At 40.4% G+C, this 144,179-nt stretch overlaps 4 protein-coding genes across 6 annotated transcripts; 1 reads left to right on the forward strand and 3 right to left on the reverse strand.

Annotated features, from left to right (window-relative positions):
• Positions 1 to 8,790: 8,790 nt before the first annotated feature.
• pcna (proliferating cell nuclear antigen) lies at positions 8,791 to 11,362 on the reverse strand. The gene is made up of 6 exons (XM_080500124.1): positions 10,991 to 11,362; positions 10,008 to 10,105; positions 9,844 to 9,911; positions 9,568 to 9,762; positions 9,358 to 9,481; positions 8,791 to 9,266 (listed from the first exon to the last, which is right to left on the reverse strand). Exons 1-6 carry the CDS (start codon positions 11,209 to 11,211, stop codon positions 9,190 to 9,192), a joined length of 783 nt encoding a protein of 260 aa, XP_080356250.1. The 5' UTR covers positions 11,212 to 11,362; the 3' UTR covers positions 8,791 to 9,189.
• Positions 11,363 to 12,367: 1,005 nt separating this feature from the next.
• Positions 12,368 to 17,928, reverse strand: LOC308131992 (putative aminopeptidase W07G4.4). Its single transcript, XM_080498923.1, has 16 exons — positions 17,898 to 17,928; positions 17,131 to 17,172; positions 16,927 to 17,017; positions 16,544 to 16,692; positions 16,358 to 16,466; positions 16,096 to 16,223; positions 15,904 to 16,003; positions 15,699 to 15,774; positions 15,497 to 15,582; positions 14,740 to 14,844; positions 14,404 to 14,479; positions 14,188 to 14,306; positions 14,019 to 14,102; positions 13,887 to 13,944; positions 12,990 to 13,171; positions 12,368 to 12,897 (listed from the first exon to the last, which is right to left on the reverse strand). Exons 1-16 carry the CDS (start codon positions 17,906 to 17,908, stop codon positions 12,760 to 12,762), a joined length of 1,554 nt encoding a protein of 517 aa, XP_080355049.1. The 5' UTR covers positions 17,909 to 17,928; the 3' UTR covers positions 12,368 to 12,759.
• Positions 17,929 to 18,401: 473 nt separating this feature from the next.
• Positions 18,402 to 24,958, forward strand: fahd2a (fumarylacetoacetate hydrolase domain containing 2A). 3 transcript variants are annotated; one of them, XM_080499688.1, is made up of 8 exons: positions 18,402 to 18,460; positions 20,474 to 20,739; positions 20,980 to 21,196; positions 22,028 to 22,087; positions 22,173 to 22,335; positions 23,300 to 23,408; positions 24,576 to 24,663; positions 24,842 to 24,958. In XM_080499688.1, exons 2-8 carry the CDS (start codon positions 20,474 to 20,476, stop codon positions 24,902 to 24,904), a joined length of 966 nt encoding a protein of 321 aa, XP_080355814.1. In that variant the 5' UTR covers positions 18,402 to 18,460; the 3' UTR covers positions 24,905 to 24,958. The 3 variants fall into 3 exon arrangements, with proteins under 3 accessions (XP_080355814.1, XP_080355816.1, XP_080355815.1); XM_080499690.1 differs by having other exon boundaries at positions 22,031 to 22,087; XM_080499689.1 differs by lacking the exon at positions 18,402 to 18,460 and adding an exon at positions 18,472 to 18,575.
• Positions 24,959 to 26,858: 1,900 nt separating this feature from the next.
• On the reverse strand, positions 26,859 to 68,934 carry gpat2 (glycerol-3-phosphate acyltransferase 2, mitochondrial; the record flags this gene model as incomplete). Its single annotated transcript, XM_080499979.1, has 22 exons — positions 26,859 to 26,975; positions 28,696 to 28,751; positions 29,115 to 29,183; positions 31,356 to 31,476; positions 41,105 to 41,227; positions 42,592 to 42,669; positions 43,239 to 43,423; positions 48,381 to 48,484; positions 48,583 to 48,743; positions 49,353 to 49,423; positions 49,532 to 49,662; positions 52,061 to 52,143; positions 52,730 to 52,828; positions 54,345 to 54,554; positions 57,282 to 57,381; positions 58,940 to 59,073; positions 60,916 to 61,015; positions 62,988 to 63,101; positions 63,543 to 63,626; positions 63,715 to 63,785; positions 66,010 to 66,114; positions 68,863 to 68,934. 22 exons carry the CDS (start codon positions 68,932 to 68,934, stop codon positions 26,859 to 26,861), a joined length of 2,388 nt encoding a protein of 795 aa, XP_080356105.1.
• Positions 68,935 to 144,179: the final 75,245 nt, after the last annotated feature.

Consider the following 144,179-nt stretch of genomic DNA (forward strand, 5'->3'; position numbering starts at 1 on the left):
ACTAGAATATAATTGCACCACAGCAGTTATCGTCACTTACCAGTAAAACTAAATTCTAGACCAATTGTTCTTTGGAATGTTTGAAGAAAAATATATCTTAAGATGTCTTCGCTTTGGTTAATCAACAGCTCTAAACATTCAGCAGTGAGTGAGTAAGCAGTGAAATGATACTTGTTTGATACATAAATGTCCATTAAGGCTTAATTTGATGAGTGTGGGGGACTCGTGTTTGTCTGATTGTGAAAGTTCATCCAGTGCAAAAATGAACATTGTATCTGATATTGAATTGCTTTAATGAAACCAAAAATATAAAACAAAGATGGATGACTGCTTATCACAAAAAGATGAATATTATACCATTTAAGAATTGATGATGATTCTGTGACACTTGAAGCAAGTTTTAGACAAAAATCTTTCATTTCTGTTTTAATCACTGCAACTATGAGTTTAACACCTTTTAAGAGATTAATTGCTTGGTCTAAAACAAAATTGATGGGCAGTGCTTCTAGAAGCCTGAGAAGTGGAAAGAAAATCTATTGTTTTGTTCAACATTTGTTATATTTTCAAGGTGCAAAAGAACCAACTTTTTGAAGCTTGTAAGAATAATACTTATCAGCAACCTAATTTTTCATCAATTTACTTAAATGAAGAAATAACTGTGACAGCTCTTAAGTCACAGCATACAATTACACATAAATGTGAATAAATAACAACTTATTGTTGCTGTTAATACTTAATAACCACTATGCAAAGAAATATTTCTCCAACCTGCAGGGAATGCACTGTGGTGTGGTTCCCAAACTGTGAACATGCTGGTTCCCCTTTTTCCGCTCGCCTCCACCTCATCTGCCCCCTTGATGCTCTGAGACATGAGTGACAGAAAACGGAGACAAAGAGGACATCACATTATTATGCTAATCCATGTGGGGACGACTTTAACACGTGGAGCTTCATATGAGATACATGCATGTGAACTGTGAGGCACGCTGTGCATAATCACAGCTCAGAGAGGAGCAAGAAGAGGAGGGTGATAGAAATGTGCTGCAGACAGGGAGTTATGGCTGTGTGCAGGTTTTGTGCAGAGGGAATCCCTGCTTCCGAAGACCATGTACAAAAAAACCCCAGAACGTATAAGACCATACATCTTTAAACCTGAGAAATAGAAAACAATTGTCATACTAAGAGAGTTAGCAGACTGTCTGAAGCAGGTGGATTACACTGTGTGTTTAACTGTATGACTTCTCCTGCCCGCTCAGTGCTGCCATCAATAATCCATGCAACTTGCTCTTGCTGTGGGACAGCACGGCACCGAGGGCTTATGTAAGGGAATGTCACATCAGAGAGTTGGGATTGACCCTCCAGAACCCAACTTGACTGACAAGAGGCCAGAAGACCAGACAAACATGTTTGTAGAGGAGAAACGTGCAGGCTTTTATCCGGTCTGCAGGCTGCATGGCTGTACGCCACACATCAACGTCAACCGGAAATAGACATGTGCTTTCACTGCACATCTGCTGTAGACTTTGACGTCTTTAAACATGCCGGCTGTTCCCCGTTGTTGGATAAGGCTGATGGTGTGTCTTCAAGTGATGTCACTGGTATCTCCTCAGCCTCGGTGACCCGAGGGATCGAGTCGGAACAACCGGCTTTCTCCCGTGTTTCAGTGAATGTCCCGCGTCAGTAGATTCCTCCTGCCTCGCAGAGAAACACGGAGACAGACAGGCGGGGAGAACGTTTCATCCCATTCCCCTTATCTGCCAGGCCAAAATCCCCTGCCTCCGGAAAGCAATTTAAAGGCCAGGCGGAGACAGAGGAGAGAGCGAGGAGGAGCGATGCAGGAATGCAGCCCCATGATGAAACTGATTCACTTGAATGAGCGTCACATCCGAAATCAGTGTACTACACTGAAAGTACACTCAAATAGAAAGCAATCAATTACTATTCTAAAACCTTCTCTTTGAGAACATTATTTCCACTAATCCAGCATGTCGTACTCTCACAGTAATGTAGGATTATAGTGAAAAATGTACATTATGACAACGACTATGAATGATCGTTCAAAACAATAAAAACATGACTTTAGGACTCGGTGAATGTCTCTGTATTTTTCTGCTGAGTTGTTAAGTGTGACTGTTTTGTTCATGTCAGTCAGATATCAACATGAAGATCGAACCAGATGAACAGGACGTAAACCTACAGGGTGAGAGGTGCAGGTTCACTGCTCTGTAATGCCTCCGACGGGGTAGTCACTGTTACAGTATGACTGCCAGCGTCCAAAACCAACTTCTCCCTCCTGGAACTTTACTCTTCTTCCAGGCAGTACAATGTTCAGCCTGAGGTGAGTAAAAATAATTTTTAACTTGAATGTGATATTGCTTTTTGTTAGAAAATGCTCACAACGACAGGCCACACAGGACGGACAATATCTATATCCTGCACAACAATCACACCACAACTACAGGACAATTTAATTTAATATAATAAAGATTTTTTTGATGTAACAGCAAACCAGACCTTTGCTGAAAGGAAAGCGACATTAACAATAATTATTTGCAGCTATAATTCTCTGTGCTTTATGATGCAGTTAAAATTACATCTTGAAGAGTCCAGCTGCTTTCAGAGATCCCCTTTAACATGCGTGCTTGGAAATGCTGGGGCTGCTGAGCCTCATTAACGACACTCACCACGAGAGACGCACAGTGGCCGGTTCTGTCTCCGGGTTTGTCGCTGGAAATCTCCGCAGAGAGACATTTTGGGAAACTGGCCTATCGGCTCTGCTGCTGAGACTGAGGTGATCAATACCCACTCTTCTGTCTGCATAGTGAGTAACATGAGCAACTGCAGTCATCTGGCAGATTTCTTAGCACAAAGTTTAGAAACGAATGTAAACTGTTGGCTGAGCGCTGTCTAAACACACTCTGGAGCTCTTCAGCTTCCTGTCACCGTCACCGTAAACCAGCATTTTGTCACAATGTCTTTGCAAAGACTGTTTGTCGTTGAGCATGTTTGGTAACCAGTTAACCAACTAGTTCCAGCCTATTGAGCCTTGTAGGATGATACTACAAGGTGGCGTAATGAGTAACTCAAAGAAGAAGAGGAGGAGTTTGCAACAAAACAAACAAAACAACGCAACAAAAACAGTTCTTGTTCTTGGCAGCTCCCTGGCAGTGCATAATTTCTGTAGGAGAAGCAAGTAAAAACAAGAAGCACTTTAAAAACAAAGTCACAAAAAGGTACTAACCAAATTTGTCAACAAATCGTCCTCCAATTGTTTTGATTTGTGCAAATATTTACTATGTGTTGCTCCCATCAAATTTCAAATGAGCCAAAACGCTGTATAAAATGGTCAAATGTTGGATTGTCTTTCAACGGGCAAAAAAATCTTGGTTTGTAAAAATGTTAAACTGTTGCATTGTGTTTGTATTTACATTTAACACAACACCTTAAGTTTGAACTAATTAACGTAACTCACACAATGCAGAGCAGTAGCTTGACCTAAATCTAAAATAGTGCACAAAAAACAAACAAGAGATATACAATACTTGTTCACTTTATATTGTACACCTGCAGCTCTGCAAAAAAAATCTTCTTCTAAAAACATTATGATATGAAATATCTCCTATATACTTACAGATGATAATACTGATCCAGTAATTCTGACTATGGATGATGTGAAGTGTGAAAACTTATATATGTCAAAGCATTAATAGAATACCATGCAACCTTCATGATACATGTGCACATTGATGAACTTCCTTTTACCAGTTTAGGATATGTCCTAGATTTCAATCATTGAGCTACAATAATGTTACATTTTCAAAAAACAAATAAAAAAACAAAACATAAGGATACCAAAAAAGTTATACAATAGATATATGTGAGAAACGAACCGACATACACTTTGCATGCAGCTCTGACTTGAAAGATCCATCGTCTGACTGCCCCGATTTTGTCTAAATCAGCTCTGGCCATTAACTCAAAGTTACAGCTCTGACAGTATTATGAAGCACGGCTGATTCTGCAATTCAGAAGTGGAAACCCCAATCAGGCCGAAGCGTCACTGCTCCGCTCCAGGACATAATTAATCTTAACCTTGATGGCAGTGCTTAATTAAATATTGAGGCAGCTTAAATGGCTGCACTGTCACTTCGCATTATCAGTCACTTCTTAGGATGACAGTGCCTCGTCTTTTCTGTGCTCTGCGTCTGGAGACAAGCATGTCTTGCCTTATCTGAAGCAGTGGCTCTATCTGGTAAACCAGCAGCAGGCTTATTGTGCCGTACAAAATTAAACCGTGCGAGTGCAGCAGGCCTCGTCCATCTCAGGAACATTCCAGCACAGAGTGAAAGACAGCCGAGATTCTACAACTCATTTGGATACACGGGGTCATATAAGTGCATTCATCAAACACACCTGACATAAATAAATCCATAAAAAAAATAAATAAAATAAAATAAAATCTGCTCAGCCGGCTTCACGGTGAAAGCTGAGCCCTTTCAGCTGATGAATTTTCAGTGAAGAGAGGAGGCTGAGATTACAACGACGGGAACTCCACTTTATAATCTACTCTGTCTCGTCCACTGCTGTGTGATTCTACTACGACAGGTACGAGCAGAGCCAGATATTCCAGTGACAGCAGGAAAAATGTCAGTTCATTCAGTTTGTTCACTGACCTGCATGAGTTCAGACCCGGAGCTGTGAAGGTGCTCCACTCTAGTAACGGAGCATTATGTCTGTCATGCAGTGATGCAACATCGCTCTGAAACTGAGCCGGACAAAATGCCTCTTCATGAAGTTAAAAAAAAAAAAAAAAAAAAAAGCTAAAAGCTATTATGGGGAAAGTTGGTGGCCTGCAATGGATAAAAGAAGTGCCCAAATATAAAGCATTATTTAGTAGAAAGACCGAGCGCCCACGGCCTGGCTCACTCTGGAGGTAACAAAACAAGCCATCAGCACTTCCAGAGCTCACCAATTAACATATATTTGTTTAATACTGACAAAAATCTGAAAATTAAAACAAACAGTGAAAGTGACCTCAGCTTGTTGCCAGGCAACCATCTAAGCAGCATGAACCTCCACAAAATGTTGAACGATCCTTTTTACAGTTTGTTTTTCCATGCAGATCAAAGAATCAATATTGAACATGTTAATTAGTGAAGGTGACATGTGCTACCTGGTTTGTTGTCATGTTTCTAGATACGGAAGGCCACAGCTAATAGGTTTGAATAAACATCCCTAAATCATTCACAGATTATCATGACTTAATCTTTTAATATTAAATGGAATTAGAAAGTGAGAAAATGTGCCTTTCAAGTTGTGATACATCTTTAAAGAAAACGCATTTGTGAGATTAGCAGTAGAGCAGGGTTCCACCCATGAAAGCCTTCAATAGTCTCTCTGCCAATGCCAAACAGCTCATTGAGCTGGGTTGTTTTTTTTTGTATTTTAAAAGTCTGAAGAAACAAGATAAATGTGCATTTGATCAATTTTCTCATCCAACAAACAGGAGCTTCAGCACCAGGTGTGGCTGAGCCATACAGAGACACACATACCCAGCTCTGCTGCTCATCCCATGAATGTACTTTTCTTACAAACTTTGCACCATATAAAAAGGGAATAAACTGGCTTTCTTGGATTATTATTGTATTTTACAGGATGAGTGGAACTCCTGCATTGGTACAGTGCAGCATGGAGACAATCAGCATGTTTCCCTGCGGAGAAGTGACATAAGTTCCGATCGGTGAGAGAGCATCTTTAAACTCATCTGAACTGTAGGTCAGGCCTCTGTTATCTTCGTCTGGACATCAGCCTGCAGACTGTTTACGGGGTTGATGTCAGGCCAGCGGGTCTGAGGATGACGAAGGTCAGTGATACGACAGTCAGAGAAGCAGCTGAGAGGAGTGAGACAAGTGGAAAGTAATCGGGTGGACGTGGCCCAGTTGGTCGAACGAGTCCTCTTCTGATCCTGAGCTTGGTGCTTCTCTCACCCCCCCCCCCCCCCCAGTCCAGGTGTTACCATCTGCATCACCTTTAGGCCAGAGGTGGAGGCCCCTGTCCCTCCCCATGGTGTACCATCTGTGTAAGATGTGTGAATATAAAAACTCATGAAGACTGCTCTCGCAAAAAGAAAAGAACGCTATGATTAAATTCTATTTATCATTAAGTCCCGTTAGAAAAAGAAATCCGCTATTAAGCTTGCAAGCGAAGAAGAAGCATGAAATGCTTTGCACTTGATAAAACACAAAAGACGCAACAGCAGCAGACGAAACGTTAAACCTCTGTTGAGTTTGAAGCCTGGATTGGGAGCTTCTGGAAGACCGTTTTGCAAATCAGAACAAAAATCACTTCCTCTCTTCCTCGTCATGCTCTGACACAAGCCTCAGACCACTCACTCAGAATCAATTTAGCCCAATGCCCTGCTTCTATCTGCACATTTCCCTAGCGAGAGTTTATGCTTTTACCCAGCTTTCTATGACCCGACTTCTATCCAGCACTCTGTGAGCCGCAGCCCTTCTCCTGATGAACTCTTGTCCCCCCCCCCCTCTTCTGGACAACCGCAATTTCAGCAGTCTTCCCCATGGCTGCACTAATGTGTGCTGAAAATGACCCGCACAGTAAATCCATCACATTTATGTCACATAACTACTGTCCTAATCAAACCAGACGAGGCTTATTCCAACATTTTACAGACATTTTCTTACTAATTTCATGCTCTATGATAAAATTATCAAAGTGATCAAGGCATGTTTCAAAGATGAGAATTGACAAATCATGACTCTAACATAGGAATAGTTATTAGTTGCAGAAGTAACTGGCAACAATTGCTGACCTTTCCCACAATAGTATCAGATGCTGGGCTATCATAGGAAATGTTTTCAATGTTGAGGATTTGGTGTAAATGTGATGATAATGATAAAAAGAAAATTGAGAACAAAGTTTAAATGTCAATTAAAAAAAGAGGGATATTATATAATAAAAAATAAAATACCCTGGGAGAATGCACCCCCAGGGGGAAAAAGAATCCTCTGACTCCCAAACTCCAGCATCTGCCCTCGCTGAGGTTCTTTTCCTCAGAGTTGCAGCAGGAAGCACTTTTCAGCCTTGTCATGTTACAGGAGGATAATGTAAAGTAGTAAGGAGAGTCAGACTGGAGCCAGATGTGTCTGCCCATCAGATTAAACCTCTGCCAGGATTAAACTGGTCTGACTCTGTAGCTCTGACTGCAACACACACACACACACACACACACACACACACACACACACACACACACACACACACACACACACACACACACACACACACACACACACACACACACACACACACACACACACACACACACACACACACACACACACACACACACACTGACCTTCTGTGACAGTATCATTTATGACGGTGTCAGTGACGTAACTTCTGTGAAACGGCGCGAGGCGTCCAAATCACCCAGGGCACAAGCACGCAGGTTTGGGTAGACTGTCAACAGGAGGCAGGTGGTGTACATCTATATTAGTTAGCTCCTCAAACACACACAGACTGAAAAATGTTGAAATGTAAAAATGACCCAACCTCACACGTGCGCGCACAGGTCAAAGTAATTGGCAATCAGAATGACCCTAAAGTGGTAAAAGTACGTCATCTTGTGGTCACTCCTGGTTATTACATGAAACGCAGCCTATCGATCTACTTGTTGGAAAAGTGCAGCAACACACGCGGCTTCCTAAAGACAATTACCGTAAATACACTGTTAAAAATCTTGAAGTAATATTATGTATGATTTTTTTTTTCATTTTCAATTCATTTATTCTATCCTCAGTTTGAACTGAATTCATATAATTATCCATTGCTCCAGCTCATTTTCCATCCATCATACAGGTTACACCTGTTCAGGGCTGTGGAGTGCAGGAGACGATACCAACTCACTTTGAGCAAGTGCAGGACATGGACAGTCTGTCACAGGGCAAACACAGAGACAGAAAACTCAAAGTCTTAAAAAAAAACAATCCTCTCAGCACCTGTGTTTTTAAGGAACCCCCCCATAGTTGAATGTGTTGTGTATACATACAGTATTCTTGTGTGCAACTATCCTGTCTTAAGCCATCTGTACAATGCTGAGCTGATTAATAGTCTAATGTAATCTAATGCCTGCTGCTTCAGCCGAGACGTTTCCTGCATGTTCATTCCCAAATCAGCTTGTTTGGCTCTGCTGCTAATGCAACTTCACAAGGAATCTTTCATGGCTGCATCACTAATCTCAGGTCTCAAGCACGGCATTTGTAATCTGAATAAAATGGTGCAATCCCAAGAATAAATCAGAAACAAATGACAGTTGTTGCATGGGTTTACGTTGAACCAAGGTCATTCCATCATGTCAGGCTGGATCGACCAATGGGTCATGTTTGAAGCCACTTTGCTTAAATGCACAAAATTTTAAAGCATCATTAGTTTTATAAGTATTGTTTAATTTCATCATATAACAGTTATCTCATTGACCGCTCTGTTTGTACTTGTTGAAGGCAGAGCAGGGTTTTGGGAGGCAAATGAACGAGTTTCCGTCACTGAAAGCTTTGAACAGCAATCAAGACACTGCATTAATGTATATGTTCCAGTTAGATCAAATGGATTTTTCTATTGAAACAAGACACATTTGACAAAGCTGATTCTACAGATACATTAAACTGATGCGTCTTGCAGGGACTGTGAGAAGTTGCAGAACTGGTTCAGATGTACAAGGTGGGGAAAAAAAGGGCACAGAAACAGCACCTGGAAACCAATTGAAGCATTTATTCATTTATTTTTTGACGGAATTGGTGAATTTAAAAAAACAAAACAGAACATGGGATCATGTGAGAATCCACAGAAAATATTTACAAGTGGGTTATCTACAAAAGAACATGGGATGTTTGAAATCTGCTTCCAACCCAAACAGGAGGAAATGGAGACAGGGACTCAAGTCTTGAGTGAGCGCATGCTGAAAATGTGCATGCCTGAACTCATTCACAGGAGGCTACAGACAGCTGATGGACACTACAGCCGTGGACACATTAGACGTGAGGGGATGAGAAACCTCAGCTTAAAGCGATCGCTGACCACCACATCTCTTCTGCCCCCGACTCACTCAAGATGAGTCCTGGTCGCCTGCTCTCCTCCATTCTCCCCCTTCTGGACTGATAGTAAGTAATAAACCTAGGAAGCCTCCTCATCAATCTTCGGTGCCAAGTAATATTTGACATGTCCCATATCAGCGATCTTGTACTCGACCACTGTGGATAGAGAGAAGTGAAAGTGTGAGCGATGAACACGACATGACACGATGTGTGGTCACTTAAGAAAAGACACCGTCCGGGCTCTTACCGAGGGGGATGTCAGCAGACATACTGAGGGTGACCGTCTTTGACAGCGGCGTGGCTTTAGTGAAGAAGTTCAGGTAGTTGAGGGCAAAGATCAGCTGGACGGGCTCGTTCATCTCAATAGTGACCTGAAAACATACGAGGATGAGGGTGAAACGTGTGACCAAGTAAAGCTATAGCTTCAACACGACGCCACGATTTGACTTGTACACACAGCTTCCTCCTCTTTGTCCACGTTGCTGGTCTGGGACAGCTTGACGTTGCCTGTGCCCAGCTCCCCCGACGCCGAGAACTTGACTCCATCCTTTGCGCAGGAGATCATGACGGCGTCACCGATCTGGGACAGGTCGCGACAGATGCGGGCAAACTCCCCAGAGGGCATCTTCACCACGCAACTGTACTCCTGCTCCTGCAGAGACACAAAGAAAGACAACAAAGTCAGGAACACCGAGACGGGATCACATCTTGAAAGGACATTCAAATTACTTACTGGGATACCGAGCTGCTCCACATCCAGATCCATCAGCTTCATCTCATAATCCGACACTTTCTCCTGATCTACAAAGATAAACACAGGGGATCATGAATCAAACACTTGGAATCAGTTAATTGGGACACAATTTATAGTTGAATTGACTCATGACAAAAACTTACTGAGGGTCTCAAATACAAGAGCGAGCGTGTCTGCATTGTCTTCTGCTCTGAGAGTGATGATGTCCTCGTTTCCAGCACATTTCAGGATTTTTGACATGCTGGATGAAAGGAAACAAAAAGACTCTTACAACCCACAAATAGATCCGACTAGTATGAAAAACAAACAAATCTAGATCCCATCAATAGACATATCATTGTTATACCAGAGGATAGCATGAGCCCTGATAATAGAAAGACGACCAAGTACTAGTGGGAATAAAAGTAAAGTAGACTAAGTATTTGTTTATATATCTAAAAAAAATAATTATTAGAACAAAATAAGTTTTCATTCTATCCGATGAGTTATAAATACTGTTATGTACAAAGGTATTAAAACAATCCCATAACACTGTCAGCTAAAAAGGTAATTTAGATCGGTTTAAATCTCAAAAGATAAATCTAATTCTATGCAGGTCATCTAAATACTTGTTCACTGTGCCGTTTTACAAGTTTAGTATTTTAGTTTGTTAATGAATCGTTGTGGTCTTTCATGACAAAGGCAGAGGAGCATCCGGAAGTAGAGTTCCCGGGTTTAACATTTCCCGCCAACTCTCCCCACCAGTGAATTTGGCGCTCAAATGACGTAAATACGTAATGACGTCGCGGGCGGCGCTTCTGATACGGCGCCAAAAGTTTAGTAAAAAACAACATATCTTGGGTCTGTGCACCAAAAACAAAGCTCGAAACTGAGCATTTCACGAGCAAGACGTTCGTGTTGCGTGCAGAGTGAAGCATGTCAGTGAGCTGGTGAGGAGAGTCACCAGGACAGACATGCCCGGGCATTTCTCCCAAGATGGCTTCCCTCTTTTGCCAGCATCACTCCAAAGAGTCATAAAACCGCAGATCTTCCCTTTGTTTCCGTGGCAACATTACGATACAAAAGCTCTGAGCTGAGGAAATGACTAGTTTCTGTCTGGACGGGTTCGTGGAGCGTTATACTGCACCTGCTCAGGTTGACTCCCATGGCCAGGTTCCTGTCGCAGCGGTACGAGTCGAAGCCGTCGTGCCGCAGGGTGAGCTGCACCAGGGAGACGTGGGAAGAGTCCATGCTCTGCAGCGAGATGCCGGACGAGCTGACGTCCCAGCAGGCCTCCGTGATCAGGTCCTTCAGCGCCTCCAGCACCTTCTTCAGGATGGAGCCCTGCACCAGGCGAGCCTCAAACATGGTGGCTGTTAAGTTTTGTTTTGCTGAACGTCTGCGCGATGAAGAAGAGGTTGAGCGTCGCTCCGCGGCGGTGAGGACCGAGCTGCGCTGGAACTTCGGGCTTTGTGCGACGGGAGGTCGGAGAGCAGGACTCACAACGTCAACTTCACCGCGGTAGAGAACTCTGTGGCGAAAGCGCGCGCGAGCGTCTGTTTATAATAATTCTGCGTCATTGCGTCATTTCCGCCGTCGTGATGTCGACGTCCAAGGCGCTCAAAACATGGGCACTGGAATCCGCCATGTTGGTGAGGTCGCCTCAAGACTAACGGCTCATAATGGAACACTAAGAATGGCACATAAATTAAAATCTTCACTAAACAGAAACCGTAATGATCACCGTCTTTCTGATTACTTTTTTTTTTTGTCGAAATTGAGTTTTTTAAAGTTTTACTTTTTATTGACATGAAGTGCAGGGATACCTGAACCAGCGGTTTTAACTTGAATTTCTAAGTTACCCAGATGCATCCAAAATGTTCCAGCTGGTGCTATCTTATTTGTTTTCCATTTTTGCTCATTAAAGACAACATCTTACCCAATCGACAACAATGACCTTTCAATGTCTGGGAAAATACACTACTTGTATAAGTTGTTCTCCTCACTCGTCAAGCCAGCTCCAGTTCAGTTTATCTCAGTAAATTAAGTTCTCTCCAAATTATATACAAAACAGTTACTTGAAATTCAAACCTAATCTGTGAGAGTAGATTGTCTGAATTACTGATCAAGCTGAAACTGAGGATCAAATCAAGTTGTATTCAAGTCAATGGTGTCCATGATTGACGTAAATCGCCGTTATCGCTGTTGATAAAGACAATATTTAACAAGTTAACTATCCAGCAGGCACCTCAGAGTCAATGATGGCCATTTCAGTAATGTACCTGAGGCCAACTGTAGTATGAGCATGATGATGGATGGAAAGTATTTCATTAAAGTAGTAAAACGTTCACCTTTATTTTTTTACCCTTATTACCCAATGCCCCTTTAGCATACCTGTTTTTAACCAATCTAGTTAATTTCCTTATGTAAAACTTACTCCAAAATGCTTCGAAGCAGTTCAAATAATTACACCTGATAAAGTACATTTCTTGTAAAAAAAACAATTTCCACATGAGCAACATGATGAAAATTAAAAATGTTTTATTGAGCAACTTGAAACTTGGTTTGGCTGACAGATGGAATTAAATAACACAACCTCAAATCTCTGGTGTTTTTCACACACACATACAGACACCCATATAAAAGAACGGTATTTTCAAATGGACATTTAATATCCTGAGGCAGACCGATTTAGGCAAAAGAGGCTCAACTGACCTGATTTAGATGTGAAAAAAGTTAAGAGTTCATAAAAAATTTGGATGAGCAGTACTACAGAGGAGAAGTCAGAGGTATTGGGGAATGTTGGACAGAACAAAATGTATTATGTGTTGTGGCAGGCAGCTCATTAATATTTGGACGGTTACAACTTTGTGTCAGCTTGAAGTGCAGAGATTGTGGACTTTCAATGAGATCCGTTTAGAAACCATCAAACAGGGTGTAGTTGGTTGCCATGGCGAGGATGGGGGCTCCAGTCGGGACACCGGGAAAAGGACCGCTAGAGCCAGCGATGTCGACGTGGGAGTACGGCAGTGGCGCGCCAGAATCCACACCATGCTGTTGTGAAAAATCAAAGGTACTGGTGAACCACTGCACTTCATTATCTTTATCAGCACTCGGCGCGATGACTCGTGGAGACGTGTGAGCACCTTGTCGAGCCCAGAGGCCATGATGAGGAAGGCTGCAGGGGTCTGATGTCCTCGAGGTGTGGCGGAGGAAGGCAGGTTGTTGCACTGCAAAATATCCTCATACTCGGACTTGCCCTTGTGGAACTCGTAGTCCTCGCGTCTGATAGTGGACACTTCAAACACATCGCCTAACACCTCTCCAGCTACACAAGAGAAGGAAATAACACGTTAGAATAGAATAACTTTTCATATAGCAGACAGAAGCAACAAAGGGGGGGAGTGTTTGACTGTTGGGAATATTTCAGTTTTTATTAACTTGGCACAGCTACTAATAGCACCATCTGGTGAACGACTTGTGTATAACGTGCTTCTCCAGCTTTACAGTGAACAGAAAGTCCCAGAAAGAGAGGGGGGCAGAGGGCATTACTTAATAATTATCTTGTGAATATCTTATATACATATATGTATTATTATATACATACATATGTATTATAGGCATCTTTGTATTGGTTCAGTTATTTGCTTTTAAATAATCATAACATATTTGATGTTTGGTTCGTTCAATATCAACTGGTCTTACGATTTGTCCTCGTAACCAGTCCCTCCAAAGAGAGGACACCTGTCGCCAGGGGACAATTGCACTTGGATTTTAGGACGTCCCTACATCAGAGGTTTTATTGAATTTATGTAATGTAGAATGAATATCAACTAAAGTATTACTTTAAGTAAAGTTAATTAATAATCTAATTAACAGGGTATTATCGCCTTAAACACTGATGCAGATACATGGCTGCTTTGCTCCATCTGTAACAGAGTCTGATAAAGGGGTTCAGTTGTGGTTAAGAAGTAGAAGTATGAATTTAGACTCTTTAGAAGTAAAGCGTTTTGCATTGAAATCTATTTGTATGGTTTCCTTGCCTTGCTGCCACTGAGCAGCGTTGCCGTTGCGATGAGCCGGTCCGTTGTCCATGATGATCTGTGAGGACAAAGTCCAGACTGGGTTCAGTGTCTGCAGTGATCTCTGCTGTTCTGAGAGCCTCTTATACTCACAGAGTAGTTTGGTCCCATGGCCCTGATGGCGTGACCAGTCAGAGTGGCAATGGTGAACAATTGAGGAGAAGTCTCCAGGACGGCCTGCAGAGACAAGCACTACCGTCACACTGCGAGGAGACACAACGAGGAACGTTTGGTGAAGAGGAGAGTCTCACGATGTGCCGACCTTCTCTTTCATCTCGCAGAGCAGGTCCACCATGACCATACGTCCCTCGGCATCGGTGTTTCCCACTCTCACCCTGCGTCCGGCGCGGGACACCACAAGTTCATCAGCCACGTAACAATCTGAGTAAACACACAGCCGAGAGAGAGCGGGAGCTAAAGCAATGATCACACTCTGAGGAGGATTGGAAACATGGATGGTGGCGTTCTACACACTGACCTGCGCCCACGCTGTTCCTCACCATGGCCATCGAACCAATGACCTTCAGATGTTTCGGTTTCAGTTTGGATAGGATCTAAAGCGGGAGTGTGAGATGAAGAGTTTAAATTTAAATACTCAGTGACAATCTATAACTTCAAGGAGCTTCAGAAAACGCTTATTAGTATTTAAATTTTCTGCACTTCAAAGACGTCGTCTTTGCTTCTAATCCTCTTTTCATTGGACATGACTCAGCAGTTTAAGCAGCTGAGCCATCATTCGTGGAGTTCTTGCCAAGTCATAAGTGATAAAACATGTATTACAGAAGTGCAGAAGTCGGGTGTGGAGGTTTTTCACCTGGAAGAATCCGGCCACAGCAGCAGCTCCACACTTGTCCCGGTGCATCCCGGCCATGAAGCCCCCGGCCTTAATGTCTGCTCCACCTGTGTCGTAGGTGATGCCCTGCAAACACCACACAACAAGCAAACCGTTGTTCAAGTAGCCCGTCTGACACACAAAGGGTTCACTAATTCACCTATAAGAAAATCTTCATGTTCATTAATGACTATATCTTGAAACGTAAACGACTGTGTGCATCTCGGAGGACAGCCACACACATACATGACTCTCTAATATTGCCTAAATTTGTCACCATTTACATAAAAAAAGAAAATTTTGCTCGTTGCTAGATCTAATATGCCTTTGACAGTGTTTCCTACTGAGCTACCCATCCCCTGTATTTACTCATTCATCCATATATTTATTTTCTAAACCTGCTTTATCGACTGAATTGTCTCTTGGGTTGGTGCTTATCACACTCAACCTGGGGCAAAATGAAGGAGCACACAAATCCAGCTTGTAACCGAGTTACAGTCAACAATAAACCGAACAAGACACAGAGTTTTCAATAAATCTCACTGAAAGGCGACACCACGTCAACATGTACATAAGAACGACGGGAAACACTTTCTTGAACTTACATTTGCCAGGATACATTTAAGCAGTACCCTACTGAGCTATGCAGTTACTATATGACTGATTTCAGGAAGAAAGGCAGGACTTGGTTAATTCACTGCCTGGGAATCAAAACCTCGTCTCCTCGACCAGAACATACCTTTCCCACCAACATGAGGGTCTTTTCGATGGGCCCCTCTCCACAGTACTGCAGCTTGATGACTCGAGCCTGATGGCGAGGAACACCTACAAGAGGAAAGCGCCACTGAGCAAGAATTCCATCATTCAGTCATTAAAAATGTAACTCTGTGTCAAAAGGCCCAAGTTAATGGTTGATACCCCCAAAAGACAGGTTGTCTTACTGTTGGCACAGCGGTTGACTGCGGCCAGACATGGATACTCTTTCTCCAAGGTCTTCAGGTCACTCACCACCTCCACCTGTGAATGAATGGAACCAGACTTGTTCTAGCTTAAGAGTCCACTGTGAAACAAGGCAGAAATGACAACTATTGTGGACGGGGACAGAGTTTTTTTTTAATATAGAAACTGTGATGTGCATTATGTTACCGTCACAGGGCTGTCCCTGAAGAGCTCCTGGACGTAATCGGCCACACGAGGCGCAGCCATCCGTTCCGGGTCCGAGCCGCCAATGTCCCGGTATGCCAGCCTGAGGACCACAAACAAGCTCAGCCGGTGACGGAGTGACCAACGTAAACCCAGAAATCTTAGCGGAGAACCAGGTGAAAGTATTTGACCCACCGCCCACTTTCCAGAGCATTAGCCAGCTCCACCAGCTTCACTCCCTGAGCCTCCTGCGCTGCCCACAGGCCCAGAACACATGCCTTGAAGTCATTGGGTTTTACATTCCCTTCTCTCACTTCAATAGGCTTTTGGGGGGGAAACAAAAAAACAGGAAGTGAGTTTTTACATTTGTAAAAAAATGGGTGGCCTGATGGAAAATGCGACTGAAGATCACATAAGTATTCCTTTGCTTTTGCAATGCAGAAGAGCCGTTTCTCACCATGTAGAGACCATGTAGGGCCCCGAGTGCTGCAACCAAGGTGTTGCTTTTGTAGTCCTTGTGTGGAGGGCACACCAGCAGGGGGCGCTTCATGCCGGCTTTCAAAGCCCTGAAATAAGAAACGAGTGAGGCAGGAAAATTATAAAAAGGACACAAATCCAAAATGTTTAGCTCCCATCAACTGACCGCTTGATGCCTTTCTCCGCTGCATCGCTGAAACGACGGACGTCGTCGTAGTCGCGGTTTACGGGGCCAGTGGCAGCAAACACCAGCCGGTTACCAGGGAGACCAGGGACCTTGAGGACCACCACTTCCTCCCCGAGGCCACTGTCCACCTATAGTCGATGCAGACGCACAGGAGTAAAACAGATGACGAGTTATATCAAATTTTGCTGGTTTATGGGGAGCAAAGCTGGTATTAGTCACTGCTCGTTTCAGACGGATGACGGCTTCAGGTCTTTCACTCACAATGCCTCATGTCAAAGCATAAAACACTGATCCCTGACATCCAAGTGTGATCTGTGTGTGACAGAGCCAAATCAAGCTGAGGAGGGAAAATAGAAACGTACATGGCTGTAGTCCAGCAGCGGGGCTTTCAGATGCTCCAGCTCAGGGGGCAAGGTGTCATGGTTCTGGGTCACCAGGACGATTCCATCAAAGCTGGAGAGACAACAACAACAAAAAACCCCATCAGGTGATATTGTAGTCGGTTTTAAAACTAACATGCCAGCAAACTGATAAAGAAGAAGTACAGTGTTTCTGCTGATACTCACTTTTGGTTCCTGAGGTCGGTGGTGCACTCGATGGGCTGGACACTGCACAATGACACAAACTGTCATGTCAGCACTTACAGACACAGTTAAGTCAGGATATCACAGAGTGATATCCTAAGAGTCCTCAGATAGAGATAAAAGACTGGGTCAAAGTGTGGAAAACACTTAGACCTTTGAGATGTCTTACATAGAGAAAAACTTCAGACTTCATCCTTCTCTGTGCATTTTGGCAGAGGATGAAGTGGAACCAGGAAAATTCATCGCTTCGTCTTTTGTTTCACGAATTTGCAGTGCGAGTACATCTTTTATTACTTTATTATGTCTTATCTGGAAATACCAGTCCAAGGGTATAGTATGACAAACACAGGTGTAGTGACCATGAAAGTGATCGGAGCAAATCGGAGCAAAACAACAAAAACTAAAATAAAAAGGAAAAACAAAAAGCTGTGTGGTCCCCTTTAATGGAAAGTGATGCCAGATATGAATGAAACACCATGAAGCAACAAAGAGGGTCACATTTCTTTCAGATATGCATGAAAGTAGCACAGCGTGCAGTTGAAGATAATCTAAAAAGTAAAAAATCCTGGAGGAATAAATGCATTCAGGAGTTGCGTGAGCAGCAGTGGATTAAACAAAGCAGACAAAGCCGCACGGATTTTCCGTCATTTCATGCATCAACAAGCCGGCGTGTAGACACGGAGCAGAAATAAAAGCAGAGAATTAAAATTAAAAAAACAGATTTAAATGAAGGTGGCTGTGGATCTCACCTAGTACACATTTTGTCCTCCTGCTCTGCTGTCTTCGTCAGGGAGAATGAGGCAGCTGACCCGCTGTGCTCGGTCACGTGACCAATCGATCACGTGACCCACCCGTTTTCTACTGTGTTTCCTTCCAGACCACAATCTGCTCGGAAACGCGAACTTCCCTCATTAAACTGCGCAGCTGTCTCAAAATAAACACAGTTTTAACTTCAATAAGCAGGTTTATATGTCTGAGAATGACCTAAAAGTATAAGACGCGAGTCTGTTTGATAGTTTGAACAAGAAAAGTAAAGATTTGTAATGATATAGTTTTGCGCATGAACGTTGCACGAGTAGATGGGAATTGTAGTTCAGAGAGCTGTTTCGACAAACATACAAAAAGCAGCATTAATATAAATTGATCGCAAACATTGCAAATAAATATTCTCAGAAGTATGGGTGTAGGCTACTCAATTAATCCAATAGTTATTTGTTTTCAACTTGTCTGACCCCGCGGACTATAAATTAGCGACCGGAAGTAGTTAAACTTGTAGTCTTGTGTGCAGAGCTGGAAGCTTCAAGCTGGAGAGGTGAGAACTGTCTGGGGGGAGTTAACTTGTGAGGGTGCAAAGGCCGATTAGAATCTGCAGGTTTTAGTGCTGCCCTCGTCTTGTTAGTCTCAGTTGCACGCCAGATCTCCAGCAGGTAGGCGCGGTTTGCCAGCAGCTGAACTGACCTTCATGTTTACCGATTTACAACCCTGCTATGTTATCAAACCTCTGGTTAACTTGGCGATCCTTCAGGTGGACCGGTCAGGTGTCACCTGCAAAGTTTGCAAGCCTCTTCTCAAGAAACCTGTTTGAGCTGTGCTCACTTTCCTCACAAGTCAACGTTTTAATTGAGTATTAGTGGAAAACATTGTGAACTCAAGTCATGTCTCCACAACAGTGCATGAGAGATCATGCAGATGTCAACTTCATAACGTTGTACTTCAACTAATGGAATTTGTAAATCTTGCCTGAACTGGCAAGTTCAGGCAAGATTGGTTTTTTTTCCTCGTTTTTTAAAAAAAAGTTTGCTATTAAATAGCTGCAAGTTGAGGATGTGAAGTTGGCTGTGCAGTGTAATAATAATAATAATGGCTTGGGTTTATATCGCTCTTTTTTTCAGGCTAACTCAAAGTGCGTACAGAAACCATTATTCATCATTCACCATTATTCATTCCCACTAGTGGTGGAGGCAATATGGGTAAAATGCATTGCCCAAGGATAGAGTGGGATTCAAACCGCCAACTCTCCAGTTTTTGGATGACAGTTTTACTTTTGGCAGAACTGGGTTTCAACTAAAACTTATAATTTATTAATCCCCTTTTGGAAATTCCTTTTTAGCCGCGTATTGGCCAATCCCATTTCTCCGATGTGGAGGTGCAGCACTCCAGGGAGCCATGGGGGGTCAAGGGTCATGCTCAGGGACACACAGTGGTGGCACAGCAGCTGTGGGATTAAAACCTGCAAATTCCTGATCCCAAGCCCGCTTCTCTAACCTCAATAGATTTAGTTCCCCATAAGTTTGTACATTTCAGAGGACCTTCTCTTAAATGTAAAAAATGCTGCCTGAAATGTTTTTTTTTTTTTTTAACAAGCAATATGATTTATCATCTGTTTATCATAACTGTTAATAAGTGATGAATGCTTGGGGGAGAAAAAGTGTTGCGAAAGAAAGTATTCATAAACAAAGTAAGAGATGACCATCAGGGTCAGCCAGGAACAGAAAGATCACATAAAGACTAAACTTGTCAACTTGGCAGTACAGGAAGATCTGGCTGTTAAATCTTTAACAAATGTTCAGAAACAAATGGGCCAACTTGAGATTTTCGTTGAAAAAAATGTGCTCGCTCCGAACAGAACAGGAAATTACATCAGTGGATCATGCGATCGCTCAGTACTGACCCCATATATGCACAGACATCCAGAGTAAACATTGCATGTAAGCAAATATGCATAGAGCTGGAAGTCTGTGCTGGGATTCAGACACTGGACATATCAGCTCTCTCCTACACACTCATTTTACCTGTATAGTTACAGTATGTGATGACATGTTTCTGTGAAGGTGCTGTCCTGCTTTTGGGATCCATATTGTGTCGTCGCTTCATTTTTGCCACTATTTATATGTCCGGTTTTTACTTTGATTACTACTTTAGGAACAGTATATTGGAACCCATAATAAAGTGGAGGAACTCTTACTTATATGTGTAGCACATGTAAAACTTTCCCGGTACATGAGATGTAGAACCATTTCCATCTTTTGTGATTCATTTTCATTTTAATTCCGACCATTGTCTTTGATTTGCCTGTAAGGGTTGTGACTGCGAGTGTCATGTTCAGGTTGTACCCAGCATTCAGCTGGGAACAGTGTTTGGCCTCACTTTACTATTATGACAAATCAGTCTTTACTTGAAGGCAATCTGAGGAGGCTCCAAAGAAAAATGGTTTGAACCACTAGTTTGATAATACATTCAGCAAATTGTCATGCAAGATTACATTTGTAATATCTGACTTGTAGTTCTTCTCACCCGTTTATATTTCTTTCTCCGACTTGTTCAGATGAGACTTCCTCTCCGCTCCTTCTGCATCTTCAGGAGTTTAATCCGTCGGAGGCAAACGGCAGACGCACACAGGCGAGGTCTGAGCGGTGCAGCCATGCGTCTGGTGCAGTTTCGTCGCCACGGTGACGGCGAGGGCATCAGGGTAGGAGTGGAGCTGGGCGATGGGCTCAAGGTTGTGGATCTGAAGGCGTTTGATCCCTCGGCTCCCTCGACGACGAAGGAGCTGCTGGAGCTGGGCGATAAGGGTCTGGAGTGTGCACGGAGGTATGGAGACTTGTGACAGCCGCTCGGATTGTGATGAAATATTGTGTTGGCTCTTCTCCTACAAAGGACTCTTTAATCTGTCAACATCCTCCTCGGCCACCCTCCTCCTTACTCATCTTCACCATTAAATTTATGAACTACCTTTCACAACAAGCTGAATCCATTTTTTAAATTTTTTTTTTCATTGCTTTCCTCCTACACCAACGTTTGTTTCACCTGCATTGCTATCCCACTCCTCAGAGCCTTGGCGTCGGGTCAGTGTGTGGTGGACCGAGCAGACATCCACCTGCTGCCTCCTGTGTTGGCCCCGGAGAAGGTGGTGTGCGTTGGTATGAACTACCGGGACCACTGCCTGGAGCAGAACGCGCCCATTCCCAAAGAACCCATCATCTTTAGTAAGTTCTCCAGCGCCATCACGGGACCATACGACGACATCTGTCTGCCGTCAGAGAGTCAGGTGAGAGTCAACGCTGCGCTTTAAGTTTCGTTTATTGGCGAACCCAAACCAGTCAGAACATTTATCAATTTAAATAGAGCGTTTCCATGTTAACCGTATCAAAAGCACTTTATGTTAATAGTCACATTCAGACCAATGGAGGCGGCTGCTATTCAAAGTGCTCAGTCCAAAGCTATTCGGGGTTCTTGCTCAAGGACACTTTAACGTACGGACAGGTGGGGCATCAAACCTGCAACTTTCCGATTGAAAGACGACCTTTCTTTCAGTCTGGAATCAAAAGAAGAATTCCAGCTTTTCAGACCCTCGTCTCCACTCAAACAGGACACAACATGCAAAAGAAGAAAAAAAATTAGCAAAAAAGAGCAGAAAAATACAAATAGCTTGAACTTGCACTGTATTTAAGGCCCATCCATCCATCTTCTCCGTAATTACAGCTAATTCAGGTTTCATGGAGGGCTGGAGTCGATCCTCGCTCCAGCCTGGGTAGGTCACCAGGCAGGTATGAATAATTTCACTTGTCTGGACAAGAAAGTGGGATTCTCACTGTGAGGTGCTAACCACTACCTCGCCGTGCAGCCTGTATTTGAAGTCAGCATGACACAACAAGTAATGCATCTTATTTCAAAGAAATGTCCTTGTGACTTTTCAGTGTTGGACAATAATGGCCACCAGCAGCCCACAAAATTCCAGCCTTTATGTGAATGCATGTGGGCTGTTTTTTTTAGTGTACAATGCCATTTTATGCACAATGCTCAGTGAAAATGACAGGTTTGGCATTGAAGCTCATGTCTCCTGCTTCCCGATGCCGTTCCATCTTTTGTGTGACTGGAGGAGGTGGACTGGGAGGTGGAGCTGGCCTTTGTGATTGGACGCAGAGGAAGACACATTAAGGTCAGTGCACGGCGTCACCTGCCATGACGCTGCGATACAGCATCTATTGTCTGGCCCCCAGTTTTCCATTCCGTTTGTCATGCAGGAGGAGGATGCTCTTTCCTACGTGGCTGGGTTCACTGTGGCCAATGATGTCAGCGCGCGGGACTGGCAGATGAAGCGTAATGGAAAGCAGTGGCTACTGGGAAAAACGTTTGACAGCTTCTGTCCTCTGGGCCCTGCGTTGGTAACCAGCGACGCTGTGAAAGGTGAGACGGAGCACCAGCAGCCACAGCAAGACATAAAGAAAGATCTGTTTTGTACGTTACCGGCTCCACTGAGTTTTACAGCGGTTTTATAGTTTTGCAGCGGAGTGGAAAGTTTCTGTAGCTGATGGGAGGCAACGACCTGTGTGTAATGAAAAAAAAGGGAGTCCTGGAGCCATAACAGCCTGGTTGTACTTCTGACAGAGAAAATTAAAAATGACTCAGGGTTACATCAATGGGTTTTATGAAAAAGTTTGCTGGTGACAAACTGGATTTATACACTTAAGACGTTATGAACGCCTGTGAAATAGTTTGTTGTCCCGGGAGCACCGACTCATCAAGACATGAACTCTACATAACAACAAATGCTTCTTTAGTTGTATGCTCGATTTGGAAACTTTCACAGCTTTATTTATCAGTCTGGCCAGTAACAGCGGCAAGCTTCTACAAACAAACCTTTATTGAATTGCTCTCTGAATGATATAGTACACAATTTTGATTTGTCATTCGGTAAACACCTCTTAATCTCAAAACTACAGATGTCCATCAGACAACAGTTTGTCAGGTAGCTGTCACACATTTAGTGTATTTAATAAAAATATTCAAGAGTACAGCATGCATAAGTTGGTGGATATATATTATTTTTAGACATAATGGTCCTTTTACCAACGTTTTAAGAATAAAAATGCATTAATATGCACATTTTTGGTATAGTATTGATCCATTTAACAACCTTTGAAATAATTAAAATATTTTAGATATTTACATGCATGTGCAAATTATATGCTCTCTAATGTTTTAACATCAGAAAACATGTATATTGCTTTACTTTTTTGATGTTGGCTATGTGAAAAGACTTTAAACAAGAATAGTTCTCTACCCGTTTCATCTAAGAAAATTATATTATTATGATTGTTATTTAGGTTTGAAGTCACACGTGAGCCTTCACGTTTCATGTGTTTTCTAGATCCTCACAACCTGGACGTACGATGTGTGGTTAACGGAGACACCGTCCAGAGCAGCAACACCAACCAGATGATCTTTAAGACGGCTGCGCTGGTTGCGTGGGTGTCAAAGTGAGTCCAATCAGTGTTTACTCGCCGTGCAGACGACGTGTGTGTCAAAGAACTTCACAGAGACAATGTGGGTTTGAGTCCACATTTGCATAAAAACACCCAGAACTTTGTTCCTTCTCAGTAACTTGAGCTGACAGCGCAGAGCTTCCATTTAAGAAATTATGCAAATCAAGTCATGTAAGAAGAATTCACAAGTAGTAGCACTCTGTGAGCAAATTACCTCGGCACCTCAGACGCGATGCAGAAAAGACATGCTTCAGTGAAGATGACTTCCTCCAGAAGGGGCAGCCTTCAGCCTCGCGGCCCGCTGACCAAGAGGAGCTTCTCTACTCCGCAGATCCTTTTCCTGATGATTTAGGCGTCTTTTAGTCACCATATAGTGGCTGATAACTTCTGTTATTTAATGGTGGAAACCCAGGGCACATTTGTACTCCATCCATCTTGAAGAGAGAGACACACATTTTGACCCTAAGGCAGAAATACACCAAGTCCCAGATAAAAGATGAGGAATCGTGACAATACGTCTTTGTCTGGCTGAACAACGCTGTCGTACATTGAGAGCAGTTTGCAGATGGCCTTTTTCTCAGTGTTGCAGCTCAAGATTTCCCTAAAACAGTCCTCCGACAGTTTTGTTTTCCCACAGTCAGATTGTCACTATAACTACTTGCACACAATGGAAAAGCAGAAAAAAAACCAGCACGATCAACTCTTGAGCTAAACTCAAAGGATGCTTTGGACATTTCCATGTTTTTCTCAGTTGGCATCCAAACAAAGATTTTCCCTTGAACCGTTGAAGATCATTATCTATAGATTATTAGTTAAAGTCATCTCCTGAAGGTGTCTGTGGCTTATAAAATGTACATTATTGTTGCACAGTCATTATTACCTTCGACTCAGTGGAGTCACATCATGCAGTAAAACTTAACTGTCTTAAATACATTGATGAAGTCTGCATCACACAGCATAATGAAATAGTATTAATATATGTCTGAGATGGCTGACATGTTATAGACTGAGAGGAACAACATGCAAATTCAACAATATCATATATACATCATGTATATCAAAAAAGAAAATTCTGGCCCGCCCAAGTTGAGTCGATGTTTGTGTTCCTGTATGCTTGTTCTTTCTGCACCTCACCTTTTTTCTTGGCACGTCTCCTGTCAGGTTCGTGACGTTAACTCCAGGAGACGTCTTCCTGACAGGCACTCCTCCGGGCGTAGGGGTATTCAGAACACCACCAGTCTTTCTCAAGGTGATTTCATACATCACTCTGACAAAGGTTTAAATATGTAGAGCTGCGAGTACACATGTTATGTCTGTAGTTTTACTTTATCCAGAGGAGAAAATGATATATTATATTCTACAAGCAGTGCTTTGTAGTGATATAAATGTAGATTTTAATGAAGTGTTAAACTGTGCTTTCCTTTCAGAAAGGAGATGTTGTGGAGTGCCAAATAGACCAATTAGGCTCTATAATCAATAGAGTGGTCTAAATCCAGACAATGATCCATGAAGGAACATCAGCCATTAAATAAACTATACTGACTGGTTTGATTGTTTGATGTTCATGAAAATCACTTTGTCTGGTGGCAGAATGTGCAAAAGCAGCAGGAAATATCTGAAGATGGGCGTATAGTTCTTCGGTGATTGTGAAAAAGGAGAAATGTGATTGTGTTTACTATAAGAAACTGTAATTATGTGACTCAGCCTCGGTGCGAGTCACGGTCGTCACCAGCTATAAAAACAACATCCATCAGCAACGGCCCACCCTGCGACACCGCAGCAACCATGAACCTCCTGATTTCTTTTAACAAGAAAATTATTTCTAATTAAACATTCAGGTTGATAAATTGTACAGTATACTTTCCCCTCTGAGAGCAACTTTCTCATAACAAGAAAGCAGATTTCCAGCGATGAAATGTTAATACATTAAAATATGCAGCATTCACACAGTTTCTTATATTGCCTGGGAGAAACTTCTCAATAATTACTTTGATCCAGACGCTGATTCATGGACCTGCTTCATTTTTCTTTTCACCAAAATTACAGGAGTCTGTTTTTTCCCCTTACTGATAGACTAAATGTACCCGTTTGCATTTTGCAGCCTTGTGATGAGGGGAGCCAGATAATTAGGTTTGACCTCTGAGTCACTTCCAATTTGTGAAATGCTCAGACTCCAAAAGAAGCGGATGAATGCCGCACATTATGGAGCCCAAAGCAGCTCACATTTATCCCCAACAGATGTCATCCCAGGGGAGTAATTTGTTTTTTTTTGCCTTGCTCAAGGGAACTCAACCCACAAACCTCACAGTAACCCAACTAAAACGGAAACAACTCAGAAATCATGTTTCTTCAGAAGATGCAGTGAATGTCCCTAATGTACAGAGAGCAGAAATTAATTAAAGTACGTGTGCCAACAATTCTGACTTCCAATTTCTGCCAATACCAATTGACACCAAAGCTGACATCACCTGATAAGATGACGTTTTTAGCGTAGAACAGCTCCACACATGACTGTGTGTGGGATCTTAGTACATTGCGTTCTCATAATACTTACATTAAAATGCAATATATTTTCAGTTTTCACGGCTTTCTACATTAAAGTTGAGTTTTCTCCAGATTGAGTATGCGGTCTGGATTTGTGCTGAAGTTTGAGGCTGGCGTGGCGTTCTCTCTGGCTTCAGCAGTGACTTCAGTTCAACACTGGATGGCAGTAGAGTGTCGTGGTTGTTGGGAGCCCAGGAGCTCCAGCGACTTCCAGTGCTGGACCTCAGGAGTGAGAAACCACACTGGATGCTGGACTCCACAATTATTCCGCTGTAAACGCAGAAATATTAAGAGATGCCAGAGAGAGCTCCAGGTCTCGAGCAAAGCGAGGCACATCGATTTGTCTCTGCTCCTCGCTGTCAAAAGGTCTACGTCAAACAGACTGACGCTCCCCGGGTCTGACTCAGCACGGGATGATCTAAATTCAGGAGGAGAACTGTGCAGCGCGATGAGCTTGTGTGAAGGAAGCTGTAAAGGATTTAAGTTTGTATCCATGAAATTCACTCTGTGCATGAGGTGAAATTATGATGAAATAGTTGTTTATTTTCAGCATGAACCCTGCACAAACATCAAATTAAGGCATTTTCTGGCAAACAGCCTTTATCCCAACATGAACAACAAGCAGCAGCGTCATCTTACGACGACTCCTCACAGCTGATTGCAGGGACTTCATAATCCGCGCCTCCCGCGGCTTTATGCTAATGCTATTACTAAAGATAAACCTAAAATCAATGCCTCATCATTGAAAAGTCAAAATGCAATTAACCTAAAGACACGAGCGCCGTGGCCCAGCGTGCTTCTTCTTGAACAGTGAACATAAGCTAACAGAGGATGAGGTCAGATTCTACAAAAACACACAGCCATGGCAAAGCCTTGAGTCACGCTGCCTGGTTAAACGCATTAATTGTAGAGGTACTGGGAGATGAAGCGGTGCAGCCTCTGCCTGTTTTCTGACAACTGGAACAAAGGACTAACACTCAAGAAGACGCATTCCCTCTGACGCTCCTCCGAAAGGACCTGAATTGAAAATAATGAACACAAACAAAGTGACGTTAGGATGCTGGCAAGCACAATGCTTTATTATTCGCTATCCTTTATTTATGTGGGTGCCGCTTTTTGTTATCTTTAGTCGTGCGCTTTCAGCACAAGGCCAAATAAAGAACAGTGAAGTAATAAAAGAGATAAAAACCAAGACCTTTCAAAACAAGAACTCCGAAATGAAGACGGAAAAACAAAGTCGCTGATAAACCACGTCGGCGATTACCACGCAGCAAGGTCTGAAATAATGAGGCCAATTTAATAGACAAATTAAGGGCCGTAATAACCGCCCTTTGGTTTCACAGCCAAATAAAACAAGTTTACTCTTGGATTTGACCTGCACCTTCTTAATATCAGGGAATGGAGCGTGGAGTCAGATCCTAAAAACAAGCACTATAATGGATGTTTCTGGCTGATAACCTTGATAATAAACTTAATAATTGCCTCATGAGATGTTTGCAGATATATGGGTCAATCATGCTCTATTTTAGAAGGCAGTGATTCCCAACCCACAGAATGACAGAGGCTGAGACTGTCGACTGAACTGAAAGGCTGAGGGAAATGCCAATGGAGGGAGTTTGAGCAGAAACATTGAGTTCTATACGTATAGACGAAAATACTGCAAATATGCAGTTGAATTTGAAGTCTATTTGGAATAGTTGTGTTTCTCCCCAGGTCTGAGGGTTTCTGCTGCACCACGTTTGTTTGTAAAGTCCTTGCTGTTTGCAGAATCAGTGCAGATGGAGATAACAGACGCTCATATTCCAATGTGCAAGTTAGACCATTTGCTGCTTTGCTTTCTCGCAGACTTGAAAACTCGCAGCTCTACAGCCCGCCACAATAAACACCAGGCTTTTATCTGCTCTCATCAAAGTTTCTGTTTAATCCTCAGTTCATTCTGCGACAGTGGAGTGTTTTCATATCAGGTCATCTCCCAACCCACAGGAACGAGAGCAATCTGTCACAGAGGAACCCTGAAAAATTACTTTTCTTTCTTGAGTCTCCCGAGAACACAATTATAACTGTTTGGTTCCACATAGAAACAAAATCTTCTTTTACTAGTGAGCTGAACTTTTTCCTTTTCATTTGTAATATCTGGTAAGTCTCCATACACAGGCTACAAACTTTTAACAGTAATTTATTTTCACTACAGCTTATCTAATCTATACCTTCTACTTTTCTCTATTAAACTCCATTACTCCCCCAGATGTTCCTCACTGCTGTGCCCCCGCCTGAAATTCACAGTTGCCTTACAGTGAGAAGCCCGCCGCATACTTCCAAAACCACTGTCATACACAATCACATTTTTGAATTCAGGACAATTGATAGGCATTTAACAAATGTTTGCAACTCCATCTTAAACAAATCTTACTATGAAGCAAAATGAGAGACCGCTTCATAGCTGAGAGACCTTGACCTGCCTCTGCGTCTTGTGTGCTTGCTCCAAGTGAGTGCTCTTGATAAACTCATATCCGACTCCAGCATGATTGGCTACGGCCATCTCCATTCAGGGGGAGATTCCTTTTTTCTCTGTTCACGTTCAGCTTTAGACTCAACGATATAGCTTTAACACGCAGGCGGTGATTTGACAGATGATTCAGATAAATGTATGCTGAACTTTTTCCTGTCAGGCTGTCCTAAAACCTTTGGTCTCCATCTCAGTTCAGACAGATTTAGAGAGACACGGAGACTCACTCACCCCGAGGTCTATTAGTGTTCGAACAGCAGTGTGTGCCGCCTCCTCTGAGCAGCTCTCTGTGAGATACAGCACAAAGGGACACGTGAATCAAAAGAAGTCAGATATCCAATCCAGAAAAACCAGGTTGGCACAACAGAGCAAAGCCTGCGCGAATGGGACTGTCATCTTAATGCCGTCTATTATTGACGAGTGGCGTTTGGGTGCTTTCTGATTGTCTCGTATGTTTTCCCAACAAGAGGGAAGCATGTGATGGGAGAGAGGAAGCTGCTCTACATTTCTTCTCTGCTCACAGTAGGCTTTGGAACAACACACATCTGATCACGGGGAAAGACAAGGTGACAAGCCTTTAAAGTTACGGCAACAGAGGAATGGAAAATGTACGTGTGTGTTTTCGGGGGAGGATGTCAGGCTGAGCTCACCGTAGTGTTGCTTCTTCTTATTTGCTGTGTCACACAGATGGGAGTGTATCTGGGCCACAAACTCGGCTTCTGCATCAGGAAAGACATGAAAATGGAGGCAATTACAGCAGCAGAGCGAAGTGAGGACACTCTGCTAAGATAGTGTGTGGAGTCTGTGATTTGGTATTTAAGTGTGGCTTTCTTTTTTGTGGCTGGTGGGCGGTTCAGCAGGTCAGCGCAAATGGCTTTAGGGTCAAAGATAAATATTAGAGACACGGGGACTACAATGAGCTCTCATTTGAACTCAATAGCTACTCTCGTGCCTGGAGATGAAAAAAGAACATCAAGTCCCAAACTTTTATTTATTTCTACAGTTTTAAAAATGCATAGATGTAATCTCATGGAAAGTTACCATGGGACAAAAGCTGCGTAAGTCACAGCCAGTGCCATAAGTACTTGGACATTGTCACAATTATCAGCATGTTTCCTCTGATCACCATCACAATTGATGTGAAATGAAACTAGATGTGCTTTAAGAGGCGGCACATAGCATTAACTTTGGAGAATTCAAATCCAAATCCAAGGTGACGACAAGTTCTGCCACAGATGTTCAGTGGCAAGGTGTGTGTGTGTGAGACACTGTCGTCATTTCATTAAATTATTTTTAATGAAATGCAGTGTTTAGGGCTCATGTCAAGTAGCACCTGTATTTGGAATGACATCAAATATTAATAGCTAAGGAATGCCAACAGACCTGGAAAACTTAGGCTACGTTCAGACCACAGGTCTTGATGCTCAATTCAGATTTCTTGCTGGTATCCAATTTTATTGCATGATCATTCACATTTCATTCTGAACGTGACCTCTATCAGATTGCCGTGTGAATGTGATCAGACCCGACGGTTTCGGGGCCCAGAGCACAAGCGCAGAAGACGCTATTGACAGAAGTGAATATTGATGGCATGCTGGTCAGCAAAAGGGTTGCCAGATGTGACTCACCATTTCCAGCCCAGACAACGTAAAAGATACACACCTCAATAAAAACCAGCCTAAATCTCAGCCTGTGTAGAAATCATGTTATAACCATAAAACTATTATATGTGTGATAAAGAACAAGCCATAAGCACACAAACGCACAAAATAAACAAACGTTAGAAGGTAAGTGAATTTGGTTCCCCACTTGGGGGATACTGGTCACATCTGGCCACAGTGGTCAGCCCGTGTAGATCCATTTTCAAGTGGTTGTAAAATATGAGTCGACAAAATCTAGACAAAATGACACGGGGAAGAAGGAGAACGAGGAAAGAAAGAGAGCACAGCTTTGAACATTTTGGCAGCGGTGCTTGCTCCGGCGTTTAGCCGTGATGACAGTCACACGTCAATGACGAGGCAGTCGCATGTAGAAAAATATCAAAATTAGTACCACATATGATGGAGGCCTGGGTCTGGTGCGAAAGAAAAAAAAAAATCTGAATTGGAGCTTTCACGGGGCCACAAAAGAGGTACGATATGGGTCACTTGTGAGCAAAAAAAATCTGAACTGGGTCGCAATTCCATGCGGTGTGAATGACTAACACCTGACCATGACACTATTGATCCAGTCACTTTTGCTTCCTTAAAAAATAAAAGATGTGTTGTAATCCCTACACCGTATATCTAAGTTTGACTTTGAAAATGTACAACTTATAAAAAGGGCAGTTGGTCTGAAGCAGGGGTGTCCAAACTCGGTCCTTGACGACCGGCGTCCTGCTTGGCTTACGTCTCTCTCAGTTGCAACACCTGATTCCACCTGATTGCAATGAGGGGTTTGTTATTGGACTTTTTCACAAGCTTGATGACGTCATCATCATTAGATTCAGGTATGCTGAAACAGGGAGAGAGCTAAAACATGCAGGACGGCGGCTCTTGTGGATCGTAGCTGGCACCACACTTCTGGCCCACACTTCTTAGCACTGTGGGTCCCCGAATAAGACTTTTGACCCAGAGCAACTCCAACAAAGTGTAAATCAGGTTAAGAATGAATGGACAGGTTAAACGCAGAGAAATAAGAAGTATTCTTACAAAAGAGCTAAAAATATTCACTCAAAGTACACCTGGATCGTCTCATCTCAAATCTTTTGAGGTGTTCAGAGCTGAAAACCTCTGAATTTGAATATTACTGGATAATGAATGCATAGATTATTGTTTTGATCCTGAGGGAAATCCAAGTCTTCAGTGCTACAAACTGAGTGACAAATATGCTGTGAAGAAGAACAAACAAACCAGGCAGGGGTGTGTCCATGTGGTCCAGCACCAGGGTGGTCCACCAGAGCGCCCTCAGGTGCCCAGCCAGCATACTGCACAGGAAGAAGAGCATCTCCGGACACCGACTTGGCTGGCTTATCTGGAAAAGCAGACGGAGACTCAAGCAGGGAGTTTCAGAGAAAGCGAGAGCTGGACGAGGGAGGGGGGGGGGGCTGGAGTGAAAGAGCATTTTCCACAACAACGAACACATAGCTGAAGCTTTTTGTTGGGAGAATAAAATACCTCTGAGCCGGCGGCAGTACAACGCTCAAAGTCTGAGAAGTTTGTAGGCTGACAACACGGAGGCTTCAACACTTTTGAGAGCATACTTTGAGGAAAGAGGCCTTAGTTCAAAATGTTCAAACCGACGCCAGGTAAAGCCTTAGAGCACAATGCCGTTGCCAGATTCTATCTGTGTATCAAGTCTTTGCAGGTGGCGGGTGAGCATCTACTGTGGGAATATGACTGCAGATGAAGTGTATCTAAAAACTGCTGCATGTGACGCGACCAAGAAGAGATGAAGTACAGCAGAAAGTGTATTCTGAGTGCACTTCATTTAACGTGAAGGTGAGAAGAAAAAAATACTACCAATGACAGGAGGAGAGCCAGAGCATTGAATGTCACTCTGAAGCACAAATTAGTCAGTTAGGGGTTTTAAAGTGTGGCAGTAGAACAGGGCTGTCAAACTCATTTTAGTTGAGTGTCCGCGTACAGTCCAGTGTGATATCTCAATGGGGCCGGAACACAAAAATGAGAGCTACATAAACTGTAAATTACAACTCGGAATAGTTCTCTTGGTTTAACACATGAAGACACAAGGAACGGCTGTTTTGTTTGAATTGGAAATATCTTCTTGGTACTTATTATACTCTGCAAGATCTTCCTGTGAGCCATGATGAATCCCCTGATTTATTGGTTTTGGCCCACAGATTAGATGTTTGAAAGCTCTGGTATTGATTCATCTCATCAACAAATATTGCAGCTCCAAAAAATCCCTCCCAAAACCAACAACAACCTCAAAACAAACAAAAAACACAATAATAACCAGTTAGAAGTGAGAAGTCTGAGTAGCCCTGTTTGATTCCACTGGAGTTGAGCTCTTTCATCATCGTCTCAGCTGGGTTTGGACTGCTGAGTGTGGATTCAAAGGCGATCATCTGCAGCACTTGACCATGCTGTTTCTTGGGCAAACGGCTCTAATGGAGCCCGGAGGTGTGTTCCGGCTCATTGTGCCACTGAAAAACTAATGACAGTGGCACTAAAGAGCAAACCAGATGGAGTGGTGTCCCTCTGCATGATGTTGTGGCTGCTCCATGCTGGTTAAATGATACCTGGAATTAGGAATGAACATCTGACAGCGTCGCCATCAAAGCATCACTTTTCTCCTTTGGCCTTCACAGCGGAAAACGCATGCTTCCCTTCAACTCCTTAGCCGATCATAAAGGCACAGCAAGCTGTGACCAAATTTCTCATATTTGGACCAGGTTCCCTATGCCTGAGCAGCTTTCTTTTTATTCCCTTTCCCCTGTAGTGATTTCTTTGCAGCTACAATAAAGGTCTGACTCACTGGGTCTTGTTGACATGCATTGGCTGACTGATCTCTGGGAAGCAGTGATACTGGCTCTAATCGGAGGTGCTTTTAGGTGGCAATTTCAGCAGCTGTAATGAACTTATCCTCTGCAGAAGAGGTAATTCTTTTGTCTTTTTCCCGGAGCAGTTGGCTCCTGTGGAAATTAGCTCCCTAAGAGTTTGATGGCAACGCTCGGGGAAAAAAAAAAAAACTTTTCAGAACTCACTGACCGGTTTCATCTTATTCTTAAAATGTATGTGTACAATAGTAGAATAAGACAATTAAATACAAACAAAAACACAAACCACAAGTCCAGCAAACAAATGTTCTGCTGCACTTGACTGTTATTCATTCTTTTGTGCACCAAGCATCAATGTACCAGAGTGTGGGTCTGAGCCATGAGACAAGATGGGAAACTAAGATATTTTGACCTCAGACAAGCAGAGGGGTTTTGAACATTGCAACGATAGGCTTGTGTTCATGCTGTTGTGTTTTGGATCTACGGAACTATAAATGGATTGTTAATCTGCATTATAAGCACTGCCTGCAGATTATTGGAAAAAAAAAAACATTTCAAACCTGCATCCATGGTAAACAGACTTCTCAGCTACATGTTAATAATCAAAGATTATTAAAAGCTTCAATTGGTGGATTTTGTGCTGTTATTTGCTTTCAGACAAATACATCAAAACTGAAAGTACAGCTAACTCTGAGACAGTGTTTATGACTTAATACGCTGAAAGTGCATCACTGAGCCTTAGATCAATCATGCTTTTGAGACCGACAAAGAATGATCAAACATACTATTCAGGGATGTCAAACTCACTTGAGTTGAGGCACCTCGTACAGTCGTATTTTATCTTAACTGGGCTAACCTCAAAGTTTTCCCTCAGTTTGTATGTGTATAAAAACGAGACCTTCCTGAAAAGTCCTGCAAAGTTTCCACAGTCTGATATTCTACATTTGTTGCCACACCAAGTTTCTCTTCAGATTACTGTGGAATTTTCTCAGCCATATCATATTCACCCACCCAGGTGCCGTCAGTTCAGCCGCATTCAGCAGTAACAGCAGATAATCGATGAATCCCTGCCCCTCTAATCAAACTTAATAAAACTTGTTAGGGTAAAGAGATTATTGCAGAGGCGGGTATAGCTGCCTATCCTCAGCTCTCCATCTGTTTGAGTCAATACATAAATAATCTGCTTCATCTCATCATTAAATGAATAAAAAGATTAAAAAAGGGCTGATGAGCTTCCATATTGTGCAGCACAGAACAAAACCTTGAGAACACATTGAGCTCTTTGTTTCAGGCTTGACCAAAAATACAATTCTTATTGAACAATTATTTACCTTCAAAAATCACTATTAGAAAGTTTGGACTTGTAACAAATTCAGACTTTCTAAAACATCTAAAATGCATTTAGACACAAAACTGTCTGGATTACAAGGCAAACTATTTAGAGTTTGCCAAGTCCTTCCTGCTACCTGAACAATAGGAGAGGCATAAGGCTTGTGAAATAAGTCAGAATTACAATTCAAACGGTCACGAACACAAACTACATCAACATTTTTTTTTGTTTCTCACATTTCTTCTTATTTTGGGGCCTTGTGAAGGCCAATTAAGTTCTTTCACACGAGAAAGAGAAAGGTATTTCATTACGGAGTGTGTTGAATTAGTGACGTTATGAAAAGCACTGACTTTTATAATACAAAAGATGCCGTTCTGTAAAACAATGTCGCATGTCCCGAAGTGAAAACTGGAAACCGCAAACACACAAAGGAGGGTGAACGCATACGTTTGGCTACTTGATTTAGACTGGATAACTAAATAATTACAAATTAAAGAAGGACCTTCATTTGTTTCAGAAACTGGAAATCATCTTTGCCATAAAGAGTCTGTCAATAGTTTCATCAGATAATAAAGGAGGCTATGAAATTGGGGTTCATAATACTACATTATAAATAGTTTAACAGCATGTGTGGGACCGTTACACGCTCGTAATTTGAAAATACAGCACAGCAGAATTTATATTATAGAGTGCAGATGGTACTGTAAAAATGTCCTGTCCGATCTGGTCATTGCGTAGCCACTTTAATATGTTAATTCTCTCTGGGGTTGAATGCTTTGGCCTAGTACAGAATACAAAACAGTCTGCAGCAGGTAATGAAGGTTCTACATTTCTTATCTCAACAAATTCATTCTCATATAATATAGCTCATTAGTGTATTCAGCGTCTGTGCTCCTTGAAGTGACTGCTTTACAAAATATGCTTAATAATAGTTTGTTTTTGTTTTTTTTTGCTGAGCTTGAATTTTCTATATTGAGCCAATATAGAAATATTCACCAATCTTTTGGTGAAAAGTTACAATTTAGGGGTTAATTTTATTTCGTGGTCAAACAACTGTTTTGTGAAAGTGAGACACTTAAAAAGCATCAATGCGCAGCACAACTTTCCAGATGAGGCTGTGGATGGTCAAAACAATTATTAATTGAGCTGCATGAGCAGTGAAAACTCATAACAACAAGCAGTGCAGTAGTTCCTGCATAAACAAGGCCAGAGAGGCTCCCTGGGAAGGAAAATATACACAGATTGAATGTGCAAGGAGAAGATGCACTTGTGGCACAATATTCGGACAATCCAAACAAAAAAGAGCTGGCTCACAATGTTGGAAGAAAAAAAATAAAGAGGCAAGTAAAGATACTGAAACATGTCAATGATTAAAAATCACTCAAATTTCTAAGCTGTTATTTTTCCTTGGTCCAATGTTTTACATTTACTGAGCCCTGGGGACTATTTTCTTTTTAATTTTGCTCTTTGGGTTGTAGTATTTATAATTAATGAATTAAAAAAATACCCCCAAAAAAAGTGTATTTGGAGAAAAACACGATTGAGAACATAAGGCTTTTAACATTCAAGTGTTTTTCAGTGAATCTCTTGAGCCGACCCAATACGCTTCTCTTTCTTTAGAAATAGTCATTATAGTTACTTGTATTACTGGCAGGCTGCTTGGTGAAGTGATCACAGCAAACTGAATGCAGGCAGTAAGGGAGGAGGTCTGGGAACAGGCTGCATTGTTTGGTACGGAGGTGTTTGGTGTCCTCATTCAGCACCTGAAGCTGAGGGCAGCAGAGGCACACTGCGTGGACCGAGTTAACAGAAGCGGTCTGAATCGGCAAAGCTGTGTAAACAGTAGGTGCAGCACTACCTCAGTGGCCAGAGCTGAACTCAAAATGAGGGTTTTATTCTGGTGTGGGTGGTCAGGGTTTTACTAGAATCCTTCAGCACAATTGCTTGTAGCAACGAAATGGCATAGGAACAGATTTTGAACGTTTTTCTTTTGTTTAAAAGCCGCTCGGAGTTACCATCACCCCTACATTTTATAGAAATAGATAGATATGTATTCACACAAATACGTAAAAAAGGCTTAGATATGAATGTCCACATTATAAAAAGTATCCTCACAACATGTATCTGCACCCACTTAATCAAACAATCAGTTGTGCAGTGATTTGTGTGGGTTTATGGAACTGGCTGCCCAAAAGGGGAAGTTCAATGTTTCAAGTCTGCATGTGTTTTCCAAGGGAACCTGCCCATAATCCAAAGACATGCTTTTTTTTATGTCAAGATCAATGGTTTTAAGAATTTTTACAGTGTGTCTCACATGAGAAAATGTCGAGCTCTCCACGTACCACCACCCTGACTAGCATGTACATGGAGTAGAGGTAGATTACTCGATCAGCAGTTTACAAAGACGACATGTTTACTCCTGATATGATCCTGATGTTATTCAGCTATATTTTATGCCAACCATAGCCAAAGCAGTAACAATATAACACGCACTTCTTTATTTCTCATGACTAATGTAGGCAAGGACATTATTATTACAATAATAATAAAAATAATACCCGTTTTTCATTAGTTCACACATACGTTCACAGGCAAACTTAGGTGTTGACCTTTATCCAAACCTTTTTTGAAATTCAAAATGTGAATGAGATATTTTATAACAACATTTTGATAATATTAGACATTTTTAGGTCAACTTTATCCTAAACGTTACCTATTACTTTCCTCCATGTACCATGTGGAAAATCAATGGGTAGATTAAGAGGTAACTAAGTGTGAGTGATTGTGATTGTGTGTCTTTTTGTGCTGGCCCTATGATGTACTGGCACCATGGACAGAGACCGGGTATGGGGGTTGGATGGGACGGGTCCAGGCAACAGGCTCCGAATAAGGCAGCTCTAGAAAAGTGGAGGATAATTGGATGATTTGACAGCATAAAAAGTTTCCGGTGTTTTTTTTCCACACTGATGTAGACAACAAGGCAGTCTGATAGCATCAGAAAAACAATTGCAGAGACTGCATAGTAATCGTGATATAACCAAATGAGACCTGGAGCAAAAAAACAAAAACAAAACACCAATGAGAAGGTGAGTTTGGTGTTAATGCTGCACAAAATAACATCACAGAAGAATAGTTCAGGCCCCATGAATACTGTGGTGGATGTTCTATAATGCTGTGGGGCTGCTTTAATCCCTCCAGCACTGGAGGCAATGAACATATCAAAGGGATGATGAAATCTGAAGGTTACTTCTTTGGAGAGAAATGTGTTGGCGAATGTTAGAAAACCGAGTTTGAGGGGAATCGCTTGGATCTTTTGAGCAGGACAACGAGCCAAAGTTCACATCCAGCGGCAACAAAGGGAATGCTTAGAAAGTGAGGGGTGGACGACTTGAAAGTGGCCTGCAAAGAGTGCACAACTAAATGCAACCCAAAACTTTTTGAGGGCAAAAGTCAGTCTCTGCAGAAGGGATTTCTGTAAACGTCAGAGAGCTGATGTTCACCACAGAGAAAATGCAGCAACAGACAGCAGCAGCAGACAGAAGCAAGAAGCTGTAGGTATAAGAGACGTTTGAAGTGTGCATTTACTGTCAAAGGTCCTTCAACCAAGAATTAGTCAAATGTGGCAATAAAGGGAAAGTTTCACATTTGGACTTTTCATGTTAATCACAAAAAAAGTGAAAAAAATTGTATATTAATATGAGTAGACACAATTGCATTTAAAATTCAGCATTTAATCAATTACAGGGCACTGGCATTATACAAGACAATTTTCAAAGTGCCATTTATTGATTAAAACCCCCAAATGGTTACTGCTGTGGCTCCTTGAGAAAGGCCCTTAACTCCATTTTCTAAATAAAAATGAGGTGCACTAATGGATTAAGAAGCGATTTTTAAGAGAAAATATGCAAAAAAAGAAAAGAAAAAAAGTAACAGTGTTTATGTAAATGCATGAAAATTACGTCATGTTCTGTCATTTACACAAAATCTACAAATTCTACACAAGTCGCTCAGATTTCAATGTGCGACACAACATATTTTTCATGTCTTGTGTGATTGTTATTAGTTCACTGGAAGACATGAATAAGTTACCATTACAAGGTTAACTGCTTGATCTTGAAATAAGCAGCGATGACAGTATTTCTTGAACAATTTTTTCTTCTTCACATGAAACAGGAACTCAACAAATAGGTATGTCTTTTTAAAGTCCAAATCCAGCATGATAGACAATAGAGAAACAGGTTCATAGTGAACCTAATGCTTCTACTCCAAAGGTTGTTAATGAAGTGTTTCAAGCTTCAAAGGCTTTGTTGCACAAGTGGGAGGTTAGGTATTGAAATCCAACACCCTTCCAATAAATAGAAGCTGAGGCACAGCAGGTAGAAGTGGACGTATGGCCAGTTAGCGGTTCAATTTCAGACTCCCGGGTCCACATGCCAAAGTGTCCTTGAACAAAACCCCAATTACTCACCAAGGTGGAGCCCTCACTTAACATGAAAGGTCGTGGTGTGTGTGTGTGTGTGTGTGTGTGTGTGTGTGTGTGTGTGTGTGTGTGTGTGTGTGTGTGTGTGTGTGTGTCACTCTCAGGTCGTCTTTCTTTGAGGGGACAATAGCTATGGTTCATGTAAGCTCCCATGAAATGAGAAAGTGATTGTAATCATGTCCGAAATGATGGAAGAAACCAGTGTGTGAGCTTCCATTGTACGTGTTTGTGTGTGACCACGTGAGCCGATGAGTAGGAGGCAAATTGTAAAGCGCTCCGGATAAAAGCCTCATATAACAGGAGTCCATTTACGAGTCCATATCCCAAAATGAACTCATGTGAACAAAAAAACCAAAACAAAACAAAAAAAAAATCTCAATGGCTCCAACATCCAACATCATTATTATTGGAGAGGTTGAGGTGTGAGCTGTGTGTGCACTACTTCTGTTTTTCATGTGTATGTCAAGTTCCATTGATGGCAGTGATACACATTTCTGTGTGTCGCACTGCTCATGTGATGCTTGAAATAAATCCATGGAAACCTGACGTACATTGACCCTGAGCTCACAACCTCAACAAATACACACAATTTAATCAGCACATCAACACTGTTTTTTTTTATACAATGCATCTAAATGCCAACAGAAGTAAGTGAACTGCGAGCTGCAGGGAATATAATTCTGAAAGTGGGCAGCAAAGTACCAGTGAGAATTGTGGGTTCAGAGTTCTTGTATGAGACTTGGATATGCACCAAATGTATTTCTGGGCTGCATACTGTAAGAGATAGGTCAATGGCAGAAATGACTGGATGTTACAAACTGTAAAAAGACTTCTGTTCCTGGATTCACATTCAGAGACGAGGTCAAACCCAACAATAGATTTATGAAAAAAGGGGCTTGAATATATTCATCATTTTGGCTTTGGATGCAGGAAATGCATTCATTACGCTCATTTAACACAATGCTGGGTGTCGATATGACTGTTTGTTGGCTGGACTGCAACAGCCGGCAAGCTTTATAAATGCAAATGTCTGTCATTGACTGAATGAGTGACTGGGAAATTACATCCCTACTAAATAGTGCAATTTACTGTATCTTTCAAAATTAAAACCCCCCCGGTTCAAATTAAAAACGCTCTAAGTGTTCATTCTGTGGTATATAGCCATACACAGTGTTGACTTAGTACAATAAAAAATATGTTTTTTAAGTTTTTAACTTCTGACTATTGGCTGTTATTTCATGATTTGTGCCAAACAGTAATCATAAAATATTTAAATATGAAATCCTTTCCCTTTCTTTTCCAATAAAATGGTGCTCAATTTCAGATGACTCATCCTGCTCAGATTCTGCAGATGCAGTTTAACAGGTGTTTCCTCTGCACCATCAGCAGTGCTCCATTTGGAAAATATTAATCAAAATGGAAATACACACAGAAATCACAAAGGTATTGCATATAGTTTCATGGCCATATTGAGCCTTTAGCCTATTATGACCTGGAGGCCATTGTTAAAATGTAGAGGATCAGCATGATAACATTTGTTAGGCAAGGTCTTTAAGGTTCCTTATTTTACATTTACCATTTGCAAGTCTGAGATTAATCCCCCAAAACCATTAGATTGCTGAGAAGCATAAAGCGTCACAATTCAAATGGTTGAGGCTATTTCATGAAACTAACTCCCACATATACGTACAGCTGCTTCTTAAAGAGCGAAACAGATGTCTGTTAGACTTTCTGTTATTCAACAAACAATCATTCCAAGCGTTGCCGTTTTCTACAGTGAAAAAGACAAAAGCCTTGGAGACAAAAAGTTTGTCTTTCTCAGTGAAAAAGTCAATGGACGCTTGCAGCAGAACATCTGCATTTTGACATGTTGAGAATGAAAAAAGGTGTTTAATTGATGGTGATCTCTCTGCAGCTGAGCGTCTCTCTCCACATCAGCGTGCTGGGAGTGTCGCTCTTCCTCAGTGTGGAAGGACTCCTGAGACCTTCACCTCAAAGTCACTTTGCAGTGTTCATCGTTGACGCAACGGCACCCCAGCTGATGTTTGGTCCCTTTGAAAGGAAGTTGGCAGGGTTGTGTGGCTTTTGAAAAGTCACCTGCAACGGTCACGACAGTCGGACATCTTTTATAGCCAACACGACTCCTAATTGACATTCGAGATACATGGACTCATCTGTGTAGGTGCTTTTGTAATGGAGATTTAGTTACTTCAAAGTGATGGCGTCTCTGGTATTTTATTTGTATGTGCCTGGTCTTGTGTAGGCTTTACCACCACCGAACATTTGTGGTATCACACAAACTGAGGGCTGCGACAGAGCGCTGCTGTACCTTGTATGTGTACAGGTTTTGCTCCTCGGAGTCAGAGTCGCTGTTGTGAGAGTCATCGGAAGTGTTCCAGGTCAGAGCTCCCGTCCTCTTCCAGAAATCACAAATGGGCACATCATTGGGAATCTTAATGGGACGGAGGATAGAGCAGATAAGAGGCATTTTATAGAACAAATCCAAACGGCTCTCACACTTTGCTATTTAGTTCAAACATCTCATGACAAAATTAGATATCATTCAAATGAGCAATATACATTCAAGCTTCGTGACCGATCAGTATCAATGCAATTAAACCAGTGATTTTACTCAAAGCAAAAAAACAAAAACAAAAACCCCCACACTATTATTTATGTCATACATCAAGTGGTGTTGTTCACAACTAATCATTACAAAGTTAGCTTAATTTCCCTTTTCCATATAAAGAAATAAAAGTGACAGGATTGCATTAAACACTGTCCTTGACACCTCTGGGTCGTATGCCTCCACCAAAATTGAAACTAACAACAAATTTCCATACCCAAAAATAAGGTAGAACATAATTAGTAAATATTTAGAAAAAAATAAAAAGCGTGATTTATACAGGTCTGAATTCTCAAGTTGGATTGTTCAACAATTACATTTTTCAGACTGGGAGATCCTGAAACAACTCTTTAGATACAAATTAATGTGATTCATGAGCCAACCAGCTTTCCTATCTTAATTTACTCTCAATGAGATGAAGAAGTGGATTTATTTTATGGAGGATCATGTTGATGAAGAGCTCTCCACCTTCCTCTGCAGTAATCATTCTACACTGTGTGGTTTTAGTCACTTCTTTTAAGGACCTGCTTGGAAAGGAGATGTAACACTATCTTTTCGATAAACAGCAATGACAGGATTTATCTCATGTTATTGCTGTAGAGTTAAAGTGACAATATTTATCCCACTGTGACAACATATGGCACCACTGGCAGAAGTAGTTGCACACTCATTATTGTGAGTTAATGTGTGGATATTTGCTATAATAATAGCTAAATGGCAATAATCTTTGATCTCACAGCACACATCACTAATTATTTCTTTGCAGAGACTCTAAGCGATGTCAAATAACATTTCTATACCTTGGTATTCCAAAATTACAAAGTTCAATCAGTTTATGTGCAAGAGAGTCCAAAGACATACATTTTAAGTATTCAGAAGACATCATGTTAATCACAATAGATGGAAAACCGAAAACAATCAGTTCTAAGTCAGGGCAAAGCAAGTTGCTCCGAGTTGCATTAGACTGTCAAGGTGTATCCAGTCAGAAAAGCAAGTACATCAAAAGGAAACTAATTAAAATCAAAGAAATAAAATGATGTGTTGAAAGCATTTAGGGCAACATTAAAAATGTATATGAAGATGATGAGCAGACCAGATCAACTTGAGTTTTGAATAATGAAACAAACTTTAGGCAATTACATTTTCCAAAAAGCAAAACTTTGTGCACAAGTGAAGGAAAAGGTTCTTACTTCCTCCATGATAAGAATGCCACAATGTACCAGGCTGTCTATGGCATCTTGAGCAAAATTCTCGGACGATTGACAAGGCTGCAGAGAGACGAGAGATAGGACGGCTGAGCTGAGTGGTGAAGCAAGGTTAAAGGCCCAAACAGCTTTCAGCCTGTCACGTATCTGAGAATTGCAGAGGGAGAGAGATGACAGAGAGCACAAGATGTGGAGTGGAGATGTAGCACAGATCATAGGAAGAGAATGAGAGGTGGCCAGCAGGGGCGTGAGAGTAGGAGAGAAAGGTTTTTTTATTTATGACATTTTTTTTTTAAAGAGAGGAATGGGGTGAGAAACAGCAGTGAGGACGAAAAGAGAAGAAAGAACAGCTGCTGAAATGAAAGGTGGACAAACATAAAGGAAAAAAAAAAAAAAACATTTCCGAGCCCTTGAAGTCAGTCTGATGGAGCACATAGATCCACAATCACACTCATAACAACACATACAATCCACACACACGCAGTCCACACATATAATCCCAAGCCTCTCTCTGGCTGCGGTAGAGGCAGCAGAGCAAGATGAATGGCTGTTAAGCTCCATTAAACATCCATTGAATGAGACACGCACTGTGCGAGCGCGTGCGCTCCTGCCTGATTTTAATTCAAACTCACTGGCATGAAGCCCGGAGGCAGGAGATGGCAGAGCTGCATGGCTCTCTCCGTCAGCTCGGAGTGGCAGAGCGCCACATCAAACTCCATGTCACCTTTGACCTCGTCTCCCTTTGCGCCGTCACTCCTCACATGGCTGCCGACGCCTCTGAAAACCACCTTGCACAGCAGGGCTGACACCGCACATGCTGAGAACAAAAACACAAAAAAGCATTAAAAAAAAAACCCCTATCATTGTTTGCTCGACTTCTTAAAAGTACATATACGAGGCCAAACTACTACATGCTTGCTTTGTTCTGAAAGTGACCCAGGTTTCCGTCTCGATTTCACAGCAAATCGTCTGTCAAATTACAACGTTTTAAGGTGATGATCCTTGGTTCTGTTAAATCTACAGGTTTTATTATTTATTGGCATTATTTTGTCTCATTGTTCACAATATACCATATTTTCCAGACTATTGAGTGCCGGTGGAAGCCGAAGAGCACCTGCTGGCGCGGGCTGAACCGGAGAAGACGTGCATTAAGCAGGGGGAGGCGAGTTTTGTGCCCGCCAACCTGCCGGCGCCCACACACAGTACATTTTAGCACGCATTTATTCAAATGGAACAGATTGCAACTGGCCATGTGCCTAGAAATTAAACATTTAAAAAAAATATATAAATACTGAAAAAATAGATCACACACCTTGTATTTAAGTGTAAATCTAATGCACACAAATATAAACTGGCATAAGAAAACCCTAACAAAGGGAAAACAAACTTTTAAATTGTATAATTATCTGTATATTTACTTGTAACTTGTGTCTTATCGCGCTTCTGTGGCTTAGATAAAACAATTGGGCTGCATAGGTTTTCTCATACTGTGCATCACGTCACTGCCCCCCCCCCCCCCATCGGTTTTCAGCCGCCCCCCTTCTGCACTGAGCTGGAGCCCGGACTGCTTTTACGGCATGTATTGGAGAAGCAGAGGCACTCAGAACAGCATGTATCTAATGCAGAAGTCTAATCTGATGGCATGAAAACTGTTAACCCGTAAAAATCCATAAATTAGCCACGTCATTTTATAAGCTGCAGGGTTCAAAGTGTGTGCAAAAAGTAACGGCTTATAGTCCGGAAATTACTGTAATTTAAATGTGATTGCCATCAATTCCTGCGTGAAATGTCTACAGCCTTGAAAGTTGGCAGCTGTTCTGCACAAACTCATGATTAAATGTTAAATGGGAGATGATTTTAAAAAAAAAGAAGAAAAAAAAAAAAAGAAGAGCTCACATTTTAAAGATGGCTGTTTGTGAAGCAGTGGCAGCCTCCTCTGAACAGGAGACATGTGAATGTTAAGGTAAGCTCATTTTTCAACTGTGATTTCACCTCATCCTGCCTCTGCAGCATTTTATTGTAGTATGCATCACATATATGACCACATATGAAAATGGCCTGGAACATAGGCCAAAATCACACTGCTTCGTATATGATCTTTTTTTTCCAAGTATATTTTTCTAGTTATATTTTTTCATCAGATCCTAAATCAGATGTATGTATCTTATGTTTTTTCCAATGCAACCTCAATGGCATTTCATCTGACTTTTCCTTCATTGAAATGATACAGGCCTCACAATTCCGCACCGGAGGACACAAAACGCATCAAGATCACATTTACAGAATGGGTGAAATTCTGCACCCACGCATACCTCCTGTACAGCGATACCCCGCCGCCACGCCACACGTAGCCATTAAGATGTGTGCTCGAAATCGTCTTCTTCCATCACCAATTGGTCATAATCTTATTGGCTCCGGTGGCCCAACGTGCTCAAAATTGATAAACAGGCTGACGTGTGCAACCCGCCACATTCACTGCAAAAAAGGTTTCACTGACCAAATCTTTTTTTTTCTTCTTCCAATGGAGACAGATTTTATTTTCAAAAGAAACATGATAAAACACATTGGATTGAACCACAAATATGAACTGTTTAAAATGTTGGTAATGGGACATAGACGTATGCAGATTTAAGTTAACAACCATGTCAAACTTCTCAGATGGTTCCTTGTTACATAGAGGCCTAAGTAAAGTCTACATCCTGAAGTGTCCTCAATCTATTCCTCAAACAGATTTCAAATCTCAGTGGTGTTGTTCGAGCTTTAAATACCGTCGATCTTCCAGCATGTTCTTTTGGTTTTGGATTTGTTGCTGTTGTGTGGCAGAATTTGACAAAAGACGTAGCTGCATGCACCCCGAATAAAGACCCAGATGTTTCCTGGAAAAGATTACATCATGTTTCCGACTATACATGTGGGTCAGTTCAGGGTTGTAAACTATTCACAATGGAGTCTGATGTTAATCAAATTTTAATCAGAATGTGAACAACCATGTGAAAAAAAGTCATGAAGACGTGGTGTGTGAACAAAGTTTTTGCTGCTGGGATGTGATCCATGATTTCCACCTGTTATACAGGTTTTATGTCTTTATACACACCTTTAATCCATATCATCCTGGTTATTTATGTGCTGGTGGGAAAGTGGCGTTACCGCTCTTTAAGCCTCTACAAAGAGCAGCAGCCTTCACAAACAACAAATACCTGACCCAGAGGGCAAATTTAAACAAGTTATTATGGCTGCTCAAGAGCGGTGCCTTCAGGTACTGTTGAATTCGATTTAGTGCAATAAGACAGCAAAATATCATTACCGCAATATACAGTGGCTGCTGTAACTTATTTCACCACTCAAGGTTAGCACCCATTTATGAATACATTACACAAAGGCTTTCAGCACTACAAAGCCCACTGCCCACAAGCTTAGCTCCCTATACAATCAAAACAAGTCATGCGGGGAAAAATGAATCATGCATACAAGTAGTTTCCTGTACTTCAAAACAGATTATTTTTACTTCCACCAACAATGCTGGAATGGGGCTACATTATCGATGGTTTCACCCTCCGCCTCTCCGCACGGTGACTAAATTTAGTTGAGCAACCGGCTGGGAATACAAGACATGTGACCAAGGTTTCCTGTCGGTACAGTAACAGTGTTCACGCTGATGGGCCAGAACATTAAAACACTGTCAGGTAAAGATGGTAAAAAATAATTTTCTCATTAGACCGCCAAGTGAAAAAGTGTATGTTTTCATTGTGCCACAATTCCACGTCAATGGTCCACCTTTTAACATTGGATAAACAGAAGAAAATGACACCAAATTGCTGTTTTTCAAAGATGTGACGACTGTGTCAGATCATCCCTCAAACAACAGGTTTTGTTCGTGGTTCTGTTTGGTGATAAATGGGTAAACTGGTGACAGGGTTCTTTTACCAAGGTTGTGTGGCTCAAAGGTGTTTATGATGTTGTGTTATCCAGTTCCACCGAAGATCTACTACATGGCAAAAAGCCAAAAACACCTGAGCAGGCTGTGATAAAGACAGATCAGCGCAGCTTGTTGTGGCTGATCGATGTCTGTCACATGTTTATTATGTTCTTATTATGTTCCAATCTGACTGACAGAGAAGAGTTTGGCACTATTCAATTTTGGAAACTCATAATGAATAATTACGTTTAACTGCTATATTCACCTTACCTCTTCAGCACAAGCGAGTTTATTTGGTGATGTACATTTTATAGAACATGAACATTCTTCTTAGGAAAAGTGGACTGAGTGAGTGTGACAAGGACAAAATTGGGATGGCCCGATGGCTGAGTCAGAGCATCTCCAAAACGGCAGCTCTTGTGGGGGTGTTTCTGGTCTGGTGGTCACTATATATCGAAAATTGGTCCAAAGAAGGAAAAGTGGTGAACAGAGTAATGGGTGGCCAATGCTCAATGATTCATCTTTTTCTATGGAGGTCTCTTGTCCAAACTTGCAGAACTTAAATAATCTGTTGTCAATAACACAGTGTTCTACATTCAAATAAAAATTGTGGCATATGATGAATGCAATAAAAAGTTTTTTCTCGAGCCTCGATTTTGAGTTATAGATCTGGCTAACAATTGTAACTCTGCACACTTAGTGGACTCAGTGAAAAAAAAGAATGTACAGTTTTTACAACAAGGTGGGCATCTCAATACCATTTCAGTGAAGTCAAAAATAAAGTTGTGGACTTGAGAGCATGTGTTGAAGGAATAACATGTCAGTTGCTATTACCAGTTAAAAGTAGGAGAGGTAGTCAATTAAAAAAAAAAAAAAAAATCACAACTTTGAATTAACAATTTTGGAACTTATAATTGACACATGAAAGCACTAATTTAATGCAAAGACTTCATGAGACAGCGGCCCATCATTCGTAAACTGCTATAAAACCACAGTTGGGGGCCTCCTGTGTCTGTCCCATGGATTGTGTTAAAGAGCCGATCGATAGATTGTGTACAACCATCACAATTCTAGTCACAATATTGAGTTGTGATGCTTTGTACTTCTGTAAAAGTAGTATTAGCTACCAGTAGTATACTAGGTGGCAGGTCATTTTGTTGCAAGCAGAGTGAGTAATTCATCTTGGGTGTGCGAGACAGAAGGCAAAAAAACCTAATACATTTTTAGGTTGTTAATCATAAGATTTTTTTTCTCTTAGGTGTGACAGATCAAGGACACTAAGCATGTGTGAGATTGTGTGATCAAAGTATAAATGTGTAAAAACATGTTTATTTTATGAGTTTAGGCAGATGCTGTAATTAAGATACCACACAGTTTTTGGTAAATGCAAATCTTCCAGTTGAAGGATTACCTCCCCATATTATTCTGCTACCTGATTTCCCACATGCCTGCCTTGTTCCTGGTGCAACGTGAGATTTTTCAGCTGTTTGACTTCAGTCCCTGAAGGTCACACAAATAGATCCTTCAGGAAATCCCAGGAACAACAACCACTCGCCAGCTTTAACCGTGAAGTGCTACACATAATCTGTCCTTGTGAAACTTATTTGTGAAAGTGGAGAAAAATCTGTCTTGCGTGTGCAGTACCCGGACATTGACCAAATCATTATGAATACTAAAGTTCTCGTCATTTAAAATGTCATATTTCAAACTAATTTTTCTGAGAGAGATGCCAACAGTTGGAGCAACTGCCAAGGCCTCCCACGAAAAATAAGGTGCCTAGAGAACACAGGCTCTGATATTTAAGCTTAACTGTCAGTGGTTATGCAAGTAACACTCAATGCATTCAAAAGGCATTTACCTCCAACTGCTTCCAGGACGAATGTGTGTGTCACAGAGCGGGCCTGAAGCGAGAGATGAAGCGTGGCAGAAAGGGAAGGACGTGGTACGACGACAAGATCTTTGCTAGAAGAAGAGAGACCAAAATAAAACAAAGTACATCGATATCCCTGATAGATTGGATATGTTGGTAAACGGGACAGTTGTTTGTTCTGAGACTCTACCTGGACGGTGTTGCCGCGACGACGAGATGAGGCATGAGCAGAGAAAGAGAACGGTGGACGACCTCCACTAAAGTCCCAGCGAAGCCAACATCTTTTTTTCTTAAGAGGAGCTCCTCTGTAAGCCACACCACATCACGGCACAGCATGGATAGACTCACACCCTGTGGAGGAGAAGGAGGAGGAGGTGGGGAAGAGGACCAGGTTGAGAAAGTGTTTTGGGGGCTTTTTTTTTTTTAGACAAAGACAAGGAAATGGTGGAAGTCGAGGAATAAGAGGAGAAAGAAAAAGTGGAGAAGAAACAGGAGAACTTTCAAGATGAGGAAGAGGAGATAGGAGGCTATAGGATGAAGGAAAGAAGGAAAGGAGGATGTGGAGCAGAAGGAGAAAGTGGGAACAGCAGAATGTGAGGGAAGAGTAATGTGGAAAGTTGAAGACGAGGTGGTGGAAGATACGTAGGTGGAAGAAAAGATGCTGGAGGAAGAGGTCTGGAAGAGCAGGAAGAAGAGAAAGAAGAGGAGGTCAAATGGGAAGAGGTTAAAGAGGAAAAGGAGCAGGCGGAGGAGGAAGACTTAGAAGCAAAGGTGGGAGAAGAAAAAGAGGAGGTGGAGAGGTTCAACTCCCACGTCACCATCTGGAGTCGCACTCTGCTCTATCAGCACTAAAATCATTTGTGTTTGGGAGTTTCTTGAATATCTGTTGGATCGTTGGAGGAGCTCAGGTGCTTTTTAACACAGAGGGAAGCTCAGAATGGAAAGACATGATGCCTGTACCTTACGGTGTCTGAACAACAGGAGACTTGACACAAGACTGGTGGACATCACAGCCATGCAGGTGGTGGTAGCTGGACACAGAGAGAAACACACACAAATATGATGACAAAACGAGGTCCAATTTTGCAAGCCATTAAGACAGCAGCTTATTTGTCAGATGGATTTAATCCTGGCCTTACAGAAGATGAGGTGGAGGCTGATGGCGATGCAGAGGTCTCTCTCCTTCTCTTGTGTCTCTTCAACATCAGATGTAAACTGAAAGGATGGCTGAAGCCATGAAAATCGCCTTTGTCCAAACACACAGCTGATTCTTGACCATAGAGTAAGAAGAGAGAACGTCAGATGTTAGGCTGGATTCAAACTTCTTAAATATGACAGTGGCTCAATTTTCCTATACTGGCTTCAATTTTAAATCCTCAAAATAATCAGAGCACAAAAACAAACCTAATTCAACCCAATTACAGTCACGTTTTGTTCTTGAAAAGCTAATCAGGGGATTTGTAAACTTCCTAATGTATTATGATAATAAGTGGAAGAGTCCATCAATCTCAAGTTCACTGTTATTGCACATTATGAGGTAAAGCACAAGTTTTTATAACGAAGCAGCCACACGACAGGAAATGCAGTTAACATGGTCAGTAACTGTGAATGATTAAAAAAGATAATTGAAGTTTTGGGGATTACAATACTAGAAGGAACAGTTTAATAAAGAAGCTCAACTGAATGAACTTGCATTCACTTTGTTATAAGTCAAAATGAGAGGACATTTCTCAGCAAATTGTAAAGTGCTCACTTTCAGCGCCCCGTTGTTCTACTGTGTATTACTATATTAGATTCGCCAATAATCACATCTTGTGATGGAAAATTCTGAATTTGATCAATTTCAATCTGCACATAAAACGGTCTTTAAATCGTGGCATGATTTGTACCCCCCCAAAAATGTATTTAGCGTAAAAATGGAAAGACTCTGAAGATGTCACGATCCACATTGCGCAATTTCATCAAAAGATTCAAAGAATCAGGAGAAATCTGTGGGCCGGGAACAAGACCGAAGGTTAAAACTAGATGCTGGTGCTCTTCGCCTCTCAGGCTGCACTGCATCGAAAACAGACCTGATTCTTAACTAGACATCACTGCGTGGTCTCAGGAACACCTACAGAAATCCCTGTGAACACAACTTGCTTGGAAGTCCACACATGCAAGTAAAATAAGTGCGACAAAGAGAAGAAGACGTAAATGAGCATTATCCAGAAACGCTTATTTCTTCCTTTCTCTGGGTCAAAGCTCATTTGACGTGATCCGATGCAAAGGAGAAAACTGTTTTGTGGTTCCACAACTTGGAGGCAATGACTGCAACGGCGCAGCCTCTCTGAGGTCATGCTTAGTTTTTGGCAATCTCAGGAGCAGCTGACCAGCTGACCTGAGCGTGCAAGTGGGGGTGTAAGATTTGCAAATAATTGCATTCTGTCTTTATTTACTTTTAAAATGGCACCACAACTTTTTTTCGGAAGCGAGGTTGTAATTTTAAAGTCGACAAACGGAGTCAAAGAGTGCAAGGAAACCAGGCAATGTTAGACTTTTGCCATTAGGATGTGTCGCAGTAAATTACTTAGGTTGCCAAGGGAATTGCAAAACAAACCCAGTGAATAAGTGAAAAAAGAAGATTGTTTACTCTGCAAAATACAGTACATGGCTTCATCTTCTTATGGAAGACAGAAGTCTGAAATCAATCAGTTTGCTCGATATAAAAATGTTCTATTAAATAAATCATGGGTTCAGTGGATGATTCAAAATAGTATTTGTCGCCACACATCCCAAGTGTATAAAATAGCAGGTGTATTAGAAATCAAGGTTGGTGTCATACATCTTTTGAGCCGCTTATCTCAGACTATGCCGGCGTGATATGAGTATTATTCATGCGTTTTAGCTCTGTGATTGTCTGTGACAGATATGCATTTGTGTGTGCGAGTGAGCGTGGCGAATCCAGCTTTGTCCACACGCAAGATTTACACAAAGTGACACAAATCCTTTCCATCAAGGATGAATGAGCTGCGTCAGGCGTGCACATCTTTGAAAACAAGTGATTGCATGTGAGGACTACTTTAATTTTTCACTGCAGTCGTTTGCATGTTCTGGTATAGCTTCTATATGGGAACAAAAATGAGCTTCCAATGCTGGAACTTCAGCAGGCAGGGACAAACAGAATATGAGAGCATGTTAATGTAGACATGTAGAGAGAACTAAAACTGCTCACATGCTGATAACAATCAAATCTAACCACCACTCTCTACCTCTTTTCATCTATCACTTGCCATCACTCTCATTCAGGCTTTTATTTTTTCTGCTTCCCTCTCTCTGGAGAATTAAACATATGACGGGAGAAGGCACTTTAGTCGTCAGAAGCCGTGCAGAGATTGAGTGAGGATGTTATTTTCTTTCTCTTATCTTTTTCTCTGGCAGACTGTGTAATGTTGATCGTAATTGGACCGAGTCTAAGAGGATGAAGACTCTCATCAGAGCTTGCATCATATCTGTGCCAGATTTAAGGTTTAGAGCAAAGTTCTTTAAAGTCGAAGAGAAAGTAACTTTTCAATTTCACAGACGCTCGATAAAACACGATCTGCACAAGCAGCCATTGTGGTTCGGTCACATGCAGGAAGGACTCGATCGCACATGCACACAGGTACGTATACAGGTGTTTTGTTTACCTGTCGTTGAGGATAACAGGCAGCAACAGGTCCTGCAGAGGGAGCCATTCATCTACTTTGAACCTCCCTGACTCGCACATCTCCTACACACAAATACACAGAGGAGTAAAAGTACAATTCACACAGTCATGCACTCTTAAAGAGCTGAAGCACAGAATCTCTAAATCATTTAACACTGATGTTCTACTTTACTGGGTTTGGAAAACAAATAAGGCAAAGTTGTTTTTTAATATTCTCATCATTGCCTTCAGCTCATCCCTCTGACGCCAATACAGTATTATAGGATTTATATCATTAGACAAAATCACTTTAAATAAGCAGTTGAAGTCAGTGAATACTATAAAAGTAATTTGTCATATATCTCCTTAGAGTAAGGCTCCAGTGTCTAAGCTGAGGAGTTGAAAGAATAATGATAATCCTTGAGGCTGTAATTTGGAATTTATTGATTTATATTGAATATATGAATAATATGGTTTCAAATTGTTAACAGCATATGTGTTACAACAACAAATTCAACATTCCTTCCTAACATTTTTATTGTATTGTTTATGACCCAAGATGAGGGTAGTAGACACATATACACTGCTCCATTTTAGGGCCATAAACCAAAACGTGTTGCAGCTGCTCCTGTAAATGACAAGCACTTGTTTAAATGAAATGTGAGGGCACCTTGAGAGAGAAGGGCTGAGCAAAGTGGACCCTCACACTCTCGCTGGGCTTGTTCCACACAGCGGACCTCAGCCACTGCAGCGCACATTTAAAGCCGACCTGTGATGAGACGTAAAACACACGCAAACTCACATCAAAGTGTAAAGTAAAGAGTACTAGGCACAGCAAGTTAGCCGTTTAATCATAATGAGGTGTCAGACATTCAAACAGCACTATCACTAATGAGCACCATCTATTATGAGCACAGATAACCAGTCGCTTCAGAGGGTGCAAGATCTGTGTGTACATTACTGTGTGTGTGCTATGCTTGAATGACAGAACTAAATTATGGGGCAAAGACCTTATTATTGCAATTAAACAAAACCTTACCCACTCTCCAGTATCATCTTAAAGTGCAGATAAGGGAGGGTGAGAATAATGGAGACTAATAGCCATCGCTGCTGCCTGGAATACACGATATGCAAACCAGAGCTAATCGGCCAACGCTGCGGCCAGCGAAATCTTTGGAAAAGTTGTGAAAAGCATTCAAATGTAGATGCTTTTCTGCTAAACTGATAAATATAGGGTCCTTGTGTACCTTTTGGCAGGGAGGGTGAAGCTTTGTCTGTTTGCAGGATGTCAAAATGTGATTTGCAGATGTCAAAGGATGAGAAGCTTTTCATAAATCTCAAGCCAAATTCAATTGCCTTCATTTTGAAGGAACCCACTTCTGTATATGTTGGTGAGAGCACATTTTTGGTTCCAGTACAATTTTGGAGCAAATCAGAGCTTGGAGAGGGCATCTACAGTTTCTCTTGGGGACAATCTTGGAGGGGGGGGGGGGGGGTGTGTGGATAACAAAAGTTGGGACTCTGCGCTCTGTCTGAGCGATCTGTAAGAAACTAATATTTAAATCCATCTACCAGTTGAGCCTCACTCTATTGACTGCTCAGCTGTCGGCTTGTAAGTGAGCAGAGAGATGAGAGGAGAACGAGATATGAACCTCTGAGGCAATGCACAGGATCTGTTCAATGGGATGTTGCAATTTTTTCCAAAAATGAAGAGCGACAAAAAAATTGTGAGACACCTGTGTCATGCAGGTGGAGGACTTTCACCTCCAGACTCCACTGAGCAGGCATTACTGAGGTGAAGGGCCACTTGAGCTGTTGGCTCCAGCTTTGATAGAGCTAAAACTCCAAGAGCTGAGGCAAAAGGGAGTGCACTCACATCCAGGCAGAGAAAAATAAAATCTACTAACCCCCCCCCCCCCCCCTTTCATGAACCATTTTTTGACAGATGCAACTTATACTCATGTGCGACTTACAGACTGAAAAAAATACTTAAAACGCTTAACCCCATTCACTCGACTATCCTTTTTAACTGTGGTGGTTTTTTTTCCTCCTCAGAAATGAAAAAGATACGATCATGCTCAGAGAAGGTATTCTACTGTCCCTCTGACTTCTTGCTGCTGTTCGCCCCCCCGCCCCCCAAAAAAGCTCTATGGCACCACCTCGGAGGAAACCACACTCACAGAGTGTGTGTGTGTGTGTGTGTGTGTGTGTGTGTGTGTGTGTGTGTGTGTGTGTGTGTGTGTGTGTGTGTGTGTGTGTGTGTGTGTGTGTGTGTGTGTGTGTACATGAAAGTGTTCGTGTTCACGTGCATCCACCTGGATGTTGGTGCTGGGCACACAGTCATACGAGATGCCCACAGGAACCAGGCAGACATCAGCGACAGAGCCCTCTTTGATGAGGTGCCTGATGCGAGCCAGCCACAGGCCGCCTTGGCCAGACTCGGCCGACACACCAATACTTATCGCCTGGCCCTCATGTAGCAGCTCACGTACCAGCTGAAGGGGGAAGAAAGATGGCAAAGACAAAGGGGCTAAAAAGTCTTGGCATTAGGGGAGCGATTAACATAAAATGCTGGCAACACATCTTTAAAATATACATGAGCAATATAGCAAAACAGACCTCGGAGAGAATACAAAGGGGAAGCAAACAAGAGCGTGGAGGGCAGCTGTGGGAGGATGAGTCAAAATGTAGGAAAGCAGGCAGGATAAAGAGCAGCAACAAAGAGAGGCACTCCATGACATTCAGAGACACTTCCCGTTGCCTGAAGAACTGTTGTTGCCCTTCCAGACAGAGAAAATTCAATTACCATTGAAAAGTAGCTAAGCAGGCCTACACTCAATAAACAATAAAGGTCTATTAACATTGAAATACAACCAATAAACAAGCCTGCTTTCTCACACAAAACCAATATACTTCCTCACATAAATGAGCGATGAAAAAAAAAAAAATTCCTACTCGCCATGTAACGCATAAACAACCAGGCTATGTTGCACTCTGGCTGCGGTATTGTATATCACATTATCAGACTCAGCAGTTTCTCTGAGCAGTTGAGCTCAGTATTGATCAAAATAAAGCCAGTAACTTCCACAAATGAAATATGTCTTTTAACAGCTGAACCACAGACAAGTCTCTTATCAGATACAAACAGTGAGATATCCATAAGGAGCAGGTGATACTGACTGAAAACAGAAAAGAGCGGTAAAGAGAGCAATAATGGAAATGAAACAAACTTTAACAAGAGCAGAGGAGGAGAAATAGGAGAGGGCAGATGATGCAGGGCATGACAATCTACTAAAACAAGGGGAAAACAAACAGAAACTGTTTCCCAATAAAAACAAAACAACCTGCTCAGACCTGCCAAGAGCAAACAATCAAACTATCAAACGAACCACCGCTCATCTCACTTCTCCGCCCTCTCTTCATTGCTTTGTCACTCTCGTCAACTCCAAGACTGCAATCTCTGTAGCCAAACTCGTGCCACTTGGTAATTTTAAGAATGAATAGAAAGTTGGATGAGGCTGGGGAATGAGGGGGAGTGAAGGGGAAAGGACAGGTTGTATTCTGGCTGAGGAGCTGCCTGCAATGACACTCCACCAGGAAGCGTAATGAAAAGAGCGAAGATGAATTGAACCGGATGCATATACACCAAATAGACAAATTGCTAGGATAGCCATCTTTAATTTATCCTGCAATTATATATAATTACCTGATGCAATATGGCTCTTTTTTTTTAAATTCAACAACAGGCTTTCTGACTGAGTGCCCGGAATCTTTTTTTTTCCAGTGACGACTGTTTTCGGTTGTGCATGCACAGATAATGAGGGGCTTGGACCAGTGTTTTCTGGCTGGGAGCTGAGAATATTGTACATACAACCTGAAATAGCTTTTGCCTATAGGAGAAGACATGCAATGGCATAAGAGGATTCACAATCTGCAGCAATGTTAACCAATATGAATAAATACAATTAATTTAAAAAATGTAGTTAAAAAATAAGGTCTGGCTTCAGTAAGCTTCACGAAGCACCGCTTTAATTCATCCTACAATTAGGGGTGTTTGTAAATTATGTGTTTTCTTTTCTCCAGGAAGAATCGGAAAATTTTAAATGTGAAAACAGTCACATTGATTTGCATCAGTTCCGTGGGTAAAAGTCTATCTCTTCCCAGAAAACAGGGTTTCTGCAGCCTCCAGCTTGTTTTCACAAACTCTCCTTCATGGTGTGGTTTGGACGCTAATGCTACTTTGAGTTTTCAATGTGGGCTACAGGCACAGCTGCCATGCACAGTTCTTATGTTGTCTACTGTTGTTGTCCGCATTATTATTTTTACTCTTTGCAAGGTCATTTTCATGTGGGCCTGCAGGAGAAATGCTAAACCTGGTAAACCCCCTGTACAGCATGTTTTATATGTTATCCTGTTACTCCAATCCAAACAATTGGCTTGTGGATGGGCCTCTGTGGAGCTTAATGACAACCCATTCATGTCAGTAAAGTGTCTGGAAGCAGCAGTTTAGGTTAAGAAAGTACAAGCCCAATAAATGATTTTGATTGACTGGGATGGTCCTGATACTTTTGTCTCCAAGACTTTGTATGATTCATCTCTCAACATAGGTACCAAGCAAATCTGAGAAAACCTCCAGAGTCGAGCATGTATGACAACTTCAGACTCCACATCGCTTTAAATAGCTAAATTATAGATACATCTAGTTATACCTCATTGATAATTCACTGCATGAGCAAAGTCAATGCTACAATGCTTGAGAGTACATTTCAAGAATTATTATTTAAACAGTGATGCACCTTTAGAGTATGCAGAATATTTTTAACATACAATGTATGGAATCTATTAGATTATTGAACAACTTTGCAACCAAATATTCATGGCAAACCAGTTTTCGATAACAACCAATACCATTGATAACTGTAGTTATGAACAGAAAGACAACCAGAATGTGATTTTAGAAACTTTCATTTAAAGTTTTTTTTTTTTTTTTTAAATCAAACGCATTAAAGCTTAATGTTTAAAATGATGCAGGCATGTTTCATTTTAAATTACATAAAAAAATAATGACATTACCATTTGCCGTCCTCCAAAGGGCCCCTGGGGCTTGTATCACCCTCATTTGAGAAACACTGGAGATTGACTAAATCAGTGGTGGCAGACAGAGCCTGAACTTCAATATCTTAGCCATCTGTACATGAGAAAGGAAAAGATGACGGACTCACTGAGGTCATGATGGGCGAGTACAGGTTGTCCTTCTCAGCATCTTGCTCGGTCAGCGCAGAGGGTGGCAAGAGGACGACGCCGACCCTCTGCAGGATGAATCTGAGAGGCAAATACATGGCTGATAAAAATCTTAAGACCAATTACCAAATTGCAAGAATTAGCATTTTGCATTGTTGGACCTTAAAAAGGTTCTCGAGCCCCAAAATACAAAAACCAGAAATGGGAGCAAAATAATTTTGAGCAGGCCATATATTGAAAACAACAGTTTAACTGAAGCAGGCTGTTCGTCAGCTGATCAAAAGTTTAAGACCACAGCCTTTAAAAACCAAAATCTACAGTTTCACACCGTGAAGACCTCCTGATGCCAGAGGCAAAAAAAAAAAAAAGCTCACGATCTTTGAATGTAGCAGGACTGTTGAGCTGAATAGCTCACAATGTGCTCAGGATGCTGAGGCTGGAGACAGTGAGTCGTTCTGAAATTCCTCAAAGATCCTGAGGGCTATTTAACAAAAAAGTCAAGACTGAGACCCCAAAAAATCTGACTGGCACTGATCGAGAGGATCCGATTGGCTGTCCATCAAGACACCTTATGATTCTTGACCCAAATTGAGGCCATTGCTGGTGATGACTGCAGCCCAATAACCATCTGACTGCATCTGCCAGGGAAAGCTTTAAAAACAACAACGACGACGAAAAACGCCTTCAAAGGCACCGTCTCTTGCCTGATTGGACTGTGCAAGGGAGCACCAAACATGGAACTTTCAAAGATGTAAGAAATGGTTATTCTCTGACAAGAAATAATGTAACCTTGACGATCCTGATAGCATCTCTGTGCGACGACTGGGTTTTTTCAACAGGACAATGCTGGAGTTCACAATGTCCGCCTGACGAAAGGCCTCTTCCAGGAGAATAACATCACCCTTTTGGACCATCCTACATGGTCCGCTGATCTAAATCCCATTGAGAACATTTAGGGATGGATGGCAATGGAGGGGTTACAAAAATGGACATCATTCCCGGACAGTGGAAACCCTTCATGAAGAAATTTTCACCACTTGGATGAACATTTCCACTAACCTTCTGGAAACGCATGCATCAAGCATACCAAAAGTAACTTTTCGAGTGATTAAATGAAAATGGTAGATTGATTCATTACTGAGTCCTTTATTTTGACAATTTAATTCCTGTTTTGAAGGAGTTTTCTGTGATTTTTAAGCTGATGTCAAACTTTCGATCAGCCGATGAGCAGCTCATTTCACTTAAATAGTTTTCAATATATTGCTCAAATGGTTTTGTCTCTTACTCCCATGTCTTCTATTCGCATATTGAAGATCTACTTACAACCTTTTTGAGATCCAACAGTGCAAAATGCAAATTCTTGGAATTTTTGTAACTGGTCTAAAGATTTCGATCAGGAGTGTACATGATACTTAAGGCATCAGTGCTGGATTTAAGAATGGCTGTATGTATTACCTCTGCGTGATAATTAAAACGTTATAGCCTGGTTAACAATAGTGAGGATTTTGTAAGCTTGTGTTCCGAAATAAAAAGGCATCTGCTATATTCATAAGGAGAAAATACTATACGTTTTTTGTCACTTCAGCCCAATTTGACCAGCAGCTTGAATGTGTATCTGTGCGTTAGTGTGTTTGTATACCTCAGGAAGGAGTTGCCAATCTGCAGAGGACAAAAAGTGAATGGCACTCTCAGATTGTGACAGAAGAGCACAAGAGGGATGAGTGCAGGGTCCATGGTGCTCTGACGCACGTACACATAAACTAGAGGAGACCCCTGAATGAAAAAAACACAAAACAAAAGATGCTTTAGACAAACTGAATCCTTCACATTTTCTTGCATTATGGCAAACAAACGTGGACTGTGCACAGGTCACGTAAAGTCGGGAAAAAGTATGTTTTTGTTTTGTTTGTTTTTTTAATTTAAACCCTATTGTGATGACAAACCCTGCAAGGTTTAGATTCATATCACCCAAATGGAAAGTCAACCAAACACATCCTTATTTTTCAAAACAGTAAATAGCTGACATTCTTATTACTTTTACACCATGTTGAGCCAGATGCAACTTGAGATTAGGCATACATGTGGAGAATATGTTGACTGCACACATTATTTCCGCAAGGTTAAAAGCCGCTGCATTATTCACTTGGTGGTTTTCTCTACTGAGCAGCATTTGATTTTTTTTGTCTCTCCTTTTTATTACATGGAAGTGAAGAGCTCGTATTGCAGCTCAATTATATATTGGGTGAGCCTAAGGCAGAAACATAAAACATGTTTGCAGTTTTGTGCATGATAATGTCACGACAGTAAAAAAGGTTTTATAATAAAAGAGCCTAAATATTACAAGGCGAGTCCCCCGAACATTACAAGGTGCTCTATAGTTATGATAGACATATTTATTGCTTTTATTCAACATTTCTACCCCTTATGGTCTGAAAAGAATGAAATCATAGTTGTGTCTATTATCTTGCCAATAATCAGAACACTTTGATTATATTGTGATGGCCGAAGTGTCATACCACATGCATTTCAAAGCAATAAAACATTCCAGTCCCTCTTGAGACATTTATAGGTGAAATAAATGTAAGACTTCAAGATGAAAACAGTAAAACGATTAAATCAGAAGCTGAGCTGATTGTTCAAGTCATTCAAATGCAATTAGACCAATAATTACCCCAGATAGAGGACTCTGTTCTTCTAATGTGCAAGACATTGCAAGATGCTCATGAAATAATGAAAATATATCTGCTAGTTTGTCCTTCAATTAAAACCCAACCATATTTCAGTGAGATCTAACTTGAGGACACCGCACAGTAAATTCACTTTTAATAATATTTAACATTTGAACCACAGTCTGATTTAGGCTTCCCCCCCCCCCCCCCCTTTTGATTTATTCAGACAACCATGTAAAAAGAGATTGATTAAGGACATCTGGCAAAGGAAGAAAATGAGAACATTAAAAACAAAATTTTTTGTTTTTCGGAGATGTGTACAACCATGGCTGTGTGCGATCTCATTAGATGGCTGAGCACAGACTCATTTCACATCCTGAGTGAATGTGTGAGGACCCAAAACACCACAGGAGCTTTTTTCCCCCCCCAAGAAGAGCTGACAAACTTTGGTTGAGCTGTTTCACGCCCTCCTGAAAGTTGAAAAAAAAAAAAAAAAAAAGGTGTTTTATCTACGAGCTCCTGTGAGCGTTCATAGACACGTTCTAAAATAGAATCATTCCCGTGCTGATAAATGTCTATTGGTCACCAACAGAGAGCCTCCTGACCCAATTCTGCACTTGGTGGTGCTCCTGCTGCCCAGATGAGAGCAGGAAGGACCTGCAGCAGGTGGTGAGGTGGAGCAAAACATTATAAATTTACATTTACAGACCAACCACAGAAAATGTCAGTTGCATTTTAAAACAACCCACCTTGGACATGATCAGTTCTCCCTTTTATACCCTGGTATAAATACAGTCTCCTTAAGATTAAAGGTGCAAAAACAATGCCATCACTTAATTTTGATTTACACTATGATTTTTACTCTTTATCTTATTTTTTTGACCTGCCTGATAGAGCTGTTGAATGTTTTCTTGTTTCCTAAACAATGACAGATTCTGACTTGTACCTCTTGTGCAGCTTTGTGTAAAGACGAAAGATGGTCCAGGTTAATTTGAATGTCGCCAAACACGACAGCAAGCACCTTCAGCATCGCCCAGCCCACGAACCTGGGCAGGAGAAAATAGTGGGTGAGGAGATATGTGGAAATAAGATAGGAGAGGACAAAAATGATGATTTGAGATATGATGAAAACAAGGACAATGTACACAGGGGAGTATAGGACCAAATGCGATGGGGTTAAGAGAAAGCAGCTGTTAAATGTGACATGTAAATTAGATAAATGGGAGTGAGACACTGTGTGGAGGAAAGGAGTACAAGAGAAAGTGATGACACGGAGAAAGAAGCTAAATGAAAAGCGATAAAGAAAGGGGGGGTGTGAGGGTGACAGCCATAGATGGGAACAAAGACCGGCGCGGTATGTGAGTGAGAAAGAGACGGAAGGGGAAGAGGAGATTTTGAGGGGAGATTCCTCAAACTGCAAGGAAGCTAAAAAAGTTAAAGGGTAAAAGAAGACGTTTCTACTCCAATTCACCCAACATTTACAGAATATCTATCTGGCTGCAGAGGCTGGCTCTCGAGAGCTGACAGAACCGTAATATCCCAACTTCATTTCGAATCCGACCCCCGTCTTTTCACAGCAAGCAATCCAAGCGTGCTGTATGTGCCCCCATGCCCACTGACATGTTCACACCTCAGCAGCTGCCACTCAATTTGAAGAGCATAATGCCTCTCAGTCATGTATCTTTCAGGAGATGCAGCAATCTCATAAACATTCTCACAAACATCCCACTCGTCCAAAAGCATATGAGCCATTTCTGTGTTTCCCTTCAAGTTAGTAGCAGGTGGCACAAAGCACTATCCCCTTTGAAGTGCAGTTTCCTACTGGCGTACAATTAAGTCAACAAAAACAAAGTTAAGTTTGGAGATCCACAGTTTTTAATCTCTATGTCAGTAGTTTGTGTAGACTTTTTTGAGTGACTGGTAATTGGGAAGACTGGAAAACGCTTAGTAAAGCATGAAACTTCCCCAGTGTTCTAATTATTAAGATAGTGGGTACAAATGTGCAAAAAACTGAAATTATTTTCGTACAAACTAAATATCTAGACTGGGAAATATGTTGCTTGGGGCTTATGAGACCAGCAACAATTTACATCTGCTCATGTTCAAATCCTTGGTCAATATTCAATGATTTTGGCTCATATTCTTCTGCATTGTGTTATTCCATGCCCTATTCATAATATCTACAATCCCCTTGGTGGCTGGCTCCTCCTCAATAATAAATACTACCAAAGCCAACAATGCAATTCAGCCAGTATCCAGTCTGTCAAATACATAAAAACAGATCCGGAATACCCACTTCATTGAAAAAAGGGGCTTAGTGAATTGTTTTCTGATAGCTATCCAGTGTTTCCAGTAAGCGGGTTACGTACAAGTTCAAATGACTCAACAGGGTTAATGTTCATGGTAATTAAAAAAAAACCAAACAAAAAAAAACAACATTCAATCAGTGGCTCATTAATGTGTGTGTGCGGTTTTTTTTAATATAGTTTTTGGCCAGCCAAGAAGATGCCTGGCAAAACTGAACGGATAGAATAGAACTTATGGCTTCAGCTACACAAATAATATTTGGTGGGGAATTCAGTGCAATGTTAGGTTTGTGCTTCCAGTCTGTAAAAGGTCAACAGTAAAAGAAAAGTACCACAAGCTATGTACATATAAATAAACATTAAACCCACTCCCCCGACCCAAAATAAAAAAAATAAATAAAATGAATAAATTTTTTTTTTTTATCCAAAAATTTACTTATAAACAAAGTTAGAAAGATGCAACTTCGGGCCACAAGATGAATCTTTAGGACCATCATGTGATCAAAAGACAAAGGAAACATTGCTTCAGCAGCTCTAATTGTGTTTGATACTTCCAATTTGTTTCTTGTTATTTCAAAAATTAAAAAGGTCACACAGTCCAACACCAAATCAATAAGTCAAAGTATTTTCTCAGATGAACAGTCCTCTCTGAACTTCATCCTTTGCCCGCCGGCCCACATGCCATACAGACACAAACAGCAACCACGCAAACCTTAAGAGAACAGACGAAATGCAGGTGTCGATGAGGGGGCGGAGCTGACCCAACTGCTTGTGGTGATCTGCCCCCGCGGGCGCTACGAGCTGCGCTGTGAGCACCTCCTTCACCCTGAAACACATGGTCACAGGACAACAGGGTGAAACACAGCACAAAGCCTCACTTGTGCTGCTCTTCCACAAACAACCCGCCCTCCAGTAAGACGACAACAACAACAACTGCAGCATCCTTGAGTGAGGAAGTTACATAAAGGTTAAACTCAATTACACAGAAAGGAGTGAAAACAACAGATATAAACTCCAGACTCGATAGGGAAAGAGTAAAGATGGTCCCAACTTTGTGCATTTCTCTTCATTCACTCTTCACAGGCCCCAGGATAGCCTACATTTTCTGTATCTTGGTTTGTGCCACTTATCTCCACTCATCTTTACTCTGTCCCTCCCTGCAGAACTGCAGGAGCCCGTTTCATTTTCCGTATCTCTGCCTATCATTTATTTACTCTCCTCCCGAGTCTCTACTCTTGTCCTTGTTCCCCCTCATCCCCTCAGGTACCTGTTGCGGACAGGACTCTCGTAAACCTTGCACCCATTTACGAACAGGACGCAACACACCCTGCGCACCAGCCAGCCTCGATATCTGCAACAGAAGACACGCAGTTGAGAATAATATCCACCGGGGAGGGCGCTCCTAGTAAATCATTGTTTTTGGACTTCACCATCACTACCTGGTTTGTTTCTCGTTGAAAGTCAGCAAGTTGTGGAAGTCAAAGACGGTGTTTTGGCCAAGCTTCTTGCTCTGAGCGATAAACAGAAAAACAAACAAACAGATGAACCAAGTTACCAGGTTGGTGCCCTAAAACTGCACTCAAGATTGTTCACGTTCCAAATGGTTCCCTGCTGGAGCACACCACATTCACACTATGTGGACTCTGTAAACCTGAGTAACATTGTTTTGTTTAGTTTGATTCAATCATGGACAAGGAGAAAAGGGCTCAGTCTGAAGAATGTGGCGAAGGTGCTTCACAGTGAACACAGCTCCAGACCCAATCCAGAGGGAGCTCTCACATTTCCCATAATGGGAAAACATTTGCCGTTTTAAATGTAATAAAGCCAACATTGTAATAACTTGTCAGTGAAGTAATAGCTAATAAGGAAGAGGAAAAAAATTAGATATGCACATAGTATACATCTTCAATGAATGAATATGATCACTATGCCATCCACTTTTTTTTTATAAGCAAACAACACAAAAACTGCTAAAAAAAGAATCTCCCCTGCATTTATTTTTGAGAAATATCATCTGATAATATTAACAGCAGTTGATACATGTTTTTAATTTTTTTTAATGCCACTTCAACAATCCAATAAAGAGAGAAGTCATTGCATTTGTGTCACGCTGTCATGACAATATTGCTTCAAATATTTTATTACACTATTGGCAACTTATTACACCATTTGATTTTATTAGATTTAAAATGTATTAAAAAAAAGATTGCTGCAAGGGTGTGACGGTTCCCTTAAGCCCCGGTTCAGTTCAAGCTTCAGTACTTGTCTCAAGGTTTTGACATTTTGAACACTTACAGAAAAACAATGTCTGAATTATTTTAACAAAAGGCTGCATTTCAGTATCAATAATATGAGCATGGTTTAAATCAACCAAATTATGCGATATATCATAATTATTATTATTATATTTCTTTTACTAATCTTCAAACATAATCCGTTAATACAACAAACATTTGTCTTAAGCCCACATAATAGAACCTACCCATCTCACTTCTGCTTTCAAAGTGCAGGGATAGCAACAGGATAAAATTAGTTCAGCTGAAAGTTCTTAAGGTCTTGGGGGCCATAAGTCCCCCTGAAGCTCAAGGATTTTAAGCCATTCCACCCATTTTAAAGCCTTTTCAGCTACATTTTAGATAAACATAACAAGAAGACCTCAAACAAATCTTACATATTTTATGAAAAGATGAAGACTACTTAGTCTTTCTGACATTTGGTGAAGTTAGATTATGAATGCTTACAATAAGTCACTATCTTTCTTCATTAAACAATGTTTCACTTTCACAATTCAACTGTTTATCTTCAATGATGTACAAGTTTTCTGGTTCGTTCACAGCAGTTTCTCAACACAGCAGTACGAGTGTAAATGATGAGAATAGTCAGTTACTATCTAAAGAACTAGTAATGTTTGGGCCACAATTCACAATTAATATTCAAATTATGCAAAGAAAATCATGAAATCATGAAAAACATGAACATCTTTTACTATCAAAGTATACATTAACAATATATTTCTATGTTCTGTAACTTTGGAAAGTTAATACAAATAAGTGCATACATTTACAATTTACCAGTAACAATTGTGCTGTAAACCTTTGATTCGTTGTTGAACATTTTTATTTTTAATAAAATTTTTTTTACAATAAAACAATGCCTTACTGAAAGTGAAATGAAACGGCATTCTCATTGGTTGAAATCGTTTATTCTCAGCACTGATCAGCTCACTAATTCTTTGTATAAGACAATAAATTTCCTGTTAGTGAGACAGAAGTGAAACATTTAGTTTCGATACAATCCCATAGGAATCTCACCTTATCCTTGATCACACACACAAAATAATGGGTACCTCACCACGTAAAGTGTTTTCGATGGATTTAGACATTTCACAAAAATTACCAAATTTGACTTCAAATCAGTGAAAATCTGCAGGTCAGCAGAAAATTGCCATCCCTGAATGTGGAGACAGGAGTGATTCCAGGTTTGTGAAGAAGACACGGTGAAATAAGCTTTTCCACTTCAGTTCAAAATCATTAAGACTCACACTGGACATGACTTGATTTACTGTATTAAAGATTCCTGCAGCTCTGAGACAGATTGAATGGAAACACCTACTGCGCAATGTAAAGCCTGCGTCTTCAAAATGAAGGATACTTGAGGGATATCAAAACAGTCCACCTTTTATATTTCATCAGTTTCATCTAGCGAGATCTGTCCATCTACCTGCCTTCACTCACCAGACTGTCCGGGGTGCACTGGTGACAGCACTGGCCCACCACCGGTCTGAATGTGCCCAGACAGGGAATCGTCAACTTTTTCTTGATCGGTAATTTCCATGACAACTGATGGGGAGAACAAAATGTCACACACACACACACACACACACACACACACACACACACACACACACACACACACACACACACACACACACACACACACACACACACACACACACACACACACACACACACACACACACACACACACACAGAGTTTACCAGTTCATTCAGTACAGCCAGATGAAACTAATGCGGTGTATTACAACAGTCCCAGAATGAATCCTACCCTCCTGAAGGTCAAATTGTTCAATTTTCATTCGACCCATCACTTATTAGAGCAGTGTTGATGCAACTGTGTCCTCATTTCAGCATATTACATTACACTGAGCATGTTTTTCCATTTTCTTTCTGTGACAAATTATAAAAGGGAAGTGGGGACAGGCTGGTTCTGTCAAGACAATAACACAAATGAATCAGAAAGGGGTAATTCTTTTATTAGTTTCTGTTGATTTCTCAAAGGCATCTGTGCGTGTGTTGGTTTAACTCTGACGCCATGTCAGCAAGCACTTATTTGCAGTGCTGTAAAAATATTACAGATTTGATTTGAGAGCCAGTATCAGGCAGTGAGTGCAGATAAACAAACTGCTTATGCAATAAACGGGAGTGACAGCTCACTGTATAATAATGAACTTGATGTGAAGTTGACCAGTGGCGAGTTGACTGCCAGTCAATTCTTCACATTTGTACTATTGCATTAAAAAAAAAAAAAAAAAAAAAAATTTCATTTTGTGTCATATAACAATAATTTTCTTGGGAAAGCATGTCGACTCAGTTTCAAGGCAAACAGAATGAAAGTAAAATGGTAATAAGCACCATATTATGATAATAAACAGCAACACATTGATTATCATGCCGTGTGTGCGGTGTTAGGATTCAGACTGATTGCCCCCTTTAGACACAATGAGCTAATGAATCTCCTAAAATCAATAACACTTTCTCCCGGCTGAATGATGATGATGGATTCCAGAAAACAGAGCAGCTGACTGAGAAGCCAGGAAAGAGTCGATTTAAGGACAAAACATTACAGTAATCGCAAAGCTTGCATCGAACAATCAGTGGTTTATTAATCTTTAGAGGAGGGGGCATAAAGACAAAAGGTTAAAGGAGAAAAAAAGTGAAATATACAAATGTGTTTGCACAGTCTTAGTATCATCATGCTAAAAGCATCCACTGGCCTACATACAAAAAATACATTTCTTTGTGTTTCAAACAAGGAACGTCCATCTTTTGATCACAATTCAATGTTGAAGACGTGTTAGTAATTGCTGGTGGTTGAGTATGTGCTCGTAGAATAATGGAAAAATAACTGTCTTAAGATACACATGATGTGTTCCACTCCACCAGTACAACTAAAATGTGAATATCCTCATGCAGCTGTCAGTGTCTTCAAGTAGATCATGGGATTGAAGTTTGGAAGTATAAACGCAGATGCATGCTGCTTGGTTGACAATCGTGAAAGTGATGATATGGTGGAAAAAAGTAATCTGTTGTAAGCTTAAAGTAGCCTCCATATTAATGTGAAACAACAGCAGCAATCAAAGAATAGAGCAGTTTCACTCTTTTGGTGGCACTTAAGTTTGTAAATCAAAGCTTGTTTTCTTTTTCGTTTCTTTTTAAAGCTGCGATTAGTAAGCAGCTCCGCTCACTCGGCACAGATCAGGTCAGGAGATCCATCATATCTGCACCTCGCCATGATCAGAAACTTGACGAATTCAAAAAGGTTCAAATTAAAAAAGGCCACCCTTAGGGGTACTTTTTCACAAAATGTTCGAACTCTGCTGTAGTTTAGGAAATACTTTTTTTTTTAGGACTCCCACTAGTCTCAATTCAATATTTATCCAAATCAGCTCACGCAGCCTCCCCATAAAGAAATACCAAGCGGCTTTGCTTTTTATCAAAGTTACTTAATTTTAGAGTTTGAGTGGTGCAGAAATCCCGTAGTGGTGCGTGAATCCTTCCTGGTGATGCATTCAGATGGTGAAGTAAAGTCTGATGACAGACTCATTCAGCTGCCACAAAGGACTGCATTCATTAGCTATGGTGTTTGAAAACTCGACGGGGAATACAAATAATTAAAGGAGCGATGCTTTCACAACAAAATCTGTGGATGCACTGTCACTTACAGCCACACGAGTAAGTTCCAGATCACTCATGACGAGACACACGTGACGAAATTATTTTTAATGACCAGTTTCACGCAGATCAACAAATGTTTTCACATCGATATTTGGTTTTAATTATTTGACATTTTAAAGATGAATAGGGTTCCCATAAAAACCGGTATACCTTTGACACTTCTACTTCTGTATGGTGGATCCAGAGTTGTCTCTCCATGCTTTTTGTAGCTTCACTGTCCCAAGTGGATAATATCCGTCTCCACATTTGGTCCAAATGTATAATAATGTGGCTGTTTTGTGTCAATTCCTTACTCAATACAGATGTGGAGTATGTTGTTTGCCGTCCAGTGTACACTGCCTTCACCCTAAACATCATTTACCTTTAATCATGCATTTAGGCACATTTTCCTCAGTGTCAGTATTTCTTTAAAGAATCTGCTGCTTTTCTGAGGGACCAGTATGACTCACTGATGCATCATCTCCTATGATTTGGTAAACATCAAACAGAATTAAGCACAAGGGGGCCGTGCGTGTTCTCTCATGATTGTGAAGAACAAAGCGTCTGAGATTAGTGCACATGGGCTAAGTGGGAGATGGCAGTGAGAGAGAGTGATGCAGGGAGCGTTCTTACAGCAGGTCTCTTCTCTTGAACTGGTGGAAGGACCGCTTCTTTGTTTACCCCCTCACTCTTCTCCAGCACCATGGTGAGCCCGCCACCGGTTTGCATCAAAATCCTACCAAAAAAAAGAAGAGAGATTGATAGAGGGAAGACAGATGAGCATACTACAGGATGCCGTTTTAAAAACAGACTGTTAAGCGCATGCGCGTGTGAAAAGTAGCTGGGGTGTTCAGGGATTTAGGACAAATGACGTATGTTAAAAACACAACAACAACAAAAAGGTGTTTGTTTCGTAATAAAGAAAACACTTTGACACATCTTCCCAAAGCCTCAGCATATTACAAAATTCATTTTCTTCTATGGTGCTTTGTGACGATGTTGGCAGCACTCTTTCACTCAGCGCCCACAGCTACAATTTCATCCAAGTAACCAGCACTTTTTCCCCCTTCGACCATCACCAGTATTTTCGTTTCCTCAACTTCTCTTTCTCGTCTTTCAAGTAAATGGTACGCTGCCTCTTGAAGCTGGTTTTATTGTGGTTTTCTTTGTGTGCTTTCTTTAATTGGACTTGTGGCAAACTTTGTTGTGAAAGTTTTGAACTTACTCTGAATGTAGGTGGGAAAAGAACAAGGACAGAGGTGGTTAGAGATGGAGGGGGAACTCGAGGCTGTCCTTCGCAGCAGTGTACAGGTGGGGCAAACACTCACCGGTGGGTTAGAAATCATTAGAAGCAGGGTACAGACGCCTCTGATGAAAAACAACTCTTACGTAACTGATGGTGTCTCCCTTGGCTGCTTGGAAATGCTGTAATGAGGGCTGACAACATTGGTCAAAATGCTTATCCAATTCATAGCACTGGCTGCTCAAATGAGTCATATGAAATCATGGTGGAATTAAAGCAAATCAGAAAGTGGTTTAGACTCTCTGAAAGCTACGCCAGCACAAAAACCGCCATCCAGAGACCAATTCATTTCAGTTTGTATAAGGTTTTGTTTCTTCCACAAACAGAATAAAGCCATGTCCTGCTGTCATCACCGCACAGCTGATAAGTAAATTTGTCCGTGGTTACATTTGTCAGTTGTGCGAGTCTCATTAGGCTTCTACGGCAGACTTTTCCCTGTGCATCTCTGTCTCTCACTCTGTTGATCCCACTCTGCCCCATTAACTTTGCTAATTAAAACTTAAGCCTTCCCCATGGGGAGGTGCTCCATTTCAACTGGCTCGAGTTCGCACGTTCATTACTGGATCCTAAGGGATCGACGGCATTGATAAGAAGCACCTGGATCTCTGTGATGCAGCACAGTTGCGGCGGGCGATGGAAGAGACAAACGGGGACAGAGTGGTGTAAAACTGTAAGTTGCAAAGCTTAAGAGTCAGCAAAGGCTCTAATGGGGTTGCATAAGCCACTCTGATGGGAATACATAGAAACAGCCAGAGACAGCAGTATGCCAAGACCACGTTGATGTGACACGACAAACAAGAGTTTTGAGTTTCTTCTATAGTTGTACCTCTTTGTATTACAAAACATTTGTTTTGTACAGTACAAAACATTTGTTTTGTACAGTACAGTCGTACTGTGAGGGGCAAAAGCTGGACTGAACAGCCATTCAGATCTCCACAGGCCACAGGTTCCTCCCATCAGAGCTCACATTTATGCTTGCTTCTACTCATTAAAAGTTAATTGATCAATTACAGTCTTTCATTAATATGCTGTAGTTTGCTAATGTAATAGCCCAACCCTAAGTGGGCCCATGATGAGAAAGGATTAAAAATCAGAAGCCATTACTAGATGCCAGGTCAGATTAGAGTGAATATAATTTTAGAGCAGCAGTCTAAGTGGAGCTGGTTGGTGCATTCAAATCTTTTTCCAAAACCATTCAGCAATTAGCAGGGGCTTTAAATACGCTTAGTGCCTCTTTGAAAGGGAACCACACATAGAAAACCAAGAATCTCAATTAGATCTGATATTTTCTTTTAGAAACCCAGTCTGTCCATAAACATGCAGGAGTAGTGGTCGAGGATTTTTTTTTTTTTTCCTGTGGAAAGTGAACACTGTGTGCTAGATGAAAGTTAAAGCTTAGAAAAAACCGATACCGTAATTTCCGGACTAAAGCCGCTACATTTTTCACAGGCTTTGAACCCTGCGGCTAATTTATGGATTTTTACAGGTTAACAGGCTTCTTGCCACAAGATTCTACTTCTGCATGTAGATACATGCTGTTCTGAGCACCTCTGCTTCTTCAAAAAGTGTTATTTCTGCTCTTCGTGACTTTGTCTTGTGCTGCTGTCTGTGGTCCGAAACTCCAGCAGCTGACAGCTGTGAGTGATGCATTCGGGTTAGGGATGGGGCCGATCCCATCCGGTACTGGTATCGGGTTCCGATATCAACGCAATTCACCGATCGGAAATTTCCGATCCGACCTGCAGAGATATCCGATCTCTAAAGCCTCTGTGCTTTACCGCCTGCTGAAATCAAACAACAAACAACCAAACAGCTCTGGTATTGGAATAATATCTGTGTCGGCAGATCTCCAAATTCAGGGATCGGGAAAGAAAAAAACCTGGATCGGTACATCCCTAATTCAGGTGCATCAAGTAAAGCCGCTCTGCTGCACTCCGTGGCTGAGAAATCTTCCTCCTCAGAATCACAATCAGCGAATGACCGATAAAATACTTTGTCGACAGAGATAAAACCCTCAGTGATTCTCTCTCTCTGTGGGCTTCTCCGCAGTAGGCGGAGGACACACACAGCGCTGTGTGCAGGAATGGCCAGCACTGTCTCAGACAGATTTGCGGGAACTGTTGAAAATATGAGCAATCACCGTACTCCGCACCACAGCGAAATACCTGCCCCGTCACAATGTGGACACCTGCGACTGACAGTCGAGTGCAGCCTATATATGTAAAAATACAAAAATTTAATTTTGCAGGTGCGGCTTACATTCAGGTGCACTGGATAGTCCGGAAGATACGGTACTTACAGTATTGTCGTGTCAGATAACCAACTTTTAAACAACTTGAACATTAACTGAAACTGATCTCCTTTCTCGACCTCTCATAAATTTTCACAACACAAGGTTAGACCTGAGAATTTATGTTCTGCTGTTCGACAGCCCTGCAGATGCTGATGCGGCCTGTTGTTGACATGTTGATCGATGTCTTTTCTTTTCTGAATTCACCATCTTCTAATATCAATCAATTAATTGATTCTACTTGAGGTTTCTTCTTGAGTTTTTACACTCTACTGTCCCCAATACTTCGCCATGTGTGATTTCAGTTTTCTCTTGACGTTATACAAGTATGTCAAGTGCACAAGCGATTGTAACTGGGGCTCGAAGCATCAATTACATCCGTTCTCAGTTAACAAGAAACCAATGGAATATTCTGAAGGCTGATGGAGAACTTTCACAGCAACTCAACAAACTGCCTGTGACTGATTACCAGTCAACAAGCACTCGTTGTAATTGATAACACTTCAAATTCACTATGCATTTGTAAACCTACCTGCTGTAAAAGCAAGTTTATTATGCAGTCTTGGATAAAACAGCATTTAAGTTTGCTTGAATCTACAAGTGCCTCTTTGCTCTTGCTATATTGAACACAAAAGTCAGCAAGTCACACTTTAAACTAACAGCTAACTACTTAGCCAAATGACCTGTCAATGAAATACCAAGGGCAATGAAAGGAAATAGCAGCAATCCATGTTTGCACATTTTCACATCTCTAATAATTACAAAGAAAAAAAAAATCAAACAGTTAACACTGCAGAATGGTCATTTTCTAACAGCAATAAATGAGCCTTCTGTATACTGGCGCTGCTCTGTAATTCATAGCTATTTGAACACAAAATGATAATTGTGAGTATTTAAATTCTGGAATGACAGAATGAAGATACAAGCTTAATGATGCTGATAAATCTTGAGCAAACTCGCAGTGGAGTATCTCGTGCATCAGTCAGGAAGGGTCTAATAAAGCCACGCTGTTAAGAAGTCTGCATCTTTGGCAAAAATCACTACGACATGACACGCCACAAATAACATAGAGGGATGTCACAATAAAATAAATATGATCAATATGGTCTAAATGACAGTGCAAAGCAAGAGTTATCAAAAAGTCAATAAAAGCTTCAAATCGGAACGAGATACACACGTCAGATTTAATTTATATCGGGATGGTGTTTGTGATTTGTAGCCAGTCTGCTGAAGTGTGATTCACAGTCTCCGAGATTACAATTGTCTCAAGAGTCTGAAATGGACAACATTTGAATAACTAAAGATGATAAGGACAAAGAAAACATTTGTTCTTAATGCAGGAAGAAGGTGAATGTGTGTGTGTGTGTGTGTGTGTGTGTGGGGGGGGGGGGGGGGAATTCCACATGTGTGGTAGGTCAATGTAAGGGCAATGTGGTGAGCACAGAGTGTGCAAAACAGAAGGGTGATACCTCATTTATATAAGGCGCTAACGGGGCAGGAAGGATTCAAGTCACCCAGTGGATCGAGAGGAACAACTGACTATAAATGACTGAGCCTGGTTGTATTATACAAAAACCTTCTCTTTAGGCAGGACAGCTTTCACTTCTTTTAAAATGACACACAGTACATTTGCATTTTGCATGAGCAATGTTTAAGAATTATATGACCAAGTGAGAAACAGCCACCCATGTTACTGAAAGGCAGCGGATGCGCTGGGTCACCAGCTAATAAGCTCAGAATGATTAAGAGTGGAATGGACAGGAAACATGGGTAGCGGCATGCATGTTGCTTTTAATCAAGGCAAGACCTTTATATTGTAATGAATGGAGACCAGCAGGCACAGTTAGGATTAGAATTACTGGGACATGAAACAAAGATATTGAGTGCGAGGAGGTGAAATCTCCAGAACTGGACAAGAATGAAAGTCTACAGAGGGAAGATTTGTTTTCTTCACAAATCATTTCTGGCACTTACATTTAAGCTCCATTTGCTATTTCAAATGGACTGACTCATTTGAACTTAACAAAATAGGTAGGAGGGTTAGAGGTGAACACATGTTTATATACTATTGAGTTTGCTGATCAACATACCAAGAGCAGATTACCATTTATGATTCTTCCAGTGACTGTGGGAGTATGTTTTTTTTTTTGTCTTAATGAGCTTTGGAAAGTTTGAAACATAATAAAAGAGAAAAACAGTCGGATCATGTGAGAAGTATCATTTCCTGGTGCGAACTTCCCACGTTTTAGAAAACAAACTGTCTAGAGAAAAACAGCTTCTCCCTATGGACTCAAACCTCCTGATCTTAAATTATGAAGCCGGGTGTTTCAATAAAGTGTGACAGGAAGATGCTTCTGATTGCTTGAGGCTGTGCATTCTTTTTAAACCTCAGAAATGGATGTGGGTGAAAACAAGCTGAAGAAGGGAGGTGTGAACACGTCTACAATGAAACCGGACCTTAATGATAGAGGATAAAACCCCAACAGTTCACCACACGGTAATAACTTTAGATTTTACTGAATATATTCATTTTGTAGTGTAAAAGCTTAATGTAAAAACTTGACATAAGACACAATTATCCATCTTTTGAGATTTTACATGACATGTTTCAGACTCAGAATAGATAAAATAGTTTTTTGCTGGATTTGTAGAACTCAGACACAATAAAAAACATCCTTGAGGCTCACAAAAAGTGCAACTCTGGAAGGTGATGGTGTTTTATCAAATGTGAGAAATAAGTTTGACTGACTAAGTAACTAACTAAATAAACATACTTGTTAAGAGATTGGATTCCTCATTGCACACTATTGCTTTTAAATTATTAATAAAGAGGCCAACATAACAATATGAGAGGCATGCAGTGGGAAATACCTGCAGTTAAAAATAAGTATTAAACTCTCGATTGGTGAGAGAGGCTATTTATCATTGATGATTTGATAATGAGCAGTTAGTGGGGATAACAGGAACAGTCTTGGTTGTACCACGGCACACCATTGAAAACATATTTAAGACCAAGCAAGAGAGACATGCGAGAAGAAACTTGAATAACTTGTTGACTCCAAAGATCAGCTCTTCCAGCTCCTGCACAGACCAGAAGCATACATCCGATCACAAACCTTCACCATAACCGTGACATGCAACTTTTTAAAGGTTGGTGGGAGTTTTTCCTTCCATTTAAGCAGTAAAATGTGTCTGGATAAAAGAGATTTAAAAGCTATCCTGATCTTTTGTTTGGTGATTGATATCTATGTCTTGTGAAGCTACTCGGGAGTACTGCGATAAGAGCACAAGGTTTTATGGTTAATCCAGCAGTAGCTGAAAAAATATTAAATACTAATTGCCAGAAACTGTTTAGTCTTGGTCAAGACCAAAACATATGTGAAAGGGTGGCTGGTGTTTGCCGACACCAGTCACATTTAGGATCGATGTTACGCATGAATATAGCCAATTTCACTTTAGACTAGTGACGAGGATGCACGACCTTGCATTGGATAATTCTGTTTTGTAAAGAGATTGAGGAGGAATGTATTCTGTCTAGAGCTTTTTTCCTAATTTTGTCCCCAAGTCTACTTCTAATTGACTGCTTAGCATGGTAAAGGATTAAAAATTATGTGAGTTTAACGAGAAATATATTGTACCAATATTAGCTTCAGAGCAGCGATTTAGATTCAGAATAGAATCTAAGAGAGAGCAGGGTGGTTGTGATGGGAAATGAATTGAGGATGCAAATATCTAAATCAATGAGAGCGAGGAAAATTGAATTTTTGCGAATGACATGAAATTGTTGTTGATATATAAATCATTTGTTCTGGTAATTCCTTTTAAAACCCAGATGTCAAAAGCGTCATCTATAATTGATTATCTGAACATGTGATTTGAAGAGGGTGAGGAGAAATCTACAGAGCTTCCATACAAAAGATGTCAGTAGAGATGTTGTTACTGAGCACTCAAGGTCACAAAAAGCACGAGGAACATCATAAAGGAAGAGCGGCAGAAGAAAGTTAACTGCAAGTCTGTTCTGTACAAGTGGGATTGGAGTGGGATTTGGGTGAGAGGAGGAGAGACAATTATGTTCTGGTGTGGATTTTGACCTGCACTTAGGCCCTTATCTGAAGAGTGAAAAAAGAAATTAAAAAAGCCTTCGATGGATTATACGGGACAAGGTTAGATGTGACAATTGAAAAAGTTTTCTCTGACTTTTGGATATGACCTCCAGATAAGCATTGTTGTTGCTGAAAAAAAATGGACGATGACTCCTTTTTTGCAGGATGATATATATAATACACAAAAAACTTAACCAACAATATGAGGGTTAGCAGAAAAGCATATTACCATGAAATGAGCAATAGCATAAATAATATAAAAGGAATATGGGACCTATTAAATAACATAATTAGAAATGGCACCTGACTGATTATCCTCAGTACTTAGTTGACAAAAATGGTAGAAAAGACAATATGTATGATATAGTTTATAGCTGTAATGACCTTTTTGTGAATGTTATGGACCAAACTTGGCAAAAGAAACCCCTGATCCATTTGCATCTCAGGACAGGAATTTTATACTCATAGAAACAAGCTGCACAATTTCTTCATCACTTCAACATTTTACTCTCAAAACACAACAAATTGATTAATTTAACTTTAAAAGGCACAGCATTTTCTCCCAGGGTAAATACATCTCTGAATTTGTTTCACACAGGGCTGCAGAATTGAAGAGGTACCTGGCAATTGGGCAGAGGGCCATTAAAATATCGCTGAAGTGATGGACAATTGGACAGGAAGGCAATTGCGACTAGAGGACTACTCAAAGCTCTCTTAGTATGCAGTTCTAGATAGAAATGAAAAGGGCTTCAATGTTAGCAGTACCTTTATTATTTGTCCTGTATATCACTGTGGATCAAACCCATTAGTGATTGATTTTTGACAAGCTCGTGAGTACGCCGGGTTTAAAAGTCAATCTGTAACACCGATAGCGGTACTAAATGACTTCAACCACTGAAAGGAAAACTGTAATCTGAGTATCACTTCACAAAGGAAGAGTTAAATGAAAAGAAAAAAAAACAACAAAAAAAAACAGCCCTGGTGGTACATCATGCCTGGTGATAGTGCCAACAGCATGTCTTTGACATACAAATAGGCCATCTTAAACAAGCCAACGGGAATAAAAGATTCTGTTGAGCAGACGTCACATCACAGGCACCTCAGCGTGATGAGTTCTTATTTACAGTCTGAAAGTGAATCCGGCTATTCAAAAAGAATCCTGATGTGATAAACATACACAACTGCACACCTGAATGTGTCAGCTGTCTCACTGCTCGTCTGCACACCCATAGAAAATCAATCTGTGAATCAGTCGCTGTGCGTCATGGAGCCAGAGAGCTTCATTGATTTCCCAGAACAAAAGGAATTCTATAACTTTAGCCCCTGCTCCATTCCCCTATTTAGCAATGTTTCCACTTTATTGTCAGTGGCACAGCACTTACAGAAAATCCTTATATAAATATCCGGATAGGCAACAACAAAATCAAAAGGGCTTATAGTTATGCAACTGTAACTAAACACACAACAATCTGATTAGAAACAACCTCTTTCAGTTTTATAGGAAAGCTATTTATGTGATCTTTAATTAGACATTTTATGCATGATACGGTTTATAACAGACTTACAGTGCAACATATTAACACATGAAACCATTTACCTCATTATTATTATTATTTTTTCCAATAAAACATAGATCTTGCACTGCGTCAGTAATTATGTAATATAAAAAGCCACACTTTGGTGGGACATCATGGAAAACCTGGAAAGCAAATCCAAAATACTACACTGCATGACTTTGATGACAGAGTCTTCACAAATGACTGGCATGCAATAAAGTGCGTGAACAATAAGAGTCACATATGTAGTTTTAAATTTCAAGTGTTATCAATGAAACATTGGTGATAATCCTGCTGGAGCACAAGATTTTTTTTCTGCCTATCTTGTTTTCTGTAAGGTGATGAATTACTTCAGTGAATCATTTCAGGGTCATATGGCAGTGTACAGTCCGAGAAGAACACCGACATGTACCACTTCTCATGTCAGTCCAGGTCAAGCTGAGGCACAGCTGCCTCAGAGGGGTGACGGCGACTGGACAAGGCAGCTGGGGCAACTCATATGATCACAGGTGCAGTTAGTGGAAATACAGCGTTTCATTTGAAAATTGGTTGTGTTGATCTCTTTGTTTCAGGAAAAAAAAGTTTCACATTTACACAATAACATTTTGAAAATGATGTCTGTTTACATGGAAACGACAGAGATCTTGAAAAAGATGTAGTTTGCATGTTAGGCCACGAGTTGGTGCTGCTGTTTGCTATTGTAATGAAACTGCACATACATGTGCATAGAGAACAATATTCTATAAATATTAACAATGGCTCATTGACAGATGAGGAGGTTGGATCACTATTATGGGGTGACAACTGTAAAACTACCAAGTCTCAGGAGAATATGGACTGGGAATCATCCCACTTTGGAGGCAAACATTGTCGCTAATGTCCATCTACTCACATGTACGCAGAAGAATCATTTACTACAGCTGAGGTGTGCATGTGCAGCAGCAGTGTTTTCAGAAAAGTTGGGTTTTTTTCCCCCCCATTTACACAAGAGACTGAGGATTTTCAAAAAGTTCAACCTTGAGAGCAGTTTTCAAAAAGATTGAAAAGGGATTCGGAGCACTGTTGTTCGTCTATGGTCACTTAACAGCACAGCCTTGAGTGTGAATTTGCTCCATGGGTTACACAAATGTTGTTTATTGGTAAACTACCTTGACTAACAGTAAAGGTAGTTTTTAACACTTACAGTTGCATCAGGAAGATGGTTATCTTTGTGTGACCACATGGAAATGCAACATGCTATTATTGGGGAAATCAAGAGGCACAAACTGAAATGTTGTTGAGACCTGCCTGCCCCCCCCCCCCCCCCCCCCCCCCCCCGTGATTTCTACCTGTGGTCAGTACTCAAAGTTTGCCTCTCTTTGCTGCTGTTATATGATGGTGCAGTGCAGGGAGAAGCTAAAACCTGTGTCCAGAATACAGCCTCCAGTACAATGCTGTTGGTAAACAGCTACATTTTCTTCACATGTTGTGCCACTGGCTTATAAAGGGCTGGTGGTGTTCTGTGGGAGGAAAAACAGCAGAGAAGAGCTGAAATGGATGCCACCATTTGTTTATTAAAATGCATTCACACTCTTCCTGGTACATTTCCAGTGTAGTTCAATCAGTCAAACAGCAGCCCGGGGCTCAATTAGCCAGAATAACTAAAATCACACTCTGAGTATGAAGGGAACCTTTTTTGCATTTCCAATTATTCCACAATATCTGCAGCACATGCCAGCACGTCACTTGGGCATTTATAGACGTGGATGTATCATGAAAAGGACCAAAGTTGATAGAGACGTTATTTTGACCACACAAATGGACCATAGCAGCTTAAATCATCAAAAAAGCAACCGCTAAAAGACTCATGGCTAACCTATAAAGCAACAACTTGGCTGTCCCAAGTGATCGAAGACAGGTCAAAGCTATCATCTACAAAAAAAAAAAATAAACTGTCCATTTTTCTAATTAGCAGCTTCTCTTTCAGTTTCTCTGTATTGCAAATCATCCTTGCTTTCACACTTCCTAAGCCAATTGTGAATTGTGAGGTGGAACAAAACACTCTTTGAGTGCTACATGCATTTCTCCTATCGTGACATGTCAATGCCCATACTGTGAAGAAAGCTTATTGGTTCTGCTCACCTATGCATACAATTCTGGTATGAATTTAAGAGCATTTCTAATTAATGTAAATAATATAAAGGACTGAATATATTTCTTCCCTTTGGATAACCCCCCCCCCCTTCTCTTCCAGTCACAAAAGACAAGCCACAGACGGACTGATGAAAAGATGTGTATGCCAGATGTAGGGCCCCGGGGGAAGGAGGAGAAAATTGCAGTTACTTTTGATGTTCTTCCATAAAAACATTAAAGCATACACACAATTTTACAAAATGTGATTGAGATAAAACAGGAAGGGGGCGGTGGGTGGTGGGCAATAGACAGCCTTGAAAAAGTCGAGATCAGATTGTTTTCGACGAACAGGATCTGATGATAATTACACTGATCAACGCGTTTCTGACTAATAGAAACTGATGATAATTACACTGATCACTGAGCTCTTTCTGTCTGATACTGTCAAATAAAAAGGTGCCTATCTTGCACTGGGTTCACAAAAACAGAGGTCTAATTACATGTCATGAACTCATCTTTTCACATTCACACCTCCATATCGCTCTTTCTTCCTGCTTTGAAACCCATTTCCATCCCTTCCTGACAGGCATGATGCTTTATTTACTACTGTGGGACACAAGGCACCTGAGCCGACCTGCCAGATTGCAGCGGATCGAGGTACGTAGATGCAGGAGGCAAAATACCTGCAGCTATGCTTCTCCTAGACTCCGATTACACACAAATATGAGAAATTGCAAGCCACACGAGCACGGAAATCGCACACAAATACATAAAGACAAATCTCCGAAGCTGCAATGGAATGATTCCTTAAAGCACAACCTACAAACACAATTATGCAATGATGCAAATTGTGTCTTATGCAACTGGTCTATCTGGTAATTGTCTCTTGAAGCAAAAATATTGGGGGAGGGTTTGACAGCTTGAATGCAATAGCTGACAATAAGCTGCGGAAAACCGTGTTGCACTAAAATCAAACATGAGACTTTTCCAAAAGCCACATTGATAATGAAGAATGTAAGTTGCTTGGATCAACAGCACTCCAATGATGACACCTATTTATCATATAAGAAATTTCACATTGGCTACATTATATATTAGCTCGTCAGATTTCATCCTCTGTGGCAACTAAGCTGTGCGAGAGAGGAGATGCTTATTTAATGCAAACAGTGACAGCATGCTTTGTGCTATACACTGCATTAAGTGAAAATCCTCTACATCTGCTCATAACTGATTGAGAGGAAATTCACTTCAGCGCTTTCTGATTGAAAATAAGAACAATGCCAGTTTAAGGAGTAGTCCATATGACGACCCCAGATGGTGTCCCACGACTAGAAGTTAATGCACGTCCGTCATGTAAAGTCAACTCTGACAAATCACGCAGAGAAAGTCATTGATCAATAGTAAAAAGAAACGACTACAATTACAATTAATGGATAATGAGCCAATCAGTTGAAAATCAGTTGTGAATTTGTAAATGAAAAATGTGGTTAATCAAATGCCAGTCACAGTGGCATTCACAGTGTTCCCAAAACACTTTGTGTCAACAGCAGCACACAATTCACTTTGCAACAAAAGGAACTAGAGTCAATACATGAGTCAATACATGGCACCAGTTTGCACTATGTTGCAGTGTTACTTATGGACTTCTTGCCCAATATTTCATTTTCATGTTTCCTCTAGATGTTTTCAAGGACCCCAGTGCAAGTTAAATAAACCTGCCAACATGTCAAAATTATCCTGAATGAATTCAAGTGATATTGCTGGCAGAAGAAGATTATAGGCATTTTGACATGCGGAAACAACATAAATGATTAAGTGACAGGCTGAGTCGAACGCAGTAGATTACCGCTGAACAATTATTCAGCTTTGTCAGAAAATAACATTTCCCATAAGCCTCCAGGTATCCCTGAATTTAGACTTTTATTTAGGAAATAGAAGTTTGAAGGTTAAAAATGTTAACCATGAATGTATAAAAGTAAAGATGTCCAAAAACTCTGAATCGTCCAAAATATTGCGGGTTTGTTTTTTCTCAAGTTTTATGTGGAGGATAAGATCTGAAAATATTTCCTGAAGGGAAAAAAAAGCACACAGCGGGTCTTTGAAATGATTTTGTAACCTGCGGGCATCTCGGTGGAATTAAGGTGGACACTTTGTCCTTTCGTGATGCCTTTGATACAATAACAGATTCACTGGTCAGACAGCCAACGGCATGATTTACTTGAATCGGAAATGAGAAAGTCCGATCATTGTGGGAGTTAAAAAAAAAAAAAAAGATTGCATCCTCACACCAAAAAGGCCAAGTTGTGACTGGGTACATCAACTTCAAAAGTATGTCTAAAACTTGCTTGTTTATTTATTCATTTAACATTTAAATTAATTTATCAATATAGCAATGGCAATTAAAATGGCAGTTTAAAATAATTTCTTTCTTGGACTACCTGTGAAACAATTAGTTGTTTAGTTTTTTTTAAATATATATATATATATATATATATATATATATGCACTCTCGTGCAGCGTGTCTGCACGAGAGTTCAACTGAGGTTCAACAGATTGAAATATGACATAAAATTAAATGAGTGAACACTTGAGCGTTGAGGTTCAGTAGAAAAGCAGGGACATATCTGGTGTGTGGCCTTAAGGATGAGAGTGGTGGCCGATCATCTCTGCTCGTATTCATGGTCATAGGAGTTATGGGGATGGTGTTAAAAAAAAACACGCACGCACGCACAGAAGTCAATGTTCCATTGAGGTTGAAACTGACAAATACAAACCTGCAGAGGGCTCAAACACATCAGGGATACAAGCCATTTGTCTTGGTGGAAAAAAAGGATCCCTTCTTGAAAGGGCAACAGTGAAAGGACAAGGCAACAGAGTGTAGCAGGGAAAGGCCATTGTAGTAGTACAGCCTTAAGATTCAAGAACTTTTTTATTCTTTGTTTGCACATTGCTGGACACAACCTGCAATTGCTTTATCATAGTAACAAAGCAATGATAAAACAGCAACTGTATACAGTGGGCAATCAAAACATATTTAAGTGCAGCTATAAATGTAGCGAAGGGAGTTAATTCAAGGTCAGTTTGGGTAAGTGGGTTTTTATAAGAGTTCACTGCATATAAACATTGAGACTGCAACCCCACCATTTTTTTTTTTTTTACAAGTATGAGAGCAGCAGTGGGACATTGATGAAACTGAGGGCATGAGTTGTCACACTGGAATGGTTGTCTGGTTTTAGTAGTTCTGCAATGTGGGCAAGGCTAAGACTGTAACCCGTAAAACTATTTAAAAATTTATTATCAGAGTAAACAGCTGCCAGAACACAAGGAATACCAGTGTAATGATTCTTATACTAATATAAATACTGATATCATTTATTTCATGCAACACTGTGGAACATCAATCTTATAAATGATTCATAGTGTCAGAGTCAAATTGATTACTCTGTCCTTTCTGGCTACATTTCTGTTGGTTGGTTGGTTGGTTAGTAGCCAGCGGTCATGCTGTGAGATGCAGTGTGACGGGGCCATCCTACAAAATCCTGACACTATCAGAGAATAATCTCAGCCTACTTTTAAACCTCTTCTGCTGTGCGGCATAAGACCTTTTTGAACCATGATGAGAATAATTAAAACATGCGCTCAGAAACACTCATGTTTTTTGTTACAATTCTGCTTGGGATATTCACGGCCGAGTTTGAGACAAGTTTTTATTAGATGCTTTTGCAAGGGTTTGATAATTAGGATTTCTTCCCAAACGTAACAAAAAAAACAAAACCATTCAACTTCCCCTCCACACTTTTCTACAGCTGTGCCCATTTGAAGTTCTCTGGTGCTTCCCAGAAGAAGCTTCTGGATTTTCTCCTGTAGTGAAAAGTGCCATCACACAATTCATCATTTAGCAGAATTGCAATTTTGAGCTGATTTCATACTGTATGAATGTTGTGCTGTTTAACTGCAAAACTTTTTTTTTTCTTCAGTCAGCAGGTTCAAGATTGCCTTTGCTAAATGAATAATACATTCATGACTAAGCCTCAAACTCCATAACAGCTCACTTTTCCAGATGGAGAAAACAAACATCTTTTGTTAGAGTTGGATAACACATCATAACAACTCAATTGAATGTGTGTCAAAAACAAAACCGTGAAACCTCTGGAATTCGTCAGTTTAATAATAGTTCATTAATAGATCATAAAATCTGATCTGATATACAGTCAAGTATATATAAACACAAAGTCCTGATCTCATACCACACAAATGGTAACATTTCATGTCTGTGTCAAACAGATCAACATGCATGATGCTGGGGGGAGAAGCAAGTAAACTTTGACGATAATTAATCAAACAAAAACTAATTGTAGTAAAGAGTTGGCAAAGCCGGAGTGTCATACTCACAAAAAGCATCAGCTGATGTGAACCATGAATGCACAAATAAGATCTCTGAAGGCTTTAGCACGAAATGTGCTAAATTAACATGTCTATTACAATAACTACTGTGTTAACAGATGTGTTTAAAAATGACCTCAGATATTATAATCGTGTGCAGCCTTAAGTTAAACATTGTTTTGTCACGTTAACTTTCAACCTCGTCCAACGAGGCTGTAAGTACGACGCCTCTAAACTTGAGGACAATAGTCTTGTATTTTACTTGAATCCGGTTTTGGTTAGTGATCAAGCAGTAAAGACCACCATTCTCAGTCTAAAGACCATTTTCACATGCAATATATTTCAACAACACAGATATCTATGTCACGAATTTGATTTACTTTGGGGAAATCAACTGTATGGCACACAGCAGCTTGGTACTCTGTCCTAACATGAAGCCACTGAGGGGTGGTGTGTTGTGGATGTGTATGCAGTCCTGCCACAAGGTTTAGAAGCCTTCTGAGAAGAAGAAAAAAAAAGGCAAAAAAGGGGGAATTTATTCAGGTCCCATGATCACAACAGCAGATAAATCTAATACAATCAAGGCTGAAGGCTCTCTGGTTATATGTCAGAGTGAGAGAGGGAGACATGTGAGGGTCATTAGGTGGGTTTCAGAAAGGAGCCTGTGGGCATAGAGGGGTGAATATTCTATGTGAATCTGCGATTCCTTCCTGTCTCCCCCCGGCGCCTTCTCCCTGCTCGGGGTGTGTGGTTTGAGTAATACAGTGGTGTCACTGTTTACCTTTTTGCCAGGCTCTGTGTAAAATACCAAAACTCGCTGTGAGGCGAATCGTCAAAAATAATGCATCAGTTATTGGAGTCTTATGAAAACAAGCCAGCACAGACCCAACAAAAGCATTTTTACTGCTCAGGGCAAAATAGAGAAGAAAAAGAAAGTCAGATTTTTGTTAACACTGAATCGAAAAGCTAATTTCAAACAGGAGCTTGATCTAGAAGTTCAAACAATTTCAAAGACCTTTGTGCTTCTGTCAAAGTTTTCTTTGCAAAATCTCATGTTTGTAATTTGATGCAAAGAAAAATAACAATTTTGACTCCAAGACTAAATCACGAAATATGAAAGCTGGGTGCAAGAAGAATCCAGCAGTTGATGTCGAAAATAAGTTAATAAAGACAACCTGACTTAAGGGCTTGACGGTAAATGTACTCCTTCAAAATAATGACATAAATAAATGAGTGATACAGTAACAGGCACTGAAAAGTAGTGGCGTCACACTACTTTTCTATTGCCTCAATGAGTGAGGCAGCTATAAAAGTCATCTTGTAACTGCATCGATACCAAGACAAGAGGCAGCATGATGAGTCCGATTAGCCCCCACAGGTAATTGACTGAACACGTTGTACTCAATAATTAACAGGACCACTGTGTCAAATGCAGTCGTACACATCAGATATGCATCACGGACCACAGAGAACACTTAAAAATTCAACACCCCCATTCAGTTCATGCGCAACGTAAAGGAAAGCTGCCTCAAATCTTCACACGCTATCTTCTCACGAAGTGTGCAACCTGCACAGAAACCCTGCAATTTCAATACGAGGCAACATCCGTGCCAGACAGAGAAGTTACAGACAAGAGCCGGTTACAGCAGATTTATTTGCGAATGCAACTTAAGGCTTGCAGCTATTCACTACAATTATAGAAACACGGTATTTATTGGCTCAACCTATCATAGAGAAACCTTTTAAATCCTTTGTTGCATCTCAAGGTTTTGATATAGCCATTTTTACGCGGCTGAAGAGAGAAACCATCATAATTCAAGGATTTAGGTTAGATCTGTGAACAGCTGGTGAGGCGAGTGGAGTTAAGATGTACGGCAATCTTTTATAGTCTGCCAACATTAAGACCGCTTAATCTGACCTGGTTAATGTCACAAGCCGACGCTGCAGTGTGAAGACAGGATGAGCAGGGAGTAAAATCGTGACTGCTCACCAACTGTAGACCCACAATCACAGCCATCATGAGTTATGTTTGACACCTGATTTTATACAGTTTTGATTCGGTTAAGCCTGATTGGACGTGTGCCTAATAAAGTCATTATTTGGATTTAATGAGTAAAATGAACAGGGACTTTTTGTATTTAATGTGTCACGGCCACTGGATGATTTTTCCAAAGTTGAGCTGAAAATAAGAACTTAATAAGGAGAAGCAATGCAGAAAAACAAATCTTTACAACTGAATCCTTCAAAAAACCTTTGAGAAAGTTATTTACTCAAAGCAAGACAAGTCAAAGTTGAGAACAAAGCAGAAAACCAGTGAAATCATGAGTGAACCCCACAACATATTTAGGAAGGACTCATATCAACCATCCAATGGCAGCAGGACTGGAGTCTTGTGGAGAGAATCACTTTGGGCCAGGTCGAGGCTTCTCGTACATCTCTGTAACTGAGATGTGTGATCTGAGTTTGCAATCATTTCAAACAGCTACACTCGAAGCAAGAGTACAAAGTCCAGTGAGATTAGACACTTCATGCTTAAAAATGGGCACATTATTAACAGTGTCACCAGGAACATGTTCACAGTGTCCCCCTCTTATTGTGAAAAGAGATCGAAAAAAAGAGAGAACAACCAAGAGAAGTTACTTTGAAAAAGCTCTTCTTTAATTCAATCTTTGCTCAACTGCCCAATTGTGATCCGTGTGCGGGTGTGTGTGTTTCAAAAAATCTAAGATTACTTCAAGGCAGGGGTTGCACAGGAACAGCCTACTCTTAAGCAACAACAATTTTCCACATAGTGATGAAGTCGGTCATGACTGACAGATTACAACACTTATCCAAGCATATATTTCTTATTCTCCGCATCTTATCAAATGGCAGCACAGGTGCATAAAAAGGTCTTCTATTTCCTTAAAAGGCACAATTATTGAGATGAAATGAAATGATAAGCAGAGACGCAAAGATGGACAGAAGCCATTAGGAACTATGAATCCTGAAAACATTTACCAGCTCCAGCTGATGCCATCGAGGAGAAGTCCAAGGATGCAAAACAACAGTAAAGCGGCATTGAACGAATGCTAAAAGAGTGCAGCAACATATACCTTCAGTGGAGTAAAAGTCTGTAGGAACAGGAAACCTCAGCTTCACAGAGTTTAGTCAGCTTTTGATTCATGAAATGATGGCTGACTTCAACAGTGTGGTTGAGGTGGTGTGGCTGTGGCTGGTCTGTAGAGTTCCCACTGTTTCATCATTTAGTGAAGATTGAGAAATGGCAAGGGAGGTCATTTGTGACTCACTTGCCACATCATCTTTATTAGTTTATGCTATAAAGAAAGAGAAAAATGAAAAAAAAATCTATGGCCGAGGTTGAAAGGCTGTTGCATGGCCAATGTCCACATTGAAAGGCCTCCTAATCGTAGGCCTATACTGGTTTGTGATCCGATTATACATTGGCAATCAAGGGAACAAACTGATTTCTTTATCGAAGGAGGGGCCGCATTTTCTAATAGACGGATCATGCAACTGAGGTTCAATGAGCGCACTGCTAACTCTGCTCCCTGTCCGCCTTCGCCACTGTCAGTGACACAAAAGAATGGGAACCAACAGAACATCGTCATTTCACTTTTACATCGCAAGGTGGCGTTGGCGAAGGTATGTGCTCTTGCGAGTGCCCATTCTTGTGAGGTACACTTATTCAGTCTTCTAATTTGAAGTCAATGGACTTCAGTCCTTTTGGACTGTCAACATGACGGTGACATCAGCACCTAGAAACGATGTGGCGAAAGCGGCCTGAGAGCCGAGCTAACCATTCAAAGCATGATCACCACCATGAAAGAACCATTATTCCTCAAAAAGTAAGGAGGGTGAAAGTAATTTGCCTTCAGAGTGAGTGAATGAATGAATACAAATCACATACAGATTAAATGCTGCTTGGTAGCTCATCTGATTAATGTGACTTTATCAAATAAATAAACAAAAGATAAGTGGGCAATTTACTTAAAGGACTTCACAGCTTTCTGAGCACCTCCATCTCACTTTTTATCAGTAAACAAATTAATTTTGAACAAAAACTAGAATAGATCAAATAAAGGCTGCTGTTCTGTCAAACACCAACAATGAAACCTCCAAAAAAACAATATTTTTTAACGTTTGCTGCCCTATTTATCCAACAACTACAGAATGATAAACTTGAACAGTCTTTAGCTGTTTCAGTAACACTCAATGTACAATTGAATAACAGAATTATAGTTAGGTGTACTTGCACTGTGTATCCCAGATACTGTCTTTATATAGAGCCAGAGACATACCTTGTGTGGGGTCACTGTTGTAATGAACGGCGTTATCTTCTCAGACCAGGCAGGATTACAGAGGGACACAAAGTCAAACTGGCCTGAACGTAGCAAGCATAAGGAGCAACACACGTTGTTCCATGCAGGATAAGAACCAAATATTTGAGTTCAATGTGGTTCTCTCACCATAAATCATCTACAGAAATTCACATATCAAAGTTGACAATTGAAACATCTCAAATCAAGAATGTTGCACAAGCAATGTAAACAGTGTTTTGCTTGGCCTTGTGTGTACATGAAAAGGGATTGAAGCAGTGTGTTGGGGTGTGTTTGGTGTAGAGTCGTGACCTGGGATAAAAATGGTGTTTGAAATGTCCCGAGCAGTTGTGACTGTCTTGCTGGAATGGGAGCAGAGACGTCTGTCTTCTGCTTTGACTGGAGTCCCAGAAAGTGTAAAGGTCATTGCATAGGAGGTTCACCTCCTGATAGTCCTCTGGCCAGATTCATGCTACTGGTAAAGCGTCATTATTTGTTTTAATGTACTTCTTTTATTATTACATTTCTTATGTTTTTGTAAAGCTTTTCTGTATTTTTTTTTTTATTTCTTTAATTTATTGGTAAAGCACCGTCAATTGTCCTGTGTTTGAATGGTGTTCTATAAAAAAATTTGCCTTGCCTTGTTATGTGGTGCAGGACAAAGCGGTCTCTGTCGCTCCTGGTTCTGCAGTTTGTGTCAGCTTTTTGCATAGTGTTGCACTTTGATGAGTGGATTGCTACTGGCCAACTGATTGTTGAGCCTTGCTAGCTAACAGCAGGTTTTTCTTTTCCTTTTCCTCCGGGAAAAACATGTCCTTGGAGAAATGAGTCTTGAGGAAGAGAGAAGCATGTATCCTGGTTTTGCTGGTGAGGCTGACCAGCACACGGACATCGCTGAGGGATTCAGTGAAGTTTATAGGAACATCTTCAGCTGCGGCTGGAATTTTCATTGTGACTAACCTTGTAAAGCACACTGAGATTGCAGAAGTGGTGAAATGTGCTTTAAAGGTAAAGTCCAATCAACCGAGACAACAAAAAAAATAGAAACCTTGAGGCTGAATTAAATTGGAAATCACTCGGCACTGAACACTCTGGCACAAGTTATAACATGATTTAATCAACCCTTTGTGATCATTTCTTTGTTTTGATGGATTTATGATACCAGCAGACCGTCTGACAGATGGACTGGCAAGTCATATCTGAAGTGCGTTTGAAAGCATCAAACATACTTTCTGCAAAAATAAATAAATACATTTAAAAAAATCTCCAACACAAAGGCTATTGTTTCAGCACCGTATGACCTACCTACCTTTAATTCAATGATTATCTCAACAGTTTCTGCTTTATTGACACAATTTGGAAGGCTTCCTGTGGACAGAGGTGGTGCTTCAAGGCCGAATGTTATCAGCGTGTAACGATTCTCAGTTTCAGCACAGCTCATCATTCATGCCTTTTCCCATGGCACTCCAGCTAAAAGCTGATTTTTCTCAATCCCATCCAACCTGATGGGCCTTCAGCCCACCAGCTATATTTGTGAACCTGTCAGATATACACACAGCTGACATGCTCCTTTGTAACAACAAAGGAAATCAATATGCTTCTTCCTTGGGACTTTTTGTGGAGTCCATCATCTCATGCGCTCTATGTGGGAACATCCTCTGCACTGTACTGTAAGGTGCTGTGGTGGAGACGGGAGCTTTTGTTCTCATGAAATCCATTTGACCATTGACAAATCAACACAGAGCAAATCCTTGGATGTCAGGGTTTTTAAGATTTTCGTAGAAATTGAAAAAAAAAAAATAGCAAAAAAAGGAAGTGAGGTCTCATTACTGCCAAAGGTTTTTGTGAAAATTCAATACTTTAACCTTACCCGTGGCAACGTTTAATTAGCATTCCTCAGGTCAAATGCCAAGCTTTTTGCAAAAGGATTTTTCTCCCACTGTTGCATTTGAAATGACGATATTAAGTAATGGATATATTGCAGGTTTTGCGTCTTGGAAAATACAAACGCTTTCATAATTAAAAATGACGTGGGTATCAATATAAACACTCACTAGAAGCTTAAAAGTCAGCCAAGATTGGATGATTTCAAGGCTTAGTAGTATTAATAACCCACAACCCAACATGGTTTTGAAAAAGAGTAAAAGCTGGATTAAGGATACTCCATTCGGTTTTAATTAACTATTAAAATGGTCTAAATTCTGTATGTGTTAAGCAATTAATTGTCTGTGTCTACATTGTGCTGGTGCTGTTTTCATCAGCTGCTCTTTTTATGTTGGGTTTTTTTGTTGTATTTTTTAATTCAGTGGAGGCGTGAAGCCGTAGGTGGAAGCAGTCCACCAACACTTGGACCACAGCAGAGGACAAACAACAGTATCACTGTTCACTTGAAAGTTCGAGAAAAAAATTACTATAAGATGCGGGAAAGACTGAACGGTCTCTGCCAAGGCCTGAAATAATATGTGCAGGTATAGTAGTGGGCTGGCTACAGTGCTGAAGCAGATCTTACTGTATATTTGGCTTTTTGTAACTTCTGGTGGTAGTTTTGTTGTGTTTTTTTAATCTCTCCCTGTGTGTGTGTGTGTGTGTGTGTGTGTGTGTGTGTGTGCGTGCGTGCGTGCGTGTGTGCGTGTGTGTGTGTGTGTGTGTGTGTATCGATCGTCTTTCACATTTTCAGGCACTGGGAGTCCAGACTAAAACTTCAACTTTCCTTGCAATTCATCATCAGTTGCAACGGGGAGGGAAAAAAGGGTGAGAAGAAATGTGATTCTGAGACTTCAGTTTTCCTGTACATATCCTCCACATCTGAACAACTTGACACTTACTTTATCACACCATTCTGGTCTTTGGAGCTCACTGCATTTTTAGTTATTTTTGAGTTCAACCTCACTGAAACTCTAATGATGGACAAGGGGTTTATAAGGGTAATGGACATCAGCCAGTGATGCAATTAATTAACCAATATTCTTATCGTTGCTAGACCACCAAGATGAACCCCAGAGAAATGCAGGCCAATCAAAGCTGAGAAGATATTCTGCAGAGTCAACAAATTACTCAACTGGTCACTTAAATAAGGTCGATAAGGAGTTTAATGACACACAGGAAACCATTACACACTCATTGCCGGTAATCTAGTTTATTAAAAGTGGCCCCAGCTCAAGCAACAACATGAATAAAGTTATTTCTCTATCATCTGGGTTTTAGTGAAAAAAAAAAAAACACATGTTGCAATGAAAAGCAATACTGTGCTGGACGTTTGGAGAAAATGCGCTCCTGTGCTTGGAGGGAAAATAGCAGGAGTAAAGAAAGCAGCATTACATAAGACCCTTTTATGCAAAGTGGGCTTTAGCTGTTGTGAAATGTGGATGAAACTTGGTCAGCTAAAAACAAAGCTGCTCAGCTCCTCTTCTACGGTTAATCAAAAATATCTACAGGGCTAATGTTATGTCTGTAGTGAGGCGTGAAGGGTGCCCCATAAAGCTGTGTGGTCCCATAACGTTGCTACACTGGGACACATGCAGTACAAGAGCAGTACAGAAGCTTATTAGTGAATACACAACTGATCCCGAAATGCGAGCCCACATGCTCGCTCCACAGGTGCATGCATATTTTCTGCAAAAACACGACACCCTGAAGCCTTCGCTGCGTTTTCAACTCGCACACTGAGACTTGCCTCTGCCCCCCCCCCCTCTCGTTCCCTGCCTCCTCTCCACCAGCTGTGCAGATAAACATCCCACCACTCAAGTGGAGAACAGAAACATTCCAAACAGCGGCCCGGGGTAAGAGCTCTGCTAATTACACGACAAAGCACTGCCACGGTTTTCTCCGACTTAGTGTCAACCTTGCCCCCGCCAGAAACTGCTGCTGTGACTCGTTTCCGTCTCTCCTGCACCGCCGGTTTCAGCTCCAAATTTTAACCAACATGACAAACGGCACAAGAATAATTTCTCCTCATAAACTTCTGTAATGTGAAACAAAGAGTTCCAATCATCCAGAACGACTCTCCTTTCTCGTCTCCATCCATCTTCACCTTTTCCCATAATCTTGTCCCTGCTTTTTCCATCATCTGCTGCCTTCCCTTTGATTACATTTTGTCCTCTTTGTCATCATTTGGTGCCGTATCAGGCCCATCATCTTCTGTCTGATAATAACTGTCGTCTTCTCGCTGCTTTTCCATCATCTCAAGCTTTCCCCTTAACATCACAGCGACTCGACGAGACAGTTGTTACCTTTCCCACCATTTTCTTCCCAAAAGCAGACATGTGATAGAGGCTGTCAGTGCATATCAGTATTTTCATGTCATGGATCGGTTGATACAATATCTGACGGGTTGATTTATGTTTGCATGTCTTCTTCAGACATGTAACGCAACACAACCACTGCACATGCTACCACTGTAGCTAATATAAATGCAGTCGGAGCTCTTCTGTTCCGCTTGCGTGATTGGAATATCACCTCAATTAAACTTCAAAATGCAAGCATCTTTCCAAACCAGGCAAGATATCCTGCAAAATGTATTGCCTTGATTTTAATGTTATCTTGTATTTCAAATGGCTGACAAGTCACTCAGACATCTATATTTTGTTGATCTAATGACTTCAGTGAATCCTTCATGCCTCGAGAGCCACATTATATCTGCCTCCTCATTAATATTTACCACTGTTCCTCCCCCACTACCAAAAGTATCCCCCCACACACTTTTATTCTCTTCTGCCATCCCACTCTTGCTCACTGATAGAGAATCATCCTCCCACTCAACTCATTAGTGCAGCACAATATAGGTGAGCTGGCTACTGCAAATAATGACTCTACTGAGGACCTGCGCATGTCATGACACATTCTGCCTGGTAAAGTAAAGGGATTTAGATTGTGCGGAAAGCTTGACAGGGTTTGTTGTGAGCTAGACTTACATTTTATATTCCTGATGGCGAGAGATTATATTCAGTGAGGCTCTCACAAGTAGAAAAAAGCTAAATGTCCAATGACGCGTCAAAAGAGCAAAAATGTGCGAGTGAGCGGAGCCAGTAGAATGTGCACTCCATTGTGTTAGTATTCTGAGTCATTTTTAAAGTTTCACCTATGAAGGAGCAAAGGTAACACAAAGCTACAACACTCTGCTTCTTTTTTTTCTTGTTTTTGTTTTAAATCAGAAAACAAAAAAAGTCTTTTGAATTCAAAATAAAATCAGGAACCATCTTTAAGGTTCCTTTGATTTCTCAAGGGTTCATACACACGAACACACACAGTGACTGCTAAGTTAGTATAAAGTACTCTATAAGTGCAATCCATTTATCATTACACACACACACACACACACACACACACACACACACACACACACACACACACACACACACACACACACACACACACACACACACACACACACACACACACACACACACACACACACACACACACACACACACACACACACACACACACACACACACAATTTTGCAGGTGATTAATTGAGAGTAGAGTTCACAAATTAATCAATAACGAAAGTGTTAGAACCTGAAAGTGATTAATGGTAATGCATTACATTGAGCTGAGAGGTGTACCCTCCTTAAAGATGCTTTTCAGGTCCGCTGTCCTGTGTTGCCTTTCTCTGGTGTCATAGATCAGCCTTACAAACCACGTTCATGCACCAGGAGAAAACTGTGGAACAGAAAATGTCCGCTTGCTTTCGACTGTCATTAGTGTTTCTTCTATTCCACTGGTCGGGAAACGATTCAGACCTTCGCACAATGAAACAGTAACAACTTACTTACACTTAAAAACCACTAATAGAAGCACACACATGCACTCTAACATCTACAAAATAAAGATTGACTATTCACTCCGAAACCTTCAATGGTTCATAGCTTATTGATAGGATGTTCGAAACCATGGAAACCACTCCAATATGCTTGGGTACCAGCTATCAACACTACCATTTCACACATGTGAGGCAAGACAGAAAACTCAGAAGTCATGATGTCTCCTGTAATTATGACTTTACGACTATGCAATATTAGCAATGCATGTTTATTCCTTCCAACATGAACTTGTGTGTGAACTTAAGCTCATAAGCGAGGCAACACAATCACAGTTGCTTATTTCAACCTCTAAAAGGGGTTGTAGCGGCACTGTGGAGCAAATCTAGTCTGATTAAAAAGCATTTTTTCACAAGGTTGAATCCCTGTCAGTATGAAAGGCTTCAACGCAAAACATTTGCCAATGCGCATTTGACTCTCAACCCATATTCATTTGTCACACATGACATGAAAAGGCCTCGAGCCTAATTATTTTCTTTAATGGAATTGATGGCAAAGTCAGCCGTTTAATGTTTTGCTTTTTAACAGACTTCATCCAACTCTTTTCTGCCACAGAAGTTTATTGAACCGCCAAACAATCTTTATTTTGCTCTGCAAGGCTATTCCCTTCAGGATGTTCCAATCCTACACTGCGGCCCCTGGGATCAAAGTCAAAGACAGGGGCGACCCTGTCCACAGAGCAGTTAGTACTGAGCAGAGTTAGTAAAAGTACAGAAATGAGGAGTTTCAGTCATCAACATCATGTACAGCTAAATTCAGCACCTCTCTCCTCAAGGTAAAGTTCAGAAGGAGTCGTTCACCGTTTGCTATCAGTGCAGGAGAACCTGCTCCTGGTACTGCTTTGTTCTTCAATACCAACCTCAGTAAAATATTTTATGTTCTCCTGGAGCCTATGTTTTCTCACTGTGGGACTTTTTCACTTTCAAGATTAAGGAAAAATTATTTGTCTGTCTTCTGTGCAATTGTATTCACTTTTAAATCCAGAGAAGACATATTGTTCAGAGCATACACTTCTTTCTCTATGTGCTTCTTTCTGTAATAAAAAAAAACAAACCCTCAGCTCCATTCGTCTGTTTGTTACATTATTTTACTTATTCTTTCATATTATCTCACTTTTTCTTCGCTTTTTTTTTTTTCATATCTCGTTCCTCCACTCACTCTCCGTCTCTTCTCCTGCCGTGCCGATTATTCCTCCTCCAGGAGCCAATCTAGCTGTGATTGATCCACTCATCTCTTCTGCATTAGTGCGCCCGAGGAACAAACCATAGCATTAACAACACCAATAAAACTGATGACGGTAATAAAGAACCACACCGGCATTATCTTTGCTGCTGATATAAGTAATGGTGAGCAAGTTATCTTCGGATGGATCACCCCCCCCCCCTCCACAAACAAACAATGCGAGCACGCAGGCTCACAACTAAGAAAGTTAAATTTATTCAGGAGGGCAATTTATGTGATAATGGGGCCGTAACTTTTCTAAATTCATGAAGTTTCCTTATGGAGACTACCGATCAAATTATCCTGAATTATTGCGGCTTTCCAACATCAGCAGGATTCCCAGCATCCCTCTGCTCCACACAAAGTGCTGACAGTCAAGAAAACTGTGCAACAGAACAAATGCTATTGAAATGTGGTCAGATCCTCATGTCTCAGCAGATTGTACTCATCCTCCCACAATCAATATGGCCTGGGTCATGGTCATGGTTAGCCCATCATCAATTAACTAAATCCCTTAAGTAGTGACAGCTGGAACTGTGATCTCAAGAGGAATACATTTATTTTACATTACTGATTTGTGAATGTTTGCATTGGGTAATAAAAACAAGAAAGGTACCAAATTGGAATGCATAGTTGGAATCTGCATATTTGAATTTTATAAATCATGAAAAAAACAAAAAACAAAAAAACAAAAACAAAGAACAACTCAAGCTGGCAAATTGTCTATCTCTACAGAGCTGCTCTTATTAACTAAATTTCACAATCTTAACTTTTTTTTCCAGCTTTTTCCATCAGAGTCAATGGCCTGGTACATTTTAATTTTAAAAAAAAATTTAAAACCATCTTTAATTGCTCCAACAATCAGAATTCTAAACAGACTGAAAAGAGGTCCCACAGTCTGACCTGTTTAACAATGCTCGGGTCAGTTGCTGTTTTAAAAGTATGTGTGCTCTGAATACATTTTCAATTGTGGTCATTTGTTGAAGAGCCTGAAAAAAAAAAACAGTTAAGGACAATAGTCAACCTTGTTCCAATGATTTTTGAATCAAGAAAAACTAAAACGATTGATTGTCAAACAACTGATTATAGCTCCATAACCAATGCAACGTGTTGGATTCTTAAAAAAAAAAAAAAATCTTTCACATTATATCTTGGTAGAGACGTGGTGTGTGCTTTGTTGGATATATTGACCCAAAAAAATGAGACGCCTGAGCTGGTGTGCCAGAGTGGCAAATGAACGTAGTTACATTTGGAGGAAAGGTTCTGAGAAGTTCACTGCCCTTGCTTTTGTTTAGACCGTCATTATATTTTAAATTACCATCATGGTGGCCGTGTGGAAATATGGGACCAAAATGTTTTAAAAATTGAGGAGGATGGATATTGTAATGTGATTAAGAGTGATTTAAAAAAAAAAAAAAAAGTTAGAAGCTTGTTTTCTATCTCGCCATGGGAAACACATGGAAACACATTTTCGCATATCTCACGTATCGGAGCTACTCACATTGAGATCATAGTGATGTGCATGTCATGCTCAGGAGCTGAAGTTTATTCATGCCCAAGTCATTTCACATTAACGAATTTTGTTAACAGCTGCTGAGGCTATCAAAGACATTAATTAACTGAAAAGCAAATCAAATAGGTCAGTCCTATAAGCCTGTATTTGCCATACCTTTTAAACTTTTCACCATATCTACACTGCTCAAAAAATAAAGGGAACACCTAAACAACACAATGCAACTCCAAGTATATCACACTGGTGTGAAATCAACCTATCCAGTTAGGAAGCAACACTAATTGTGAATCAATTTCACCTTTTGTGCAAATGAAACAGACATGTGGAAATTAGAGGCAGTGGGTAAGACAACTCCTATAAAAGGAGTGGTTTTGTAGGTGGTGACCACAAACCGTTACGCTGTTCTCGTTCTCTGACTGCCATTCGGTACCGGGATGACATCCTCAGACTGGTTGTGAGACCAGATGTCTGGTGCAGTGGGCCCTGGTTTCCTTCTGATGCAGGACAATGCTAGGCCTCATGTGGCTGAGGTAGGTGTGTCAACAGTTCTTCCAATATGAAGGAATTGATGCTGTGGACTGGTCTGCCCGTTGCCCAGACCTGAATCCAATTGAGCACAAATGGGACATCATGTCTCGTTCCATCCACCACCCACACGTTGCACCACAGACTGTCCAGGAGTTGACTGCCGCTTTGATCCAAGGCTGAGAGAAGATCCCAGGAGAACATTCGCCGCCTCATCAGAAGCATGCCCAGGCGTTGTAGGGAGGTCATACAGGCATGTGGAGGCCACACACACCACTGAGCCTCATTTAGACTTGTCTTGAGAAGTTTTCACTGATGCTGGATCAGCCTGCAGGATCAGCCTGCAATGTGATTCTCCACTTTTGAGTATGATTCCAAATCCAAACCTCCATGGAGATAATAATTTTGATTTACATTGACCATGTTTTATGTTGTTTTGTTCTCAATGCACTATATATCGAATAAATATTTTCAACTGCAATATTTCATTAATTGAGATCGAGGCTGTATTATTTTTGTGTCCCCCTTTTGTTGTGGTTGTTGTTGAGCAGTGTATATTGTCTTTGTTACATGTACGTGCCAGACAGTTCTTTTTGTACTCTAATAAAATAAGTATAAATTAGAAAGTCTGCTAATTCCTTTTCTATCATGAATTTAGCTTAAAAAGAAAGGGGGGGGGGGGGGGGGTGAAACCCACCCTATGAGGTTTAGGTCATCCTTTACACCCCTCGCCTTTGAGTGTATTTTCTAATTTTCTGTACAACCACACACATTTTGACCAACACAAATAAAATTTTCCAATGTGCAACTACAATTTTGCCGAGTGAAAAAAAAAAAAAAAAAAAGATGCTTGCTTCACAGCTAAAAGGTACAAATCCTTATAATTGGAAAATTCTATTCTATATGTCTGTGTGGGTCTCCTTCTCTAAGACCGATACTATAACACCTCCTTCTGCTGCCCTGCAGGTAGACAGCCGCGGTGAAGCCGGCTCCTGGATTGATTTGACCAATAATTCCAGCAGCTGCTCATTTAGCCGAGACCAGAGTCTGTGCTTCCCATCTGTCTTCTACTTTGTCACCTTCAGTCGTTCTCTCTCTAATTTCCTTCTTCCATATTTGATTGTGACTTCAAAGATGTCAGCCTTTTTTGAAATGACAATCCAAAGAATAAAAAAAAACAGATCGAATGAATCGTGGCTGTTAGTGACATTGGTGAGGAGTGGGTGTACTGTAAATGTCCAAGATGACAATCAAAGAAGGGGAACTTGGAGTTGTTGTCATTCTCTGCCTACTTTATGCAAACAGATGCAATCTGAATGCAGACTGTTTCTGCATTCTTAACGAATGCCATCAAAAAGCTTAATGCGGGACAGAGTGTTGATTTAATTAAAGCTGAATAATTCAAGCGTCGGTGTTCAATCTGCCACTAACTCAGACAAACTGGGATTATGTCATTTAACACCCACTGTGATCTGATATTTAGAGAAAAACAAAAATAAAGATGCATCGTCTCATCCAGTCAGTGTTCAAAGCAGAACAAAAACATCATCATATCTTTAGTTCTGCTTCATTATTGGTACATTCATGCAACTTTTTTGCTCACCTGTGACACATATCACCTTCTTTAATGACAGTCTGAACAGCACATATCCGTGTTTCCGCCCAAATTCTCCCAGGCCACTTTTATACTGTCCTAACTTTTTTACATCATGGCATCACTATTACGCCAGCTATAAGGGGAGAGATATCAATGGGGTGTTTACTTAAGAGTTTTTCCTTTTCATGTCACTTACGCTTGCTCATGTGGAATTGTTGAGTTTACATCTTTAAAAGAAAGTGCTCTGAAATGACTGTGTATATGGTGACAATTTCCATGTGTTTAATTTGTAACAAAGGACAGACCTGTAGAATGAAGGGCCACATTTTTAAGATAGGAAAGCCTCCTGGATGATATCGTCATGTCTGCCATTTGCAATAAGCCATGTGAAAATGTTCGGGAAATAGCGTGTGTTATGATATCTTAATTGTGTAAAGGCTTCCTTTCTCAATAGAAGTCACACTGATGAAGAGGCGGGTCCTCGTGCAAAATACTGCAGCTGCATTGTTCAGTGCTCACCGGCAGCCAACTGTCTTATAGTCCATGGTTGGAGGAAGCATGGCAGCGTCACATTTAAACACAGGATGAAAAACCACATCCACTCACACCTTTTGTTCAGGATGAGCAGTCACTGCTCTACAAAAGGTCAGTGTGAAGGTGTGTGCTCTTGTTTTACTCATTCACTCATTATTTGGCCATATTTGTATTAACTCAATTGTAAAATTGATGCACACATAGCACTGCTTGTGCAACATTTATATTAGACACAGTGGGCTGTATTTATTGTGGATGCAAGTGCGCAGAGTATGTGCATCCAAGAGTTAAAAGTGGTTGTGATTGGCACACAAAGCATTTATAAAAATCATACATGTATGAAAACAATAGCATTAATTGCTCCTCTGTCTCCCTGCGCCACATCTTTGCTGGCGTGTGCAAAGTTGAGTGTGATGATCTTCACATCATATGCTTCGATTTTGTTAACATCTTTTATTTGTGTTGCGTACAGGCTTATGCTGATTCATCTCACATTAATTTGGAAGCAGATGGAGGCCTGCTGTTCAATAAACGTCATTCCATTTGCTTAGTGCATACCAGCACTCACTTCCAACTCGGGCTGCAGCTACCGGCTATTTTACCATTGCGCATTCCATCAATTATTCTGGTGATTAATCAAGTAATTGGATATTTTTTCAATTTAATATTAAATTACTTAAGCTTAATTTAACGGTAATAAATTACAGAGAAAACAGTCAAAGTCGGCAAAGCAAACAACCAATTCAGTTCCTCTTAAAATAAAATATTTTATTGGCAGACTTTGGTGGCATAAACTGGCTTCCGTTTCTTTAAAGAAAGAAAAGAGGCCATGTAAGTGTCGATGGCATATTCTGGATTTTAAAGATGACAAAAAAATTAAACAAGTGTAAAAATAAACTAAAGATGGTCACCGTAATTCCACAATGCTTTTTAAGAAGGTATAAACTAAGGCATGATAAACATTAAGTGTCTTTCTTCATGTTGGTGTGTCTGTGTGTGTGTGTGTGTGTGCGCGCTCAACTCCTTCATGGGGTCTGATTGCAATGAAGGAAAGTCAGCATATCAACATGTTCAGAAGTAAGGCGTGCCCTGAAGTCCTCGGAATACACAGGATGAACATTGCAGTTTTTTGGCTCAGGTGCTGTAGCGTGGAAGAAGTACTGTTGTGGAAGCTAATTCGGTTTTGCAGTACCACGCACTGTCCTATGTTTTGCTTTCGGTTTGATTGATAATGGGCCGTTTCTGATGTTTTCTCTGCTGGTTATTCTGTCCTCCCTGCCGAGAACAGTTGTCGTGTTGGTCCGTTGCCATATTGCATTCCGCGCTCTGCGGCAACAAAAGAGGAAGCAAACGTATTTGTATCGTGCAAATCATAGCAAATTAAATAAAGCCTTGAACTACTCGAGGAATCGTTTCAGCCCCATTTCCAACCACAGTTGTGTGGTGTGTCGATGTCCTCAAAAACCATAGCGCTTATTGGGGAAGTATGTATGATATGAGTCACTTGTGCCTCAACATTTTGGATATTTGTGTCCAAAGTCATCAACAAAAGATGATACAGTGACAATGTAATATCACGAGCTTTCTCAAATTGCATTAGTGGAGACAAAAACAAACAAAAAAAAGACATTCTGTGATGTGCTGCTAATTTGGGCTCTCGTGTTTGTGGGCCACAAGAGGCACAAGGATGATCATTTCCTCATGAGTGAAAATGGTGGCATGGAGACGGGGGATATAAGATCAAACAGCAGCCCCTGGTCCACTGAGAAGGTTCCTACTGCCGTCAGCCTAAGATATATTAATTATGAATTTGTTGCTTTCAGCTTCAGAGCACCAGCTTTCCCTAGAGGCCACCGTGCAGTGGCCTTGATATGAACACATATACATTCAAGAAAAATGTCCACAGGCTAAAAGTAATAAATGCACACACGCTATGAACCCCATCCAGTCGATACCGTCAGAGGTCAGGGTGGTATATTAAACATAATCGTCGGCATCAGTTCTCATTCTTTAGTCTTTTCAGCAACATTGTTTAAATAGGAAAAGTACTTTGGCACTCTTGGAAAGCTGTGACCAGAGGTGGACCGAGTGCTTTAAAGAATTCAAGTAAAATGAAAAAGTAACTTAAGAGTAATAAACGACATGGTTACAAGTGATTGGTAATTGCAGAGTGGCCTGGTTAATGCTGCGAAATTAGGAGGCAAATTCAGATCAGACGAGACATAACTTCTTGAACTTGAAAATAAACACATCTTAATAGAATGCATTAAGGCAACTTTGCCCACAATAATTTGGTGTTTTCATTATGTTTTGCAAAACAGTTTCCTCAAATGCATCACAAGATAAACAATTTCCTTATATTTCTGAAACCTTGTAAACAAGACAAAGTATAAACTTAAACATTATAATTTCCAGTGATAATGGAAAGTATTCAGGCACCCTTACATTTTTTTTTACTTTGTTATAATGCAACCATTTGCTAAAGTCATTTAAATTTGTTTGTTTTTTTTCCTCATTATGGACACACAACAGCCCATATCGACAGAAAAATACAATTGTAGAAATTATTTCCAGATTTATTAAAGAAAAACTGAAATATCACATGGCCATAAGTATTCAGACACTTTGCTGTGACACCTGAATATTTAACTCGGGTGTCCATTTCTTCTGATCACCCTTGAGGTAATTCAACATCTCCATTGAAGTTCAAATGTGTTTAATTGTATTGATTGGACTTAAGGAGGAAAGGGACACACCAGTCTATAAAAGACCTTAAGGTTCACAGTGCATGTCAGCAAAGAAGAATCACGAGGTCAAAGAAACTGCCTGAAGAGCTTAGAGATTTGAGAATTGTGGTCAGACACAGATCTGGGGCCTCATTCAAAAACACTACTGATGTACAAAATGGGACCTAAAAGATGCGTTCCCCATTCCCAACGCAAACTGTGATATATAAAAATAATCGTGGCTGAAGAATATGCACCCCGGTATGCCAACGTTGAACCTTGCACACGCACGTTTTGCAGACAGGGCAAACTGGTGGTGCAGATGGTGAGGTGGTCCATTGAAGCCAGATTCATCTCAAACATTTATTGTCATTTAAATATCAGACTTGCCAATCCACATAATCATAAACAGCCGAGCCCACTGTGTTGTAGTTGTATTCTTTCAGTGAGCCATTAGGCCAACGACTGAAGTTGCAGCACCATCTTCATATGTCATACTTTCATTTACAAATGATAGAGTGGTGGATTTTACTGATTGATTATCAATTGTGGCAAGGTGTGCAACAATCAGTCAAATTTCTGAGTAAGCATACAAGTAGTGTGGTGACAGCCTTGCGTAATGCTGCAATATGACAGACTCCTCCTCCTCGTCACCGACTGCTGCCACTTCTAGAGTAACGGAGGACACAACACAAAGTCCACTGAGCCTTTTCACAAGTGTCTGTTGAAATATTTAACGTATACGTGTAATAAACAGACAAAACTGTACTATATTGGTCTCTGCTGTGGTCAGACCATTTCTTCTTCACCTCTGCACTCACCGATCTCTCTCTGTGACAGTCACACTGTTTACAGCGATGATGACATGCTGCCAATCACTTGTGTATTCTTTTATTAGCGATTCCACTACTGTGACCACAAAATAATAGAATTTCCCTGGCCTCCACCTCCACCTCGACTATTTCACTCTCCGGGAAATTCCTTGACTTTGTCTGCTCTTCCATGGTTGACTGTAAAATGCTATCGGCTTATTTATTCAAAAATATTCATGAGGTTACGTTGCATTGACCATTCATGGTAGAATGTGGGTGTGTTGAGGGCGGGATATGAACTGCGCAACCTTCCAGGTGGACTGTGATCTATAAAGAGAGAGGTTCATAAAAGTGAGCACACGCACGGTTTTATAAATCAGATTAGTTTTTGGTGCACGCCGTTTTAACCTTTTAAACGCATGTACACTTTTAGAGTGTATCCTACACAATGTTTTATAGATGAGGCCCCTGGCCAAGATTGCAAAAGAAGTTCTACTTCACTTAAGGTTCCTAAGACAAAATGGTGACCACAAGCACATGGCTATAATAATGAAGGAGTGGCTCTGGAACAACTCTGTGATGGTTCTTGAATGGCTCAGCCAGAGTCCTGACTTAAACCCAGTTAAACATCTCGAGAAAGACCTGAAAATGGCTGTCCATCAACATTCACAACTGGAGAGGATCAAAAAAGAATGGCAGAGGATCCCCAAGGGTGGAGGATGGAGGGTCCCCCCAGTGTGAAAAACTTCCTTAGGAGACTCATGGTTGTTTTAGCTCAAAATGGTGCTTCAACTCACTACTGAGAAAAGGGTCTCAATATGCATGACCGTGTGATATTACAGTTTTTGTTCTGTAATAAATCTGCAAAAATCCTGAAGTCCTGCATGTACAATAAATAGGGGGGGGGGGGGAATATGTAAGTGATTTTAGCAAATGGCTGCAATATAACAGAGAGAGAAAAATATTAGAGGGTCTAAATGCGTTCCATACCCACTGCATATACAGCAAGAGTAAATGTCAAACAGCTGACTATCGTTTTACATTTTCTGAATTAGCAGGACCATAAATTGGTTATGCATTCAAACTGGCAGTTTATCCCTGAATACTATGGCAATTTGTTATATGACGTAATCTGAATCTGACAAGTGACTAATTGAGCAGCATTGCTTCTAATCTCCCCACAAAATGTCAATCGGCTGCTTTTCAGAGGAACTGGCGATAAACATACCATTTACTGATTGAAGTGCAGATATTTTTTATTCGTTGAGGCTCTTTTGTTGTTTACATAATCACATTGAAAACACACAAAGAAATATTCTGTTGAAGCACTTTTTAAACCTGACAAATGATTCATATTATTGGATATTTTTTGATTTATTTGTCAAGTAAGACTTCAAAACAGAGCTGTATTGTGATTTTCTATCTATAGGAGGAATTAGTTTTATCATACGTAGTTTCATTTCAGAGACTTGTACTATTGATTGCAGAAGAGAGATAATTTAAGATATAAAACATGTTTAAATACATGTGTGGTTAAATTAAGATTTTTTTTTTAACAGAATTTTCTATTCATATGGAGGATGCATACTGTATATAAATTAGAATATTTCAGTAAACCTCAACTGTCCTTCAAGTATCTGGAAGCTGGGCCTATTTTTTTTGTGAAGTCAAAATATGACATTGACAGACTGTATTTGTAACACTGAATATCAATTATGGTTGCAGCTGAAAATGTTCACTCAGTAATTGTTGATAAGCAGGCGATTTATCTGGCTTTGTTCCATTGGGCATAATAAAGTCAGAATTGTATCTAATAAAACGAATGTCGCATTGAAACTATTCCTACAAGTAAAATATATCCAGGAAATTATTTAAGTAAATGTAACATGTCATGACACACATTGGTGGTGAATTACTGATCAACTTATTCTATATCTCAACAAAGGGTTTTAAGCCTGTAATGCAGTGTTTTAAGTTTTTTCCAGGAAAATTCATGTGACTAAATAAACTACAAGCCTACAACAAATATAATCTACGCTGGAATGTGTGAAGTGAAAGTTGTGCTTTATTATTGATAGTAGCAAGAGTATAAGACACATGTGGCCTGATGTCGGCGTAGGTGCTTCATTATTTACTTCCCTCCAGAAACAAGGACAACCGGGATTTGGAGATGGACAATGCTGCTTTCCAGTTGTAATGCTTTTTTTTTGTTGTTTTTTTTTTGAAAGGTAACTCAATGAGACATAAAGCTCTGTCACAGTGTTGCCTGTGGGTATTAAGTTAGCTTGCATTTGTTCTTCGCTTCAGACAAAAATACACAAACAAATAGTCCCCTCAAACAATATGATAACCTGTGAATGCGTTTAGTTTTTGAGGGCTTTCTGAGAGTTATGTGACATTGTGGATGACATAAGGCTGCAAATTCGGGCCACATTTTCCCACAGTGTAGTAGACTCTGTCTTGAATAGAAAAATAGGGCCCATTACAGAAGACTAGTTCATCTACAGTAGTTCTACATCTGAAACTGAGGAGACCGAACCCTTTTCAGAGTGTGTTTTTCAGCTTCACTCGGAATCCTCTGTGCTGAGGACATTTATCACACATATTTCTCAAGGCACTATGTATACTGATAGACTGGCAGGGTAGCAACGGCACTTCTATACGAGACTGCAGAAGTGTGAATGAGTGTAACAGAGTTCACAGGAGAAAGTGCTTAGGGTTCCACCCCGCGAAAAATGTTACAGCAACCGTAAAAACTCATCGCCACTGGCACAAGTTGTTTCAAGTTTTGCTGATTTCTTCTGTACAAACTCTATTTATGGAATTGTCAAGCAGTCCAAGTGTGGGATTTGACTTGGCAGCAGTGTCTAAACAGGCTCGAGTTTAATGAGGGGGCTCTCTTCTTTGCAAATCAGGGTTAAAACTGGACCGTACATTCACACTGTTCATTCAAAAGATGTACGAGTGCAAGGAAAATGTAACCGTCAACAAACTAAGGCTTTTAATATAGTGGTTCGGACTGTAATGTAGCAGTGTGGCATAAAAGTGTGTCGTACAGCACACCTAATAAGCTACAATAGCTTCCTCGCTTTGCAGTCTCGAGCTCTGTGTTATTCAAAGGTCAGCCCTGTCTGGATGGGTTTGCTATTTGTCAGTGATGCAAATTTGCTTGTCAAAGTTTACCAAGTTCAGCTCAACACAAATACGAGCACCAGGAGCTGAATTCTGTACAAGATTTGAAAGACATTTGGAGTATATTGAACACACACACACACAGTACTGCGGAAACTCCGGCATGGCTGTTTACTTTTTTGCACAGGTTGGGTTGGGTGGGAAGCACACAATCATTACTGACTCTTACAGAATGACAACTAACCAATGAATGGTGAGTGTAAAAGCCAGTAGCACTCTTTGCTTGATTTACCTTAAACTGACTAATGGTTTAAATATAGTGATTATAAAATCCATCGCTGCAGCTTGGTAAATGTCATCGATTATGCTGTTAAAACTTACAATCATGATGAAAGAGACTTGAATGTGGGGACACTTTGTCGAATTAAGGGTACATTTCATTCTGAAACTATCCGACAGATTGGCTGTTGGGCTTTGTGAATATACAATCTAAAGTTTGTACAATACCAACAACTGGCTGCTTTTCTGCTCAGCTGGTTTGGCAAATTAACTTCACTCCACGCTTTAGATCAATAGCTTACAAATTGGTCACTTCTTGTCACAATCACAAGTATTCAGAGTTTGAAAATTAAGTTGGAACCTCTCAGTAGAATTTAACATCCTTCCAACGAAGCCATCTGTACGGTTGTATAATTTCTGCAATGCGGAAAATCGTGGAACCAGGTTGTGAGAACAAAAAGGAAAATTCAGTCGTAAATGTAAAGTAGGCCTATAAAGATACATTTTTACTCGTGTCTAAACGCTTTAAACCTGTGATTTATTGTCACATTGTGACTGCTGGGATAGTGCAAAACAGAGGTTCAGAACTTTTGACTGAAGTTAAAAAGAAGTGAAACTGATTAATTTAAGGTTGTAACTGTGCACTTTAAGTGGCAAAATCACATTCAATTAGGAAATAAAAAATATATTTGGAAAACAATTGTCATCTTGTAATTATTAATATACAGTATTGGGTCACAGGAAATCTTGACGAAAAAGAAAGTTTTTAAGTATCAGAAGAAAAAAAAAAACTGGCATCTCAACTGTCCACACTCAAGATTGCATTGTCTTTTGAGAAACTTGGACTTGTGCTTCAGTAAAGATCTTGGTGGCGCGATGCCACTGTTGGCTACTTTTCCTCCACATAAACAACACAGTGCCACAAATGAACTGCAGCCTGTGAACGGGAATCCATCAAAACATATATTCTTCCAAAATCAGAGTTTAGCCTGCTGTGATTTAGCTTCCGTTAAAACACATCTGTTGCAAAAATGAATAAAGTCGCCTTGCCTTTTTGTGTCACTTGTTCTGTGTTTTCTGCTTCAACCATAACTCCATGTTTGACTTGTGAAGGCAGCAATGATTGACAGGTGATGCCACGCGCATTGCTGGATCGAGCCTTCATTAACGATTAACCTCAATTTAAATTCCCTGCGAGTTGCGTGTAACACTCATTGAGTTTTGTATCGACACTATTTTACACACACACGCATATATACAGTTGTGTGAAAAAGTGTTTGCTCCTTTCCTGATTTCTTACGCTTTTTGCATGTTTTCCACACTTAAATTTTTCAGATCAAAGAAATCTAAACGTTAGATTTATTAATGAGGAAGAAAAAAATCCAAAGCTACATGGCCCTGTGTGAAAAAGTGTTTGCCACCTAAACCTAACGACGAGTTGGGCCACCCTCCTGCAATCAAGTGTTTGCAATAACTTGCAATGAGTCTTTCACGACGCTGTGGAGGGATTTTGGCTCACTCATCTTTGCAGAATTGTTGCAATTCAGCCACATTGGAGGGTTTTCGAGCATGAACCACGTTTTTGAGGTCATGCAACAGCATCTCAATAGGATTGAGGTCACGACTTTGACGAGGCCACTCCAAAGTCTTCGTTTTGTTTTTCTTCAGCCATTCAGAGGTGGACGAGCTGGTGTGTTTTGGATCATTGTCCTGCTGTAGAACCCAAGTTCGCTTCGGCTTGAGGTCACGAACAGATGGCTGGACATTGTCCTTCAGGATATTTTGGTAGACAGCAGAATTCATGCTTCCATTTATCACGGCAAGTCTTCCAGGCCCTGGAGCAGCAAAACAGCCCCAAACCATCACACTGCCACCAAAAGATTTTACTGTTGGTATGATGTTCTTTTTTTCTGAAATGCTGTGTAACTTTCACACCAGATGTTATGGAACACAGACCTTCCAAAAAGTTCAACTTTTGTCTCGTCAGTCCACAGAATAGTTTGACAAAAGTCTTGGGGATCATCAAGATGTTTTCTGACAAAAATGAGACAAGCCTCAATGTGCGTTTTGCTTAGCAGTGGTTTTCGTCTTGGAACTCTGCCATGCAGGTCACCTTTGCCCCGTGTCTTTCTTATGGTGGAGTCATGAACACTGACCTTAACTGAGGCAAGTGATGCCTGCAGTTCTTTAGACGTTGTTGTGGGGTCTTTTGTCACGTCTTGGATGAGTCGTCACCGCGCTTTTGGGATAATTTTGGTCGGCTGGCCACTCCTGGGAAAGTTCACCACTGTTCCGTGTTTTGGCCATTTGTGGATAATGACTCTCACTGTGGTTCGCTGGAGTCCCAAAGCTTTAGAAATGGCTTTATAACGTTTTCCAGACTTATAGATTTCAATTACTTTTTCCCCTCATTTGTTCCTGAATTTCTTTGGATCCAGGCAGAATAGCGTTTGTGGATGTTTCGGTTTACTTCACTTTGTCAGGTAGGTCCTATTGAAGTGATTTCTAGATTGAGAACAGGTGTGCAGTAATCAGGCCTGGGTGTGGCTACAGAAATTGAACTCAGGTGTGATCAACCACAAACACTTTTTCACACAGGGCCACGTAGCTTTGGATTTTTTTCTTCCTCATTAATAAAACCCTTCATTTGAAAACTGCATTCTGTGTTTATTTGTGTTATCTTCGACAAATGTTTAAATTTGTTGGATGACCTGAAACATTTAAGTGTGGAAAACATGCAAAAAAGTAAGAAATCAGGAAGGGAGAAAACACTTTTTCACACCGCTGTATGTATGTGTGTGTAAAATAGTGTCGATACAAAACTCAATTAGAGATACATGAGTTGATGTGTTGAAATATATATTTATATATATATAAAGTATGCCTTAGAGTAAAATCCTTTTGCAGCAGCAAAGCCAGAGACAAAACAGGAAGGACTCTTCCATAGCCAAAACTAACCAAACGACTGCAAACACGTTGCTTAGTAACCATGTCTCCATTTTTCACATTCAGCACTTGACTTGGCCTATTAGATGCTTTAGAAAAATATCCCGTCAAACCCAGAGCCTCTGGTGTGCCAAATGTGTCATAAAAGTGAAGAAACACAGTGCTGGATGTGTCAGCCATTTGAATACAAAAAAAGTAAGTGGCACGTTGTAATTGCTGGTGTACTGTGGTTCATTTTTCAAAAAGGTAAAAAATTGGTGAAGGAATAAAAACAGATCAAAATACATCAGAAAAACAAATCTGGTGAATGCCCTCACCTTTTAAATTCAAAATGAAAAGTAACTTTTCTTTGTAGAGCACAGCAGCTCTAAAAAGAGACTGTTTTCAACAAGTCAGTTATGTTGTACAAAACTCACCCAAACACATGGCTTGAAGTCACATTTTCAAGTCGACCAGTTATATACTTTAAACAGTTGTATGATGATCTACATTGGTGATGACATCATCAATAGATTCAGGTATGCTGAAGCAGGGGGGGAGAACTAAAACATGCCGGACAGAGACTCTCGAGGACCGAGGTTGGCGACCCCTGATCTACATAATAGAAAACAGATGTAAAGTCATCTTGTTGTTCACTCGTGAAGTTGACCGAAACACTCATATGAATTGATGACAACACAAAAAGGTATCTTGGTTGAGTTGTAAAATCCAACCAGTCCCTCAAATTAATTTCTAATCTTGTATCTATTTACATTTATTCATACAAGTTATATCAATCAGTTGTTAGTACATACAGGTACTGTACACGGTCGCCCCTACATACATGTAGGGGCGACCGTGGTGGTAGAGTGGTCGTTTTCGGAGTGAGAGGTCGGAGGTTCGATCCCAGTCTACACCGGTCTATGTGTCGAAGTGTCCTTGGGCAAGACACTGAACCCTAAATTGCTCCCAGTGGTCGACTAGCGCCTTGCATGGCAGCTCTGTCCCATTGGTGTGTGAATGTGAGCGTGAATGAGCTGATATATAAAGCGCTTTGGGACTACCTCAGTGTGGTTAGAAGGCACTATATAAATCTAGACCATTTACCATTTACCATACCTTTTAATACATTATTTAATATGTATAAGTATATATTTAATATACATTATTTAATTTATTGGTGATAGTATACTCCTCTTGTAAACAGTTGTTGTTTTTTTTTACCAATGTACCAGAACAACTCCTCATTTATAAGTCGGCATGGGGACTACTATCCCTGAACACTAAAATTACAGAAATCTTGTTAAACTCATTTTCTTCCTACCTCATTTGGACATTTAACCTTGTGGGGGCAAACTGGATCCGTCTCAAGTCTATCTGTCCAACAGGGATAAATTATTCACGTTTTGAATAGTCAGCGAGCTTTCCCTCTGAGAGTGGAGAGCTATTCTTCCCATTTATATTGTGGTAAATAAGGTTCTGTCCACGGCACTGGACTTTGACCAGCATCACACACTATTCAGTACACCACAGTGTCTCTGACAGGGGGCACAGTGGTCCAAAATTAGGAAAATAACATTTTTTTTTAAAAATTGAATTTGGTCCAAATAGGGCCAATTTATGGAAGAAATAGCGAGTCGTCAAGTGAAACTAGACATTCATCCAAGAATGAGTTTTCACTCAATTAGATACAGTGTTTCTGCAGCTATTGTTGAGCAAGCTTCAGCAGAGGTACAGCAGTTCACACAGATAATAGTCAATCAGTGATGGGACTTTAACCAATCAGGACACAATGATGTCTTGCTCCATCAACCACTGCTATGGTTCACGTTTCTGTCTCACAGAGCACAATATTGTTGACAGGTGTTGTGAAAGCTCTTCCAAAATATCATACACACGGCTGATTGAGCTCCTTAAAACCTATATGCATGGATTTATTTTGTATGTATCCCTTGTGTTGTATTTTATTGTATGGAATGTGCTTTATAACTAATGACTTGCTAGTTAATGAGTATTTCATGTGCAACTCATGCTGCTATATTACAATACACAGGTGGCAAGATCGACTTTACAATGACTAATTTCAAAGTATCACTTGCTAACAGATTAAGTATGTCCAGTCAGTTATTAAGGTTATGATGCAATAATTCCAGTGAGTGAAAACTCTTTACAAACGGTTGGTAAAACTATGGAGCTGAAGCATAAACAATATAACTTTCAGTGAGGCAGGCTGTGGAGGTCCAATTTTTTTTCTGTCAATTTTGAGCAGCTCTCGTATAAATATATTTTTTTTATTGTTCATCCATTTCAGAGCAAATAGGATTCCTGTGCAAATATTCCATGATGATCCACTGTGCGGGGTTAGTTTTCATTACAGTTAAGACAGTCATCCGCCCAACCACACTCTAAAGACCAGCTTTCAATTTTGTCTCTCTTCAACTGCAAGCAATACATCCTTGAGATTTTTAACAAATAAATCAAGTCCACCACTCGTGCGAGACTTTTTGTTTCCAATCCAAATGATACCAACAGAGTAGCAGCACTGATGTCAATTCCTTCAATTAGCTAGCCTTCACTTCAACTTCGACTTTTAATTCCCCGGAAAGTGCTGCACTAACTTTTGCACTGTGATACAGACAAAACTTATCCGCAGACAATGTCTAAAGATCAAGAAATAGCCTTGACTTTAATGTCAAAGACATGGAAAATACAAAGACAGGAAACAACTATTTATTGAAGGTAAAGAAGGTGTAAAAGATAAGCTCAGGTCCTTTGATAGACCATCCTTGGGTCTGATAGACATTAGAGGTATGTTCTGTTGACAACGGGCTGTTATTAATCCTGACAACACTTTATATACTCTACATCTATTTCATCCTGGCAACTTTGTTCCCAGACATTCAAAATTTTTCAAACTTAATCTGACAAAATTAGGTTTTAAACTTTCTTTAAAACCTTTTCATTGCCTGGGTAGAAAATGTGAACCTTTCGCCCATCTCCGGGATAAAATTAATAAATAAGAAATATACAGCCAGCATTTGCCTTTCTGAACAGAAGGAAAATCTTCTTGTCAAACAGAGGTCAATATTTTACAGAAGCACATCTCAAGTATGTCTATGCCTTCTTGAGTTATATAGAGAATTCCTGTGGATCCATTTTTACTATTGACAAAAAGAGTGAAATAACAAAAAAAGCTCCATATGCCAAATTGGGGGGGGGCAGACAAGGGCTCATGTGGAAAAGCAAAGGTTTCTGCTCAACATGCAAGTGCTGCTTTACAACGTGCAACATGCTAGAAGTCCACAGTAAAGTAACTGAAAAGTAGTTGTTTTCGTAAAGTAATGAAATAGTGGTTACCTCCTGAACTTGGAGCTTCGACAACGAAACAACTGCAGCTGAAAAAAACCTGTATTTCGTCATTACTTGAGAACAAAGTGCAAGCAAAAGGTGATCTGCTTCAAATCTGTTCACAATAGTGTCATCTGATGCTGAATGCTTCAGGTGACCATTCAAACATTGGTGATATTTGAATTTTAACACAGAAAAGTGTATTTTTATACACATTGCTAACGTCGTCAATGAGATACACAAAGGTCAAGTCACCTCGCTGGCCTGTTCACTGTCATTTTTCTGGAATGTTCAACACAATCACCAGGCTCCTTGTCATGACCATATTTCTATTGACAATCATTTTGCAGGCGCTGTGATGTTTTGGTGGCAGGTTGACCTAGATTTGCCAAATAATCTATGGTTGACATGCATGCTGATCCATATTTGTCTGTTTTGAGTAAGAAATGTTGAATAGTTATTTATAATGGACATTAACACGGTCTAGTGGCTCTCCTTTCTGATTGATTCGCCAATAAAAAGATGTTTGCTATTTTAGTTCCTTGTTGATATTTGAGTTTCAGACACTTTCTAGTTTTGTGAGGTCAAGATTCATTTCCGGGTCAGTTAAATCTGCGTTACATGCTGGGATGACTCGAAATCGTCTCTCTGTTCATCAGGGACAGATTCACCAGCTCCCTCTGTTTATTATGTTGAGATTTTGTCTGCTTTGGTCTATTTTAAAATAAAACTTGGGCAGACTTTCTTTATGTACTGTGGCTTCCAAACACGTTTCTTGCTTTGTTTATTTTGTATGGTCGCAATAAACTGTGTTGTTTGACTCAGCAATGTAAATTCTAGCAGAGTTTGAGGAGAGCAGAATAATCCACTTGTACATTTACGCCCCAAAACTGAGATTGCTGGCAGTGATCAATTGCAATGTCCCTTGTATTGGGTAGTTAATATAATTGACTCTTGGATAAATCTCAGTCCTCTATTCAAACGATCCATCAAATGATTCAATCATCTCCCGCACTGCACTGCCCACTAAATAGCCAAGTCATTCACTCTGTCAGACAGTTATTTTGCACACTGAAATAAAGTTATAATCTATTTTATAGCTACAGAGTCTTACTATGAGGAATTTTGCTTCTCTATTGTGTTTGTCTAACTTAGTTTAATTAACCACTCCAGGCTAATGACTTATGCCCACTGGAAGAATGACAGCTTTTTATTGCCACTTTAAAATCACAGTTGATCATGAGACTCCCTGCGTTGCTATCAGACAAATTTGTCAGACGTCACTTCAATTAAGAAAAGAATCTCACCTTGTCTTTAAGCACTCTAATGGGTTTTGTACTTCCTTTGAGTGAGAACACTGCTTTATTTGTGTGCTTCATAATCAAATGGGCACTCAAAAAAACCGGAACGGCCTGCTTGATTTTGGTATCCTACATGAACAAGCTTACAATGCCTCCGAACTGCTTAATGCAACATGCCTTACCTGGTGGGTCACATTGCAGATAAAACATTATTGGTCTCATCTCATCACATCCAATCTGTGTCAGCCAGCAACAAAGTCAAAATCGTAGCCTCCTCAGGACGTGGTGTAAGCAGCGGCCTGCTCAGGTTTCTGATTATCAAAGTGCTGTGGTTCTTTTTTTCTGCCAATCTTGTTTGCGATCAGAAAACTTTATTCAACATGTCGTGTGACGGTAGTATTCACATGCCAACTTATGAAGGACGAGCTGGAGCTGCCTTTCCAATATGTTTACAAAATAGGACATTTTTCGAGTGATAATGGTCACACTCACATTCAATGGACTGGAGAAAGTTGTTGAACCAAGTTGACTCAAGAAGTGGAAAGGAGTGGACTGAGGCAGGAGTCAGAGCATAAAGAGTTTCCACACAGAAGAGCTCAGGAGGTAATACACAGACAGTGTCAAAGGTCTCCAGAACAAGAAGAATAGAAAAACAACCAGGTCACTGGCCAGAGAACCAAAGTGATCAAAAGAAGTGGAGTTTATTTTGAACTTTGTGTCACATAATGTAGAGGAAAAGTGCAGAAGCACAGAATCCAGGCTGCTGTAGGGCCAGTGTGAAGTGTCCACAGTTAGACAGGTGTATATGCTGCCATGTCATTGACTGCTGTTGTTCCACTGTGTTTCATCAAGCCCAAAGTCACATTTTCAGAGATTTTTTTTTTTTTTTAGAACATTTTATGCATGAATCTCATGGCAAGCTAAACAGAGATGCTGACTTTCTTTTCCAGCAGGACTTTACACCAGCTCACTGCAGGAATAGTTTTGCTGACTGCTGTATTACCGAACCTAATTGGCCAACTGTGTTGGCTGACCTGAGCCCTGTAGAAAATCTGTGAGGTATTGTCAAGAGGAACCTGGCTGACACGCGAGCCTCAATACAAATGAGGTGAAGTTGCCATCAAAGCAACTTGAGTTCTCGTAACACCTCCGCAAGCGTGTAAATGCAGGAATATGTGGGGCAAATTAGGTCAGGCCTGGGTGAATAAAGAAAAAAAGTTTGAGCTTTGGCTTTTTGATAATAAAAGTCCATTTTATCACTGATCCTAATGGAATTCTCTATCCATCCATCTTCTATCCGGCTAATCCTGTTCAGGGTCGTGGGGAGCCAAACCCAGCGTACTATGAGCGAAGGCTGGAAACACCCTGGACAAGTCGGCAATCTGTCACAGGGCAAACGGATATAGACAGACAAGCCAAACAGACACACTCGCATTCACACCTTGGGGCAATTTAGCGTCACCATTTAACCTCGCATGCATGACTGTGGACTGTGTAAGGAAACTGGAGCACCCGGGAAGAAACACACACACACAGGGAGAACATGCAAACTCCACACAGAAATTCCCCGGGTGGTATTTTAACCCACAACCTTCTCGCTGTGAGGCACTGTGCATCCCCTCAGGAAATACTCTAATTCAAAATATAGAATTTAACATTTTCATGAGCTATAACCTGTAACTACCAACTATTTTGAGATATTTGATCATTTGCAGTATGAGAAATAGAGTGGATCAAATATAAGCAACAGAGAGTGTGTCTGTGAATAAGTGTTTTAAATTGTGAGAGGACCGAGAGCCTGAAGGGACAGACGCTGCCCCCCACCAAGTCACATCCAGCTGGGGAATGATGCCTTTCAAACAGCAGCCACCGACACTGCATGCCACAGGACTCATGGGCTCAGCCTTCTAACTTGAAAACAATGTCAGTATTATACTGCGGCTTTCATCAGTTGACGAAGTGTTAATTAGAAGCTGATATTTGTTCTACTGGGCACGTCGTACAAGGTTGGACATTTAATCCCGCAGCCCAATGACAGACATGAAAGACATGAAAGTTTGACTTCACTTTTGTGACTTCGGTGGCGCATTTAATTGCTTGGCTTATTACAAACAAACGGTGTTACAACTTGGGCCTTCGTAAGTTGCAAGAGCCGTTCCTACGCCAAGCACTCAGGACACAATCAAGAACAATTACAGTTTATTTTTTTTATTTTTTACGAATTTCTGTGCATTTAGACCAAAGTTTCAACATGAAATTTAGCAAAGCCTCATTTTTAGATGGTTACTCTTTGATTTGTTCGGTGTCTATGCTGAAGACTTCGGCATTTCAAATTAACAGTTAATCAGGGACCAGGAAGCAATATCGTACATGTATGCTGCATTAACATCATAACATTGTATGACGAGACCACAGGGTGGTGTCGTGGTTAGCGTTTTTGCCTCACAAAATACGTGCAGTTTTTTTGCGTCCAGACTTTCCTGTGGAGTTTAGCAAAATAGTAAACAATGAAAGAAACCGTTCACCCCACAAAGCTGAAAATGGACTGGTTTAAAAGTGAATTAGACCTTTCTAGTATGTTGCTAAAAGTTTAACAAAGAAGTACAATTGAGATTTGTGGTGATTGTGGTTTTAGTTTCACACAAACTTGACATAAATGTTGCCTTACATGTTTCTTATTTAAAAAATTGCACCGAAAAGCATGATACCAAAGGTATACCAAAGAGAATCTAAAATGGTTCATGTTGACTGGATCCTTATTTACATTGGTGATGCATGGATGCCTGGTTTCAGGCATTTGATCCCAGTACCTCCTGAATGTTTTTACACAAACATCGGCATTTCAAAATGTGTGAAAACCCTGGATCGGACCCATAAAATGCAAGACGGATTACACATCCCACCAGTGTGGGAATGTCGCAGAATCCCCAAAGAAGGACTGCAAAACATGGCTGGAGACATCTGGGGCTCTCAGCTTGGCCTCCTGCCGGAGCAAGCCAGATTTGGTTAAGAAGCAATAAAGGGAAGCATAGCTCAGGATAAAAATGTCTGTAGATGTTCGTGCTGTCAAACCTTTTTTTTTATCAGCTTAATCACAGGGTTGCTGTGGATTCATTTCAGTTAATCGCAATTAAAGACCTTATGACACCAAAACATTTTTGAAATAGAGCACTGAAAAAAAACAAGTGTATTTTCAAAATAAAACATTTTTGTCATAATGCCGTCAACCGCAAGTAAACAACTACAAAAACAGAAAAGTGCAGAAACAAAACTATTTTCTGACATTTTAGGCTGTTCAGTAATAATTGAAGACGTTTATCAAGAAGAAGAGTATGATAATGTGCTTGCGGGTGCGTTGCAGATCAGACTGTACAAATTTGAGCCGCATCTTGATCAGAACGCCGGCACAGATTCAGACGAAACCGAAGACAAGACCCCAACAACGATCGCCAGAGCAATGTGAATGTGTCCGTATCAGCTACAGCGGGAGACGACAGAATGAAGGCTGTAGATACTGATGTGATACGATAATACATGTTCCACTAACCGACAGTACGTCCCACCGAGCCTCACAGCCAGAAGGTACCAGTTCAAATCCCGGCCGGGTCCTTTCTGTGTGGCGTCAGGGGAGCTGTGTGTATGTTCTCTCCGTGTGTGTGAGGGTTTCCCCCGGTACTCCGGTTTACTTCCACAATCCAAAAAAACCCTGCAGCGTGACTTCATGAGCAAGACCCTCCGCTCAACGCAGCTGTCACGTGGCTTGAAACACACCGCTAGCAGCAGGCACCACGGTGTGTTGTCGGATTCTGTGCACACATACCCCTATTTGGGTTAATTTGCATTAAACAAAATGTAATCAGGTTAACCATGGAATAATCCACCTTAACTCATTACGTTTGACAGAACTAGTGGATATACTTCACAACAACCAAATTCATTCCGATAGCAACTTCAATCAAAGTATAGTTGAGTAATTGCTTTTTTGGTATTCATAAATTCAGTAAATTCAGTGACCTCTGTATGCCACCAAATGGATTATCAATCAATCAACGTGTGATGTAAATAGTGGTTCACCAATATTTTCACACATTTACAAGTTGTCACAAAAAAAGGTCGATAGTTGATTCCTTGTGATTCGTTTGGCTGGATTTCATGAGAATTCATTTTATTCTTTATATTCTGTGAGTTCTCAACTAAGACAAGCCTATTTTTAGAGCATTAACACCTTCGTGTCAGATAAAGCCTCTATAGATCGGAGGACCAGCAGGGTAGACCCCAGCGGTGACTGTACTCAATATACTTTGAGCTGCTCGAGATCGGTAGGATGCAGGGCTTACATAAAATGATGACATACAAAGATACCTTAAGAAAAGGAGATAGTATGCACTCCCGGGCTATATTGACTCACTTTTTATAGATCAGGCACAAGGCCTGGAGGGGTCTCTCTCTCTCTCTCTCTCTCTCTCTCTCTCTCTCTCTAATAGCAGTGTTTCACTCTGTGGACATCTGCTCACTGCTACTGACAGGCTCCGTACTACACTATCTATGAGAGAGAGCGAAATTTGTTTTCATTGTCGGCCTCCGACTTGTTTGAGAATTAATAACCATTCAGCCATTTAGTTGGTATAATCAATCTACGGCCTGAAGACAGACATAATATGACCGGCAAGGCCATAACTTAATTTTATGGAGAGCTTTGGTTTACAGCATAGCATTAAATTGTGCTACTTCCTGTTTGGCAACTATCTGCTTGAATACATGGAACTAAAAGTGAACAAAGCCAATCCAACTTGTTTGTTGACTGCTCGACGAGTTTATTTCATGTGATTGCACTCTAGAGTTCAGCATCCAGGTTTGAAATTTATAGTGATTTTAAACGCTATTCAGAAGAACCCCCCCCCCCCCCCCAATTTAAAAAATACCACCAGTATAGTCATGATGCAAGCTGCTGTTTTCCCTCCAGCCTTCCTGAAAAACTCAACTCGAAGTAAACCTGCTGCCTCCATCAAGGTTAGTCATGGAGAGTCAGAGTTCTGAAATAGCCTGCATTTTTTTATACAAAATAAATCAAAACGAATAGCACATACAACGTTATGAATGATTTCCATTGCTCTTTTCTCTTGAATTACGAGTCGAAACAATACATTTCTACAGTAATTTAAATATTCTAATATTAATGCACAGTAAAGAATGTGTCGAGATTCACAATCCTGTCTTGCTTAAATTTATAACACTGCATTTAATATGGTTATGAAATCACAAAAGTAAACTAAACTGCTATTTCTTTCAAAAGCAGGCCCCATTTGGAGGAAATCATGTGAAAAAAAGAGTCAATTTCAACATTGGGTTCACAATCATTGTCACCATCACAAATATATAGATTTATTTTTTTAGCTTCTCCTGCTAAATGCGGATGGTGTCTTGAGAGCAAATATTGTGCTTCACTCAATGTCACTATGTTCCTCTAATTTTGTGGCATTATAAATTAAGGCCCCTACCCTTTTTTTAATGGTTTGCTTTTACCCTGTCTTTCAGCTCAAACTCGCTGTCATTTACTTCATTTCAATAGAATTTTATTTAATTTCAGGAAAATCCACAGTCAGAAAAGATGAGGATTAAAGGTAAAGAGTATGTGAAGGACATCGTATGACACTGGGGTCGCATGGTCAGCAATCTTTTATGCAGTGGTGCAGAATAGGACATAAGCAGACTGAACAAACTGGTCAGGAAGGTCAACTCTGTCCTGGAGAGAGACACAGGACAGAGACAATTGAGGAGGTGGGTGAGGAGAGCCAGTCCCTTTAGACCGCTGCATCCATCCAAGGAGCACGACCACAAGCCATTGAGACCTGCTGCAATAAAACTGTACATGTGGCCTCTGAACTTGTACTGAGGAAAGAAATAAACTCAACACTCCAATTTTTCAAGAGCTGAATTCAAAGACCCAAGCCTCTTTTTTTTTTTTTGCACACAAAAGGCCTATATCTCGAAAATATAATTTGCAGATGTGTCTAAATCTGAATTAGTGAGCACTGAGCATGTTTGAGATGGTCTGGAGCCAATATGTCCCAGTTCCTGCAAATATCCTGCAACATCACACTAAAAAGGAGAGGACAAACATTACACAGGAAGGATTATCTTGGCAAAGGAGAAGCGCTCACTAATACAGATTTAGAAAAATCTATTAACAATATTTAAGAGAAATAGACCTTTTGTGTAAATAGAAAGTCTTAAATCTTTGAGTTTAGCTCATGAAAAATGGGGGCATGAAAAAAGTGTTGCATTGACATTTCTGTTTATTGTACGAGTTTGACAAACCATAACTGTATATAGAAAAGAAGATCTGACCTTAAATTCCCTATTACAGTGTTGGCTGTTGATTGTTCTATTGTGAAATTATTTGGGCAAGATTAGATTCAAGAAATAAATAAACACAAAAACAACAAAAAGGATTTTTAGAATCCCATAAACGGAGGATTTGATACCAACCAGGAGAACTTTAATACAAATTAATATTTCATGCCCTCTGTCACGAGAAACAAAGCCCTTAATTCTAGTATTACACCAAGCATACCTGCGCATCGTCTGTTTCCCTATTGAACATCATGTCTGTCACCGAGACGAGCAGGTAACGCCACATTATCTTATCTGCAGTGGAAGTTTAGGTAAACCCTCTGCATTTACGCTTAATTGTCTTTGACTTCCTACATTTCTAACCAATGACACCGAATACACTCACATTCCTGATTCCTGTCGTATCCAGTCCTCACCCTGCCCTGATGTCTAAACTGCCACCTTCACGTACAGTGTGTTGCATATATATTTCATGCTTGAGCATGAATATTTAGTAGACGCTGAACCGAGCCACATCCTGGGCAGAGGGTCTACAATAGAGCTCTATATGCTCTATATCTCTGCATTATGCTCCACAGCACCAAAGAGAATAGGAAGCAAAACAGCGCGGATGATGAATTCTGCATGAATCCATCGGCTCGCACTCTCAACTCTTCACTCTCCTCTACGGCCCGACACAGGGCGAGTTTGAAATTATTGCTGGATTTCTATGCTTTCTGTTTCTATAAAGCTGTGCTAAATCTAAACAGGTTTTCATCAATCAAACGTTTCTATACCCCTGAGAATAGATCCCAATGGGCTTCCTTCAAAGAAGTAATTTTAAAGGTCGTGTAACTCGAGAAATCCTGAAGACTTTGAGGTCTTCAAACATATCCCCCCTCTGAGACAGACCACCGTCCTTAGTGGTATATTTTGCGTGTTGTTGAGTAGTGTAATTAAGCTGCAATGCAACAACCACGAAATTTAGGAGTCATCTCGTTCTATTTGAAGTCCCATTTAAAATGCTTAAATGAATCCAGTTAGTTTACACCCTGTTGCACGGCACTAATAAGCTCTTCAGTACAAAAAAAAAAAAAAAAAACATGAAAGAAAAGCGAGCGTCATGTTACAAGCATCAAAGAATCCTGCAATTTCGAAGAAAGCCAGTGGTGTAGTCACCCAGTCAGCAGTGCTCATTTGTATACCAGCTGCAGTGCCCCGATTGGTGGATGTTGCATATTAATGCCCATTCTGGTAGTTATCATTCTGCACTGTCTGAGAGCTGGCAGTTCTGTGTGCCTTGGCTCTCTTGAGGTTCTAGCACGGGTGGACTATTTGCTACTGAAAGTGGCATGGTGGCATTTATCAGCCAGGAACACTCGCAGGGAATCAGCCCCAATAACTGGTCTGCTGAAACTATTAAGGCTTGCAAATCAAGGTTGATCCCAACATTAAGACCTGCAACTTTTATTTCTGGTATTTTAAGTGTCTGACAGATTGCTTCCATCCATGGAAAATACACAGTGCAAGCATATAGTGCCAACGGGTTTAAAAAGAAAAGTTCTTTTTTTAATTGTCCTTATGTGAAATTTTGACTTTTAAATGTGCTGACTCGGGACTTAAAGCCATCTTTCTCACTCACTAACACATGTGGTGTGACCTGACAAACCCGATAAGCTTATCAACACTGCTGGAGAGGGTCTCCAAACACATCAAATGTGCTGTCTTGCACGCCTCCACCACACAGTAGCAAACCATTTCCTCTTTCATTAAAGCATACTACAGATCGACTGTTTTCCAAGTCTATAAGACAAGCATAGAGTATGCACACACCACAAAACAATCTACCGACCATTTTTGTAGAATTAGGATTATTGTATCCCAATTCTTAATAAAGGGAGAGCTGCGACTTTCTGATTCACTCACAAGTCACTCATGTGACTTCCTCAAAGCGATGCTGCAGAGTTCCCTCATACTTCATACTACAACAAAACTATTTCTAAAAATAAAACCGTCACATTAATCTTCCTGCCCCTGTGAGAGCTTAGTGGAAATGTTGAACTTAAAGTGCAGATGTCTGTGTGGTCAAGTGGAAACCACCTTTTTGTAGTTTTCATTGTGTTGTATTTTGTGGTGGCAGTTCTGTTTGTTCGATAAATGTGTAGTACCACTCTTCTAAGTATCAACTGCATCTGAACAATTTTATACATGCATTTTTGTGTGAGGCAGTGAAAATACATTTTCTGTATTTTTTTTGTCTTTTCTTAAAGGAGAGATACAATTATCTCGGTCACCAGGTTTTAATATTATGCTATTCCTCTTTTTATAAAGCTATCATCATGTTAGTGTTTCACCATTTATGACTAAATCAAATCAAATATGTCCACAGAATCCTATGTAACATGAACTCCAGATTTCTTCCACCTCACTTGCAGACAGTGAAATGAAAGAAAAGCCTGAAAAGATGGGCATTCATCGAAAAGAAACATTGCATTTTGATGTCTATTAAGTTTATTATGGATCTGTTTCTCTCATTAGCATTCTTAGATTTTACTTCAGTTTCATGTTTTGGTTTTATCTGAAGCAAGGTGACACCTTCACATTATGGATGTACCATTAGTTTGGCCCCCTCATAACTGGTGATTGCACCAGAGCAAAAGTTAAACTGCTTTTAACCTTTCAGTCACACAATCTTGTAGCTTTGTTGAAGCCCTCTGGAGATTTCTTAATCGTTTCACAGAGTTAATGCAATGCATAACACGACCTGTCGTGTCAGGGATGTTAGATTGTTGTCTCTGCCCACTGATGTGCGCATCTTGCACAGATCATCCTGTAAATAACAACACTTTAGAATTGTAGTCACATCAGCTGTTGCATAGCCGAGAATCCAAATTAAGTAGCTTAAGAATCAGCCTTAGTTAAAAAGAAAAGAACAATGTGGATTGGTCGGAATAAAGATGACCCCTCATCTAAGACTTCACAAAATTCATATTTGGAAAGAAAGTTGTGCGGAACAAATCTTGATTTTGTGAGGGCTTTTGTTGTTGTTTTTTTCCAAATGTATTTTGTAGTATAAAGGAATTTAACAGTCATTGGTATTTTCAAATACTGGCAAAAGGACATGGCACATGCAAAAGCACAGGAATGCTTATTGGTGTATCTTTGCCAAACTTGCCAGCTGTTTCCCGGTTAAATACAGGTTTATATGCAGGCTATTTCAAAGTCAACCTGTCGGTCGCTTCCGGCTCACTGGTTGAATAATCTGGCCGCTGATGAGTTTACCCCAAAAAAACAAACCCATGCTGTGTTTGGATGCTTGTGGCGAGCAAGAACAACTCAAAAACATCACAACACAATGTCACTTTAAAAAAAAAGAAGACAAGCCAACAAGAAATAAGTCGACCAAAAATTGTTTTTTGAATCAAAAGTGTGTTCTCTTTGAAGAGTGTAGTCTCATTACAAAAGAGCCCAACCTACAGAGGCACCTCAAACTTGACACTGTGTTTTGGGACAAACTTGATTGCTTGCAAAACAATTTGGAGAAAGCGATAAGTATTAAGCTTGATCTTAAGAAAATGAAACCTGCGAAGTGGCTCAGACCCCAAAAGGAACAGCAATCAGGTTGCATGCATGCATCTTATTCCAACTTCTCAAAGCTGCCTTTTAAATGCACTCGCACAGCTTCAGTCAAGTGATGAAATCAATGGTGCCAATTTCTGCCACAAGTTTTCAACCCCAAAAATTCTCCTCTCTACTGCTCAATATGCAGAGCAGAATTGAAGCTCTCGCCCTTTTTTTATCGTCTCCTCTCACAGGCAGTTTAACAGTTCATCAAGGCAGTAAAGGAAAACCACTCGTAGAGAAAGTCACTAATCTTTTGCGCTCATGCTGTTGTAGCAGGGAAAGTCAAAGTGGGGGATATCATGCATATTTCCTGTCCCTCTTTTAAGTCCAGGAATACATATGAAAAGCAAAACCTGCAAAAACATATTGGTATAACTATATAATATGAAGTTCCCAAAGAAGTGGTCACAATGTTTCAAGTAAAAATGCATTGTTCTTGAGTTTTTGGTCAGAAAAGTTTTGTGTTTACACAGCAACGATGTCCATTTATACGGCAACGACAGAGACACTGAAAACGATGCTTTCATGTTGGCCCATTAGTAGGCGCTGTTAGTAATTTTTTGTAATGAAACTGCGATTATGCGGACATTCATAAGGACAGACAATGAAGCTGGATTGCTATCACGGGTGGATCAACTATAAAACTAGCATGTCCAAGAAGAATACAAACTGGGAGTATGCCATTGTTGCTGTACTGTTGTCTACTTGCAGAAGAATTATTTACCATGGCTTTAGTCCTCATACGCAGTGGCAGCGTTTCCACCATCTACACAGAGATGGAGGCCGAGTTTCCAAAAAGTTGTGTTTCCGCCCATTTACACAACAACGAAGTCTGAGCATTCTCGAAAAGTGCTCAGCGCATAAAATCCAAAAGTTAACAAAAGTTTAGCATTTTCACTTTTCACTGTTGTTTAAACGGGGCCTAAGGCATTTGACTGGTCAACTTTTATTAAGATGTGACTACTATAATAATAAAAAAATACTGGTACATACAATCAGGGACCGCTAGATGACGATTAATGACAACAGAATGCTGCTACAGTACCACAACAGCACAAGCAAAAGGTTGCAGGAGTTTGGAGTGTCTGAGAAACTTGTGAGGGACTGGAGAAAAGCACCCAAACTGCTGCCTTCATTAAAAAAACAAAGAATGCTAATTGCAAGCTAAAAGCAACACAACCGGAGCAGGAGGAATAAATTCACAGATGGATTCTCAAATACCAGCTGCTGACCGAGGCTTATCGATGGTGCAGTTATGTCTATGTAGTGGAAAAAATGCAAATTATATATGCCGTCTTCCTCTTCTTGTTAACAGATGTTACTTGTAGTCTGGGAATATCACGGAAACAGTACTAATTTCCAAATCAAGTGTACTTGATTGTTAAGGATACATGTTAAGGACATGGATATTATAAATCATGTTTATGGAGACATGAATTTAATGAAGAAAATTAACATTATCTATAAAGGGGCTTTGGAATCCCATGTCAGTATTTGATACAAGAAGCAATATATTTCAAGTCCAACTCATTGTTTTAAATAAATGTATCCTCAAATAGACTGGCATATGTTTATTTATTACATTTTCTTAACTGATGTCCGAAATTAAATACCACAAGGAACACGTAGCTCGCAGCTACATTTGTTTATCTGAATACGATCCGTCTGCAAGTTCTGAATTGGGAGTGTAAAAATAAAGGATAATTGACTGTGTACAACATATAATGAATTTTCCGCAATCAATCAAATTTAAAGCATGAGAGTCCCAGCCCCAGCAACTACATTTTAATTCTTTGCATGTAAACAGCTGATCCAAAACAAAATCCGAACCAGGTGAAGACTCCAAACCAAGACACTGCAGCCGACCGGCACCCAATCAATGATGCACTCCAACTACCCACAGAAAAGTCGGTTTTGACAATAGCAGGGCATTGTGCGAGTGAAGAAAACCTCTTCACAGCAATACTCATTAAAAATCTCTTTTATGTATTTTTTGGGGGATCATTCTATTCATTGGTCACGACTCACAAAAAAGTTATTAGTGGGAAACATGAAACAGAGAGTGGGTGGACTCGTGTCACTTAACCCATGGGGTGTGCATCCTTGTACCATCCTGTCCCATTCGATCCCTCCTCTTTCTCTCTGCTAAATGGAATTTTGCATGCATTTGTGCCCTCTAAAACTTGACCCTGGTTCATTGTTTTATCTTAGTCCATTTAATGTATTAAAGGGCAAACGCATACAATTTACTCTTGATGAAAAACATGAGCCGCCAGAGCAGTGGAAGCCGGGGTAGAGTGGATTTTACAAACCACCCCATTTAACTCACTTTGAATAAGCATCTGTTTCTCTGAACTTTCATTCCATTTATTCTGAGACCTCTGATCTGCCCAGAACTGATAAAAAAGGATCAAATTAAAACAAGTGAATAAACTGTTGTTTACCTTTCCTATAAACAAAGCAGTTTGTTACACAGTAATGCACTATGAAGTACTCTGTCCTGCACAAATCAACGCATCTGCAGGCTGCGGATGAATTTTGTTTTCATTGCCTACAGAAAACATTTTTCAAATCTGAACATCATGTTCTTGTTCAGTTGAGTGGTGGGAGTAACAATAATATGATATCTGTAATGGTCGTCCTCCAGAGGCACCCGGAACCATTAAGATGACAGGTTAATGTCTTCATGCTGTTTTATGCCAGCTGCTTCAAACTTTTACAGTAACAAATGACGGGGCAAGGGAAAGTGAATTGAACGCTACATTACTGACCATTTCAAAAGCCCAACATGGTTTGTAGGGGGAGAAAAGTACATCTAAACAATAAACACATTGTTCAAATACTTAAACTTGCCTTGTTTACAACTGATACATGTTCAGCCACTCTGTTTCCCTCAGCAGCTGAAAACACATGATAAACAAGGCAAAGCGTGTGGAATGCTTTGGGTTGTTTACTGAACTAAACTCACCATAAAATTCAGTATATTAAGTGGAGGCTGCCAGAGACCGTTTTAGCCGTGTCAGCTTATGGCTTTTTATTAAGCTGTCATTTGGTTGTTTGGCTGTAACATCTAAGTAAATGCTACCGAGCACACTATTTTAAGACCTCCTGTTGTAAGCCTGCAGTCTTATTGACTGGGCGCCTATGTCGCCTAAAGCCGCTTGACAGTTGTCAACATTGGTGTGCTGTCAGATTTTAATATGCCACAAAATCAATATGTCAATCATTAATTTCACAGCCCGTTTTAGGGACGCCATTCCAAGCGAGGGGCAGGTTCTGCCCTGTGTTAGTAGAAAAAAAGAAAAAAAAATAAACCCAAAAAGAAAACCTCAATTTTCTACATATGACTTGTCTTTGTTCTTGTATCAAAGCAGGTGTGTATAAAAACTAATTCTAATCTTGTTCGGGGCATAAAAGAACAGGCATAAAATATCTGTATTTTCAAATCCGTGCCACAGCTTTCCCTGCCGTTAGTCCAGAGGGGGCTGCATAATGGCACCCAGCTCCTTCTGCCGCACCTGTGCTGACAGGCACTCTTTCACACCTGTGAAAGGTGATCGGATTTGCGGGGAGGATGTGACGCCTGGAAAGCTCGCACTACCCGTCATCCCCAGGATTAGATGCTTTGCAATTTTTTTTTGTTTTTGATCCCGTGGCAATTAGTAGTAAAGAAGTCTTGAGAGGTAAACGCTCCAGGCAAACCTGCTGATGACTGTAATTCAACTGGAAATGATGACCATGTCTTATCAAGCATTTCACCTGGCTGCATTTACCCTGTGCTTCTTTCTTCCTGGTTGCTGGTGTCATGAGCACATTGACCTCATTTGACTCGACCATAAAACCCCGCAGGTGAGGTAGTACTGCAACGAGTTTACAATAGTAATGTGTGTTAAATGCTATCTGCTGTTGGGAGAGACGACTTCTCGCTGGGGAGAGAGTCGAGTTTAGTACTCTGCTCAGTCAATTAAAACAGATTTGAGAGCTTTTAATACCGTCTCCTGCTGTCAGCAGCACTTGTGTCTTGATCTGATGACCGTTGACAGCAGCACATCATTTTATTATACATTTGGATGCACATTGCCACTCCATCAACTCCATCTGAAAACAAATAACCTCCTAATACACCTCACATAATATCTCCATATATTTCTATAAGGGCTTTTTAATGTTGTTGTTGGTGTATGTTGCTATTCTATCACTTCATTTCATTAGTTTTTACTTCCTCGTCATTTTTCCCAGCAGAATGTGGTGCAAAACATGAAAAAACAAACAAAACAAAAAAAACGTCTGTTTATACCGTTTAATCCCAACATCAATTCAGGACCAGCCTGGAGAACAGGCTTCATATTGTGCTACTCTGTGGTATTGTTAACTCAACATTAAAGACTTCACAAATGCACAGTATGATTTAAATTAAACCACTGAAAGCATGTATTTGCAAATGAAAATGTTTTTTTGATTGAGGATGTTAATTATAGGAGACATTGTGGCATTTCACAATGATGACTTTTTTATTTGATGTGTGTAGAGGTTGTATGTGCTGTGGGAGATTTTTTTTTGTTTTACTCCCCAAATGATAAATCATTTCCGTTTGTTACACTTCATTAGAACACACTTCCCACCCAAGAAAAATAAAGCTCCATCTAATAGCTAATCATGAGTATTTTAATATTTTAAAGGAAAAGATGAGGTCTCACCCTATTACATCCACACCAATGGCTTAACGATGCACTATATATACACACCACAATGTGGTGGCATTTCATTACTTTGATCTACACAATTATACATCTCAATACACCCCCATTAAGGATTAATATGTATGTTGAGGTGAACACAATTTGGCATATAAAACGAATTTTTTGTTCAAAACCAAAACTTTTTTTTTTTATTTTTTTTATTTTGAACCCTATTATTGTTTGCTTTCTTATTAAAAATGTATCATAATGATTTATGAATACAAAGGCTTATTTATCATGTTTCTGTACAACTGCATTGGCCCAAAGACGAAACAGCTTCTTTTTTTTTCTCCTTATAAATGATCATACTAGAGACTGGACTCTATGTAACCCTGAAACATTTTCCATTTATTTAAGTCCTCCAGTTATCAGTACTGAAAAATACAATCAACAGCTGTTTAATCCCCTGTGTCATTATAATTGTTATATTAGAAATTAGAATACATGTTTCCATCTAAAGATTTGGATGGGGTCGTTTTATAATTAGGGCCGTCTTATAATCAGATATTGTCGACGTGTTCTCTGTTAAGAGTATGTTTGTGGAATGACGTCCTGATACACTACACTATGAATCGAGTGAGGCGTACATGCCACACACAATCATAAATAAGCCCATTGATAAGGAAAACAAGAAGAAACTTCCTGTCACCATCCAGCCATACGACTATCATGAATAAGATTATCATGAATAAAACCTCATTCTATTGAGCCTAAAATGTTACAATTCATTCACTAAATAAAAACGTTTCATTCGACCATCACAATCACTGACGAAACCAGGCAGATATTGGGGACCTAATGAGCCTGCATCAATCCGTAAAACACAAATATGTTGCTAATAACTCATAATATACCTACATGGTAAATGGATTTTGTTGATGGTTTTAATGGTTTCATTTTCTGCCTGTCGCACATCATCACAGTCATTCAGTGAAAGGCTCAATCTGTCTCCCCCCCCCACTCCAGTCCAGAAACCCTAATATGCCAAGGGATTTGGCCAGGAGAAAAAATATTAAGTTTTCTGCTGAGTAAAGGAAATTCAGATTATAATGACTACTGTGTAATGACTCAGACTGAACTCTCAGTGACCTGCCATCAACAGTAAAAATGTAGGGGAGACTTCCAAGAATTCCAGATGTTAGAATATTAACTACTGCCAAGTACACGGTTAAAAGTCTCAAAAAACTTTATGATGTTGACAGAAAATACATAATTGATTGAAGAAATGGTTTCAGATTGAACTATAGCCTGTTTTGTTGTTTAGTGAGCCTGCTGCCGAGTGAAAGATTTGGCATATCCCAAGGCAGACAGCTGAGAAAGTGCTTTTTACCACATAGTGACTGCAACAGCGACAGTGAGTCTAACAATGACGCCAGTTGAGGTGGAGGAAGACCGCGACATATGAACAAACAGCAGTGAAGTGAACAGCTGGAAACAGACACTGGATTTAGGGTAATTTAGAAAGAACAATTGTTTTAGACAAAGTAAAGAAACTTAGGGGTGGAGTGAATAGAAATGATACTTGACGAGAGTTTCCATCCGGATTTGATCTAAGGAAGCTATGCGATGCTGTCAGCTTGTTAACCCTTAAAGCCAACAGAGAACATATTCTTGGAAAATGCCTTGAGTCTAGTACATTTCCTGACATAAAAAACAAGCGAGAGGAGTTATTAGTCTCCAGCTCAGCCAAGTAGAATTGAAGCGGCCAAATCTGCATTTTAAATGCATAGCAGTGCAATTACAATGCACGTAATTCTTCATCAGCATCAAGACTATATCAGGATAAACTATATTGTCACAACAAAAGAACCACCAAAGACAAGTGAACATTTAACCACATTCAATTTCTTTTCAAAACTATCACCCACATATGTGAGAATGCTTTCATCACATGAAGTTTTATAGATGTCTGGTCAAATCACAGAATGAAGAGAAACGCTCTCAGAATAGGAGAGTCTTTGATGAAAGCAAGAACTACATGGCTTGTGGTGCCTCAATACTGAAGCTGAGCGATGAAATCAAGTGGAAAATAAAGTCAGACTCCAATGTGAGACGTTGCGATTTGCTGATCACAAAGGGTGTGATCTGAGAATTGGGTGGGCTCCGTATGATATGACTGGACCCCAAACTCTACCGATATCCTGTCTCTACTTGAAAAACTGAAGCTGAATCTAAAGTACAACACCAAATTCCCCATACTGAAATTGTATTTGTTGTTTTTAAAGTTATTAAAATATATCTGATCGCTGATGCGCTAATGCAAACTGATGTTATAGACCAAGCAGGCATGCTGCTAACAGAAAGGGGGAGAGAAAACTGGGAACATGCTAAGGGAGAGAAAGAGCACCTCTTGTGCCAGATTGTCCAGATGAGAAACAAGGTAATTAGCAAAAAGAGAGGCGAGGCACCAGCCCTGACTGAGACTTTCATTGTTATAGGTAGGTGTGTGTGTGTGTGTGTGTGTGTGTGTGTGTGTGTGTGTGTGTGTGTGTGTGTGTGTGTGTGTGTGTGTGTGTGTGTGTGTGTGTGTGTGTGTGTGTGTGTGTGTGTGTGTGTGTGTGTGTGTGTGTGTGTGTGTGTCACCCTGCCAAAGAGTCACAGAACACAGCAACACACCGGATCCAACAGAGAACAAGAGAAAGTCACACACATCAAACAAACTGTCAGGCTTTAGACAAGAGTCGAAGGGGACCGTTTCACCAAGCAATTAATTAGGACAGGAGGGAAATGGTAATAGGCTGGTGTCAATATATCCGTTTAAACCATCAGCATCTATTGTTTCAAGGTGGATTGTTGAGATAATGTATGAATGCTCTGCAAAAGCACTGACGTGTCCTGGGATGGTCTTCAGCCTTTGCTGCCCGTGAGGTAAAAAAAAACGTCAATGTACTATTAAAAACATTTACTTTTGTACTTTTGTGGAAAGTATACAACAGTGCACGCATAATACAAGGCAGCCGAACAGCCTTTCAAAGAATACAATGTCTGTGATGCTTGTGTGATTTTTTTTTTTTTTGGTCAAACACAATGTCCACTGAGTGTTGGTATGGCTTTAATTCAAAACTATTGTAATATTCAATACAATATAAAAGCATTTATGATATTAGTAATAGATACGTGAATGAGTGTATTTTGAGTGCATTTTAGTATTACTGACGTTGTACAATTATTGTATGTACTTCTAGCAGGACACCCTTGTAAAAGAGATCATTAATCTCAATGTGTTTGTCCTGAATAAATAAAGGCTAATGAAATGAAATGAATGAGTGAGGTGCTTGCACTTTTTAAAATGACTGTATAAAAACCTTTTTTAATACATCATTCTGATTTTTATTGTGTTGCAACTTTCATAAGCCCATATAAAACCGCTCAATGGAAGAATCACGTCATCCACAGGTTTGTAGTTAATGGGCTAAATTGTATATAAAAATGGTTAACAACGTGTGTGTATTTGTTTAGCATAACAAAATCGTCATAAAACGTAATGCAACCTCTCAAACGTTCTAAAGACAAGCTGAACATTAAAAGCTCCTCAGTGGTGATATTTGCAGACAACATTGTACTGCATGACAATAGTATCCACTCGGCACAAGACTGGCGAGCACAGCAAATGTTTATTTGATTACAGAAGCCCACACTGGTTAATTCAAACAGCTTTTTTGGACTTTGGAGGGGTTGCAAACAACGCTGCCCATTTTAATTACTTAATCAGACAAGTGATTTGCTTGATTATGTATTCTGAGTTTGGAGAGGTGTTTAATTGTTGTCAGAGTGCAGGTTAACAGTGGTGCTTTTCAGCTTTCAGCAGAGAGGAATGCAGACAGTCTTGAACTGAAAGTGGCACAAAGAGATAAATGAAGACAGTCTTTGTCAAACACTAAAAGTATCTTAATGCCCATACCACTTCCACACTGTACTACAGCCCACCTCTTATGCTTCAATCACCCTGACTCACTTTCTTTTCCATTAATGTAGAAAGCTACAGTACACTGGCTGGTGCCCACATCTCAACCCATCTCATCGATGATGACACTACTCTCAATGTCACTGCAAAGAGCTTGAAAGTAAAAAGACTGGGGATTTCAGCAAGTGTGGCAAAGCGCCATTTACTTAAAGTAGAAAGCAACAGGAAGAGACAAGGGGATAAAAACTGGCACAATGATCTCCTTTCCACCAGAAAGGCCAAATGAGAGCATCTGTAACCTCTGAGAGGGTTGAACTGTTACCTAATAATTAATGCACATCTTCCCATGAATCTGTCCAGCTTCTCCTCCATGGAACATTTCTCCTGCTTTTTTTAAAAGGTGAAAATGTTCAACGTTTCAAAGATTTATGACCTTGTTCTAAGAGGGCCATTGTGATGATGGCACAGAGCAGAGTTACACTGTTGGGATTCAACAAATGCAATGTAAGCTACATTTTTTATTGCTTAACTTTAAGACATAATTGAAGGAAAGAATATGACATTATTACGTGAAAACCCAACTTTGTGAAAACGTTGGAAGGGACTTCTTCAAATATATAGTGCCTTATTGGAGCTGCTCCTCCTGAACCTCCATGAGAGAGGTTTGAAATAGATTCTTGGCTTACCTTTATGCCCAGAGCATCGAATAGCTTAATAGGAGAAATTGCCACTTTAATTCAAGTTTAATTTATAGACCAAACAATACAATAAACAGTGGAGAGTGACTGGTTACTCAGCAGAAAGCTAGGCATTAATTAATAACCACTAAACAAAGTTTAGCTGAACAAGCATTAACTGAATGTTCATGTGCTTCTGCCACTTTGCCCATTTTGATTTATTTCTATTTGGTATCCTGGAGAGACTTTTAACTTCTCTGTTCAAAGGATTAACAGCAAGCGGTGGTTTTCCTCCATTGTCTTTGGTCATTTTGCGTTTCTGCTTTTGATTTCAGGTCTGTTCCTGCCAGATATATTTAATTTATTTGATTCAACATAACGTTATAATTTGCCGTCAATGCAAGATTTTCATTTTTCCTTTTGAATAACCACATCTAATATGCCTTTCGTATAGAACATCCTGTCGGGCTTTGTGCAGCTTCCACAGAAGATAAAGCCTCTGTCTATTTTCCACCAAGCTCCAGGAACATGTTTGAAATGCGTTGGTGAAAACATGAGCGTTGTCTAGAATGGCCACGAACCTCCATTGCGGTTTTCCTATTCGCTTTTGCCGTTCTTGTGAAAAGTATAGCTGCAGCCTTATCTTCTCTGTCATGAGATGCTTCCTCTGTCATGCAATCGGGATGAATACTCATGTTAGACAAAATACTATAAATTGTAAATGACACCCACTACATTATTTCAATTATTGCTATTAGAAGGTGTCATTAAATAGCCATAAAATAGCAACAATGTTTTGATGTAGAACCCATATTGCAAAAATAGAGACATTTAGTGAAGATACATTTAAAAAAGATGTTTCAATGATTTCCAAAACGTGTATAGTATTCCCAACAGAACAGATATTTTATGAAAATTTCAGCAAGACTCATTAAAAAAAAAAGTTGGGAGAGGGCCAAGTTTACTCTTGTGTTGCATTCACTCGTCTGGAAATGTCTGAAAAGTGAGAAAACCAGCTGTAGGAGTTGTGGGAGACAAATGCCCCAATCTTGTTGGATGCAGGATTTTAGCTGATTAAAAATCCTGGAACGTCGTTGTCACGCTTTATTCATGATGTGCCAAATGTTTTCAATTAGTGAAAGATCCCAGATAGAGATCAGTTCAGCCCTCTGCCACTTTGAACATTTGCTATGGCGAGTGAATGTACAATGTGCGTTACATACATCTTGTTGAAATGAGAAGGACCGACATAGAAGAGGTTGAATCTTGTTTCTCCAATCCAATAGTGGGGGGAACTTTCAATATTCGGGTCTTGAAGCGCTTGAACGATGAAGAAGCCTCCAGTCCAGAAGGTGGCAGCAATCTCCAAACTAATCAACAAACTCCCTGTTCGACTTCATAGAATAAGCACACAGGCACAGGCAGGTGACGGCAACCAGCATAAAAATACCAGGGAATACAACATACATACATATGCAAGAACACTAAAGCAATAGTTGATGAGCTCTTTAAGCTCCTGGATAGTTACGTAAATGAGCACAGATTGAAGTGGAAGAACTGCGTCAGTGTATGCAGTGACAAGGGACGGGCTGCGACCCCTCATCAGGAGGGCCTCGCCAATGTGAAGTGGACCCAACCGTGTCATACGCAGGAAAGCACTTGCGTCACATCAAGTTAGCCCCGAACTAAATGAGGCTGTGGTGGTGTGTGTGCGTGGGTGTGGCCGAGTGGTGATGCGGCAGCGAGAGTGGGAGGCGGCTCGAGGGCAGCGCTTCGAGGGGAGCCGACACACCTGATGCACATCAACGCTTAATGGTGTCTCTCCTCCCTGACAGCCGCGGCTGGGAAGGCTTTAAAAGGGGGTGATGCCCAAATGGAGGCGGACGGAGCCTGGAAAGGCAGAACAACGTGTGTTGGACAAAATAAAAGAACTTAAAAACTCGAAGGCTGAGTCTATCATCCGTGTGGAGGAGATCCGGGAACAAGAGTCTCGCGTCACACTGATGCCGAGTGCATTGAGGAAAAATAATACCGAAAATTGAATCGAAACTCAACTTATTTTTGGGGGGGAGCCAAATCATCCAGCCCCACCATTGTGTGTGTGTTTTTTTTCCTACTGCCGTCACTGAGATTGCTGTCACAACATCTCATGTCTCACTGCTGAAAACACTGTGTTTTAACATTGCTACAGAGAGACAATAAAGGACTATTCTATCCTATTCTATTAAAAGAAGGCCACTAAAAGCACAACTCATCTGTGCTCTCTGTGAGGTGAGGACCATCAAGCTGTGCTATTTCACACTGAAGCACAGCGGCTGTTGCGAGGCAAAGTTTTGCCACAAGCATATGAGCTCAGAGATGAACTCAGGCCTACCTCAGTCATATATCTGGCAGGCTAAATGAACTAAATCTACAGCTTAAAGGCAGAGACAAGGACCTCCCTGACCTCGCAGACAAAATCATCACTCGAAAGCTGGGAGATGTGTCGCAAGGGATTTGACCAGGGAAATACTACTCTATTTGAGAACATCAGTGAGTATGCTGGACTTAAAAACTGTGATGTGACTACAGTGATTTCATGTTAGAATCAGTAAACAGATTCTTCAAACCACCTTCCTGGTGACAGCTCGGCGTATGATTGGGTGAGTGATCCATTCAGTGCAACTGCTCCTGTTGAATTGAGCTCCACAGCAGAGGGCCATCTGATTGACATGCTCTGACTCTACCCCGAGGCTGAGGTTTACATCACGGAAACCGAGTGTGTTCTGCCTGGATATGGAAAGGGAGTATCTACTCATCGAACACAAAGCTGTGAACATACTACCGTTTGCAACATCCTTCCTTTGAGATGAGCTTTCGCACTGTTGCCGCACTAAAAACAAAGTACAGATACCAGTTTAACAATGAGCAAGAGTGACGAGCAGCAATGTCTACTTTAAAATCCAAATTTGAGAGGATGTGCTGATTAAAAAGGGCTCACTGCAGCCACAAAATGCATCTAGCAGAGTAATCTCATTCCAAAATATTTGCACAATGTCTTTTTTTGTTGTTGTTCGAGGAGAGTTACTGCATCTGGCAGTGTTGGCAAATTGTATCAAAGTTGAATTAAAACAGAGAAATGCAGTGAAATTAGTTCGAAAAAGTTGTGAAGGTTAATTGTACCTTATGTTTAAAAAAAAGAGGCTCAAACGAATGTAGCTGACAGTTTCGAATGTTTCAAGGTTCAAGACTCTTTTTATATTGTCTTCTGGATAGACCATATGTTCAGAGCCAGTAAATGCAAATGTGATGCACTTTGCATCCCTCCTGACAATCTAAAATATAAGCTATATTGTAGAACATTTCGCACAAAAAATATTGTTAAAAAAAGTCATACCTTGTTGAAAAATAATAAGTTGATAAAACTGACAAGTGGTCCACTTTTACAGTTCAGAAAAAGTTTTGAATGTTACTCAGCATTTCCTCTTTAATTGTTTTCAGCAGCGGGGGCAGGCTCTATGGGGCGGTGGAGGGGTTAACAGTTACACAGTCCATATACACTGATTCGTCCGCTCTTTTTCGGATAATTATCTGTTGTTTACCTGAATACTTGCAAGCAGGCCAGTTGACAGTTTTGATGGGGGCCCGGGACGAGTCATCTATGCCCCCGCACTTCCTCTCCTCAGACCAAATAATCTCTTTTTTTTGGGGGGATTTTGACACGAGCAGGATATAAATAAATATTTACTATTGTATTTAAGACTGCTGCAAGTGGGATATTTAGACATCACTTCAAATGGCATGTGCAGATTTTTTTTTTTTATTCCACCTGTAGAATTCAGTGCACTAGTTGAGTGAACCCTAAACCTAAACAAGGCTTATATTATCCAGTCCCTTTCAATTTTTACCCGTCTGTTGTGGGACGTGGAAAATGGTAAATAATGTGTGAAGTAACCACCAAGCTGAAATGGGTCCACACTTTGGACTGAAACTCGGATGGGTCATCTCTTACAAGTAGCATTGCTTTTAGTCATTTTGTACCTGGGCCCACTCTTCTTCAGACAATTTCTTTCCACTCAAGTCTCCCTTGTGTGATAAACGCCACGACGTGGAGTCATTAAGTGCGGACACTGGGACAATGGCAGCTGGCAGGGGAACCTGGCAGGGTTTAAAGCGCTTTATTATAGAAATGAATGTATTGACATTAGGCACCAATGTGTTGATACTCATAATGCATGAGGAAAGACGATGATGTATTGCTGTATCAATATTTTGTTCCACCCCTATTTCTTGAGGCCAAGCAATGATATCAAGAAGGGATTCTTTTGAGGACAGTGTTGGCCTAGTGGTTAAAGAAGTTGACTTTGAATTATTATTTCAAGCTGTGCCACCTGAGGGCCCAAAGAGCACAAGTTTTGCCCTTCAACCCCGTCTTTTGCAAACAGATTTCTCGTAATGCTTCATCCTTTGTTGCCATTATCTATTATTAGACAGTGGCATCTTCACAGTCTTAGCTATTTTTCAGTTTATCGGTCATTGGTGAACTTCTCCCCTTAATTGCATCACAGATACATGGCCTCTTTGAAATATTGCTTGTAATATTACTTGCTTTGACATATTACTGACCAGGTGCCAGTTAACCAAATAAGTTGCAAAATGCTTTTTCAGTCGTTTTTGATTTTTCTCATCATTTGCAGCCCTCGTTTTAACTTTTGAGAATTGTTACTGCAATCCAATTCAAAGTTTCAAAATCGGATGCTTTGTCTATGCTTAAATGTATATATAAAATGTTGTTTTATGGATTTTGCAAATCCTTGCATTCTATTTTCATTTCCATTTAACGCCAAACCACGGAAATCGGGTTGAAAGTGGTGTTGCATAACGGTGGGTCAGTCAATAAGGCAAAGTTGAGGAAAAACTGTGGACTCGGGTGCCACCTACTCTATCTGGAAGCCCACCAAATATTGAAACCGCTAACAAAATAACAGTCATTTCTGCAATCACTTAATTGAAACCTTCAAACAACATCTACCCTCAACATTGTTTGGACAGGAAAAAGGGGAAACATTCAGTTTAATGCCAAAGAACCGATGTCAAATGTTGTCATTTGTATAATCTGTATTATTTGCCTCATGAAGTTGCACATTAGTTTTTACCCGATCGGTAGTACTTCAGTTAGTGTGACTTTAAAAGAAAGACCTTTTGTTTCTGATTTGTTAAATGAAGTCAAATTGTCATAATTTGGATTTCAAGATCCTTTCTGCTCATTTGTCTGGTTCTTCTTGGGGAATTATCATAAGTAGGACACTGAACAAACAGAGTACTGCTTTTTTTTAAATAGGTTATTGTTTTATTGATTAAAACATTTACTTTTTATTAAAACCCAAAACACTGTTTTCTAAAACAAAGAGGTGTCCCAGTGTGAGGATCATGTGGGTTGGTGAGCTCAGGATGCGTCAATGTAGTGACATTTTGATTTTTTTTTCTCTGCGGGAGAATAAATGAGTCTAAGATAAATGACCATGGCAGGATAAAGGTGACGGAAGACAAGAGGAAAACAAAAGAGGAGGATGAAGAGCAAAGCAGGGACATACAAAGTCCTGCTGTGACAGGGAGAGATAAATAGAGGGAGAAAAGTCTTCATCTACCCAGCAGGGAGAAAAAGGAAAGCTGGGGGGGGGGGGCCAGAAAGGTTTGCCGTCGTTTCAAATGAAACGGAAGCAGCCCAGTCAAGTACTGTGGGACCTTGGGACTCCACAAGCAAGACCTTTCATGTCTGCTGAGCAACAGACCAGCAGGGACCACAGAAAGAAAAAGAAAGCAGCATAATGTCACAGTATCACATCATTGGGTACAGTGAGATCATCAAATATCGACTCAAAGCCACTTTGCCGTAAATTGCAAGTGAAGTGAAAATGAGAATGGATGAAGAGCAGATCGAGACAGCATTTTCCATCGCTTGGGACAGATTATGTGCATTGTGGGAGAATGTACACTTACTCAGACCGATCTGAGAAATCCCGTCGGATAGATGCATTAATCGTGGACGAGAAAGGAGAGAAGAGTAAGACAAGATTTCCAGAATGAGAGTAAAAGAAGAAGATAAACGACTCAGAGAAGATAGACCAACATTAAAGAGGCGGAAGGAGAGACGGAAAAGCACACGGGAAAGATGGGAGGAGTGGAGGATGAAGATAAATGCGATAGGGTGGTGGGAGGAAACACAGGCAAGGGAGAAAGAGCTGTTTCTAGTTCAAACAAACTGATGCATTACAAGATCTGGGGTGACCACAGCGTTTACTCAAAACAGAAAAGTGGAATGAAGAAATATAGAGATGGGGAGGCATGAGCAACGGAGTTAAAGAGGGAAGAAATAGACCAAAAACGATGGACGGTTAAAGCTGACATTTGTGATAGCTGTGAAAGATTGACAAAGATGTGAGAAGGTCATTTGGAGGAAAGAATAAAAACGGAGGAAAAGAGAAAGATTTGAGCGCAGGAGAAAAGCATGTTATTTTGAAGATGGGGGGGAAAGAAATAAGACAAGCGGGACGGCAGGACGGTCGGTAATGTGAATTCATAGAGGCAGCTGATGGACAGCTGAATGTCAGCTTGGCTGTCATTTTTGTAAACAGCAATGCTGTGTGTTCTCATTTCATCACATGGCTACGGATGGGAGACAAAACAAGCCAGCAATAGGGAGACAGATGAAAGGCGAGAGCCAGAGTGCACCTGACTGAATAAAGACGCCGCGGGAGCGACTGAGTCACACACACTTGAGGTCAGACTGATTACAAACATTACACATTCAAAATGGCAGAATCTGGGAGGCCTACAGACAAGAGTGGGAACACATCTGTGTCACCATGAGAGGCACGGTGTCAATTTTCTGTACTCGCTGACTTCCAAACAGTTGAGATTGACTTGTACAAATAAACAGTTCCATGCAATCTAACCAAGATATAATAAGGCCCCCAATTTACACCTGTTTTGGGTGTCCGTTTACACTGCAACAGTGCTTGATCCACTGAACTTTTATTACCACTGCAACTGTGAAAGAACACCACAGCTGCAGTATATTGTAGTTCTGCACATGCACAAGTAGACTGACGGCCACAACAATGGCAGCCTCCATAGTGACATGACTCCCAGTCCATATTCTCCTCAGGCTTGGCAGTTTTGTAGCACAAGACTCACCTGGAATTAGGAATTAGAGAGTCCAGTACCAATACCTGGTACCTGGGAATCGATACGGGTACCGATTCCAGTACTTTTGTGTGTGTTTATGTGGTAATAAATGTTAATGAACAATTTAACATATTTCTAAATATATCAACTTTAACAAATATATCAAAACAAGATCCAACTGTTTGTATTGTAATATTGCTGTTGTTTTACACATTTCTGAAGTGTTTTTTCTTCATAATGCACAAATCGAAACCCATCTCCACATCCTATTCCTTTCACCTCTGGAAACATTGGGTGATGGGGGGCAAACATGTTTAAAACAAATGAGCACTCTCTTCAGCTTTGAGGAACAACTAGTTCTTAACCAGGAGCTTCCTCAGATACGCAGTATTCCCGACGCGGGCCTTGTACTTCGCCTCACAAATATTGCAGTGAGCATTGCATTTCGAAAAGCAGAGCTTCTCGAGCGCTTTCTATCAGCCATGCTTGCTTTGCTGACTATCTTACATGAATCGGTACTTGGTAGTACCAACAAAATTCAGATGGTGCGTATAAAAGTACCAAATTCGGTACCTATCCCTACTTAGGCAAACAAAACAACTTGGGTGTTTGTCTGTACGAATATCCGTGTACTTGCCATTGTTGATGTTCATAGCGTAATGTTCTCGGCACGCACGTGTGTGGTTTCATTACAAAAACAATAAACAGTGCCAGCTACTGTTACATGTTATTAACATTGATTTCAACATTCCTGCCATTTTTCTTTGTAAATCGTTTTCAAGACGTTGCCGTGTAAATGCAAGACTTTTCTGAAACAAAAACGCAGAAATGATATGTTTTCACTTGAAATGTTATAAAATGGGGACTAATGTATATTAGTATATTCACTCACCATGCATATTGAGCAATTAACACTTGTTCACACAAATTGTGTGTAGAAGGAGTCCTTCAGAGCCTTCAACCAACAGCACTCTGAGCAGGAGCAGCAAGTTGATTCCAATGAAATACTTGAGTTAATGAAGTTTAGCATGGCTCAAATGTAGTGCTTAACTGGGATTTTTTTTTCCCCCTGACAGAGCCTAAATGCTACCTTCTGTACACTGTCTAAATGAATGCTTCTCAAACTTCTTACAAATTACCACCACTATGACCAACCTGAGCATCCAGTAGGTGAGACTTACAAGATTAGTTCTGGAAAGTTTACAAAGAAAGCGTTGATCTTTTTTTTTTTTTTTCCCCCACCAGCCATAGCCACTCTGGAGCATAACAGGCACCTAAACTCACCCTTAACAAGCTACAGTGCCTCTGCTTCCCAAGAATACAAGCAGCCAGAAGATTGACAGTGACAGCCAATTTTCATGCACATACACACACAGTAGGTTGATGGTGCCATGTGTTCGGTATCTCAAAAAAAATAAAAAAAATAAAAAATTCAATCCATTATGATGAGCTCTAATGATGGGCTTACTCAACATGCGTTTATATGCCTAAAATAATCCCTTTACATGATCCGTGGTACAAATAGAACTTATAAATCTCGGGAATGAACAATTATAATGCTTATTCTGTATAGAAAGTCCAGAAAAATAACAGCTCATTTTTACAAAATATAAAAACCACCGACGACTGCTATAGATCATTCTTCTTTAGAAAATGCTTGAACAAAACATCTCAGATGGTGTTTCACTATAACATAAACAAAAAACTGCCTCTCCTACTAAATAATAGTTTCAAAAAAATAAACGCCTTTCAGTAAATTGGTAAGTTTATGTTCAGTTCCTCTGAATAGCAGCACTTTGACATTTTGTGGGCAGGTTGCAGGCTCTGACGTCTCTTTGTCGGATATTATATTATCTCTAACAATTTGTGTGCTTAGTGGAGCCGTGGACAAGCCAGCCTCATGGGCATTATGTGTCACACAACAAATGACTACTTTTTTGCCAGTCAATTTAAATAAATGTCCTTGGAAAAAGAATGAAAACAGGATTGTATTTTATTTATACATTTATTATTACATAATCAATAGATGGGCATCCTGACACCGTGTTCAGAAAACTTTACCAATAGTAATGCAGTCTTCAAGATTTATATGTTCTCTTTCTCAATGTAAAGACGTAAATAAGTTGCACAAGAGGTTTATACAAAGCAGTCAATGATGTTTCGTAAGGAAAAAGTCTGCCGACTATGTATGTATGGAAACATTGATAAATAATAATTTTAAAAATTCTTGTTTCTTATTTTGCTGAGATGCATTTACTTCTCATTTCAAGAAGTGAGAATGTTTCATTTTTTGTAAATTTGCATCCAAATTCAATGTTGACAAAGTTAGTCAGCAATTACTCAAGAGTCGATTTTTTTTTTTTTGTTGAATCCAAAAACTTTGACTCTTACTCGAGTAATTTTTTGGGATGCCTACTCCCCATTTCTAAGAACCATAATGCTAAAGTAACAATGTTTTTGCTTGAGTGAGCAATGCTCATTTATCTCAAAAACCATTTATTGATTGTTCAGCTAGTTCCAAAACAAAACGAGCTTCAAAATAGCTTAACTGTATGACTTAACAACAATACTTCATTTCTGTTGCAGTGGTTTTTTCAACACCATTTTATTGAACTATTTTATCCCTCTATAGCCTACTGAACCCTTGAGAAATAATCCTTATGAAGAACTTTCTGTCAGCAGGCTGCAGACAGTACAGGAATGATGGCGCTCAGATAAGACTGACATGTGATGAGCGTTGTTTATAGGAATAACTCATGATATAGGCAAACTCCTGCTGAATGTCATTACAGAGACAGAGAAGTACATGTTTGAGCACATGTCATAAAACGTTTATGTCTTACACATGACTAAAGGGTACATATTTATATGCATCCAAGAATTTATAAGCAGATTTTCCCCACGTATGAACACTGGGCTTCTCTTTCAGATCAGTGCATCTCGGGCCTCATGACTGCAGGGAATATCAGAGGAATCTATAGTTTGTCACCAGTTGAAAGACCTCTAATCTGGATAGGCTGAGCTGTCTGGAATTTTTGTGTAATCTGTGCAAGAACTATCCTGAACGTCTCAAAACCCAAAGCAGTTAGCTGTTCTACACGATCCAGGCCTGTGCATTGTGGTCATGGGATATGCATCCAAGCACCGTGACAGTACTTCAAACTGGGAGATGGGCTTATCATCCAAGCCCATGTGTTGACAAGCTCTGCTTTCACTGTGCAAGCACATTTCAAAATAAACTTCCTCTGTTGTAGAAACTCAGAATCCAAAAAGAGAAAACACAATATTCAAAAACGAAAGTGTCACTGAAGATTTCACGATCACCAGAGTGTTTAAATATAAGTTATGTTATGCATTGCATTGACTTACATGATTTCCCTGCAAATTCAGCTGTAATTCCTAATTAATTAATCCAAACGAAAATGAGCCCCTCAAATAAGAACCAAAATTAAGGACTTTCCTGAAAGAGAACCATGTCTCTGTACTCCAGGTGACATGTTTCAGTGGCGCAGTTACTGTGGACAGGTTGATATTTACAGAGGTCCCTGGGGTAAAACTTGATTTACTGCAAATGTACACAAATGTCTATAAACATCTGCCATGTATCTCATTTCTGTAAGGACTTCCACAAGCTGCACACTGTAAAGAGAGATCAAGGCTATATTTGTCCAGGAATGTATTTACCCTGAGGTCATAAAGCGGCAGCCT

This window comes from Blennius ocellaris (assembly GCF_963422515.1).
Source record: "Blennius ocellaris genome assembly, chromosome: 7".
In the NCBI taxonomy this organism is placed as follows: Eukaryota; Metazoa; Chordata; class Actinopteri; order Blenniiformes; family Blenniidae; genus Blennius; species Blennius ocellaris.

What these genes read in the sequence shown, in the direction of transcription:
- LOC308131992 (XM_080498923.1), bottom strand. An exon ending in AATGCTCTGGAAAGTGGGCG is followed by an intron (nt 16,004 to 16,095) that starts GTGGGTCAAATA and finishes TGTGGTCCTCAG; the next exon opens with GCTGGCATACCGGGACATTG. An exon ending in CTGTGGCCGGATTCTTCCAG is followed by an intron (nt 14,480 to 14,739) that starts GTGAAAAACCTC and finishes CTCCCGCTTTAG; the next exon opens with ATCCTATCCAAACTGAAACC.
- pcna (XM_080500124.1), bottom strand. Translation starts at nt 11,211, where the DNA reads ATGTTTGAGGCTCGCCTGGTGCAGGGCTCCATCCTGAAGAAGGTGCTG. An exon ending in ATGGGAGTCAACCTGAGCAG is followed by an intron (nt 10,106 to 10,990) that starts GTGCAGTATAAC and finishes CCTTTCATCCAG; the next exon opens with CATGTCAAAAATCCTGAAAT. An exon ending in GTCTGCTGACATCCCCCTCG is followed by an intron (nt 9,267 to 9,357) that starts GTAAGAGCCCGG and finishes CTCTATCCACAG; the next exon opens with TGGTCGAGTACAAGATCGCT.
- fahd2a (XM_080499688.1), top strand. Translation starts at nt 20,474, where the DNA reads ATGAGACTTCCTCTCCGCTCCTTCTGCATCTTCAGGAGTTTAATCCGT. An exon ending in GCAGAGGAAGACACATTAAG is followed by an intron (nt 22,088 to 22,172) that starts GTCAGTGCACGG and finishes TTTGTCATGCAG; the next exon opens with GAGGAGGATGCTCTTTCCTA. An exon ending in CTGGTTGCGTGGGTGTCAAA is followed by an intron (nt 23,409 to 24,575) that starts GTGAGTCCAATC and finishes GTCTCCTGTCAG; the next exon opens with GTTCGTGACGTTAACTCCAG.